This window comes from Lutra lutra, chromosome 16 (genome assembly GCF_902655055.1).
Source record: "Lutra lutra chromosome 16, mLutLut1.2, whole genome shotgun sequence".
Lineage (NCBI taxonomy): Eukaryota > Metazoa > Chordata > Mammalia > Carnivora > Mustelidae > Lutra > Lutra lutra.
In genome coordinates this window covers 52,114,939-52,239,701 of record NC_062293.1, presented here as the reverse complement: position 1 = coordinate 52,239,701, position 124,763 = coordinate 52,114,939, and the positions used below count along the sequence as shown (strand labels likewise).

At 45.7% G+C, this 124,763-nt stretch overlaps 2 protein-coding genes, 1 non-coding gene and 1 pseudogene across 3 annotated transcripts; 2 read left to right on the top strand and 2 right to left on the bottom strand.

The window, feature by feature from the left end:
- Positions 1-14,955: 14,955 nt before the first annotated feature.
- Positions 14,956-43,238, bottom strand: TVP23C (trans-golgi network vesicle protein 23 homolog C). The gene is made up of 7 exons (XM_047708408.1): positions 43,017-43,238; positions 35,649-35,731; positions 34,159-34,303; positions 27,157-27,246; positions 25,798-25,929; positions 18,698-18,826; positions 14,956-16,144 (listed from the first exon to the last, which is right to left on the bottom strand). Exons 1-7 carry the CDS (start codon positions 43,026-43,028, stop codon positions 16,118-16,120), a joined length of 618 nt encoding a protein of 205 aa, XP_047564364.1. The 5' UTR covers positions 43,029-43,238; the 3' UTR covers positions 14,956-16,117.
- A 2,792-nt stretch (positions 43,239-46,030) lies between these two features.
- LOC125086714 (F-box/WD repeat-containing protein 10-like) lies at positions 46,031-114,651 on the bottom strand. Its single transcript, XM_047706045.1, is given in 21 exon segments — positions 46,031-46,880; positions 49,722-49,877; positions 50,742-51,010; positions 53,073-53,231; positions 59,139-59,281; positions 60,223-60,371; positions 65,478-65,599; positions 71,953-72,153; positions 73,781-73,890; positions 76,967-77,089; positions 77,874-78,001; positions 78,111-78,311; positions 79,512-79,643; positions 81,076-81,597; positions 91,072-91,264; positions 91,266-91,654; positions 95,742-95,837; positions 96,305-96,470; positions 98,715-98,948; positions 104,022-104,117; positions 113,827-114,651. Coding segments are annotated over 21 exon segments (4,890 nt in total). The 5' UTR covers positions 114,328-114,651; the 3' UTR covers positions 46,031-46,080.
- On the top strand, positions 93,594-93,697 carry LOC125088231 (U6 spliceosomal RNA). Its single transcript, XR_007123631.1, has one exon. It is a non-coding gene; the product is annotated as a U6 spliceosomal RNA (small nuclear RNA).
- LOC125087236 (succinyl-CoA:3-ketoacid coenzyme A transferase 1, mitochondrial-like) lies at positions 107,189-110,591 on the top strand (annotated as a pseudogene).
- Positions 114,652-124,763: the final 10,112 nt, after the last annotated feature.

Below are 124,763 nucleotides of genomic sequence, written 5' to 3'. Positions count from 1 at the left end.
ACGGCAAGAGCACTTCGGGCAACAGCCCAGCACACCTGTTCAGTCCCTACATCTGCCCAACGGGATAAGGCAGCCGGTGCAACCTGATCGACACGGTTGCCAATGAGGTGTTTCCTTGGACTCAGCCGAAGTCCTCTCCCTCGAATCTCTCACCGACCACCCTAATTCTGTCTCCCAGAGCCATCCAGAACATGAACACCCTACTCAACATGACAGTCCTTCCAATCTCTGAACCCACTGGTACCCCCCAGCCCCAGCCCCGAGTCTTTCCTACTTCCTACTCAGCCCCAGGACTACACCATTTCCCAGGTTGCCAGACGTCAGATCACCTGTTTGCCCGGGGCTCCCTTCTTTAGACCATCTTTGATCCCGGCTCTGTTCAGTTTCCTGCTCCCTGATCTCATTGTCAGAAACTGCCTCCAGGCAGAAAGCCAGGGCGATTATAAGGCTCACTTCATTTACTTCCCTGTTCTCAGGCACTGCAATTACACACTTCCTGATGTCCAATGCCTGGGAGGGGAAAAATGATTTCATCTATCCTATCCAGTCTTCTGATTGTTTTTTATGGGAGGCTGAGTCTAGTCCTTGTTACCATATCATGCTAGAAGTGAAAATCCCCAGAAAACATTTTTTTTCCCTACTCGTGTATAATATAAAAGTCTTCCTGGGGCACCTGGGTGGCTCAGTGGGTTAAAGCCTCTGCCTTCGGCTCAGGTCATGATCTCAGGGTCCTGGGATCGAGCCCCGCATCGGGTTCTCTGCTCAGTGGAGAGCCTGCTTCCTCCTCTCTCTCTCTCTCTCTGCCCGCCTCTCTGCCTACATGTAATCTCTGTCTGTCAAATAAATAAATAAAATCTTAAAAAAAAAAAAAAAAGTCTTCCTGAGGCTTCTGGAAGACTGGTCGATGTCACATCCCTCAGGCAATGCACAGGAACGCCTGGTCCAGCAGTGTTCTTAAGGTTCTCTTATGGCTGAATCCGTAGCTGTGTGCTCCCCGGGGCTTGAAACAGGTGGTCGTTTACTCCTACAATCCCTGCGAAGCGGGCAGAACCATCGCCGTTTTGCAAACAAGAAAACCAGGCTTGAAAAGACTAATGAGGTTAAAAGTGATCAAGGTGGCCTTGTCCTTCCGGGTGACACCAAGCAAGATGCCGATGCCCTTCCTGTAAGTCCCAGCCTCCCAAACACATGTAATGTTGAAGTTTAAATGGAAAAATACGTGTGCTTTCTGAAGTCACTGTGACCTTACCCAACCATGGATCTTTTTCTAAAGCTTCAGTGTGATTCTTTTTCAAAACTGGGCAAAATGGGGCACCTTAGGTGGTACAGTCGGTTAAACGGCCGACTCTTGATTTTGGTTCAGGTGGTGATCTCAGGGTTGTGAGATCAAGCCCCAGGGTAGGCTCCACGCTCAGCAGGGGAGTCTGCTTGAAGGTTCTTTCTCCCTCTCTCTCTACCCCTCCCCACACCTCTACTTGTTCACTCACTCTCTCCCTCTGAAAATAAATAAATCAATCTTTAAAAAAAAACTGGGGCAGGGGTGCCTGGGTGGCTCAGTGGGTTAAAGCCTCTGCCTTCAGCTCAGGTCATGATCCCAGGGTCCTGGGATCGAGCCCCACATCAGGCTCTCTGCCCGGCAGGGAGCCTGCTTCCTCCTCTCTCTCTGTCTGCCTCTCTGCCTACTTGTGATCTCTGTCTGTCAAATAAATAAATAAAATCTTTTTTAAAAATTGGGGCAAAATGGAAGAATTAGGGGCGCCTGGGTGGCTTAGTGGGTTAAGCCTCTGCCTTCGGCTCAAGTCATGATCTCAGGGTCCTGGGATAGAGCCCCGCATGGGGCTCTCTGCTCAGCAGGGAGCCTCCTTCCCCCCTTCTCTCTCCACCTGCCTCTCTGCCTACTTGTGATCTCTATCAAATAAATAAATAAAATCTTTTTTTTTTAAGATTTTATTTATTTATTTGACAGAGAGAAATCACAAGTAGGCAGAGAGGCAGGCAGAGAGAGAGGAGGAAGCAGGCTCCCCGCTGAGCAGAGAGCCCGATGTGGGGCTCGAACCCAGGACCTGGGATCATGACCTGAGCCGAAGGCAGTGGCTTAACCCACTGAGCCACCCAGGCGCCCCATTAAAATCTTTTTTTTTAAATGGGAGAATTATCTTCTAAAAATATAAAGAACCAAACAAACTCAAGAATAAGAAACAAGATGTGCTTAAATTCTCAACTAAGAGCGGACACCCTTCTCTTTGATGTGGAGGTATGAGACAGATCGCCTAGAAAGCTCCCCCAAGGGAGTGCATTTTTAGCCTAATTTTTGGTTGATGCTTCTACCATCTGGGTGGCATCCGCTATCCCATCTCTCCATTTTGTCTTGTTTTGTTTCTCTTCCAGAAGGATGCATGCGGGGCTGGTCATTCAGTGGCCATATAGGCACCAAGAAATCCACTCTTCCCTAACCCTGGCAGGTTTCGCTGCTTGGAAACCGTTGTGCCTTCGTTCCAAAACATGAAGTTGCAAACAAGCCTCAGTGGCTGAAAAGACATGCCAGCAGAAGCCAAATATCAGACAGTAAGTACACGGTGTCCTACAAGGACCCCCACGGGTGGCAGCGCCAGCTGGCCATGACCATCGGTGGCTTTATCCTTATTTCCCACTGCTCCATCCAAGGGTTCCCCAAAGAAAGCCCCCTGTGATTTGAGAACACTGGAAATCTGCAGCCTAGCCCCAGTCCAGGCCTGAACACAGGACACTATGTTCACCTTCGCCTGCGCTCCTAGCTGGTGGGTACCCAGTAAATGTTTCTTGCCTGCCCTCAGGTGTCTGGCCTGGGGCTATGCACTGGGAATAGAACGTGAACAAGGGGGGCACCTGGGTGGCTCAGTGGGTTAAAGCCTCTGCCTTCGGCTCGGGTCATGATCCCAGGGTCCTGGGATCGAGCCCTGCATCGGGCTCCCTGCTCGGCAGGGAGCCTGCTTCCTCCTCTCTCTCTGCCTGCTTCTCTGCCTACTTGTGATCTCTGTCTGTTGAATAAATAAATAAAATCTTTAAAAAAAAAAAAAAAGAACGTGAACAAGGAAGCTAGGATCCCTCCTGCCATCGAGTTTACAGACAACTGTTGGAGTGTGACGGTTAGTTTCATGTGTCTACTTGGCTGGGCTACAGCGACCTGTTATTTAGACAAACATGATTCTCGGTGTCGCTGTTGAAAGTATTTTGTACCTGTGATTAACATCTACAATCTGTTGGCGTTACGTAAAAGAGATTCCCCTCGGGAACAGGGGTGGGCTTCATCCAATTAGTTAAAATGCCTCCAGAGCAAAACTTGAGCGTTTCTGGGAGAAAGCTGGCCCAGAGCTTGCAACATGAGCTCCTGCCTGAGGGTGCTGGCCGCTAGCTGCCCCATGGATTCAGAACTTGGCCAGCCGCTGCAAAGTGCATAAGCAGCCAGTTCCTTGACATGCATCTGTGTGTATGTGTATGTGTGTGTGTGCATGCATGCATGTGAAGTAGATACACAAACATCTATAGAGACTTAGTTCATGGAATGTGTCCTACTGTGTAGACATGGAGATGTAAAGATATGAACAGAGTTAGAGAGAGAGAGATGCACTGATCCCTTCTGCTGCTTCTGTTTCTCCGGAGAACCCTGACTGATCCAGGGAGACTCCCACATACACAAAGGATCACTAGGCAGTGTCCTAAGTGCTATGACCGGGAAGCAACATCTGTGGTCTGCAGCTGTGGAAGCCTAAATCAGATGCTCCACATGGGAACTTCGGATTTATCATGTGCCAGATGCACCATGACCCTGGGTCAATTCCAACATTCTCTAAGCCTCAGTTTGCTCATGTGCAAACGAAGATAGTATCCCCCTCGTGGGGTCGTTGCAAGATCAATGAGGGTAACACTCTTCCTCGTGAACACTCAGGCGGGAGTAGGAGGCCAGGATTTAAACTCAGGTCGGCCAGGCTCTGACGTGTGTACCCTTAACCCTTGCTCTGTTAATGCACTTGGGGGTTTGTCCTGCAACAGACACTTTGCCACAGACAACCCACATGTCACTGTAGCTTCAGCTCTGCTCTGCGGAGATGCCTCTTAAATTTTTTGCACTTTTGGCCCAATCCTAAGGTGGAATTCCAGGTTCCATTGCAAGCCGGTACTTGGATGTGACCACTGGCTTCAAACCCAACGTATCCTATCTATCCATCCATTTATTTATTTTAGAGAGAGACAGCAGGAGTAGGAGGGGCAGAGGGAGAGAGAAAATCTTAAGCAGACCGTACTGAGTGCGGAGCCCGACAAGGGGCTCGATCTTACAACCCTGAGTCACACCCTAAGCTGAAACCAAGAGTAGGACGCTTGGCCAATGGTACCACCCAAGTGCCCCAAACCAACGTATCTTAAATTCAAACTCATCATCTTTCCCCACCGTGGACCAATCCTGGCTTCGTCTCTGTCTGTCTGTATGACTCTGGGAAAACCACTGACCTTCTAATCCTTGGAGTTCAATGTGGGGGGAGGGAAAAGTTGGCAATATGAGGAAAGCAGACACATCACAGATAGTTCTTAACATTTCTTTGTGTCCACAGGACCTTATCTCTGTGTCTCGTACATTCTAGGTCCATTATTCGATTTACTCTCCCAGCATCTATTCATCAGCACTGATTTTAATTAATCGCACCACAGGAAACATGGATTTAGTCTCAACTCACTACTTGCAGGCTAATTTTCCAGGAAAATCATCATTTTCCACTAAACCAAAATACATAAGGCGGCGCTGCATTGGGACCGTTTCACTGACATTTTATGTTGATGTACTGCCATCTAACGTGCACACTTGCACATTACAAGCAAAAAGAGGGTGGGGCGCCTGGGTGGCTGAGTCAGTTAAGTCTCTGACTCCTGATTTCCGCTCAGGTCATGCTGTCATGGGTGTGAGATAGAGCCCTGCGTTAAGTTTCTTTCTCTCTCTCTCTCTCTCTCTCCCCCCTATCTCCCCCCAAGTCAAAAAAAAAAGGGGGGGGATAGCGGGCAGAGAAAAGCAACATCCTAGAAGAAATGTTTACAATTATCAAGACGAATCCATGCACGACATTGTTGGATTTCAACAACCATCTGAAAAATGCAAACAAGATGTCTTTTACGTATAAAATAAATTATACACGAACACTATAGCAAGTTGCCAGCTCAGATAATCTTATGATCCTTCTCTTGTTCTAAGCAAAATGGGAAATAAGAGATTCAGCATTCTTTCCTGCAACTGACTGCTTTGCTACATTTGAATTCTCTGCGCCCTATGTTGGATGGGAATCTAAATTAAAGCAAAGCCACTCAGCTAGGGATTAGAGTTCCTGACCGTTCCTTTCACTAGCTAGGAACTCTGTTTTTGTTTCTGAATCAATTACCATTATCACATGCTTGCCGTGAGCTGGGGGCCATGCTGAATATTTTATGTGGATTATCTCATTTAATCCTCGTGACTCCCTCCCCCTGCTAACTGGAAGGGGAAGGTGATCTCACTCGTGAGACTCAACTTACTGCCTCAGCTATAAAAACGGGATAAGTGACTTGTTCAAAGTCAAAACCAGGACACAGACCTGGATCCATGCCGCAGGTGTGTCTGAACCAAACACAGGTTCTTCGTGATTACGTCCGCCCAGGTACGACACTCCTGCACAACTCCAAGAATGTTGTAAGGATGAAACAAGTCACAGAAAGCACTTTTTGGAGAAAGCACAAAGTCTGAAAGCTTATACATAAGACACCCATACCACCACCATAGAGCGGAGCATGCTCTGTGGTCTATTAGGATAACCATTACTTTACAAAAGGATTTTTCAGTTATGGATTGCTTTTTCTCAGTAGTGACGGCCCCTCCTTCATTCCTGGCTTCAGTAATTTTAACCTTTTTTTTTCCTAGTCAGTTGAGCTGGAAGTTCGTCAGTTTTGTCCATCCTTCCAAAGAACCCGTGTTTGGTTCTGTTGATTTTCTCTATTGTTCTCCTATTTTGTTTATTTCCTCTCTCGTCTTTCTTTCCTTACTTTCTTTACTTTGCTATTCCTAGTCTAGTCTCCTAAGGTGAAAAATTGGACTATTGATTTGAGATCTGTTTTCTTAAGACTTATAGTTTTAGACTCATAGCAAAATTGAGAAGAAAATACAAATACATTTTTCATAGACTCCCTGCCCTACAAATGTGTAACCTTCCCCACGAGTGGGATCTTTGTTACAGTTATGAACCCATACTGACACATCACCACCCCAGTCCACAGTTTTCCTTAGGGCTCCCTCTTGGTGGTATACACTCTACAACTGGGCAGATGTGCAACGCCGTGCATCCATCATCAAAGTACCAACACAGTACTCTGCTTTTTCCAGAATGTCATGCAGTTAGAATCAGAACGTGTCATCTTTTCAGACTGGCTTCTCTCATTTAGTAATATACATTTGTTTCCTCCATGTCTTTTTGTGGCTTGTTTCTTTTTAGTGATGAATAATATTCCATTGTCTGGAGTCACAACACTCAGTCAAGTGTTGTGACTCTTGATTTCGGCTCCGGTCATGATCTCAGGGTCATGAGATCGAGCTCTGTGTCAGGCTCCACACTGAATGTGGAGTCTGCTTGATTCTCTCTCCCTCTCTGTTTTCCCCACCACGACACCCTCACACACGCATGTGATGACACGCATAGACACATTCTCTCTCAAAACAAAACAAAAACTATTTTATTCCATTGTCTGGAGGTACCACAGTTTAACCATTCATGTACCAAGGGACATCCTGGTTGGTTCCAATTTGGGTCAATTATCAGAAAAACTGCCATAAGCACCCATATCCAGATTTTTGTATGGACATGTTTCATTTCATTTAGATAAACATCAAGGAGCACATTTGCTGGACCATATGTGCAGAGTATGTTCAGTTTTGTAAGAAAATATTCAACTGCCTTCCAAAGTGGCTGCACCATTTTGCATTCCCACCAGCAATTAATGAGAGTTTATAATTTGTAGTTATAAATACAGGGATTTATAAATTTCCCTCTAACTACCATCATGGATGCATCCCATACATCTTAGTATGCTGTGTTTTCATTTTCATTAATCCCAAAGTATTTTCTAATCTTCCTTGTAAGTTCTTCTGTGACCCACTGGTTATTTCGGTGTGTTAATTTCCACATATTTGTGAATTTCCCAAATTTTCTTCTGCTGCTTTCTAATGTAACTCCACTAGGTAAGAGAACATACTTTGTATGGTTTTAATACCTTTGGATTTACTGAAGATTGTTTTATGGCCTAACACGTGGTCTATCCTTAAGAATATCCCATATGCAGGTGCCTGGATGGCTCAGTGGGTTAAAGCCTCTGCCTTCGGCTCAGGTCATGATCCCAGGGTCCTGGGATCGAGCCCCGCATCGGGCTCTCTGCTCAGCGGAGAACCTGCTTCCTCCTCTCTCTCTGCCTGCCTCTCTGCCTGCTTGTGATCTCTCTGTGTCAAATAAATAAATAAAAATCTTTAAAAAAAAAAAATGCTATGAGCAACGTCGCCACTGGTGACAGGGGTTTCCAAAACGGTGAAAAACTCTCGCTAAAGTACTAAGCAAAGAGTACAACCTTCCCTCACTTGATAGTCGCATTTCTGGATGAGTATCACAAAACTGCAACAACAAAAAATGTACATTTTAGTTTATGTATGTTCAATGGACTGAGCATCCAGGCTCCGATCATTATTGTCAGCGTTCACCAGCTAGACACCATGGGGGCAGAGCTGTGGTCACGCCAAGGTGGGTTTATTAGCACTCTTTGCACAAGGAAGATTCTTGGGACCACCATGGGATGCCTCAGTATTGGGTGTTAGGAAGGATTTATTCTAGGATTTGGGCTTGTGTCATTTCCTTTCCAGAAGGGTTCCAGAAATCGTAGGTTCACTCTGGAGTGGGTGCTTGCAGAAAATGAAGCGTGCTAATGTGGGAGGTGGCAGAAACGGGGGCTAAAGCTAGTTGGCAAAGCAGCAACAGTCAGTCACTCGTGCAAGCCAGGAGCGGAGGGTGTTTGGTCATTTTTTGTGGTTTGCGCAGTATGCTTGCTTCTATGCTCCAACATGATTACAGTGTCCTTATTTCTGCCTTGCTCCGTCATGGTCACAGAATGGCTCTGTCAGATGTTAGTGTCGAATAAAACTATTTATGTTAAACTGGACGCCGTAGGCTTAGCAGTTCGGGTCGGGGCAGCTTCCAGCCGACAGCTGTCAGGTGGTGCTTTTTCTAATTATAAACAAAATTTTCATGTTTAATTGTTCAGGGGGAGATACAGATGTTATTCGAGATGCAGGACAACTGCTGGCTGTAGAGGACTGTCCTATGATCTACAAGCGCCTGGCGTCCCTGGGTTCCACATGTTCAAATATCACCCAGCACCGTGACCAATCACTGTGTTAACCAACCCCTCCCTCCCCACCATCCCCCTAAGAAACACAGCTCTGAATAGCCTAAGTCCAACCCCCGCATCACACTGAAGTCAGGATACATATTAAGAGTACCTCAGACTACGCCCCTCCCAGAACTATCTTACCTAGCTGTAGCGAATGGCTTTGCATGAAAAGTTGGCTACAGGGACGCCTGGGTGGCTCGGTGGGTTGAAGCCTCTGCTTTCAGCTCAGGTCATGATCCCAGGGTCCTGGGATGGAGCCCCACATCAGGCTCTCTGCCTGGCGGGGAGCCTGCTTCCTCTTCTCTCTCTGCCTGCCTCTCTGCCTACTTGTGATCTGTCAAATAAATAAATAAAATCTTTAAAAAAAAAAAAAAGCTGTCCAGATCAAGGGCTATTTATCACAGAAACAGCACTAAAAGCATCAGCCGCCAGCAGCTAGGGTCCTCCACATAAAGCCTCCCATGAGAAATAACATAGTCAGCACTGCTACCCGCTTACCTAATGTCCCTTTCACTTTCCCCTACTCATAAAATCTCACTTTTAGGCAAGACAGCAATGTGCCTACCGAAGTACCTGCTTTTCCAGACTTCCTGACACCTGAGTGATGCCATTTTGGCTAATGCGATGTAAACAGCAGCAGGTCTCCTATTTCTTTTTCTTTTTTTAGATTTTTATTTATTTGACAGAGAAAGATCGATCACAAGCAGGCAGAGAGAGGGAGGAAGGGAAGCAGGCTCCCTGCTGAGCGGTGAGCCTGATGCGGGGCTCAAGCCCAGGACCCTGAGATCATGACCTGAGCCAAAGGCAGAGGCTTTAACCCACTGAGCCACCCAGACGCCCCTCCTGTAACTTCTGAAAAAGCTTTTGCTTTTCCGATAGAAGCAGACAGATGCAACTTCAGCCTATAATCTTCTTCCTCAAAAAGAGATGAGTCATCTTCAGCTATGACAGTCATCTTGTGACCATGAGGCCATGAGCACGGGGACAAAAACCAGCTCTCTAAAGAACTGTTCAGTAGCCACAGCAACACTAGCCGACAGGCCACGCCAGACTTCCTTTGTGGAAAAACACAGAGACCCTTTTCTTGTCTAAGCCACTATTATTTGTAGGACTTTCCGTGACTTGTGGCTGAACAAATCATTGAGAGAGGAAATCAACAGTTACAACAGATATCTCATGGAATTTAAAAAAAAGAGGTTTATGTTAAGCCTTTAATATAGTAACCAACTGGACAACAAACGATGCTCAAACTACGTGTGGGGAAGCTGTGTGCGTTAAATCTTCATGTTTCCATAATAGGAGGTCAAGGGCAGATGTATCAAGTAGAAAAGCCAAGAAACACTGTAAGCACCATAAAAATATTATTTAGAGATATGGAGGTAAATACCCCAAAACAGAGGCAGCTGAAGACATTCGCTTCTAGGAGCAGAATTGAGAGTGAGAAAAGCTGCTTTCCTTTGTAGCCTCTGTAATACTTGATTTTCTGACTCAAGAGGTTTTTTGGTGTTTTTTTTTTAATTAATTGTAGTAAAAAGCTCTATGAGATTATTTTTTTTTCTTGGCAATAAATTGTAACTTCTTCAGGAAATCATATGCTTTCTCCTTTCTTATGTAGAATAACATAAAGGTTTTAAGGAGTACCTCCTGCTTCTCATAAGAATTAGATAATACTTTGATTTTATTTGTAATTGAAAAGTAAACTTAACATCCAATTTTAGAATGTACTGTTCAAAACCAGCAACAGACTAAGTTTGAAAATCACTGCACTGTGGTAAAAATTGGCACAGCTGAATTTCACCTGCAAATATATTGTTTGGCTTCATGTGTTTTCTTCCTTCTTCCTTTTTTTTTTTTTTTTTTTTTTTTTTTGAGAGAGAGAGAGAGAGAGAAGGAGCACATGCAAGTGGGTAGGGGAAGAGCAGAGGGAGATGGGGAGAGAGAATCTTAAGTAGAGCCCAACTCGGGGCTGGATCTCAGGACCCCGAGATCATGACCTGAGCCGAAATCAAGAGCCAGACACAACCAAGCCACCCGGGTGCCCCTTTCTTATTTTTAAATTTAAATATGGGGCGCCTGGGTGGCTAAGTCGGTTAAGCATCCAACTCTTGATTTCGGCTCAGATCATGATCTTGGGGTCCTGGGATCAAGGCCCACACCTGGCTCTGTCCTCAGTGGGGAGTCTGCTTGAGGATTCTCTCCTTCTCCCTCTGCCCCTCCCCCTGCTCTCTAGCTCTCTCTCTAAAATAAATCTTTTAAAAAAATAAATTTAATATTTAAGCGTTAAAAAATGAGATTCCACGTAAACATCTAGGCTTTTCATTTCTCTTGAAAAATGGAAAAACTCAGCAACAGAGGGACCATACTCCTGAGTGGCAACAATTGTCTGGAAATTAGAAGCTTCTGGTCCCTCGGATGGTGTGTGGACTCTCCTAGTTGGCAGTTTTCACCTGGTCAGCTCCACCTGTCTGGTCCCACCCGCACTACAGGATAAGGAATCCAACGTCTTTTCTTGCAAACAGAAACAGCACAGAGCAATGGAAAAGTGTGGCTTATCAGCTGCGCCACTAGTAAGTCAAAGCAGGCTAGTAAGCCATGTTGTGGAAACGAATTAACCAGGTAATCAAGTGGCTTTACACACCAGAAGTTTCTTTCTCACTAGCACTGTATGTCCCACAGGAATAGGCAGGGGGATTCTGCTCTATAAGTCACTCTGGGACCCAGGCTGGCAGAAGTTCTGCCATCTTGAGCACCACTGGTTGCCACGGAAGGGGAGGATAGATTAGAGACTTCCCCTTCTTCACCCAGAAATGACACTGGTCACTTTCACTCACATTTCATGGCCATAACTACTCACAGAGACTCAGTTAATTAAGAGAGCTGGGAAATGTAGAACAAATGAGATACTTGGTAAGCATTACTATCTCTACCACATGCAACCTTTGGTAAATTATTTTACTTATCTCACAGGGCACCTGGGAGGCGCAGTTGGTTAAGCGTCCCATTCCTGATTTCGGCACAAGTCACAGATCTCAGGCCCCATGGGAATAAGTCCCATGTCGGGCTCCTTGCTCAGTCAAGAATCTGCTTCTCTATCTCTCCCCGTCTCACTCTGCCCCGCCCCCTGCTCACATGCACTCCCTTCTCTCTCTCTAAAATAAATAAATCCTTTTTAAAAATTTATTTTACTTATCTCAGTTCTAGTTATGCATTTGTAACATGAGGCAATTAATGGTCTTTCCTCCCTCTTGAGGTTACAAGGTGAATCAAATTAGATAACACATGTTGGCGAGGATGCAGAGAGAACGAAACCCTCCTGCACTGCTGTTAGGAACGCAAACTGGCTTAGCCACGCCGGAAAACAGTGTGGAAGTTCCTCAAAACTTAAAAACAGAACTGCTCTACAACCCAGTAGGCGCAAAGGACCCCAGGGACCCAAAGGACACAGCAATACTGATTTAAAGGAGCACATACATCCCGATGTTCACAGCAGCTTTACCAGCAATAGCCAAATTATGGGAAGAGCCCAATGTCCGTCGGCTGATGAATGAATAAAGAAGGTGTGGTGTATAAATACCATGACGTCACTCGGCCATAAAGAAGAATGAAATCTTGCTATTTGCAAGCCAGAGGGTATTATGCTGAGTGAAGTAAGTCAGAGAAAGACAAATACTGCATGATTTCACGCATATGTGGAATTTAAGAAACAAAACAGATGAACCTAGCGGAAGGAGAAAAAGAGAGAGAGATGGAAGCAAACAATAAGGGACTCTTAAAGACAGAGAACAGACTGAGGGCTGATGGAAGGGGGTGGGCGGGGTACGGGTTAAATGGGTGATGGGCATTAAGCAGGGCACTTGGGATGAGCACTGGGTGTTGTATGTAAGTGATGAACCACCCAATTCTACACCTGAAACCAATTTTACCATATAGGTTAGCTAGAATTTAAATAAAAAATTGAAATTAAAAAGAAAAAAAAAGGCGATCATACATACAGGAGAATGTTGATGAGCTCTAAAGTTATACAAATTCAAAAGGAGGGGCGCCTGGGTGGCTCAGTGGGTTAAAGCCTCTGCCTTCGGCTGAGGTCATGGTCCCAGTGTTCTGGGATCGAGCCCCGCATCAGGCTCTCTGCTCAGCAGGGAACCTGCCTCCTCTTCTCTCTCTCTGCCTGCCTCTCTGCCTACTTGTGATCTCTATTTGTCAAATAAATAAATAAAATCTTAAAAAAAAAAAAAGGATCAGAGTACCTACACTATGGTGGAACATGCTATCAGCCCAACACACACACACACACACACACGCGCGCGCACACACACACACGCACACACGCGCGCACATGCAATTCAGAGGTGTGGTCCAAGAACACATACTCTGGGAGCTGTAAAATGCAACACTGCTTTCATTCTAATGGCACCATGCAGCCACTTAGCCTGTGCTCAAGGAGGACGGGAAGAGAAAAGAGAAAATAATGCTCACTGCCCTCCTCGGTCCCTGCCACGTAACCTTTCAGTCTTGATGAATGATTAAAGCGGACGTGGCAGACTGTACTTCCCAAAGAAGGATCACAGTCTCTCCCAGCCCACATAACCCTGTTCATAATGTAGTCCTGACAGTCCTCTCATCAAGCTTGGGTCCACCATGTACCCTTCCCTTGAACTCAGAGGGACCTAGGCAACCGTGTTAGCCACCAGAGAAGAGCCGAGGTGATGTTAAGAGGATTCTCAGATGAGTCATAAAAACACCATGTGCTTCTCCTGCTCTCTAGGGAAGCACACTCTGAGACTCCAGCTGCCAGGTTGTGAAGAGGCCCAAAAAAGCCGACAAAGAGACTACAGAAAGACAGCACAAATGTAAGGTGTTCTTAGCCGGGCCTGGGCGGCTCAAGCAGTTAAGCATCCGCTTTCGCCTCAGGTCATGATCCCAGGATGCTGGGATGGAGCCCCAGACTGGGCTTTCTGTTCCATAGGGGGTCTGCTTCTCCCTCTCCCTCTGCCTGCAGCTCTGCCTACTTGTGATCCCTCTTGCTTTCCATCAAATAAATAAATAAATCTTTTAGAAAAAAAAATGTAGTGTTCCAACAACAATAACATAGCAGAGGTCCTAGCTGCCTGCCAACATCACCCTCCAGACCTGTGGCTAAAGATACCGGCAGAGTTTCCTGCCCAATGAGTAAAGACGGGGCTACAGCCGAACCCCAGACACTGTATAGCAGAGAAAAGCTGTCCCACCAGGCCACTTCCAAATTCCTGTCCTACAGCATGTGTAAGCATTAACAAAGACTGTTACACCACTAAATTTTTATGCAGCAACGGCATCCGGAACAGCTAAACTCATCGGCACCAATAACAGTAGCTTAATTACCACACAGAGAAAATGACAAATACGTGTTTCCTGAATTATTACATCCTAAATGCTATACTTACAGAAACAATTATGGGGGCTGCTAAAAATGTACTGTGCTGGTAAGAATTCCCTAGGTTATAGCAACAGAAAAACCAAAACAGTAACACTTGAACAAGAGAGAAATTTGTTTCTCACCTAGAAATTCAGACAGGCAGCTCAGGGCTGCTATCCCTGTCAGGGAGAACAAGACAATCCCTACCTTATTTCTGCTATTCATAAACAGGTTTCCATCCCACAGCCCTAAACGGCTGCTCAGGCTCCATTTATTACATCTACATTTCAGCTAGCAGGAAGGACAAAAGGGGATGGGATGGGTAGATACCTCTTTATTATGTTTTTTTTAAAGATTTTATTTATTTATTTATTGGAGAGAGAGAAAGAAAGAGAGAGTGAAGGGGCAGAAGAGAAAGAAACTCAACCAGACGCCCCACTGAGCGCAGAGCCCCAGGCAAGGCTCCATCTCAGGACCCTAAGATCGTGACGTGAGCTGATATCAAGAGTCAGACACTTAACTGACTGAGCCACCAGGCACCCCAAGGCCCCTCCATTTAAGACTACTTCCTGCAAGTGCATCCACTGGCCAGAACGCAGTTGCAGGGCCACATCAAGATGCAGAAAAATCTGAGGAAAGCTGTGTGTTGCCATGTCCCTGCTAAGAAGCAGGAAACGGGCAGAAGGGAAAAATGGACTTTGGGAAGTAAGTGGTAGATTCTGCACATGCATATTCCAAAATTCAATTCCTATTTGGCTTAGGATTACAGGTTCAAATCCTGATGCAACTCTCAGGAACCATACCAATGTGGCCCCTGTCAGATGTCAGACTCTCAGCTCTAGAGCCTTCTGATTCAACACACGTCTTTACCGCGATATCCACTTTCCTCACCAGAGGAGTATAAGCAAAATGGCAAATAAACATTTAATAAATTAATGATTCCTAAGAAAGGAAAAGACATTCAGAGACAAATACTTCCTCTGAAAACCATAAATATCCTGGTGGGTCTTCCTGTCCTCTGTGTTTCCTTGGACAAGGCACTGGATAAACCTAAAATCCCGTTTCATCAGCTGTAAACAGGTATCACGCATTATTGGTTTGTCGTCAGGATGAAAGGAGATTACACATGTTTGAAGTGCTTTGTAAACAGGAGAGTTTTATACAAATATAAAGTTATGCACCTTCAAAGCTATCACTCCAATAGACACTTATTCAATTAAACATTTTTGTAAAATTTTTAACAATGTATAAATACATCCCACAAAATAATCTGTGGTTAAAAGACCCCAACAAAGTTTACAGAACGTACAACAGAATTTATAGACTCCTACAACTGCTTGTAGATTGTTACATATATTGCTTTAAGAAATACCAATAATACAAAGGCATGATTTACAATATTCCCATTATAGCAAGGAAAAAAATAGATTCATACAATAAAATGTCTTTTAGGCATTTGTTATGCCAAGTATTTAAATGATTATTCTCACTAGGACGTAAGAATAATACTCTTTTAGTGACACAAGATAGATTTCATTAGGCCAAGGCCTGCTGACAAGTTTCCAAGAAGTTCTAAAGTAAAATCTGGCTATCCCTTCCAAAAAATAAATAGAACAGCAGCAATCTCTAAGAATCCCCTAAACAGAAACTGTGAAAATTCCATTTACATTAATTGGGCCTTAAGTACATGAGTTATTATAAATAAAAATAAAATTTACAAACTAGTTAACCACTAGCCCAAATTTGGTTTCTACCTGCCTGTGAGTGCCTAAGATAAGAAGTTTCATCATGAAGTATATATTAACTTGTAAGATTAACAATTATCTCTAACTTACACGTAAGCCAAAGTGCTTACTTTTACTATAGAAGCAAAACCTTCTTCTGACAATAATTTACAGAAATAATATGGACACACCTAGAGTTCTGTGAAGACCGAGAACGTCCCCTATATTCTACGCATCCAAATACAAAGGTCTCCATTACATATGTACATGAACGCACTTTCAGTAATTTGGAATCTACAGACATTACAGGACTACGTGCACACATATATAACCATGAACCACTTTTGACAATGTTCCTGGCCACGTCATACTTCCACGCCCCAAAATGCTAGAAAGAGAATAAAAACTCTGTATGAAAACTACCTTCCCATTTTTTTAAAGTAGATTTTAGAATGGAAAAACAAACCCAATACTCCTCTTTGCAACGTGTACTGAGCTCCAAGAGCCTCAGAGTCAAGGATCTCTTCAGCTGTTCCCTGGTGTAACAGGACACACGAGCTTGCTCTCACTCTCTTCAGGAAGTCTGCTCATCTCCGGTCTTCTGAAAAAGAGAAAGAACTCCTTCAGACTGAGAACTGTTCTACTTGACATGCCAGCCTCCAAAGCACTAGGAAAACATTCCATGTCTGTAAGGAGGGCCAGCTACTACACTACCTTACAGAGCATGGCCCAATGATTTTAAAAATGATGGACATGCAGGGCGCCTGGGTGGCTCAGTTGGTTGGGCGGCTGCCTTTGGCTCAGGTCATGATCCTAGAGTCCCGGGATCGAGTCCCGTATCGGGCTCCCTGCTTGGCAGGGAGTCTGCTTCTCCCACTGACCTTTCTCCTCTCATGCTCTCTCTCTCTCTCAAATAAATAAATAAAATCTTTAAAAAAATAAATAAAAATTTAAAAATAAATTTAAAAAAAAAATGATGGACGTGCGGAGAAGTACATCAAAGGATCCCGAGATGTCCAGCAAGTAGGTCTCATGTTAAGCAGAATACCAGCAGGTGCCAGGTAACTCTCCTGACCCCACCCGTGTTATGTCAGGATCAAGGCTCTATTTCCCTGTATTCAATGTCCCTCCCTGCTTCAGAAACACTAAAAATCCGAAAGGAAAAAACTATTCAATACGCACTTGACAATTACCATACAGTAGACCCCTGCAACATCGGATCTGGGACTGTGCAAAAATCCCTCAGGAGGAGAATCATGTCCCTACAAGATTATTCATTTTCTGGACTTTTCATCATATACAAGAGAAACTGTACAGCAGAATGGAAAGAACAATGAATTTCAAAAGAACAGAGGTGGATTAGGCCTTAGCCAAGTGCCATATATTCGCTGTATATCCTTAAGAAGTCACTCAGTCTGTCAGGGCCCCAGCCATCTAAATGTAGTCCCACGAGCATCATAGTCCCTGGACCACCACCTACCTGGGAACTTGCGAGACATGCAAATTGTAAGACCCTGCCAGGTTAACTCTGGGAGCAGGACTCAGCAATCTTTGTTTTAGCCCTGCAGGGGATTCTTAAGCAGGTTCAAGTTTGAAAAACCACTGTCCTATATAACATTACCTGCCTGACCTACTGCCCTTAACAAATGTGAGGTATCCCAGAAAGTACCCCGTCAAGTCTCCCAAGTGATTTAACCACAACTATTCACCTATGAATAGTACTTACTCCATTGAAACCCCTGATTTAAATCTTTATACAGGGGAACTAGAGTAAAACCTTTATGTTCTAAAAAACAATCAAACAAATCTGAGTACTCTAAAACAATCTTTAATGATAAGAGTCTTATGTCTCTACTTGTTCTGACCATAAATCCAAAAATCATAACATATGTTCTCCAAAACTTCATTTAGAGCCACCAGAATTAATGGAAAGCTACTGAACTTAAGGTAGTTCTTTAGAAATAAGTTGTTATCAATGATAGTTTATCCCTGGTTTTAAAATAATTTCAGGACAGGGACCCTGAGTGGCTCAGTTGGACTCTTGATTTCAGCTCCAGTCATGATTTCAGAGTCATGAGATCGAGCCCCACATCAGGCTCCATGCTGAGCATGGACCCTGCTTAGGATTCTCTCTCTCCAAGGGGAACCCTCCTTACACTGCTGGTGGGAATGCAAGCTGCTGCAACCACGCTGGAAAACAGCATGGAGGTTCCTCAAAAAGTTGAAAATAGAACTATCCTACGACCCAGCAACTGCACTACTGGGTATTTACCCTAAAGATACAAATGTAGTGATCCGAAGGGGCACATGAACCCGAATGTTTACAGCAGCAATGTCCACAATAGCCAAACTATGGAAAGAACCTAGATGTCCATCAACAGACGAAAAGATAAAGAAGATGTGGTATACACACACAAACACACACACACACACACACACACACACACACACACACACAATGGAATACTATGCAGCCATCAAAAGAAATGAAATCTCGCCATTTGCGACGATGTGGATGGAACTAGAGGGTATTATGCTTAGCGAAATAAGTCAATCGGAGAAAGACAATTATCATATGATCTCTCTGATATGAGGAGGTGGAGATGCAACATGGGGGTTTGGGGGTTAGGAAAATAATAAATGAAACAAGATGGGATTGGGAGGGAGACAAACCATAAGAGACTCTTAATCTCACAAAACAAACTGAGGGTTGCCAGGGGAAAGGGGGTTGGGAGAGGGGGGTAGGGTTATGGACATTGGGGAGGGTATGTGCTATGGTGAGTGCTGTGAAGTATGTAAACCTGGCGATGCACAGACCTGTACCCCTGGGGCTAATAATACATTATATGTTAATTAAAAAATTTTAAAAATTATTAAAAAAAAAAGATTCTTTCTCTCCCCCTCTCCCCTGGCCCCTCCCATTTTCTTCTTTAAAAAATAATAAAAATAATAAATAAATAATTTCCCAAAGAAATAATAAATAATAAATAAGATTTCAGGGCACTGACAATACATTTCTAGAATATCCTAAAAGTCAAAAGTAATTAACATAACTTTATCATCATCATCTCACACTCAAAGTTTTTTAAGTATTTCCTAAAAATCAAACTCTGAAAGAATTAGTCACTGACCCTCACACCCAGAAAACACTTACTTGTCTTAAAAACTGCTTTCCAAGATAAGATGTAGCCATGTTGGTTAAATTCTTCCTGCTGCCCACTTTGCACCTGATGTAACCATACAGGTTGGCACCTTGTAGCACCACACCCATGATAACCACCGCCTGAGAAAGAAAAAATAATCAGTGGTTACTGGCCTAAAATGGACTGACCTTCCTTTGTGTCAAAAAATAACAACAACAACAAAAAACACAAAACAAAGCAGACCATCATGGGAAAGAGAAGGAAAAGGAAACTCATGGGTGGGGCTTGTGTCAATGAGACTCCTTAACCTGACAGAACACACCCATCCAATACCTGCTGAGCACAAGGCACTCACATCCGCCCAACATATATTAATTACACACATATGCTATACACCAGGCCCCATGCTGCCCCCTGGGGATGCAACGAAGGGACCATTCTCTCTCTAGGATTTTCCATGGGTCTGCAAATAAAGATACAAAAGTAAGTAAATGAGATTCAGAAGAGGCTCAAACGTTAATTATTCCTTTAAGAATTGTGAAAGAATGGTCAGGAGATCAAACTTTCTTGGTTTATTAACTCAGAGCATACAGAGGGGAATCTCCACTCTAGGCGAGCATGCGTATGCGTGTGTGTGTGACACACAGCCATCTTGCGAGAAAACAAAGCAGAGCTAGGAGTCAGCAATCAACAGTTGTTGGCCTCCTGTGAGGAGCGGGGTGCAAGGGGAGCCCTAGGAGGAAACACACTTTGGCAGAGTGGCTCCTTCCTTGTGGCCACATCTGGGAACCTACACATGACCCCACTAAGATCATTAAAGACAGTGAGTAAGAAACTCAAGCCTCCTCTTTAAAGATTACGGAAGAGGGGCGCCTGGGTGGCTCAGTCGGTTAAGCATCTGCCTTCAGCTCAGGTCACAATCCCGGAGTCCTGGGATCGAGTCCTGCATCAGGCTCCCTAATCAGCAGGGAATCTCCTTCTCCCTCTCCTTCTGCCCCTTTCCCTGCTTGTTCTCTCTCTCTCTCAAATAAATAAATAAAATCTTTAAAAAAAAAAAAAAGATTATGAAAGAAAAGTTAATTAGGACAATGTGAGGAGGTCCCACAGTTGCTCTAGAACAGGGGTGGGCAAAGTTTTTCTGTTAGAGCCTTTGCAGGCCATGTGATCTCTGTTGTAAACACTTCACTCTGCCATCCCAGTCCAAGAGCAGCCACACACAACACATAAACAAACAGGAAAGCCTGGGTTCCACTAAAAAGTTACAAAAGCAGGTGCTGGGTTAGATCTGGCCCACAGGCCATAGTCTGCCAAGGCCTGCCCTAGAATAAACTCATCAACCCGTCTTGTCGCGGCCGGCACGACAAACCGACCAGGAACATGAGGGTAAGAGGATGCTGAAAAGAAATTAAGAGACAAAGAGATGGGGGCAGGAGGAGCACCAAGGAGGATGTCCAATAGTGCCAATTTTATTCAAGGCTGTGAGGCATTTTATAGCTAACAGAAACAATCATAAGAAAAGTGTCTATTTTTTGCTGATTACTAAAGAGTTTGCAACATGCACAGAAAATCCTTCAAGCTTTCCCATTATCTATTTCCTGGACATCAATAGCAGACCTTCTAGCGCCAGATGTACTGACTTCAAGGCCACTCAAGACATAGTTTATGTAAGCACAGCTCAGTCTTACAGTGGTGTAGTCTATAGCCCGTGCAAGGACAGCAAGGAGCAGCCAAGAATTTCTGACCCCGGCCAAATCGTCTCTATCTGACTAGCGAACGTGTGGGATGTCACGTAGGCGAGAGCACAACACATAGCACAGACCCTTTCTCAGTGCTACTCAACTTTATCGACCTAAGCCTTTTGTTCGGCTATTCAGCCTTTAAAGGAGGCACAAGTCAGGGCCTGGTTTGGTTCTCGTCTCAAGCCTTACCGTGGCCTCCCACACCGTCTGCTATTAAAAGCTCACCCGGGAAGGGTTTCTATGTGAAAAAGCAACACAGCTAAACAGAGTCTCTCTCACCAAGCCACATTTACTCTCCTTAACCTTGAATAAGCTGTGCAGTTGATTTTAAGGACATTAAAGGGTTTAAGTGTTTAAATAAGGAACAGATAAAAATTCCTAGTAAAAGTGGAATTGCACTTGCTGTTTAAAACTTGTGTTTCAGGGTGCCTGGGTGGCTCAGTCGTTAGGCGTGGGATTGAACCCCACATCGGGCTCCCTGTTCCGAGGGAAGCCTGCTTCTCCCTTTCCAGCTTCCCCTGCTTGTGTTCTTTCTCTCACTGTCTCTCTCTCTGTGTCAAATAAATAAATTAAATTAAATTTAAAAAACTTGTGTTTCACAGAAATAAATACATTAGAATTATACGAGGTTGTTAGTTACCTAAATAAACATGAAACTGTATTTTTATTTAAATAAAACTTCTCATGCTTCTCAAAGCAGGATACTCCTAACACGCTAGGGACCAGCATGTTAGCGTGGGTCCTACAACAAATTTCAAAATCTATTTATAAGTTAAAACAAGCAGACATCTGGTTTAAGATGGTGTAGTGAAGCCAGACATCAAGAGCTCTCTATCCCTAATACAGAAGAGATTTTAAAAATACACAGGTTAAAAAGAGATTTTAAAAAATAGGTTTTGGTGCCTGGGTGGCTCAGTTGGTTAAGCAACCACTTTCAGCTCAGGTCTTGGTCCCGGAGTCCCAGGATCGAGTCCCGCATCAGGCTCCCAGCTCCATGGGGAGTCTGCTTCTCCCTCTGACCTTCTCCCCTCTCATGCTCTCTCTCCCCTCACCCTCTCAAATGGATAAATAAAATCTCTTTTTTGAAAAAAGGTTTAAAATAAAAGGCAAATAAGCTAGTACTAATAAACATTAAAAAGAGGGGACAGGGCTGGTGAGAGAAAGAGCCAGCTTGGTTTTGCTCTACACAACTCCTCTCTCTCCAAAGACCCTCTAACAGACATTTCAATGATGATCACCGCCCCCCAATTTGTTGGAGGCAGAAGTCCAAAGGATCCAGAGAGCCCTGAGAAAAAATTCAGAGACCTGCCTCCCAACCACCCACCACACAACACAGGCACCAGATCCCAGCAGCCTGCCACAAGATGCCCCCTGGTGAGGAGAAGGAGAAGCAACACAGAAGGACCAGCCATTGTCAAGCCCATGTTCTCAGCGGGGGGGGGAGACGTTCCCAGAGAGCCTGAGTAATGGGAGCCCAAACCACCTTCCTTATAACTTTACCCAGCTGTTTTAGGAAGTGGAACCAGTGCTAGGGAAGGACTGGGCAAACTCCCCCAGACTGCTAGGGCTCCGAGGCCTCAAGCAGGAAGGTAGCACCAGCACGGTGCACACAGCCACCCAGGAGAAAACCACACAACCTTAGAGAAGGCAAAACCCAAACAAGCTAGTGAGGAAGCCAGAGGCCAGGCTGTGCCCTCCACCTCACACCTACATCTCAGGCCACCAAAGCCAGAGTTCTGGCCCTAGCTCAGGGCAAAGCCCAGACGTCTCAGATACCACCCGGAGGCGGTCAAGGAGAAATCACCCGCACGAAGCCAGCACAGAGAGGAGGTCGAGACAGAGCAGCTACCGTGAGCATGAGCAACCTGGAGAGGGGAAGAGGGAAAACACATCCATACAAAACTACGGAGGAGGAGGAAGATGACGATGATGATGGTGGAGGAAAAGAAAATAATAAGAAAGGAATATAATATGTAAAAGATGAAGAATCTATTCCGAAAGAAATACAGCCCACCAAAATAAAAGCATTTCTGGGAACACTGCACCCTACGAAGAACCCAGAGATAAGAATTCGAAGGAGCATGAAGGTTAACGTAGGACAAGAGGAGATGAAAACAGGGCTGGCAGAGGTAAGGAACTGCAGATGGAAGCTGCTGCCACCCGCCCGCGGGGGTGACCCAGTGTCCTCGCCCCTGTGTTCTCCAGCATGTTCCACCAGCACAGAAGCTCCACCAGAGCCTGGCTGGCCACCAACTGCACCTTAGGGCCTGGAACAGCTCTGGCATCTGGAAGAGTCCTAAAAAGATTTGCAGACCAAATAAGCAGGAAGGGAAAAAATGAAAGATGGTAGAGGGGAACAGATAAAAAAATGACCCAACAGAGAGATAACTGGTCCCTCAGAATCTGAGAAGCCCAAAAATAGGACATAAATGAATGTAAACACTTGACAAAAGACAACCATCCTGATTCAAAGCAAAACCAACACTGACATATTAGAGGAGTATACAGTTTCCAGAAAAATCAACATAGAAAGATAAACATAAGGATACTCTGCAATTTTTTTAGCACTCAAGAATTAAAAAAATAATTTCTTCATTCGGGGAGAGAAACGGTGCACTCACTTACATGCAGGTTAAGTGAACCTGGCCTCAGATTTCTCTGCAATATTCAATAGAAGAAAATGATGATGTAATGTCTTCTAAAGGCTGTAAGAAAGAACCTTTGACTCACCCTACCAGGTCATGATCAAGAATGAAGTCAACAGGGCACGTCTGGCTGGCTCAGTTGGTAGAAAGTGCGACTCCTGATCTCAGGGTGGTAAGTTAGAGCCCCGCTTTGGGTGTAGACATTACTTAAAAATAAAAATTAGTGGGGCGCCTGGGTGGCTCAGTGGGTTGGGCCGCTGCCTTCGGCTCGGGTCATGATCCCAGGTCCTGGGTTCGAGCCCCGCATCGGGCTTTCTGCTCAGCAGGGAGCCTGCTTCCTCCTCTCTTTCTGCCTGCCTCTCTGCTTACTTGTGATTTCTCTCTGTCAAATAAATAAATAAAAAAAATCTTAAAAAAAAAATAAAAAAAATAAAAATTAGTAATAAAAATAAAAAATAAAAATAAAAGAAGGAAGCCAACAGATTCATATTCTTTTTCTTTTTTTTCCAAGTAGGCTCCAAGCCCAGCATGGAGCCCAACACAGGGCTTGAACTCACAACCCAGAGATCAAGAACTGAACTGAGGTCAAGAGTCAGATGTTCAACCAAATGAGCCACCCAAGCACCCCAACAGGCTCATATTCTTAAATATGACAGAGTCAAAGGAAAAATAGTACCTACAAATTCTCTGAAAAAAAAAAAAAAATCACCCAACAAGAAAATTTAGCCAACCAAGACGTAAAAGGAAAAGCTGCAGTTAACCCAACTGAATCAGTGTATTTAAATAGATCAAAGAATGAACAGCCAGTAAGATACATCATTTCAAAAGGTCTAACTGTTAAACCTTGACAACAAAACTATACTGGAGCAAACACAACTCGGGCAAGAGCAAGGGAAGAAACAAGAGAAGGGACCGAAGAGTGTTTATCTCCTTCCCTTTCTGACAGACTCTAGAGGTCAAGAAAGAGGTTGAAACACCATACTTAAAACAACTAAAATTAGCCTATAATCATCAGAAATCCAAAGGCGGAGGCAGGACAAGAAGTGGGAGAAATCATGGCTGTTAACTGTGCCATCCTTCACAGCAGGAAACCAACATTCTATGTTTCCCAATCCACAAAAGAGGGTGTGATACAAACATAAAGTAAGAGAGACCTACTAGAAAAACTAAAAATACACAGTAAACCTCCCAAATCCCAAAAGGGGAAGTATGTATATGAATACACAAAGGAAAAAAAGGCCTATATAGCAAAACAGAGATAAGAAAATATTTAAAATATGGGGAAAAAACATAAGTAAAGCCAAAGCATGCCTGGTATCAATAAATGTTAAGTGAGATAAACTCAACTATGAAATGGACAAGAATCACAGTTTGGGTCAAGTGAGAGATTATATTTTCCAAAGATGGTAGCAATAACATCTGTTCCACGTGCTTTTCTAGAACTTTCACATTCCCCCCATCAAGCAAGCTACATAGCTTAATTCCCATTCTCTTGAATGTGGATGGGTGGCCAAAGTGATGATCTCTGAGCCTAGATTGTTGCCATGGCCTGAGTTTCATCTTCCCAAAATTCTAGTGTTGAAATACTAACCCCGCACCTCAGAATGTCACTGTATCTGGAGAAAGCATTTTTAAAGAGGTAATTAAGGTAAAACGGGGTCACTAGGGTAGACCCTGACCCTCTATGACTGGTGTCCTTGTAAAAGAGATTAGGACACAGACATGTTTGGAGGGAAGACCATGTGAAGACACAAGGGAAAGACGGCACCTGCAAGCTAAGGAAAGAGGCCTCAGAAAGAAGAAATCAAACCAGCCAACCTCTTGATCTGGGGCTTCTCGCCTCCAAAACTGTGAGAAAATAAAGTTCTGGTGTTTAAGGCCCCCAGAAGGCAGAATTTGTTACAGCAGCTGGAGCAAACACACAGCTGTAAAAGGCAATTCAGCTGCTGAGCTAAGACGCTCCCAATGAGAGCTGTGACCCTCCACGGAAGCATTCTAACTGCCATGAGGCCGCCATGCTGTGAGGACGCGCTACATGGCCACGTGGGGAGACAACGTCGAGAGGCTGCGGGACTTCACAAACAGACGATGCCTCCAGCCACTCCAGCCACTGCCTAACTGCAACCACATGGACCCCAACCCACAACCTTCCAGACAAGCCCCCCTCAGCCCCAGTTCCTGAACCAGAGAAGCTGTGAGAGATAATAAAAAAAATTTATTTTTATTATTTCATAAGTTACTTTATTATTTTATTTGTTATTTACACTTTATTTATAGCTTGATGGGGGAAATAAAAATTTATTTTTAAGCCACTACATTCTGGGAAGATTTACGATATATGCAACAGCCAGCCAGAACAAGTTACCAACTAGTATTTCCAGAGAAGAGCCCTCTGTTAGTTCCAAACTAAGCTAAACATGTTTGACTGGAGCTTACTGAACATCCACCAAGATAATACTGTGATAAATATACGGTAACCTCTGTACAAGGTGGGTTAAGTCAAAATTCTGGAAGGCCCTAGGAGAATCGGTGAAAAATCGGTGTTTACAAGGATTCTGCTCTCCAGGTCTGAGAAAAGCAAAGTTGGGGAACAGAACTTGGGAAATGCATAATGGAGCTGCCTATTCAAGACAGGGCCCTAATGTTAACAGAGATGGTTGCTTCTGGTGATTACCCATCAGACATGCTAGGGAATTAGTCAGGACATCCTCACGGATGGATACTCACCAACCACTTCACTCTGAAGGAGAAGAGTGCACTAAAGGCAAATATGACCCACAGCACCGGGCACGCGATGAGTCCTAACCAAAAGATTCTTGATTCGGCCTCGGAAACAGTCTTACTCTCTTGAGCGGACGCCTAAGAAAGAGCATGAACTTAATAACCAGTACTGTAGTATTTATCAGTAAAAAGTTTCATATTTTTCATGAAAATACCTAAGTCTAAAACCTGAATAAATTAATAAAGATGACCCAAGTCCCAAGTTAGGAACCCCTCCCCCACCCCCCAAGAACAGTTGGTATATCTACCACTATTTAATTTTAGGAACTGGCTTAAATATGCTTTAACTCAAGAATTTTTTTATTTTTAGGGCAGAACGGACAGTCTGACATGACACAAATCATGGGTAAAGGTAAAGGTTGTTTCTGACGGGCTTCTATTCAATTCTTCCTGTTCCTGTACTGTTTATTAATAAGGAAGCTTTGAATCACACTATAAGAGCTAAGCATCAAGGCAATCAAGGCTATAGCCATCCTGGAGACTAAAAGGTCATGTCAGGGCCCAGAGAAAGAAACAGAATTAGGGGATTTTGGATGATGCCAAAATGTCTTAGCAATACCCAGAAATTTTAAAGGGTGGTGAGTTGCTTCCATATAGATCTTATAATATAAACAAACATGGGCTTATCACTGAACACAAGACTGCCTTCTCAGAGGTGGAGCCTGTCAAGGCCCTTCCAAGCAGAAGGCAAACAACTTAATTAGTAGTGTTCTCCAAGAATTCTGTCCTCTGCCTCCCAGCCGATTCCACAGGGAAACTGAATGTTCGATACAGATAGGCAGGCTAACCCAAAACAGATCGGCTTCCCCAAGGCAGAGGCTTAAAGAACACTGTTCTGGTTGATTCAGATTTTCTCTGTCTACTTGTAATCCCTCTTTTTCTTTTCCCTGCCCACACGAGGAAGTGGACCGTGCTCTGGAGCAAGGACAGAAGGAGCTACTTTGGAAGCAGTTATCTGCTGACAGGGACAGATCCCTGGAGAGACCAGGCACAGCAACACAAAGACAGGGCCCTCAGAGGTCCTTTTATCAGCAGCACCTCTGATAAGCAGCTTAGCACACAGAAGAAACTCGGACCCAAAATCCTTTCTCAGGGGCTTCTTTCCTGTTCGGGCCTTACTTCCAGTCTCAACTAGACAGAAAAAAAATGCAGTTTTAGAAGGCCATCTGGTTTAGTGCCCACAGGCCAAGGGATCTGGGGTAGTACTTTTTTAATCCTGAATACTTCACCCATAAATACTCAAATGTAATCTGCACATAATTTATTGAATGAGATTTTGGAGGGGGGAAAAAAAGGGTAGTTTACCTTCCTGGACTCAAACACCCAGTGGCTTTTTCCATCTTCATCTATATGATTCCACCAACGCAGACCAACCATGAGTCTACCTGTGACATTCTGGTAAAGATTAATACAAACATACGCTTTTTAAAAGCATTGTTTAAAGAACTACCATAAGTCATATATTAGTGCAACATATCACTAACCAAAAAAATCTTCAGCTTTATCTCCCATAACATCCAGTTAACAAATACCACTACACACCAGGCCTGGACAAAAAATAAATAAATAAATAAAGATAATGCAACAGCATGACCAGTAGGGGTTGAAGTGACAGGGTAATAAGCATGTCACTAAACATCACCCTTCTTCTCATGAACTCTTGCCCTTTCTTCCAATTCCCTGTGTTCCTTTTTTTTTTTTTTTAAGATTTTATTTGGAGAGAGAGTGAAAGAGAGAATGAGTTGGGGGGCGTGGGAGGGGTGGGCAAAGGCAGAGGGAGAAGCAGGCTCCCCACTGAGCAAGGAGCCCAATACGGGACTCCATCCCAGGACCCTGGGATCATGACCTGAGCTGAAGGAAGAAGCTTCTCCAACTAAGCCACCTGGGCGACCTTAACGTGTTCCTAAGCCCCGTGCTCTTTAGCTACTGACACCTACTTGTTCCTATGTATCTTAAATGCAGCTACATATATTTTATAACTGGTTATCTCTAAAAATGGTTGCTCTGGGTACCTGGGTGGCTCAGTGGATTAAGCATCTGCCTTTGGCTTGGGTCACGATTCCAGCATCCTGGGATCAAGCCCATATTGGGCTCCCTGCTCAGTGGGGTGCCTGCTTCTCCCTCTGCCTCTGCTGCTCCCCTGCTTGGGCATTGTCAAATAAATAAATAAAATCTTAAAATTAAAAATGGTTACTCTGGACTGAATGGCTATATCCTCCCAAAATTCATACACTGAAACTCTAACCACCATCCCCCCACACACTGCCAACACCACATGGTGGCATTAGGTCAGGCCTTTGTGCAGTGATAGGATTAGATCAGGTCCATAGCATGGAGCCTTCTTGAATGGGACTGGTACCCTTCTAAGAGTCAGGAGAGTTTACTTCCTCTCTCTGCTCTGCCGTGTGAGGATAAAATGAAAAACTGGCAGTCTGGAACCCAGAGGAAGGCCCTCACCAGAAGCTGACCATCCTGGCACTCTGACCTGGCATTTCTGGCCTCTAGAACTTCAAAAATAAGTTCCTGGGGTGCCTGGATGGCTCAGTAGGTTAAGCATCTGCCTTCAGCTCAGGTCATGGTCTTCCTGCTCAGTGGGGAGTCTGCTTCTCCTTTGCCCTCTATGCTCTCTCTCTCTCTCTCTCACAAATAAATAAATCTTAAACAAAGAAAGAAAGAAAGAAAGAAAGAAAGAGAGAGAGAGAGAGGGAGGGAAGGAGGGAAGGGAAGTTCCTATCATTTATAAGCCACCAGACTATGGGAATGTTAGAACATAGCAGCCCAAACTAATACAATGGTCACAGGCACTAGCCCTCATTTAGTACCTCAAAGGTACCAAACCCCTTCCTCTTACTAACGTAACAAATTGCTCTGACAGCTCTCTCAAGGTCTATTTACTCAACTAATATTTATTGAGCACTTACTCTGTGCTGCTAATAAAATGGTGACTAACAGAAACCATCCCTGCCCTCACGGAGCTTCAAGCATTACGTGGAAGAGAGGCAGTCGAGCAACACAAAAACAAAAACGCACTGCCACCAGCTGCAGTAAGTGTGGTGAGAGAGAAGCGCGGGACACCTCAAGAGGCTAGCCGGGAAATCTGATCTAAACTGAAAATCAGAAAATGTCTCCCTGGGAGTCAACTTTGGGAACGAAATTTAAAGGATAAGCAGGAATCACTCACTAATGTGGATTTTTGGTTAGAGGTGTTCACTAACAGATCCAAGGGTTCTGTGAACTTGCGTGAGGAAAAAAAATGCTCTCTTTATTTTCACTAACTTTGGGCTGAAATTTAGTTTGTCTTTAAATTATGCTGAGCAGAGAGCCCGACGCGGGACTCGATCCCAGGACCCTGAGATCATGACCTGAGCCGAAGGCAGCGGCTTAACCCACTGAGCCACCCAGGCGCCCCTAGTTTGTCTTTAAATTATGAATGGAAACAATAAACCACAGTAGAATTAACAGCATGTGTGACTCAGACCAATAAAAACCACAGATATTTTTCACATGGTATTACACCTGGTGCAATTATCACAAAACAGTGCTTATGCTCATCACGGCTTGGGAAGCAATCAGATCGGCCTCTAGATCTTGTTATTTAATGTATTCATAAAGAAGCACATCACACAAAATCAGAAATTACTCTTTTTAATATTTTCATTATATCTCAATATAAGTGACTTTCTTTGTAATCGTATGTATTTTCTTTCAAGTATTTAAAAGCACTCATGGGGCACCTGGGTGGCTCAGTCATTAGCGTCTGGCTTTGGCTCAGGTCCTGATCCCAGGGTCCTGGGATCGAGCCCCGTGTCAGGCTCCTTGCTCAGCTGGAAGCCTGCTTCTCCTCCCATTCCCCCTTCTTGTGTTCCCTCTCTCGCTGTCTCTCTCTCTATGTCAAATAAATTAAAAAGAAGAAGGAGGAGGAGGAAGAAGGGGGGGAGGAGGAGGAAGGGGGGGAAGAGGAGAAAGTGGGGAAAGAGGAAGAAGGGAGGGAGAAGGGAATGTTTATAAATAAATAAATAAATAAATAAATAACTGCACTTGTAGCTTCATGAGACTGTGAAACCAATGGCACAAAAAAGGTTAGGAATCCTGGGGTTAAGGTGATCCGGGAGTGAGAACATTCCAGGACAAACAGTGGGCACAGAGCCCTAGGGAAGAAAGTAACATCTATGTATTTATGGGACTTAGTGACAGACTGGATAAGGAATAGGAAGAAGGGAACTCCTCCATCTCTCGTTTGCTCAGATTAAAAACCACTGATTTGAGGCCCCACAAAAAGGAACTCAGATGGAAGTGTGACATCTTGAGGCCAGAAGGAATAGTGAGATTTCCCACAGGTTGAATGTTCAAGACAACTCGCTAAGTGAAAACTGAGCAGACAGCTCTGCCCCGGTGAGGACAAACCTGGACTGGAGATCCAGGTCTGAGGGCCACACAGCTAATGGACAAGCAACTAAAATCAGAAGCACAGATGGTACTGATCAGGAAAGGAATACAGAAAAAAGGATAAAGAGGAGGCTTCAGACCAAAATTCATATTGTAGAAATGCTAATACTGCAAAGCTAAGGAAGAGGAGAGAGCCGGCGGTGAAGCCAGAGGGCAGCCAGGGGTCTATTTTACTGGCATTTTCGAACAACACCTCTTAGAATATTTTCAAACTCCTTTCCCATTTTCCCATTCTTTACTTTACTTTACTTTTACTTTACTTTTTTTTTACTTTTACTTTACTTTGATCATTGGATTATTTTCCAAATTTCTCTCTGGCTTACTGTTTTGTTTTTGAACCTTCTGGACCTCTGTCTAATAATAAAAGCCTTTAATCTACTGTTTTTCCTCCAAGTTCCATCTTAGACACATTCTGAAAGTTTCAATGTAGTTAATCATCACCACGAATGTATAAATAATCTGTATTTATAGTCTATTTCCTGTTTAAGCCAAGAGCTTTCAGCAGGTTGGCTTTTATTTGTAATTTAGATTTTGAAAAACTTGTTTTTTCATTAGTTTCTAGTTTTACTGCACTAGACTAGAAAATAGAGCTTTTCTGAGGAACTTATTTGGGTCCTCTTCACAGTGAAACTTAATCAACTTTTGTAAGTGCTCCACAAGAGTGAACAGGAAAGCAGTCTCCATATGTAAAAAGTTCCACAATATTGCTATTGTGCTGACCTGGTCATTTCATTCAGATCCTTTAGACCTTATTTATTTTTGTTGCTTTGCTCTGTTAGGTTCACAATAAAGTTTTTCCCACCTTCTCCTAGTGCCTCTAATAGTTTTTCCCCCACACATGGTCTGAAGAAATGTCATTCTGTGAATGGTCCTCAATGTGATTCATAAGATGACCTTCTTTGTTCCCTTAAGTATTATCTTACTTTCTATTTTGTCTGATAATATTACAATGCCAGGTTTCTTTCTGTTTCTATCGGGCTGATACTATCTTGTGTCCTTTTACTTTTTCTAATGCTGCCATTTTATTTCGATCTTTTAGTTGAGACTTATGATTTTTTTTTAAGACTTTATTTATTTATTTGTCAGAAAGAGAGCACAACCAGGGGGAGCAGCAGGCAGAGCAGGCAGAGGGAGAAGCAGACTCTCTGCTGAGCAAGGAGCCCAATGCAGGACTTGATCCCAGGACCCTGAGATCATGACCTGAGCCGAAGGCAGACGCTTAATTGACTGAGCCACCCAGACATCCCAGGACTTTTGATTTTTGACCCAATCTTCAAATTGTTATCTTTAAAAAGAGAGTTTAATCAAATTACATTTATTGTTATAACTAATTTGCTCCTACTTCCATCACCTTGTACTATGCCTTGTGATATTTAAACTTACTTTGTTTTCCTTCTCTTGCTATGTGAACCATGCTTTTGTTGCTATCCTCTCCAACACTGTGAGAGACACACTACTTATTTTAAATTTTACTAAGTTACTATTAAAGTTTTAAAACCATTTTTTAACCTCTTTTATACTATCAGAAAAGGAATAAAACAAAAGCCCCACAGAGGCTATAACATTTAAAACTGTTTTAGTATTTTTATCTTTGGGGCACCTGGGTGGCTCAGTCCTTAAGCGTCTGCTTTCAGCTCATGTCATGATCTTAGGGTCCTGGGATCAAGCCCCACCAGGGCTTCCTGCTCTGTGGGAGGCCTGCTTCTCCCTCTCCCACTCCCTCTGTTTGTTTCTGTCTCTTACTGTCTCTCTCTGTCAATAAATAAAATCTTTAAAAAGTACATATGTATTTTTATCTTTCATTTGTCTCTTTTATTAGTAAGTTAAAATAAAATAATAATAAAATTAAAAATAAATCTCCTTCTGCCAAGTGCACTGAGATTTATAATGATTATGATGTATCTCTGTTCTAACAAGGTTCTGAACTGGATCTACCCCTTTTACCAAATCCATTTAACAATCTCCCTATTCTTGACCTCTTCATTTTGCATCATATCTCAACAGCTTGGATATCTCTAAGTAATTCTGTCACAGATAAAAGAGTGACACTTTATAAGCCCTTTTTTAGGAAGGAAGGAAGGATAAGTTTATTAGAAAATATATTTTGAGGGGGCACCTGGGTGGCTCAGTGGGTTAAGCCTCTGCCTTCCGCTCAGGTCGTGATCCCGGGGTCCTGGGATCAAGCCCCGCATTGGGCTCTCTGCTCAGCAGGGAGCCTGCTTCCTCCTCTCTCTCTCTCCCTGCCTCTCTGCCTACTGTGATCTCTGTCAAATAAATAAATAAAATCTTTAAAAAAAAAAAAAAAAAGAAAAGAAAATATATTTTGGGGCCACGTGTTTTAAAACCCTATGCCCAGAAGGATTTAATTACTTTATTATAAGAACTGGGAAATGACCAGGAAGAACCAACCAAAGGCCCTGTTCTATTTGGCTAAACAGAAATTACATGAACAACAAAAAGACACATTCCTCAAAACAAAATTGTGACCAGGATACAGTAAACACTACAGAGCATAAAGCAACAAAAGAAATTCAAAGAAATACAAGCCAAAGACAGTACAAAAGAAAAGCCGAAATAAAAAAAAATCTTTATAATCTTCATTCCCCGTCTTTTGCAGCCTGTGGAAGCTGGCCACCACTAAGCCAGCCACTCCTGGTGTCTGAAAGCGTCAGGAGGTCTAAAATGGCAGGGCTGGTGGCTGCGAATGGATCTGTAACATCCTCTTGGTCTCTGAATCAATACACATGTCTCTGAAATCCCAAAATTAGCTTTGGCCTTTGTTGTTGTTGTTATATTTGACTTTTTCCCCCACCACTTTACTATGAAAATTTCCAAAAACACAGAAAAGTCAAATTTTACAGTGACCACCCACATACCTACCACTAGAGTCTACGTTTAATATTTTACTAGTTACTTTAACACATGTCCACCTATCGACGTACCTGTGTATCCATCCATCTTCCTACCTATCACTGTATTTGAGTTTAAAGCTGTTTCTTGGGGCGCCTGGGTGGCTCAGTGGGTTAAAGCCTCTGCCTTTGGCTCAGGTCATGATCCCAGGGTCTTGGGATCGAGCCCCACGTCGGGCTCTCTGCTCAGCAAGAAGCCTGCTTCCCCCCTCTCTCTGCCTGCCTCTCTGCCTACTTGTGATCTCTGTCTGTCAAATAAATAAATAAAATTTTAAAAAATAAATAAAGAAAGAAAGAAAGAAAGAAAGCTGTTTCTTACTACCTCTTATCCCCTCCAACAGGGTTTCTCAACCTCAGCGCTATGGATATTTGGGGCCAGATAATTCTTTGTTGAAGGGACTGTCCTGTGCATCTTAACATGGTTAGCAGCATCCCTGGCCTCTACCCACGAGATGTCAACAAAGCACCTCCCCCAACCCCAGCTGTGATGATCAAAAATGTCTTCAGACATGGACAAACGTCCTCTGGGGGATAAAATTGGTCCTGGCTGAGAAACACCTCCCTAAAACACACAGCAGCCTTTGCAAAGGGTGCGCATTCCTTAAGAATCTGTGCGTGATCTATCCTGGGCCCTTACCCAGAAATCACACACAGTACACCTACAGGTGTGGTCTGAATGAGGAGCAGTATACAGGCTTTGCGGCTGCTAGTCACATTTTGTCTGTTTAATTTTAAAGCTGACGTAGTCTGACATAAGGCACAGACAAGTCACCAGTATAATAACCCACATGTGATCTGATGATATTAACACAAAATGAGGGCCGAGGTGGACAACGAAAAGATACATTAACACAAATCCAAATTGCTAAGGGTCATTTTTTTTTCACAGTTCATGCATCATTCAATCTTATCGTATCAAACACAATGTTAAAATAAAAACAATCGAACCTACCTTGACTGCCCAAAAGTCACATGACAACAACAAGATAATTGTCACCATACAGGCAATAAAGCTGCTGCTGAACAATTCACAGAGAAGATAGACTACAATTGCACTGACGCGAAAGAATAAATGGAAAAATGATGCCACTGGGTGTCTGAAAACCAAAACATAACAAAAGAAATGCAATTACATTTCACCACAGGTACTGCAGACGGAGATGAACAACGTTTCAGCCATAACATAACCATGCAGAGTTTTGTCAAAACAAAAGAGAGGAGTGGAGGAAGAAGCAAATCGCCTACTTTTCTGTGTTTATAAGTTCCCTTTTTGACTAGGCTCTGCTGTCACACAAAATACACTAAGGAACCAGGACTTTAACATCTCACTGAATATAAACTTTCACAAAACATATAATGAGAAACTTTGCCAAGCTTGGAAAATTAAGGAAACTATACTCTTGGGATTAAATCCTATTTTCACATAAAAAACTAATTCGGGAGTGCCTGGCTGGCTCAGTCAGAAGAGCATGTGATTCTTGATCCGGGTCCTGGATCAAGGAGGCAGGAAAAGAAGAGATGTCCATGGGTCCCCTTGAATTACAAGGTCACGAGTTCAAGCCCCTTATTAGGCGCAGAGATTACTTAAAAAATAAAAATAAAAGAATTCCTGGGCCCTCAGAAATCACTTCAGGCTTTAAGGCAAACTAACTATAGGTAGACTTGTTTTTACTTTTTAACAGCTTTATTGAGGTATAATCCACATACCAGACGATCATATATTTAAAGTATATACACCAGTGTTTTTTTTGGTATATTCACAGAACAGTACAATCATCACCACAATCACATTTAGGACTTCTTCATTACCCCCAAAGGCAACTGTATACCCACTGGCAGTCCCTCTTCATCCACCTCGAACCCCACCCCTCTCCAGCCATCAGCCATCACTCATGTCCCGCTGTCTCTACAGATTTGCCTATTGTGGACATTTCACATAGATGAAATCATACAATATGTGGTCTTTTGTGCCTGGCATCTCTCACTCAGCATGCTTTCAAAGGTCAGGTGGAATTGTAGTAAGTGAATTTCTTTAGAGGGAACTAAATTTGGAATAGAAATATGTCTGGCTTGACACGTTCATGTTATTTTATAGATAAAAGACGTGATTCTGAAATTCGCACAATAAATCAAAACAGAACAGGTCTACTGAAACTAAAGAAATGGTGCATTTCTATTTCTATGGTGCAGCTTGAAGTACAAACACCAGTGTTCACAAAAATGGATTCACAGATGTGAAAACTCGGCACTGAGTACAATTCCATAGGCCAGTTATTCTCAAAGAAAATCTGAAATGTCCTCTTTGTCTCAGACCAAAGCTCAAACTAGCCATGTCCACTACTCACAAGTATGTAACCACCACTCTGCCCTGAATCCCATCGGCCGGCTCCCGCCTACACACAGAACAGCACCGGGTACTCACACACTCTTACGTCTTCCTACCTGATCTTGGATTTTTTTGGTCTGTTAGTTGTCTCCTCTTCCGCATCAAACAGGGAAACATCCTCGGTGTCATCATTACTGTCCTAGCAGGAAAATTGAATATCCATGAAGCAAGATGAAATTCGGTACTGGCGTGCCTCCTACACACAAGGCAGCGCGCTAGTCCAAATGGTGGACAAAAGTAAAACACGGTCACAGATATTGGAGGATTGACAAGCTAGGGAAAGGGCACCCCGGGATCATCTGGCAACTAGCCATTGCTCCCCAGCTGCTGAGCCCCATGAGAAACCCCTGGGGTATCAATGATGCTCCTGCAAACTTCCCCCGTGCACTCTTGGCTGCTCTCTCACCAGTCGCAGAGAAAGCAGAGACCATTGGGGACACACCTGATGCTTTTGGCTCCTTCACGAAATCACCTGCCTGCACCCTTGTTTCCCTGAACTCTTCTCACCGTTTGTATCTCACTCTATCCATGGTGAAAGCAACTGTTGGGCTTGGAATCTCTTCTTTTCCTGCCTCCTCGGGGGATTTCCTCCATCAATTTCCCCTTCACTTACACTTTCTTGTATCTGCAGGTCTTTCTACTGCATCTTTCCAATTGGCAAATGAACTTTTTCAGAGGTCATTTATTGCTTAAAAAAGATGTTTTAAAAACCCTGATCCTGATGTCCACAATAGCCATAATATGGGAAGAGCCCAGATGTCCATCAACTGAAGAATGGCTAAAGATGTGGGGTGTGTACGTATGTGTACACACACACACACACAATATTACTCAGCCATCAAAAAGAATGAAATCTTGCCATTTGCAACAGTGTGTACTGAGCTAAAAGGTATTGTGCTAAGCGAAATAAGTCAGAGGAAGACAATTATCATATGATCTCGCTCATATGTGGAATTTAAGAAATAAAACAGATGAACACAGGAACGGAAAAAAAAATAAGTCAAAAAACAGAGAGGAAGAGTGCCTGGGTGGCTCAGTCAGTTAAGCAAGCATCTGCCTTTGGCTCAGGTCATGATCCCAGGGTCCTGGGACTGAGTCCCACATAGCTCTCCCTGCCTAGGAGGGAGTTTGCATCTACCTCTGCCTATGCCCCTCCACACTGCACATGCGCGTGCACTCTTTCTCTCTGTCAAATAAATAAATAAATAGAATGTTGAAAGAAGAGAGAGAAGCAAACCATAAAAGACTCTTTAACTACAGGAAACAAACTGAGGATTGCTGAAGGGGAGGTGGATGGAGGGATGGGGTAAGTGGGTGATGGGCATTAAGGAGGGCACGTGATGTGATGAGCACTGGTGTGACATGCAACTGATGAACCACTGAATTCTACCTCTGAAACTAGTAATAGTGTATATGTTAATTAAATTGAATTTAAATTTAAAAAAAAAAAAAAAAAAAACCCTGATCCTGAACCTCCCCTTCCATCTTTCACTCTCCTCCCACGGCATTCCTCCCTTTCATACCCTTAGACTGGAAGGGTGGCTCACACCTCAACTCACTGTTTCAGCCTCAACCACAACAAACCTTCCTTGACACCTGGCCTAGGGCCAGCCACCCACCACTCACCTGCCCTTACCTCATCCCTGCCCAACTCCGGCCCCTCATGTACCCACAGAGCCATTCTCCTAACAGGAAGGTCACACCATGTCATTCCCCTCTGCAAATGTTTTCAACAGCTCTCCTACATGTATCAGGTAAAACTTAACTCCTCCATGTACAGTACAAGGCATGTCATGATCTTCTGACTCTCCCTCCCACCAGGCAGTGCCACAACACCGCTATGACATGTTCTCTGAAAATACCATGGCTTCCCCATCTGTCTGCCTCTCATGTGTGTTCCCTGCCCAGAAAGCTCTTCCCTTCTCCATCCCCTACATAGTTCACCATCAGGCAACACCAGATCTAGCTTTCAAATTTCAGCTAAAATACTGAAAGAGCTGAGACACTGTCCCTGCAACCCCCAGGCCTCCCGCTTCCCATGTTCCCTGAGCACCAGGACAAATGTCCACTTGCACAACTATGTCAGGGTATCTTCAGGTCTCCAAGGACTACCTCCATCTAGACTCCAAACCACTGGAGAGCAAGGAGTGTCACTGCATTGTAGTAGTGTCCAGCAGAGCACGCGGCCAGGCAGTACAATATTTATCGAAGGCATGAGCAAATGCACCAAGGAAGCAACTGCAGGCTGTGATCGGAGTCGGGAGAAATACAAGTGCAAATGGGAGCACAGGGAAGGAAGAGAATAGTTTCTACTCCAGGGTTCTGGAGGAGAGCGTCTGTGCTGGGTGTGGACAGAGCAAGGAGGCCTCCTGCGCAGTCCAGTCCCTTGACTAGGTAGATTTTTTTTTTAAGACTTTATTTATTTATTTGACAGAGAGAGATCACAAGTAGGCAGAGAGGCAGGCAGAGAGAGAGAGAGGAAGAAGCAGGCTCCCCACTGAGCAGAGAGCCCCATGCGGGGCCCGATCCCAGGACCCTGAGATCATGACCTGAGCTGAAGGCTGCGGCTTAACCCACTGAGCCACCCAGGTGCCCCGACTAGGTAGATTTTTAAAGGCAGAGAGCAGAAACACACAGGTATGTGCAGGGAATGGCCAAGGAGCCCAGAGACGCAGTGTGTGAGCTAAAGGTGTGTGATGTCTGACACATCTAAAGATGCAGATGTGTGAGCTAAAGCTTTAAAAGGAAAATGGGGGCGCCTGGGTGGCTCAGTGGGTTAAAGCCTCTGCCTTCAGCTCAGATCATGATCCCACGGTCCTGGGATCAAGCCCTGCATCAGGCTCTCCGCTCAGCGGGGAGCCTGCTTCCTCCTCTCTGCCTGCCTCTCTGCCTACTTGTGATCTCTGTCAATTAAATTTTTTTTTAAAGATTTTATTTATTTATTTGACAGAGAGAAATCACAAGTAAGCAGAAAGGCAGACAGAGAGAGAGGAGGAAGCAGGCTCCCTGCTGAGCAGAAACCCCCATATGGGGCTCGAACCCAGGACCCGGGATCATGACCTGAGCCGAAGGCAGCGGCTTAACCCACTGAGCCACCCAGGTGCCCCTGTCAATTAAATTTAAAAAAAAAAAAATCTTAAAAAAAAAAAAAGGAAAATGGACTCAGAGATCTGAGATCAGTGGTTCTCAACTTTAGTTTACAGGCTGGAATTGCCTGGGGTGCTTTCAAAAAGAAAAAAAAAAGAAAAAAAAAGAAATCCTGATGCCTGGGTCCCCTTGAATTACAAGATTCAGATGTAACTGGTCTGGAGTGTGGTCTATGTATCTGGATTTTTTTTTAAGCCCCCAGATGATAATAATCTGCAGACAAGACTGAGATCCACTCTATGATCCAAGAGACTAAAAAACTGAGACTTCTGCCCTTGATCCCAACAGTCCAATCTATACCCAGCAGCCAGGGTGACCATTACCACCTAGATCATATCATCCTCCTACTGAAAACCCAGAGAACTCTGACTGAAAAACTGACTCCCTATCAGGATCCATCATGATCTGGTCCTGCCCACCTAGAGGACCTTATCTCGGGCTGTTTACTCTGCCTTCCGGAACTGTGATGGACTGAATAATGCTTCCTCTCCCTCCTGCCAAAGACATCCTGGTTCTAACGACTGGCATTTGTAAATATGTAAATTTTTTTACTTAGCAAAAAGTAAATTCTTTACTTAGCAAAAAAAATTTACTTAGCAAAAAGATTTTTTGCATATGCGATCAAATTAAGGATCTTGAAAGGGGAAGAACATCCTATTCTGGTGGGCCCAATTACATCATTACATTGGTCTTTATATAGGAACACAAGAGGGTCAGAGAGGGCACTGAGATCGTGAAAAGGAGAAGTCAGAGAGAAATAGATTTGAAGATGCTGTGCTGCTGACTTTGAAGCTTGAGAAGACCATAAGCCAAGGAATGCAGATGGCTTCTAGAAGCTGGAGAAGGCAAAGACGAATCTAAGATTCTCCCCTAAAGCCTCCAGAAGAAACACAGCCCAGCTAATACCTTGATGTTAGTTAGCCCTTATGACTCATTTTGGACTTGTGACCCAAACTGTGACATGATAAATTTGTATGAAGCCACTAAATTTATGGTAATCTATAGCAACAGGAAATCTATACATTAACTAAGCCCCTGCCAGACTAGTCTCCTTTTTAGTTTCTTAAACATGCCAAACTTGCACCCCACTGGGTCCTTTTACATTTGTTCTATCTAGAACACTCTTTCCTCTCATCCTGTTCTTTGAAAGACTGGCTTATTCTCATTAAATACAGAGTGCCAGGCAAGGTTTTAAGTGGTACAGCCTGAATAAAAAAGACAAATAGCTCTGCACTTTTGGAGATGCATTTACTAAGATGGGGAAGGCTGTGGGCACAACATCAGGTTGAAATCAGGAGTTTGATTTTGGACATTTAAGCTAAAGATGCTGGTTTAAGGACTTTTTTTTTTTTTTTTAACTGAAAAGGGAAACCGTTAGTGTGTTCTGCGCGTAAGACCATCACATTCCAATTTAGGTGTTAAAAGGAAAATTCTGGCTACTGTATGGAAAATCTGGGAGGGAGAGGGAAAGATATAGGCACAAAGCTCTAAGGCTGGTTTGGGAGGCTAATCCAATAATGGAGCCAAGAAGTTATGGTTTGGTCTAGGGTGGACACAGCGGGGCTGGTGAAACACATCCAAATTCAAGTAGAAATGAGGGGCGCCTGGGTGGCTCAGTCGGTTAAGCATCTGCCTTTGGTTCAGGTCACCATCCCAGCATCCGGGGATCGAGCCCCGCACTGGGCTCCCTGCCCCGTGGGGAGTCTGCCTCTCCCCCTGCTCATGCTTGTGTGTGCGCTCTCTCTCTCAAATAAATAAATAAATAAAATCTTTTAAAAATGAAAGTAGAGGGGCGCCTGGGTGGCTCAGCGGGTTAAAGCCTCTGCCTTCGGCTCAGGTCATGATCCCAGGGTCCTGGGATCAAGCCCCGCATTGGGCTCTCTGCTCTGCGAGGAGCCTGCTTCCCTCTCTCTCTGCCTGCCTCTCTGCCTACTTGTGATCTCTGTCTGTCAAAAAAATAAATAAAATCTTTAAAAAAAATAAAAATAAAAAAATTAAAGTAGAAATGACAGGATTTGCTGACGGGCTGAATGTGCGGTAAGAGAAAAGGAGTTAAGGAAGATTCCAAAGTTTTTGTCCTGGACGGCTAAAAATGAAGGCACCAAGACAGACTCTGAGCACACCAATATCTAGAGATCAAAAAGATGAGAAGGAATAAGCACTGGGGTTGAAAAGGAAGTGCTCAGGAGTAGGAGCTGAACCAGGAGGTGGTGTCCTGGAAGCCAAGTGAAGAAAGTGTTTCCAGGAAGAAGATGAGATCAACTGTGTGAAATGCTGCTCACAAGTAGGATGAAAATCACAGAGACCACTGTCTTTCTAGCGGGTCATCAGTGATCACATTAAGAGCAGTTTCAAGATGGCAGAGGGAAGTAGGAGAAAACCAGACTAGACTGGACACAAGAGAGAACACAAGTAAGAGACAAGTATAAATAAATCTTAAGGAACCAAAAATGGGGGGAGAGTTGAAAGGGTACGTAGAATGAAGTTTTTCTTTTTTAAGACAAGACATTAAAGCACATTTACATGTTAAATTAAACAAGCTTTTTTTTTTTTTAAAGATTTTATTTATTTATTTGACACACAGAGAGAGAAATCACAAGTAGGCAGAGAGGCAGGCAGAAAGAGAGGGGGAAGCAGGCTCTCCACTGAGCAGAGAGCCCAATGTGGGACTCAATCCCAGGACCCTGAGATCATGACCTGAGCCGAAGACAGAGGCTTAACCCACTGAGTCACCCAGGCACCTTTTTTTTTTTTTTTAAAGTAGGCTCCACCCAGCAGAGCCCAACTCACCACCCTGAGATCAAGACCTGAGCTGAGATCAAAGGTCAGACGCTTAAGCAACTGAGCCACCCAGGTGCCCCTTAAGCTTTTAAAAATGGAAACAAACAAACAAAAAAACAAACAAACAAACAAAAAACAAAAAAAAAAAAAAAAAAAACACCTGATGCAGAAGAGCAAGGGGAAAATTGCTGGAGTACTGCCTTCCAGCGGACCAGAGGGCATGAAAACAGTGCACAAGTAGAGGGCATGGCCTAAGGGTGGAGCACAGACAGGAAAAAGAAGGCAGAGTCTATGGGAGATCATGAGCACAGATGCAGGTGGCAGATGGTGTGAAACTCTCTTCTGATGGCTTCCACTTTTCCGGTGACATGAGAATTAGAGGACAACGGGGAAAATGTGGAAGGTCTGAAGAATGAGAAATCTCAGTAGCGGCCCAGGAGGGTGGGAGGATGAGGAGCTTATGGGACTGTGGTGATGACTGCCTGGCACCATTAAGAGACCGCCCATGTGAGGTTCACGGTCACACACTTAAAGTGGGAACAGTCAGTACGGTTGCGTGGTTTTCTCCAGGCTCCTTCCGCCTGGGTGCAGGTTCTGAAAGCCGAATCTAACCATCATTGGATCTTCTCCACTCCAGCGACCTCCTCAGTGGTCTTTCCTGATCATCAATTCTAAAGGTGTCCTACTTCTCAAATTCTTGCTATGACATCACTTTGTCGTTGCTACCTTTACCTAACTCCGCACCCCAACGCATCCACAAACCCACAACCCCCGGCACCATAAACCTGTCTGTATCGTTCACAACCCTATCCCAAGGCCCAGAACAGGGAGTGCCTGGGCCACAGCACTCCCTCAGTAACAAAAAAAATACCTATATCCTTGAGGGAAAGTGCACTATAAACAGTAAAAAGGTTTTAACACGGGAAGGGATTATTACATTTGTCGTACTCATCGCTGGTCGTCAACCTGTAAACTGTAATTAATTCTAAGGGGACAGCCGTGATCCCCGAAGTGATAAGCAATCACCACTAGTGTCACTTTGGCAACGGACACTTGAATGCTAGGCCCTGGCGGGGTCTCCTACTCCCACAGGATCGCGGTGCACCCCTCAGAGTCCCCGACCGGCTGGGGAAAGCCAGACCGCCAGCAACTTCACTTTCCGCAGCACAGCGCCCGAGCGACTCAGCGCCCCGCGTCGGCTGGCACTGCGCTCTGCACACACCCGTGCACACCCTGCACACCTGCGCCGTCCCTCCGACGCGCAGCCGTCCATCCTCCTCCTCCTCCTCCACAAGAGATCTCGGGGCCGCAGGCGGCGCTCCCCAGACAGCCGCCAGCGGCCCTCCGCCCACGCGCGCTCCCCCCTGTCCCCGGGCTCCGGCGGCTAGTGGGGCCGCGGGTACAACAGCCCTGGGCCGCCAGACTCGTGCCCCTCGGACCCCGCGGGCCCGGCGCCCAGCCACACCCACCCGCACAGAGCGCCCGCAGACCCTCACCTGCTGCAACATGACGGCCCTGCGCCAGCCCCACTTCCGGGAGCCACGTCAGCGTCGCAGCTGACGCGACCTAGTCGCCACAGGAGGGGAGGAGCAAAGCACAAGCCCAGCCCACTCCCACTTCCGCTTCCAGGTGCTTCGCGGAGCGGGGAGAGGGGGAGTAACGGGGGGTGCGGTACGAGCTCGGGGCGGAGCGCGAGGAAGGCTGGCGTCCCGCCGGCGTGGCGAGCTCGGGACGGAGCGGGAGGGCGGCCGGCTGCCCCGGAACGGAGCGAGCATGTGGGCGGGGTTTCTGGGGCGGGACGAACTCAGAGGGAGGAGCGAACTCGGGGACGAGGCTCGCGCGAGGGTGGTGGGCGGCCCGGGGGCGGGGCGACGTGTGGGCGGAGCGACGCGTGAGCGGGGCGTCCGGGGCGGGGCGGGTGGCCCAGGGGCGGGGCTAGCGGGAGCCTGGGCTAGTGAGTTTAGTGGGCGGGGAAGCGCGGACTGTGCAGGGGCGGGGTCTGGTCCAAGCTGGAACCGAAGACAGGCTCGCTTCTAACAGCATCAGCAACGCTCCCCCACTCTCGGTCAACTTCAGGGTGAAAGCTTTGTGGTTTGGCACGTGGGGATGTGGTTGCCCGCATTGGTATCCCGAGAGCGAGGGGTGTGGAGGACGGGCCTTATTACAATACAGTTGCATTTTGTTTGAATGTTTTACACTGTGTGTACATGTATTATTTTATGTGTACCTTAAATTATAGAAGCAACTGAAAAAGATAAAGGTGCTCTTGCGAAGAGGTGGAAGGGCATTAAGAAGAAACCAGGCAGAGGACTGTATACAATGGAGAGTTTTGTTGTTGTTTTTTAAGATTTTATTTATTTATTTGACCAACAGAGATCACAAGTAGGCAGAGAGGCAGGCAGAGAGAGATGGAGAGGGAAGCAGGCTCCCTGCTCAGCAGAGAACCCCATGCAGGGCTTGATCCCAGGACCCTGAGATCATGACCTGAGCCAAAGGCAGAGGCTTTAACCCGCTGAACCACCCAGGCGCCCCACAATGGAGAGTTTTATCGTGGGAGGAATACAGGCCAGGAAACAGGAATAGAGGTTGAGAGCATGGGTTTGAGTCCCCGCTTTTCCAGGTACCCAGCTAACCTCAATGTACGTCTTCACTCAGTTGTAAAGTGGGGTTGATAATGGTATCTGAACAGGTTCACTGTGCTTAGTAAATAGTGAATGTAATTCTTACTACTGTTTTAAGTTTAATCGCTGGAGATGTCATTTTGCTCCGTGAAGGACCTGACATTCAGGGACCTCATATCCTCCTTGAAACTGTGATTATAACAATGTGACTGTAGCGATATCCTGTCTGCCTGGCCCACATCAGAGGGCTGTTGGGAGACTCATGGAATAATGTGTGTTAGCACATTTCCTTCATTGAGGGGATCCTTTCCATAGAAATCACAATTTTTACATGGCTGTTTACTAGTGCTGCATTAACTCTTTTTTTAGGATTTTATTTATTTATTTGAGAGAGAGTGAGTGAATGGGAGGGAGACGGAGAGAGACTCTGAAGCCAACCCCACACTGAGCCCAGAGCCAACCTGGGCTCCTTCTGATCTTCCTGGGTTTAATTAATTTGCTAGAGGGGTTCACAGAACTCAGGGAAATTTACATGTACCAGTTTATTAAAAGATTTAGATGAACAACCAGATAGAGACACACAGAGCCAGGTCTGGGAGGGTCCATGGAGTTGGGGTACCTCACCCAGTACATGGATGTGTTCACTAACCTGGAAGCTCTCTGAATCCCATGCTATTGAGTTTTTATAGAAGCTTCATCACGTAGGCATGAGGGATCATTAACTCTATTTCCAGCCCCCCTCTCTCCTCTTTGGAGGATTGGGGGGGTTGGGGGGGGCTTAAATATCCAAGCTTCTAATCCTGGCTTAGTCCTTCTGATGACCATTCCCCCATGCAGGAGCCATCCAGGAGCCCACTCTGAGTCCCCTCATTAAAACAAAAGATGCTCCTAGTGTTTCTATCAGTTAGAAATTTATTAGGGTTTCAGAAACTCTATCCCAGGAACTAGGGGCAGAGACCAATATATATTTTCTATTATCCTACACTATCCGATGGTCATGCTCAGCCACCGAGGTCATGCTCAGCCACCAAGAAACTTGGATAGGGCTTGAACTCTCCAATAGGCTATAGCTCCCATAGTGTGTGGCACCCTTTTCAATTACCTGCCTGGTCCCTGACACCATCCTTGGAAGGTCTGGGTGAAAACATCAACACACTTGATATTAGTGTTCCTCTTTGAAGAAAAGATGAGTATGGTCAATTCTGTTTCATAGAAGTTAGCTCTGAGAAGGAAAAGAACACAAAATGTTCTCAAATGCAATAGGTCAACCTCAGGGCTTCTCCTTTTAGATTCTTAATTGAAGGGGCACCTTAATTGAAGGGTGACTCAGTTGTTAAGCGACTACCTTCAGCTCAGGTCATGATCCCAGGATTCTAGGATGGCACCCCACATCAGGCTCCATGCTTGGCGGGATGCCTGCTTCTTCCTCTCCTACTCCCCCCTGCTTGTATTCCCTTCTCTCACTGTGTCTCTGTCAAATAAATAAATAACATCTTTTTTAAAAAAATAGATTCTTAAGTCATTGAGTTTCATCAGGCTTCTGTGCAAAAATACCAGGGAATTCCAGTGCATTCTTATGATACAATCCCATCAGTTCATTTGCTACCAGAATGATGGCACTAAATTGGTGGTGATGAGTGGTATCTAATTTCCAAAGGTCACTTTCCCATCACCCACCTGAAGCTGGATTTTCATAAGTTTCATTAAATGGTTTCCAGTGGGACTACAGATGTCATTCTCTCCCGGCAACACCCCCCTCCCTGCCTCTGTTTTCTTGATTTGATCTTATCAATCTTTTGGCTTATAGGAAGATGATTAAGACCTCCCACACTGCCAAGGGACAATCCAAAATAAACAAACAAGCAAAACAAAAAGGACAAACACCAACATCCACTTGGGTTCTCTGTTTATTCTAAGATGTTCATTTCCCAAGGCTGGTTCAGATAAATACGTTTTGCCCAAGTTCAGGGGCTGCTGTCTTCCCTTGCTTCATGAAATGATCGATCGGCAGGCCTTTGATCTTCCTGATCCAGGCAGCTCTGCTAGCTTTTTCTGGACTGACCATGTCTCTGGGCTTTCTGGCCTGGAACTCCTTCATTTTGGCCTCCCTATACTCCTTCTCCTCCTTTACGGTCAACAACATGAACTCGGTGTTCATTCTAAAGGGATCAAGGGTCGTGTAGAAACGAGGTCGATCTTTCTTGAGGGACTTGGTTCTCAGGCCCACGGAGGGAGCCAGCATGCGGTTCGGTTTAATGACCTGCAGGCTGGTTAAAGGGCTACAGCTACGCACTGTCCCGCTGATGGGGCCGGTCGCTTGGTCTTCTCCCTTAAGGCCACCAGCAAATCTGGGGTAGACGATCACAGGCTGGGGTATGGTGGACTGGACTCGGGGACTGTGCAAAGAGTTCTTCAGGTTGGGCTGCAGTTTCTGGATCTCCAGGGGAATACTGGTTTGCTTCACGTCGATGGGTGGGTTGCTATGTCTCAACCTATTAACTTCCTGTTGGACCGATATTCCTTTGAAATTCAGAACCTTCCTTGGGTGTGAAATTGAAGGTCCCCAGGCATCAATGACTTGGGTTTGGGGCCTCCGGGGATAGGCAAACTCCCCTGACTTATGGGCCTGCTGCAGGGCATTCACTGTGAGAAGGAACTGGTCCGGGGACATGGGGATTTGCCAGCGCTTTTTCTTTGAGCGCCTGATGAAGTCTCCAGGTGGAACTTTCTCCTCGTCCTCTGGGTTTTCAAAAACGAAAAGAAAACAAAAGCAAGTCAGAGTGTGCCATGAAAACTGGTAAGTAGTTATGCATGAAAGTTAAACCCATTCTTTTTTTTTTTAAGATTTTATTTATTTATTTTTCTTTAAAAAAAAAAAAAAAAAGAAAGAAAGTCGAGTTCGAGGGAACACACCTCAACATAATAAAGGCCATATATGACAAACCCACAGCTAACATTATACTCAATGGTCACACACACACAAAGGAATATTAGACAGCCATAAAAAGGATGAGATCATGACATTTGAAACAACACAGTAGACCTGGAAGGTATTATGCTAAGTGCAATAAGTCAGACCAAGAAAGACAAATACATCATTTCACTCATAAGTGGAATCTTTAAAAAATGAATAAACAAATTTAAAAAATCGACCTATAAATACAGAGCACAAACAGATGGTTGCCAGAAGGAAGGTGGTGGGGGCTGAGCAAAATGGGTAAAGGGAAGTGGGAGACACAGGCTTCCAGTAAGGAAATGAATAAATCATGGGAATAAAAGGCATAGCATAAGGAATGCAGTCAATGAGACTATAATAGGGATATATATGGGGACAGATGGCAGCTAGACTTGTAAACACACTATAATGTATAAACTTGTCAAATCATTATGTTGTGTAACCTGTGTGTCAACAGTACTCAAATTTTTTAAAAAGGAATTGTGATGACTCATTGTTCATTAAGGTATCTTTTTTTGTATAATAATATATTGTGAATCTCTTTCCAAGTCACCGTGTGTGGGTCCTCGTGATACAATTTTTAGCTTTTAGATAATATTCCACAGTATGAAATTTTCCATATTGACTTAGTCATTGCCCACTGGTGGACATTTCGTTAGTGATCAACTTTAAAAAAAAAGGTAAATACCGGGTGCCTGGGTGGCTCAGTGGGTTAAGCTGCTGCCTTCGGCTCAGGTCATGATCCCAGAGTCCTGGGATCGAGTCCCGCATCCGGCTCGCTGCTCAGCGGGAAGCCTGCTTCCCTTCCTCTCTCTCTGCCTGCCTCTCTGCCTACTTGTGATCTCTGTCAAATAAATAAATAAAATCTAAAAAAAAAAAAAGGTAAATACCATTTTTACTTATCATATAAGCAAGCACAAAATGATTGGATAACACGTATTTGGGCATGGGTAGAGTAGGAGCTCTCAAGCATTGTTGGTGGGACTATAAATAGAGCTATCATTTTTAAAGGGTGACTATGATAATATCTTTCTAAACTTTTTAAATTTTTATTTGTTTATTTTTTAAGTAACCCCCTCAAGGTGGGGCTTGAACTCATGACCCTGAGATCAAGACCTGAGCTGAGATCAGTAGTCAGATGCTTAACCAACTGAGCCACCCAGGCATCCATCTATTTTTTTTTTAACCCAAAGAAAATTTATCAGTTATGCTAGTGTCCTCCTCTTTTTTTATTATTTAAAAACATTTTTAGGGGCACCTGGGTGGCTCAGTGGGTTAAAGCCTCTGCCTTCAGCTCAGGTCATGATCTCAGGGTCCTGGGATCGAGCCCCGCATTGGGCTCTCTGCTCTGCGAGGAGCCTGCTTCCCTCTCTCTCTGCCTGCCTCTCTGCCTACTTGTGATCTCACTCTGTCAAATAAATAAATAAAATCTTTAAAAAAAAACATTTTTAATTCCAGTATACTGAATATACAGTTTATATTAGCTTCAGATGCATAATACAGTGATTTTGTACATTCCCCAGTGCTCATCACGTACCCTTGACCTATTTTACCCACCCCCCACCTGGTGTCCATCAGTTTGTTCTGTACAGTTAAGGGTCTGTCTGTTTTTTGGTGTTTTTTTAATTTGTTCCATTTGTTTCATTTCTTAAATTCCACATAGGAGTGAAATCATATAACATTCGTCTTTCTCTTTTATTTCACTTAGCATTATAGCCCTTAGATCCAACCATGTTGTTGCAAATGAAAAGGTTTCATTCCTTTTCATGACTGAGTAATATTCCTATCTGTGTGTGTGTGTGTGTGTGTGTGTGTGTGTGTGTGTGTATACACCACCTCTTTTTTTTTTCCAATTTTTTAAAAATTTTATTTATTTATTTATTTGAGAGAAAGCATGAGTGGGAAGGGCAGAGGGAGAGAGAACCTGAAGCAGACTCTGCATAGAGTCCCAACGCAAGGGCTAGATCTCATGACCCTGAGATCACAACATGAGCCAAAGCCAAGAGCCAGCCACTTAACCAACTGAGCCATCCAGGTGCCCCATTATCTTTCAGATTTTTAAAGGCACTTTGGCTCAGCAATGCAACTCCTAAGACTTTACCCTACAGGCATACCGATACAGGTACCTAAACATAGGTATATTCAAGGATTCCCATTGTTAGCACAGCCCTTCTAAAACTTAACTGTTTAACCCTCACCCTGAAGCTGGTCTCTCCAGGGAGTTTGATTCAAAGAACCACTATTATATTAGCCAAAAATATTGGAAAGGCATTTTAAATCTTTACTGAAATCTCTCTCAAAAAAACAACAAAGGGACACCCTATTCATGATGACACACCAGTCCAAGAAGTGAGAAGTCTCAGTGGCCTGACAAGGGAGGCAGGCTGTGAGCCCCAAACCGGAAAGGCAGCTCTTACAAAGGTGTTTGTGCTGTGGCCTCAAGTTAATAAGGGGACAATTAAGGAAAACCCATCCCCCTTAAGAAAAGTCAGACGTTTTATCCTTCCTGAATTCTCAAAGAGTCACTGATTTGCTGAAACACTAGATGGAACAGAGAGAGTGAGCAATAGAGAGAGGGGAAGGGAGGGGGGGGATGTTGCCCCTGGTCTGGAGTAAAATATCACCGTTTGTTGTATCTCCTGCGAGGGATTTTGCTTCCAAACTCTCTTGCCCACCATCAATGCCGTGTGCTTCCTTAGAAAGAGCACTCACTCTCTTCTTGCCATCTCTCTGGGGTGATTTTGACTTTCTTTGACTTTTAGGTCCCTCTGATAAGACTTCTGAATGAAGATTGAGGAGGAAATCATTGTAATTACATAATTCAATGAGGTCTAAATAATGGGGGCATAGCTGGTAATTTGGCTGATTCTCACCCAAACCGTCACCTTGTTGTTTGTTGTCATATGACACTAGGTAAGCCAACTGGAGCCAAAGGCTACAGCCCCTCCTGCCTTTCCTCTCACCCACTTTTTCAACTGACTGTCAAGCTTTACACATTATCTACACTGGCTGGCCTCTGTCCTCCAAAGAGAGCTAATCATTTGTCTGTGTAACGTACCAGGACGTGACCTCTTGATGTTCTCTGTAGACCTGTGGATTGAGTTCCACATGCCAAATGCAGGACAGGTGCAAGGAAGGAGTCTGGATACTCTAGCACACACCTAAATTATTTTTTGTGTCTTAAAATGGCATTTCATATCACACACACACACACATTTCTGCTTCTTACTAATATTTTCTGGGAATGTATGTTATCAATCAGGACTCTAGAAATAATACATTCTGCCTAGAACATTATTCTGTGGCATAGTAATAGCTTGTCTCTGTTCTAAGGAAATTATTATGTAATGTATGTTTGGATGGGGTGGAGAGTGTTGGTGGTTTCTGGCTTGAAAGGCAAGTACAAAGGGTCAGTGTTATCTACTATACAAAGATTCTAGAATGTCTGGTAAACCCAGGCCTTGAAAATCAGGAGATCCTCTTGAGCTGGAGAACAGGATCCCACCTTCCTTAGTAGTTAGGATTTACATCATCAAGAAATCATTGGCTAAAATATCCTACAAAGAAGCTAGTCCCGCCACCACCATCACCACCACCTGCTCCATTAGGAACCACCGAGGTGGCCTGGGATTCAGCCCCCTTACCTGTAGGTACCCTGGTGTCATTCAGGAAAACTCGGGACCTGTATGGTTTACTTAACAGGGACTCCTGACCCACAGTTTGTTTACTGGACATCGAGTCCCTCAGGCTGAAAACCTGAGTGCTAGACCTGGAGGCGACTTCTGTGAAGTCATTTTCTTCCCTGTCCTCGTCTTTATCTTTCTTCTTTTGTTTGGCCTGGTCCACGGAGTACTGCCACTTTATATTCTCAAACTGGAACATGAGAATATTGCTCTCAGTGTTGATCACCATCCTGGAACCGAAACAATAAGATGGCCCACAAAAGGCAAGAAGGCCACCACTGCCCAGCCTCCGAATATGCATTTCCAATACTGTCCCATCCAACCGTAAGCCCGAGGGAACAGTGCCTGAGATGTGACTGTACAAAGAGGGTGGTGGAGGCTGTTAGAGGGTCTGGAGTGGTGAATGGTTGCAGGCCAGGCAATGGGGGTTGGGGAAAAGGGTCCTCTTGAAAATTAACTGTAAGCAGGGCACGTATGTTCTGATTCCTTCAATTTTCAAGTTAAAATTTTTTTTCAATATTTTATTTATTTGACAGAGAGAGAGATCACAAGTAGGCAGAGAGGCAGGCGGGGGCAGGGGGAAGGATCCCCACTGAGCAGAGAGCCCGATGCGGGGCTCAATCCCAGGACCCTGAGATCATGACCTGAGTCAAAGGCAGAGGCTTAACCCATTGAGCCACCCAGGTACCCCTCAAGTTAAAATATTTTTAAATGAATTTCTGTTCATAGAGTGAGTACCGAGTCCCTAGCGTGCCCCAAGCAGAGAGGTTAGGGACTCTGTACATTGATGTCTTGAAATTCACTTTTTTTTTTTAAAGCACAGTATCTAAATGCCATGTTTTATTGCTGTGATGGGGACAAAGAGAACTCTAGTGGGAAGGACTCTGCTCCCTTGCTGACCCTCCCGCCCATCTCTGTCCCTCTGTCCTTAAATGGTCTCTATGTATGCTCTGCATTTAAACAGAACAGTTGTGCTTTATAAAGCAGGATGATTTCCATCTTTCCTAATGCACATGTTTATGCCCTGGTAGGAAAAAGAGTTCTAAACCTGGACCCCCCAGCAGGGACCACCAACCACCCACTGGTTTCTGTCATTCTCAAAGTTCACAGAGCTCGTTATCTACCCTACTCTCTGCCTAGATCTCCTAGAAGTATAAAGGAGCAAGGGAGATATCATGTGTGGGTTCCTTTCCATTCCAAAAGGCTGAATTTTAAGACCTTCACGGTTAGTGTAAACTCTCTTAAAGAGTGACTTGTTTGGGGATGCCTAGATGGCTCAGTCCATTAACCTGCTGCCTTCGGCTCAGGTCATGATCCCAGGGTCCTGGGATGGAGTCCCACATCGGGCTCCTTGCTCAGCGGGGAGCCTGCTTCTCTCTTGGCCTCCACCTGCCACTCTGCCTGCTTGTGCTCTTTCTCTCTCTGACAAATAAATAAATAAAATCTTTTTTTAATTAATTAATTAATTAATTAAAAAGAAAAAGAGTGACTTGTTTTGGTTAGAAATGCTAGCATGGAATTTGGAGAATCATTCCGATTAGGATTCCCTTTCTGACTCATTTTTACTCAGGTCCAAAGGCAAATGTCTCTCTTCAGACATCATAAAAAAGAAAAGGTCAGAGGTAAATTTTTTTTTAATGGCACTATTACTTTGAAACTGAAAAAGTGTCCCTTGATGGAGACTTCTTACCAGTCCTGCCCCTTTTAGATGGGAAATAGCCCTAGTATGGTTTCATTAAAAGGAAGGCAACATGGTTAGGAAAGATGGACAGATATCTCAAGTGAATGCAAAAGTTAATTCTATTTGGGTATTTTCACATACTATCACCCTGAACCTAGCCTATAACAAATACAATATGACATACAAATGGTCACAGTTCTGGTTTCTGTAAAACTCACCTGCTCAGCTCTGCCCCACGGGACACTGGACCCCCTGTTCCTACCATCCCACTCCCCGCCTATAAGTCTCTGTGCATCAGAAGCGAGCATCAGAGATGGCTGGTCAGGGAGCAAACGGGGCTGCCCATTTAGAGCAGAGTCATACCGTACTCACTGCCTGATTGGCCCAGACATCCAGAACAAATTCCGAGTGACATGAACCCTGCTTGCTAAGCTTTGTGCAACGTCCGATCCACGCCCCCCATATGACTATTGACCCTTCTCCAGCCAAAATTGGAGGGTACCACAGCACCCTCTCTCCTACTGCCAGCAAATGCAGGGCTGGCATCCCAGAGAAGAAAATGATCCAAATGGAAGAGCTCACAGCCCTGACCTCCACACCTACCACCCTACCTGTTGCCCTGAATAAAGAAGGACAGCACAGGATCACCTCTGCCATTGACTTTCATCACCTTCAGACAGTTCCCATTGAGGAAATTGTAAATGCGGATCTTGCCATCGGCACAGGCACTGATGACCCGGAGGAAGAGAAGGGCCACATGAAGCACCTCCCTGGAAGGAAACAGAGCAACAGGCAGTACTTGTCTTCTGGGAAACTGCGTGGGTTTGTTTGTAGCTTGGAGGATTTTGTGTGCATGCCTGGGAACCATTGGTCATGACTGCCCTCCCTGTGATGTCTGCCGTCACTTCATAATTCCGGAGGTAAGCCATTAACTCTCAAGACATGCTTGCACCCTCTCCTCCCATTCTGCTGTCACATTTCCTGCAAATTGGTCACAGTGCCCCAGAATGGCAACAGGCAAAGGCTTACGTCATCGTGGCTCTTTGTTTTGTATTGCGTTGGTCTGATACGGAGGCGACCATGGTTTTTCTCTTACAGTTTGGTTCCTACCTACTGACTTCTACAAAAGTCACGCAGAGAAGTACTTAATGTTGTGATTCCTTTTCAAATAGCATTATTGGGTAAAGAAAGAACAGAACGCGTGGGAAAATGATCATCTTTCTATGAAGCAAGAACCTGATATCTCAGCATTTTCTTTTGGGTCTTAAATTAGTGACTTTCAGGCACGCCTGGGTGGCTCAGTGGGTTAAGCCTCTGCCTTCGGCTCAGGTCATGATCTCAGGGTTCAGGGATCGAGCCCCACGTCGGGCTCTCTGCTTAGCAGGGAACCTGCTTCCCCCCCTCTCTCTCTATGCCTGCCTCTCTGCCTGCTTGTGATCTCTGTCTGTCAAATAAATAAAATCTTTCAAAAAAAAAAAAAAAAAGACTGCAGAGAGTGATGTCAGGAAGAATGGTGGAAGAAGGAACTCCAAAATCCCACCCTTCCCTAAAAACAATGAAAAAACTGGCAAAAACTGTCACAATTAACTTTTTCAGAACTCTGGAAAATAACCAAAGGCTTGCAGCAATGCAAGAAGCACTCAGACAAAGGATGGCTTTGTGTCAATAAGAAGAATGAACTTTGTGGTATATTAACTTACCCAACTCCCATTCCCAACTCCCCAGCTCACTGGTAACCATGAAAGTAACAGCCCACATTCCTGGTACTAGAGGAAACAGAACCAACCTCCTTCACAATGAATTATTTGACCTCTCTCATGGCTTCCTGGAAGACTGGTTCAAAAAGCTTGTCTTTATTTTGCTTTAGTAGGAATTCACCCAATGCTAAAGCCGCTACCTGGGGAGTATTCTTTGAAGGCCTTGACAGTCAAATCTTGTAGTCACTGCTGCCTAAGGCAATAGATATCTGTTGGAGCAAGCAATACACTAACCAAAAAGATTTAACATTAAAGCTGGGGAATAAAATGTCTATTAGGGCTTTGAAAAGCTCAGACACATTCCTGGGACTCTATGTGGCCATATACAGAGCTGTGCACACACTGAGGAAAGACCTCACTCTTAGCTGACCTTGATGTTCTCCGCAAACAAAAGTGAGAGCTAAGGCAGAGTTGTAAACTGTCTAGCAGAGTGTTGAAAGTTTCCCTCAATAGGTACACAGAGCCCCTTGGCAAAAAAAAAAAAAAAAAAAAAAAAGGGGGAGATATTTTACTTCCAGGTGTTCAAATAAACCTATTCCACTCAGTCACCACTAAGGTAATAGAACAGAGACTTCAGCGGCCAAACAAAACAATATACAGACTCACTAAGCAAACACACAAGAAAAGCCACAACAGGCAACAGTGAAAACAAACCCTGGGAATGGGGAAGAATTTGATTTCCAGAGATGTCCTATTAAAATATCCAAAATGCCCAGTTTTCAAATAAATATATAAAGTATAAAAAGATACTGAAGAGGGGCACCTGGGTGGCTCAGTAGGTTGAGGCCTCTGCCTTCGGCTCAGGTCATGGTCTCAGGGTCCTGTGATCAAGCCCCGCATCGGGCTCTCTGCTAAGCGGGGAACCTGCTTCCTCCTCTCTCTCTGCCTACCTCTCTGCCTACTTGTAATCTCTGTCTATCAAATAAATAAAATCTTTACTTTAAAAAAGATACTGAAGAGTATATACAGGGGAAAAAGTAATCAATTGCAAAGGTCTGCAAGGAAACCCAATGGTTAGACTTTCTAGATGAAGACTTTATTCTAAACATGTTCAAATAGCAAATAAAAACAGGTCTACAAAAGTAAAAGTATGGAAACAGTGTCTCACCAAATAGAGATTACCAATAAAGAGTTAGAAATTATTTTAAAAAAAAATTCAAATAGAAATTCTGGAGTTGGCACCTGGGTGGCTCCATCGGTTGAGCATTTGCCTTCGGCTCAGGTCATGGTCCTGGAGTTCTGGGATCGAGTCCTGCATCAGCGAGGAGCCTGCTTCTCCCTCTCCTCCCCATTTGTGTTCTCTGTCATTATCTCTGTCTCTCTCTCTCTCTCTCTCAAATAAATAAATAAAATCTTTTTTTAAAAAAGAAAGAAAGAGTAGAGGGCACGAATTGCATGGAGCACTGGGTGTGGTGCAAAAATAATGAATACTGTTATGCTGAAAAAAAATAAAAAAAAAATTAAAAAAAAAAAAAAGAAAGAAAGAAAGAAATTCTGGAGTTGAGGGGCACCTAGGTGGCTCAGTCATTAAGTGTCTGACTTTGGCTCAGGTCATGATGTCAGGGTCCTAGAATCCAGCCCTGCCTGCATCTGGCTCCCTGCTCATTAGGGATCGTGCTTCTCCCTCTCCCTCTCCTACTCCCCCTGTTTGTGTTACCTCTCTTGCTGTCTCTCTCTCTCTGTCAAATAAATAATCTTTAAAAAAGAAAAAAAAGGAAGAAATTCTGGAATTGAAAATTAAGTAATGGAAATGAAAATTCACTAGAGAAGCTCAACAATACATTCATGTAGGCAGAACAAGCAAAGGAAAGAGAGGTCAATTTAGATTTTTCCAAGCTGAAGAACAGAAAGAAAAAAGAATGAAGACAAATGAACAGAACCTAGGAAGCCTGTGTGACATCATCAAACCGCAACACATGGGTAGTAGGAATCCCAGAAAGAAAGGAAAGAGGCAGAAATATTTGAAGAAATCATGGCCAAAAGTTTTGCCAATACAATGGAAATCATTAATCTACACATCCGAGAAGCTCAACAAATTCAAACTGTGATAAACTAATGAGATCCACATCTAGACATATCATAATCAAACTGGAAAAAGCTAGAGACCAAGAGAGTATTGAAAGGATCAAGACAGAAGCAGCTCATCACATAAAAAGGATCCTCAGTAGTATCAACAAATGAAGTAGTATCAACAACTGATTTCTCACTGGAAACCATCAGAAAATATGGAGGCCAAAGGCAATGAAATGACATATTCAAAGTGCTGAAAGGAAAAAATAACTATAAACCAAGAACTCTATATCCATCAAAACTGTCCTCAAAAATGGGGGAATTGGGGTACCTGGGTGGCTCAGTGGGTTAAAGCCTCTGCCTTTGGCTCAGGTCATTATAAGGGCCTGGTTGGCCAGAGGGAGTCATTTTGTGTTTATGTAGTGAACTTAGATTGACCCCGCCCCTCCCAGAGGAACTTATTTGCAAAGCCTAGATACAAGGGCTGGTCAGGCCAGGTGAAGACATCCAATCAGTGGGGCACACATATATCTACTAGGGTAAACTGAAATTCAATTGGCCACCCGTGTGTTACCTAGCAGTTTTTTTCTGTGTGTGGCAGACTTAGCATGACGGTGCAGTGTTCTCTGTGTATTGCAATCTCATTGGCCACCTGTGTATAGCCCGGATAAACTACCTCTATAAAAGTTAGTCTGTGAGGCTGGGAGGGGTCGCCTCTTTGCAAGAGGAGGCCCTGACCAGTCAGTTTGATTCTTGATGCTTGGCGCGAAATAAAGCTTTGCTTGACCTTCACTTTGTATCAGTCTCGCTCCTTTGATTACAGACCCTAACAGTCATGATCTCAGTGTCCTGGGATCGAGCCCCACATTGGGCTCTCTGCTCAGCAGGGAGCCTGCTTCCCCCTTTCTCTCTGCCTGCCTTTCTGCCTACTTGTGATCTCTGTCTGTCAAATAAATAAATAAATAAATAAAATCTAAAAAAAATTTTTTTTAAATGGGGGAATTAAGGGGTACCTGGGTGGCTCAGTGGGTTAAGCCTCTGCCTTTGGCTCGGGTCGTGATCTCAGGGTCCCAGGATCAAGCTCCACGTTGGGCTTGCCTCCCCGCTTTCTCTCTGCCTGCCTCTCTGCCTACTTGTGATCTCTCTCTCTCTCTCTCTCTGTCAAATAAATAAATAATCTTTTTTAAAAATGGAGAAATTAAGATATTCCCAAATAAACAAAAACTGGGAGTTCACACTAACAAGAAATGCTATACAGTCTCCTTCAAGCTGGAGTGAAAGGACACTACTAGTAACTGAAATCCGCATGAATAAAGAGCATCAGTAGAGGTAACTACCTAGAAAAATATAAAAGACAATATAAATGTGGTTTTTGTTTATAGGTCTTTTTTTTCTATCTCATTGAAAAGGCCACTACATGAGGCAATAATTAGAAGTCTATGATGATGGATACACAGGATATAATCACCTATGTCATATTCAAAAGATGGGTACCAGTCCCATCATTAGAACTCTCCAGAAAGGCAACCTGCAAGTCGGTCCTCATTACCAATCAATTAGAAGCACTTCCATGTGCACACCACTACTACAGATGAGTAGAGGAGGGCCCTAACAAACAAGAACATTGACCATGTCCTCTACATAGCTATGGACTTGCTGTAACTGTGAAGGGACCAAGGACCAATGTGAATGAGATGTTGGGGCCGTCATTCAATGTCAATGAGAATGGTCTGAGAAGGTCCCATTGCTGAGGTGGAGTGGGAGGCTCACGGGTTGACAGAATGGCAACCAAACTGCTAGGTTTCCTGGGAACAGATTATTTTCCAATACCTAAACTAAATCCTACAGAATCATGCTTGGAAGGCTATAATTTTCAGGTGTATCATAAAGTTTGACTCTTGAATTTGATAATGCAGATGATATGCTAAGAAGCTCACTGATAATCACAGAAGGGTTGGATAATGCACCAAAGAGAAGCCTTGCCCAGTGCCCACTCATCAATGGTGCAATCATACACACAATGAGTACATATACACAAAAATGACCCAAATCCCCTTCCTCCCACAAAGTCAGTGTGTGCTCAAGAGGTTCCTATGAAGATATGTGGAAATCTAGGGCCATATTTTACTGAATAACTATCCCAAATAGATCCCCTAGAAGATCCATTTACTCCTCTAATCAATTAGGATAGCATTTTGTTTCCTAGAGTTTTTTATAGTGCACTTAGGGGAAGAAGCATTATTCATGTAGTATAAGAGGGACCCAGAGCAAACTATAAAACCCATGCCCATGAAAGAACCATGAACTGACCACAATATCCCTTCCAAGTAAGCTCAGATGTGACCTCAGACTACTTCTCAATTGGCTCCAAGCACCACCACCACAAAATTGGGACTAGAATTATAAAATGAGATCCATTTGCTGTCCTGGAATGGAATGTAGCCAGCAGACTTAAAAGAAAGCTCCTTCTTTAAGCCTTTAAGTTACTTTTAAACCTTGGTCACCCTTGGGTGACTTTAAGCTTTTGTGAACACAAGCTTCCTGTAGTAAAGACCGACAAACTCCAAGTATTTTAAGTTTCCTGGAACTGGCATTCTTTGGGACAGTTCTGTCACTATTCCTAAGTTTAGTAGACAATGGATACAAACATATCAGGTGTGTCATAAGCATAACATTTCAATAACTTGTCAAGATCCACATTGAGTACTGTTATTTCTTAAGAGAAATAAGTGATGGTGGGAGAGGGAATGGCCAAATGAGGGGGTGGGGCGGGGTGGGGATGGGGAACAAGTAGAGGAGACAAAAGGTCAGCAGAGCCTGGAAAGGACTGATCTGCCAAAAACCAAAGTCTAGCTACAAGGGAAAAGGACAGAGTACTACATTCATCAATGAGGGCTTTCCTACACCTACTTTGGATGCTTGTAGGCCATGAGGCACCGCTCATACTTTCCCACCATGCTCCAGGCCATGACCAGGCCATCAGTACTTCCCGAGAGGAGGTGCCACTGGTCACAGCAGAGACACTTCACGGCTCCCTCGTGGCCACTGAGAGTCTGCAAGAAAAGAATCATCTTTTCAGCCCTCTTCAACTCAGATGGTGAGTCCTCCAAGGGCCCAAGCTGGAGGTGTCTTTCGAGGAACTGCAAAGCCACACTCCACCGATCCATGACTGCCACCTGAGCCGATTTCACTTTTGTTCTAAGAAGGCCAGTGGTGTCCATGCCCCTCCCCCCAGAGCTCTCTCTCCCCACTGAAAGAAGAATGTGGTCAGGGAGAGGCCTTGCTCCTGGTGGGTCTATGGCTGAGGCAGGCCTCATCTTCCTGGAGTACCAGAGGCCAAAATCCACCATCCTCTGCTGCCACATGGCATACGGTCAGGCGTTCCATCCCTAGCTCCTTGCCAAGACCAGAGGACACCTGGGACAACCCTGCACCTGTAACTGCTGATTAGACCATGGGGACAAGACTGATGGGAAACAGTCCATCAGCCAGGCCAACAGCTTCTCATTTTGCCCCTGTGTTCCCGGCACCAACGGATCTTACCACCACCAACTAGGGCCACGGGGGTTCAAATCCAGAGATATTTTTTAACATGTGAACATTCAATCGTTTTCAAGACAGCAGATGTTCTCTTTTTACCACAGAGTTAAGGAGGAGAACCACTGTGACTTTGTCCATTCCCTTACCCATGCAAGAGTCAGGGTAAAATGTTCTGGAGAAGGAAAAGTCACTTTACTTCTGCTGCCGTGAAAAGACCCTGAGTCCGTATACCATGCTGAGTCAGAACGTAGCCTTCTACCACCACCTCAAAGACATGGCCCTCCACTGAGTCAGAATGCTCCTTTTTTGGGGGAGCTCTTCAGGACCCTCCTTTTGGTGACCATAAGTTGGTAGGTTTAGGGTGGTGTGGGGAGTCCTCTGGGGGAGACCCTAAGTTTCCTCCAATCCATCATCACCAGTACCCCATTGCCCCAACAGCCCACCACCCTCTCACCTTTACCAACTGGGCCGAGACAACGTGCCACACTTTGACTAACCCTCGCTCACAACTGCTCACAATGTAGGTGTCGTTGATCTTGGTGGCCAAGATGGGGTCTTTGTGTTTAAATGTCTTCAGACACTTCCCTGTCTCTATATCCCACTCTGAAAGGGAGGCAGGAAGAGAAGGGGCATGAAAACAGGTTACAGTGGAGTTCTGGACCCCATCACCGAAGCCAAGCCCATCAAGTCAGACCCTAGAAGGCTGTCGCCTGGCCCACTACCCCTGTAGGCTCACCAACAGCTCCGTGAGTCTGCAACACAGAGCTCCCTGACCATGGGCTCCTGGGGAAGCCACCATCCATAGACCTTGGCTCTGACCCTAGAACTTAGTGTTGGGGTCCAAGTGCCAGACAGCTCCTCTCTAATAAGGCTCCTTCTTGAACCTACAAAATACTTGCTATTGAGTGGATTTCAGGAAAATCATGGCATATGTTCCATGGCACCATGCTTTCCAGACGCTGTTCTCCTGACTCACCCCTTCTAGCTCCAAAAGCAAAGAAAGCTGTCTATCCTTATTTACATTTTAAAGTATCTTTGAATCTGACTTTTGGATTTTACTAACTGACAGATTGCCAGAGCTGGAAGCAGCCTTAATGGTGCTTCTACATAGACAGTGATAGGGCAACTGCCTAGCACACTGTAAGGGTTGGGAAGATATGAACGTAGCTGGGTAGGTGGGAGAACAGAGCTTAAAGGAAAGAACTGAAAGGAGGCACTACAGATTCAGGGATGAGACCACTGAAATCGGCCTCATCGGCCCCAAAGTACCTGTCAGGCAACAGAATGTATAACCTAGGACAAAATAATAACCACGATTGATCCTGACACGTAGCACACACAATGAGCCAGGCACCATTGGGAGTGTTTGACATGCATTAACTCATCTTCCCAAGACAGTTGCTATGATGATTCCCCACAGCGCAGATGAGGAAACAGGGATAGAGAAGTTGAGTAGCCCGCCAAGATCGTGCAGATGGTAAGCAGAATGAGCTGGGATTCGAACCCCGGGAGTCTGGATCCAGAAGCCATGCTCTTAACTGCATATACTAGATTCATCCTAACTAAATAAGTATACTTTTCTTCACGTGTTTTTTATATACACATTGGCCCTTTCATCTGATTAGAAAGGAGAATGCTGACAGGCATCTGGCTGGCTCACCAGATGGAGCGTCTGACTTCTCGGGTCATGGTCTCAGAGTCTTGGGATCGAGCCCCATGTTGGGCTCCCGATCAGTGGGAAACCCGCTTGTCCCGCTCTCTCTACACTTTCCCTGCTTGTGTTCTATCTCTGTCTCAAGTAAATGAATAAAATCTTTAAAAAAAAAATTTTTTTAACAAGTTGGGGGTTACATTTCAGGTCTCTAACATCTCTTTTTCTTTCTATAGGTAACCGAGGGAGCTGGGAGGAGCCCAGGGAAAGCAAGCAGGCTGGGGGATGGGGCTAGGATTAGGGTAAGATCTTTTGAAATTTTTTTTGTCATGTATTTTGTGAATTAATTTTGACATTTTCAATATCGTTTTAAAATGTGTATCTCAAGGGTGCCTGGGTGGCTCTGTTGGTTGAGCAACGGCCTTCGGCTCAGGTCATAATCCTGGACTTCCAGGATCGAGTCCCGCATTGGGCTCCCAGCTCCTTGGGGAGTCTGCTTCTCCCCCTGACCTTCTCCTCTCTCATGCTCTCTCTCACTCATTCTCTCTCACATAAATAAATAAAAATCTTAAAAAAAAAAAAATGTGTATCTTGAGAAGCACCTGGGTGGCTCAGGTGGTTAAGCATCTGCCTTTGGCTCAGGTTATGCCCTGGGACTGAGCCCCACACTGGGTTCCCTGCTCAGCAGGGAGCCTGCTTCTCCATCTGCCCCTCCCCCCACTCATGTGCTCTCTCTCACTCTCTCTCTCTCTCTCTCTCAAATAAACAAATAAAAAAATTTTTTTAAATGTGTATCCTAAACAAGATGGGATTGGGAGGGATACAAACCATAAGAGACTCTTAATCTCACAAAACAAACTGAGGGTTGCCAGGGGGAGGGGGTAGGGAAAGGGTGTTGGGGTTATGGACATTGGGGAAGTTATATGCTAGGGTGAGTGCTGTGAAGTGTGTAAACCTGGTGATTCACAGACCTGTACTCCTGGGGCTAATAACACATTATATGTTAATTAAAAATTTAAAAAATAAAATGAAATAAAAATAAAAATGTATATCTTGACTACTAGGAGTTTGGGGGCCCTTCCCCTAGCTCCAGCTCTACCAATAGCCATGCAAGACTCTCTCAAGTCTGGAGGCCTTGTCTGGCCTTCCAACTCCAAACCTTCTTCCTTTCCTCCTTTCTGCTCCCCTCCTCAAAGCAGTCATGGCAAAGAGACTTTCAGGTCAAGGAGGGCAAAGAGGTAGGGAGTAAGGTTTCTTAAGCAGGTCTGAGGGTTTGCCTATGGAACAACACTCCATTCTTGCTTTCCAGCACCTTCTTCCTCCACCTACCCCTAGCATGATACGCTTTCCTGGGTCTCTTGCTTCTCTTTTCTTTTGACTCTTTCCTCGTGCTTTGCAGGGGACATGTCATCCACGCCTGGAGCTTCCACCTTTCCTTATAACTGATAACCACCAAATCGCTGTGTCTGGAGCCCCAGACCTGTTATATGGTAAACTCCTATGTAAACTCACACTTCCACCTGCCTCCAGCAATCTTCCCCTCGCTGTCCTCAGGAGTCCCATACCCGATGCCTTAGCTTTCTATTGCCACTGTAACAAATAGTCACATTGTTTAGTAGCTAAAAACAAGACAAATATATTATCCTATAGCAGTCTGGCGTGACCTCCCCACAAGGCTGAAATCAAGGTGACAAGAGAGCTGTGTTCCTTTAGTGAGATTCTGGGGCTGGAAGGACCCATTTCCTTGCCTGTTCCACCTTCTAAGGGCCACCCACGTTCCTCGGCTCATGATCCCCTCCTCCACCTTCAAAGCCAGCAACGTTGCATGTTTCTGACCATTCTTCCAAAGTCACATCTCCTTTTGATCAGATATGAGAAAATTTCTGTTTTTAATCATCTGTATGATGACCCACAGGCCCACACTGATAACCCCGGATAACCTCTCCACTTTAAGGTCCTCAACTTAATCACATCTGCGAAGTCCCTTTTGCCATACAAGATAGCATGGTCACAAGCTGCAGGGATTAGGACGGGACATGTTCAGTTGGCCATTATTCTGCCTACCACACTCAGCATGTCCAAAAATTCACTGGCCTGAGTTTAAAGGTCTGGCCTCATTGTCTACCCTTCTATCTTCCTCTTCCATATCCAGCTGGTGGCAAAGTCCTCCCAACTGTCCCTATAGGAATCGTCCTTCAGTCTGTGCCCCCTCATGGAAACTCATATCCCCCTGGCTTTCTTCACGTTTGTCTGTTCTGAGTTGTCTGAAGATGCCACAGTAGCTCTCCAGACTGAGTCGTGTCTCTGCCTGTCGCTTGTCTGCATAGTCCCCCAACTCCAAATCTTCCTTCCACACTATCACTAGTTATCTTTGTCAGACACACAGTTGACCATGTCAGCCTGCAGGTCAAAGTGCATTGATAGCCTCCTGCATTCTATAGGGTAAAGGTCAATTTCCTACCATGATGCAGAAGGCCCTTGATCATCTGGCCCCAAACAAACTAACCAGCTTTATGTCCAACACCACATACTGCAGTCCAGCCATACCGAGCAAGGGGAAATTCCCTAAAGACACCATTTTCTTCAGCCTTCTGTGAATTTGCCTGTGCTGTGCCTTCTGCTTAGAACATCCTACATTCTCCCTCTGCTTGTAGAACTACTCATCCTCAAGCACCCACTCAACCCTGGGACGCCTGGGTGGCTCAGTCCATTAAGCATCTGCCTTTGGCTCAGGTCATGATCCCACGGTCCTGGGCTCGAGCCCTGCATCAGGCTCCTTGCTCAGTGGGGAGCCTGCTTCTCCCTCTGCCTGCTGTTCCCCCTACTTGTGCAAACTCAGTCTCTATCTCTGGCAAATAAATAAATAAAATCTTTTAAAAAAATAAATAAAAAGAAAGAAAGAGAGAAAGAAAGAAACACACTCAAACAGCACCCTGTCTGTGATGCTTTCCCTGTTACTCTTACTTCTACAGTCCCTTAGAATTCCACATGTGGGACGCCTGGGTGGTTCAGTCAGTTAAGTGTCTGACTTTGGCTTAGGTCATGATATGAAGGTCCAGGGACTGAGCCTGCGTTGGCATCCGCACTCAGAAGGGAGTCTACTTGTCCTTCTCCCTCTCTCTGTCCCTCCCCCTCCTTGTGCTTGCTCTCTCTAATAAATTAAAATCTTAAAAAAAAAATCCACATGTTGGTTAGAAGCCTGTGATTTAGAGTCAGACAGCCCTGGATTTAAATCCCCACTCTATCACTCAGCAGCTCTGATTTGGGGTAAGTTGTTTTTCTCCCCAAGTTTTGGATTCCTCATCTGCCTCCACCACAGAGGCTTCCTGTGAGGGTTAAATTAATAAATAATATGTGTAAAGTACCCGTGTCAGTCACAAAGTTAGTAATCAGTAAGTGGCAGCCATTATTATTCATATATTTATTATATCCTCAATTATATATTTATTATCTATCTCCATTAAAAGATTGAGCCTCTTGAGGAGATAAAAAGCCATATTGAAAGGGCCATATCATATTTTTTTTTCCTTAGCACCTAACACAGTGTCTAGCATGCTGTACGTATTCCACAGACAGTTGTTACATGAATGGATCCACTGATGTAAGGATGGTTGGATGGTTGGATGGTTGGATGGTTGGATGGATGGATGGAAGGATGGATGGAAGGATGGATGGATGGATGGGGATGGATGGAAGGATGGATGGAAGGATGGATGGATGGATGGATGGAAGGATGGATGGATGGAAGGAAGAATGTCTACCGGGTGCCTGGGTGGCTCAGGTGGTTGGGCAACTGCCTTCGGCTCAGGTCATGATCCCTGGGGTCCTGGGATCGAGTCCCATATCAGGTTCCCCCTGCTCTTTGGGGAGCCTGCTTCTCCCTTTCCCTCTGCTTGCTACTCTCCCTGCTTGTGCTCCCTCTCTCTCTGTCAAATAAATAAATAAAATCTTAAAAAAAAAAAAAAAGAACATCTTCCTACAGAAATGAGGAAAACAGCATTTTGACAATCATGGGTTTGGGGGAACTTCTAAGAAAGGTCAAGGCATTTCTTTCTCACCTTTCACCTGGCAATCTCTTGCTCCAGATACGAGCCTGTTCTTATATAAATCCATGCAAGTGACTGTCCCCTGGTGGCCATTGAAGATTCGTATACAAGCCCCACTTTTCAGATCCCAGGATCTGCAGGAATCAGGCCAAAAAAATGTTTTTGAGATTTCTTCTGAGGGCCCAAAGGGATCATACTATATACGACCTCCCTTAGACCAACAGTCTGTTGGAAGGCAGCAAAGTTTCATGGTCAAGCTCAGTCAGAGGCCTGAATTTGAATCCCAGTTGCAGCAGCCATTAGGCATAACTTTGGGAAAGTTACTTAACTTCTGTGTAGGCTTCATTTCCTCACTGGTAGATTAGAAATTATAACAATGATAGTTACACCTCATAGCGGTTTTTGCAAAGAATTAAATACACAAATGCAATGATTGTCAACCAGGAGTGATTACCACCACTAGGGGACATTTGACAATGCCTGGAGACATTCTTGGTTGTCTCCACTGGGGAGAGAGATGCTATGAGTATCTAGTGTGTAGAGTCCCAGGATACTGCTGAGCAACCCCCCAATGCACAGGACAGCCTTCATATGAAGTACTTTACAGCCCCAAATTGAGAAACCCTGCATTAATTCATGTAACATTGGAACAATGATCAACGTCTCGAAAATGCTTAATAAATGTTGGTTGGTATTAGGTGGAAGGTTCTAGAATTACCACCAGGCTTAAAATCCATGGCACTGATTCAACAGAAGAGCTGATCTTCAAACAAGAACAATAGAACTATTGGGGATGCCTGGGTGGCTCAAAGGGTTAAGCCTCTGCCTTCAGCTCAGGTCATGATCCCAGGGTCCTGGGATCAAGCCCTGCATCGGGCTCTCTGCTCAGCAGGGAGCCTGCTCCCCACTCTGTCTCTGACTACCTCTCTGCCTGCTTGTGATCTCTCTCTCTCTGTCAAATAAATAAATAAGATCTTAAAAAAATAAAAAAGAACAATAGAACCATTTACTTCAGCCACTTAGATCCAAAATATTTTATGTGTATTTCTGAGACATATCTAAGAAATACATGGGAGCATTATGAGTCACATCATTTTTTAATAAGCAAACTTGCCCAAGGTCTCTCAGCTGTCTCTGATACAGACTTCCACGTTAGCCAGTTTGCTTTTGCAGGGCAAAGAGTGATACTAAGATAGTGGGTTCTGGAGCCAGGGGGCCCCAGGTACTATCCCAGGTCCATCACTTACGAGCTGTAGGATCTTGGATAAGTTAATGAACCACTCTGTATCCCAGTTTCCTCATGCATAAATTGAGGTTAAGAATGGTAGTTACCTCATAGAATTCTTATGAGACTTGGCACACAATAAACAATTAATAAATGTTTCTTTTGTTTTTCTTTGAATGTGCTACCCTTTCCCTTCTAACATTCCCAAAGGTCCTGTGGCCTTAGCAGTTTGTCAGAGTCTGCTATGCACCCACAGCGCATTTAAAGATATCCCAGTGGCCTGAAGAAAAGCAGGTTTTGAATTTCTGTTCTAGCAACACAGCCAACCATGTGTTCAGGTTGTTTTTCTTAAGTTAGGCAGAAAAGATATTTGACAAACATTTTTAGGAAAATAGGAATAGGAAGTCCTGGCTGGCTCAGTCAGAAGACCGTGTGACTCTTGATCTCAGGGTCATGAGTTAAAACCCACGTTGGGTGTAGAGATTACTTAAATAATAAATAAACTTAAAAAAAAAATAAAAGAGGGACACCTGAGTAGCTCAGTTGGTTAAGCATCTGCCTTTGGCTCGGGTCATGATCGCAGGGTCCTGGGATAGAGCCCTGCATCAGGCTCCCTGCTCAGTGGGAAGTCTATTTCTCCCTCTGCTGCTCCCCCTGCTTGTACTCTGTCTCTCTATATATATCTCAAATAAATAAAATCTTTAAAATAAAAAAAGAAAAAATAAAATGAAATTTAAAAAGTAGGAATAGAGGGACGCCTGGGTGGCTCAGTTGGTTAAGCAGCTGCCTTCGGCTCAGGTCATGATTCCAGCGTCCTGGGATCGAGTCCCGCATCGGGCTCCTTGCTCAGCAGGAGCCTGCTTCTCCCTCTGCCTCTGCCTGCCATTCTGTCTGCCTGTGCTTGCTCTCTCTCCCTCTCTCTCTGACAAATAAATAAAATCTTAAAAAAAAAAAAAAAGTAGGAATAGAAGGAACTTACTGATTTCACAAACTTATTTTAAAAAAGTTATAACAGCAAGAGTTATACTTAGTAAAAAAAACTACAGATGTACTCCCTTCAAAAAGGATAACAAGATGTCTGCTCTTACTGCTTCCACTTAACTGGAAGGCCAAGGTAAAGTTAGAAAGAAAGAAAAAGAAAAATGTAGTATAAAAGTATGGGAAAAGAAGATAATTATTATCATTATTACTGGCTGGAAGATCATCTACATAGCACATATATTTTTATTTTTATTTTTATTTATTTATTTGACAGAGAGAGAGAAATTACAAGTAGGCAGAGAGGCAGGAGAGGGGGCGGGATGCAGGCTCCCCGCCGAGCAGAGAACCCGATTCGGGGCTCGATCCCAGGACCCTGAGATCATGATATGAGCCGAAGGCAGAGGCTTAACCCACTGAGCTACCCAGGCGCCCCAGCACATATATTTTTAAAACCAATGAGAGGTTAACAAGGTTGCTAGATACAAGAACAATCTATAGTAACCAACCCCATTTCTCTATACCAGCAATAATCAATATGAAAATTAAACAAAAATAAGATACTGGGCACCTGGGTGACTCAGTCAGTTAAGCAGCTGCCTTTGGCTCAGGTCATGAACCCAGGGACCTGGGATCGAGTCCCAGATTGGACCTCCCTGCTCAGCAGGCATCTGCCTTCTCCCTCTGCCTTCTCCCTCTGCCTCCCCTCCCCCGCCCCGCTCTCTCTCTTTCTCTCTCTCTCTCTCAAATAAATAAATAAAGTCTTTAAAACTAAAAGAATTTTAAATTTTAAAAAAAAATTTTTTTTGAGGGGCGCCTTGGTGGCTCAGTGGGTTAAAGCCTCTGCTTTCGGCTCAGGTCATGATCCCAGGGTCCTGGGATCGAGCCCCGCATCCTGCTCTCTGCTCAGCAGGGAGCCTGCTTCCTCCTCTCTCTCTGCCTGCTTCTCTGCCTACTTGTGATCTCTGTCTGTCAAATGAATAAATAAAATCTTAAAAAAAAAATTTTTTTTGAGAAAAGATACTTTGGGAGAATGTCTTTTTGACTTCCCCAAAGGGAGGCGTTTCTTAAACATGTCAAGTCCACAAAGTCAACTACCTTAAAGTTAAGGATTTCTGTTCATCAAATGTCACCACGGTGACAAGAGGAGTCTTAAATTGGAAGGAGAAATTTGCAACACAAAAATCAACAAAGAATTAGTATCCAAAATATATAAAGAACTCCAACGAATCAATAAGAATAAATAAATTAACACAAGAATAGGCCAAACGACAACAAAAACTGAACAGGAATTTCATAGAAGAAAAAGCACAAATGGCTCTAAAACATATTGTGATGGTTAATTTTATGGGTCAGTTTGAAGGCTGTTTTAGGTCAAGATCAAGGTTTAAACCAATGGATGTCGAGTAAAGCACATGGCCCTTCATCATGTAGATAGGCCTCATCCAATCAACTGAAGGCTTAAACAGAACAAAAAGACCAACCTCCCCACCATGCACTCCCAACAAGAGGTAATGCTCCAGCAAACCAGCTGCAGACTTATCTCCACCCCCAACTCTCCTAGGTCTCCAGGCTGCGGGCCCACACTGTGAGCCAATTCATTATGAAGAGATAATCAATCTCTTTATATGCACACACACACATCTCCTGTTTCTCTGGAAAGCTTAATACGCACATATGAAAATATGCCCAACCCCATTAGTAATCAAAGAAGTGAAAAGGGGCGCCTGGGTGGCTCAGTGGGTTAAAGCCTCTGCCTTCGGCTCAGGTCATGATCCCAGGGTCCTGGGATCAAGCCCCACATCGGGCTCTCTGCTCAGCAGGGAGTCTGCTTCCCCCTCTCTCTCTGCCTGCCTCTCTGCCTACTTGTGATTTCTGTCTGTCAAATAAATAAATAAAATCTTTAAAAAAAAAAAAAGAAGTGAAAAGAGGTGACAGCAGATTGGCAGTTAATGTTGTCAGTATTGAGCATCAAATAGTAAATATTGGTAGGGGTCTACCCCTGATGATGAGAGCAGAACCTAATATAACTGTTTAAGAAAACAATTTAGTACTCCTACCTAGAAATTTCATGACAAAGAATAATCCTTAAGAGAAACTCATGCACTGTGGTTAACAAGACTGCATCATACCTTTGAAATGTGCTGAGAGTAGATCTTGAAAGGTCTTATCACAAGAAAAGAAAATTTTGTAACTATGAGTCGTGATGGATATAAGTAAACTTACTGTGGTAATCATTTTCCAATATATACAAATATCAAATCATTATGTCATATACCTAAAACTAATATGTTGTATGTCAATTATATCTATCTCGGTTAAAAAAAAATTTTTTTTTACTAATTTTTTAAGTAATCTCTACACCCAACATGGGGCTCAAACTCACAACTCCAAGATCAAGAATCTCATGTTCTACCACTGAGTTACCAGGTGCCTCTGAAAAAATTTTTTTTAAAACTCTTGCACATACGGCCACCTGGGGGGGCTCAGTCATTATGCCTTCAGCTCAGGTCATGATCCCAGGGTCCTGGGATCGAGTCCCATGTCAGGCTCCCCAATCAGCGGGAAGACTGCTTCTCCCTCTCCCACTCCCCCTGCTTGTGTTCCCTCTCTCGCTGTGTCTCTCTCTGTCAAATAAATAAATAAAATTAAAAAAAAAAAAACAAACTCATACACATAGATGTCAGGGGACACATCCAAGAACACCTGTAGCAGCAGATGTTTATTCTTTGAAAGAATAAAAAAAAATGGAAACAATGCAAATATCCATTGACAGAAGATGAAATGATTTATAATATATTCATCCAATAAAAGACAGTGTCTCAATGAAAATAAATTACTGCTACCTGAGAGAGTCAATTATCATATGGTTTCACTTATTTGTGGAGCATAACAAATAGCATGGAGGACAAGGGGAGATGGAGAGGAGAAGGGAGTTGAGGGAAATTGGAAGGGGAGGTGAACCATGAGAGACTATGGACTCTGAAAAACGATCTGAGAATTTTGAAGGGGTGGGGGGTGGGAGGTTGGGGGCACCAGGTGGTGGGTATTGTAGAGGGCACGGATTGCATGGAGCACTGGGTGTGGTGCAAAAATAATGAATACTGTTATGCTGAAAAAAATAAAAAAATTAAAAAAAAAAATTACTGCTACCTACATCTTATGGATAAATCTCAAAATAATGGTTCAGTACAAGAATCCAGTATAAGTGAATTTTTTTTAAAATATTTTATTTATTTATTTATTTGAGAGAGAGAGAGAGAGAGACAGTGAGAGAGAGCATGAGCGAGGAGAAGGTCTGAGGGAGAAGCAGACTCCCCATGGAGCTGGGAGCCCGATGCGGGACTCGATCCCGGGACTCCAGGATCATGACCTGAGCTGAAGGCAGTCACTTAACCAACTGAGCCACCCAGGCGCCCATAAGTGAATTTTTTAATGCAATTCCATTTATATAAGTTTAAAAATAGGCAAAAGTAATCAATATTTTTAGAGATCTATAAATAGTTAGCAAAATTATAAAGAAATACAAGGGAATAATTAGCATAAAATTTAGGGTAACATTACCTCTGGTTGGGAGGGAGAAAGTAAGGAAAGACACACAGTGAGATTTGGGGAATGGTAATGATCTATTTCTTGGCCTGAGTATGGTACATGGATGTTTACTATATTGTTTAAAAATATATGTATATATACATTTTTAAACACCATTTTGCTTCTATATCATATGTGATATCCACAGAAAAACACCTTTTCCTAAGGCATCTATAAAAGAACTATAAATTGTGCCATCATCCAAGAGCACTAAAAAAGACACTTTCCAAGGAGTGCCTGGATGGCTCAGTCTGTTAAGTGTCTGCCTTTGGCTCAGGTCATAATCTCAAGGTCCTAGGATCAAGTACCACATCAGACTCCTTGCTCGGTGGGGAGTCTGCTTCTCTCTCTCTCTCTGCTCCTGCCCCTGCTCATTCTCTCTCTCACTCTCTCTCAAATAAGTAAATAAAATCTTCAAAAATTAAAAATAATATACCTTCTAATTCAAAGCCCTCAACCAGAAAATAGATCTGATAATTGCTATAAATCAATCTCATTCAAAGTTTAAACAATATATAAATTATTGGTTTCTACCTTGCCAAATAAAGAAAAAAATGTTACGGGTTATCCGTATCATTTAGGAGAGCGTTACTTAAATAAATAAATACTAAGGGGAAAAAGCATGCAGGCTTCTTCCACAAGCTGACTTTAGGCCTTAGGTGGGATGAACCACAACTCCTTTGGACCACTCACCTGATACTCAGGTCATAACTCCCGCTCAGTAGAAAGTTCTCCTCCTCACACAAGAAGAGGGCGCGGACACTCCCAGCATGGCCTCGGAACTCAGTGGGTAATTCCTTTACTTGTATGACATCTAGAAGCTGGATCTTCCGGTTGGATGACACTGCGACCAGATCTCCCCCAGAATAGTGAATGACTCTGTTTCGGTCCCACCTGAGTTGCCGGGGGCAGAAAAAGATGATCCATGAAAGAAAAGTTAGTCCTTCCAGAACTCCCTTAGTATGATGACTGTCACCTGCAGGGGTGGTATAATGGAAAGCAGAAGGCACACTCCTGGTGGACCCCTACCTCATACCATACCAAGTCACTTTAGGTTAAAACCTAAAGACAACAGAAAAGCTATTAAAAAAGAATCTACTAATGTATGATAAATCATCAAGAGAGGATATTCTGTTGAATATGCATCATTTCCCAAACTTGTCTAACCACAGAAATCTTTTTTTATGGAAAACATTAGAGGAACACAGCTTGGAAGCCTTATGCCAACTGCATATCCCGCTGTTTCTTTCTTTTTTTTCTCTCTTAACCAATATCCAATGACTTTATGTCAGGTTCAAAGTACTGTGCTAAGAGCTACCATGGGAAATACAGAGATGAATTAAGATATGGATCTTGCTTTCAATGAGCCTGCAGTCTAGTAAAACAGGGTAAGTTCATTTTCCAGTCATAAATTATTAGCAAATAGATAAAATATAAGCAAGATGACCAAATCATTTATTGTCCAAAAGCAGTCTTTTTCATTGTGAAAGGTGACACGATTATTAGTAACTTCAGGACCACAGAGTAAAGTGGGATTTTTTCAGCAAACATGGATGGAGTCACATCTGAATATGAGAAGTAATTCTTGATATCTTCGTCCTCATTCCCCTTGTTACATCTAGAGTTCAATGAGCCATCATCTCTTCCAAAGGGCACTTATCACCATGCCATCCATAAAAAACTCAGCTTTGCCTTTCCGCTGTCTGCTGTGTCTTCCCCTTACTGACTGCTGAAGATGTAATTTGTAAGTAACATTCACAGTCAAAAATAAAATAGAGGCAGTCTCCACAAAACCTTATGAATAAAGAGTGAAATCCTAGACCTAAACTATGGCAGAAAGTTGATTACTGGGGCACCTGGGTGTCTCAGTCGATTAAGCAGCCGCCTTCGGCTCAGGTCATGATCCCAGGGTCCTAGAATCGGGACCCACATCGGGTTCCCTCCTCAACGGGAAGCCTGCTTCTCCCTCTCCCACTCCCCCTTCTTGTGTTCCCTCTCTGGCTGTGTCTCTCTCTGTCAAATAAATAAAATCATTAAAAAAATTTATAGATATACATGCAAAGAAAATTCTAGAATATACATAAGTATACATGAATATTAATAAAATGAATATTAATTTGTGTACTAATATACATGAAGATTATAGGAGGTCTTTGCCTTTCTCTATACATTTTCTAGTATTTAGTGGATTTCTTCTTTGCACTAAGCATATTATCACTTCTAAAATTGAAATAAAACCATACAAATATTTCCAAAAAAGCAATGTTTTCATGCATGTGACTTGTGTGAAAGTTGGTCAGTATACCCGAAATTACAACAGGAAAGTGTCCTCTGGCCATGGGGAGAATGGTGCAAACATCCAGCCCTATTCTCCGAAGGGGATCTCATGTTCTTGGGGGACTGGAACTTGAGGGGAGGAAGGATTGCCTTTCCAAGTGAACAGGGTCATGGAAATCCTAAAGACGCCAGTGTGGGTAATTCAAGGGTCCCCGAAGACCTGGGTTCTGGCCCTGGTACCTACGTGTCTGAGAGGATGCGGATATTATAAGTCCCACAGAAGACATTTCTCTCCTCCATTTGGACCTGCTGAGTTTCCTGGTTCTGGTATGCGGCCCACAGGTTGTAGTCATTCTAACAATGGAACACAAAGTCAAATCACAGTGGCAACTTTACCCCAGGCCCCAAACATGCACCCCCGAGGACGCCCCCAGCAAGGACATAAGGGCCCAAGGATTCTTTTGCTTCAGGTTGTGGCTGCCACTGCGTGTGGGGAGGGAGGGACCCCCGAGCAGACCCCAAAGTAATCCATGGAGAACCAAGGGTCCTGATTTGTCTTCCATCTCTTCATATTTTCTGTGTGTTCTGATTCCATGAACTTTCCGGGTCACTGATAGCTCAACTTTTCCAAAAAAACGAGCTCACAAAGGGCAATGCTCACAAAATAAAGTCACAAGTGCCCTCTGGCCGGCTCTTTTGCAGAAGTTGAGGTTTCGTGGGCCTATTGCATCGAGACCTGAGGGTACAGGGCATGCTGGTGGGAACTCAAACCGTATGTGAAATCACAGCACCCGCTGTGCATTTGGGCCTCAAAGTCTGCCCACAGAGGCAAGCTTGGTTCCTCCTTACAGCTGCCTCATGGAGTACACCATTGGCCCCATGAATTATTCTCATCGTTTTGCAGGTGAGATATAGCTGAGCCTCGGGAGGAAGAAACCAATTTTATCAAGTCTCAACAGGGGTGTTTTCCTTCCTTTTCTAAGACTTCCTTCCTTCCTTCCTTCCTTCCATCTTTCCATTTTTCTTACCTTCCTTCCTTCCTTCCTCTTCCCTCCTTCCCCCATCCCTCCCTCTCTCCATGGGACACTTTCTGAGCCACTGTGGCATGCCAGGCAGGCTAAATTCTGTCACAGATGACTCAACCAGACTCTCGCTTATCATTCCTCTTTCCATCCATACCCTTCCCACCTCAAATAGCAGGAAATGACAACCAGGCTAGCAGGAAACAAAAACACAGAGTGCCTCTACCATGAAAGCAAAGAAGACCACAGCAGCACATTTGGACCTGGGAACCCTTCTGGGAACATCTCTTCAAAGTCTCCTTCCTACGTAGCCTTCTTCTCCGTGCCCGTAGACTCTTCCTTGGGATGCCCGTTTTTCTGGACTCAACCTCCTCCTTGATCTCTAACCCAGTAGTGATGTCCACCTTAGAAGCCTTGCCCCTGAATCTCTCAACCTGCCTCCCCTCAAATGTCCAAGCATCTCTGATATCCTGCCTTGAATTCATCAAGTCTTCCTTGGCTTCTCATGGCCTGGGCTGGAATGCCTTGGCTCTTGGTCATTGGCCAAGTTTTGAAAGCCCAGAAGCTCCATGGTGGAGTCACTGGGAGGAAAAAGATCTGATTCAAATCCCAGCTCTGCCACTGAACAGCTAGGAGACCTTTGCGATTTTTGGAACCTCTCAGCCTCCATTTCCACGTCCAGGAACTGGGAGCGATGATATCCACCCGATCTACAGCAAAGATCAAGTGAATGATGTGTACAAAGCCCTTGGCACTATGCTGGGCACACCACTCAAACTCAGTCCCCATGGCAGTCACCAGCCCTGGGAAGCACTCTCCTATACCTTTCCCTAGTGGACCCCTTAGCTTCCTCGTCTGGCTCTTCCGTGTTTCTCGTCTGTTGTCCACAGTGCTTTACCTGTTTCTCTCTCTTTCCTAAAATTACAACATTTCTAAAATATCAAACACTGCCTGGGTAGTCCTTTCTCATCAGGCAGTTACAAGCCATGTCACCCAGAGCAGGGTGTTAGCTCTGTTATACTTAGGGCACCAAGCTCGGGAAGAATGGGTCTGCGTCTTACTTGCATCTCTGTCATTCTGTCAGGGAGACCTGAAACTCTCAGCGCCTCAGTCTTTTCATTGGTCACACGAGTGAATGGGCCGATCCAAAGATATAAAATTCAGGTCATGGGGCACCTGGGTGGCTCAGAGGGTTAAAGCCTCTGCCTTCGGCTCAGGTCGTGATCTCAGGATCCTGGGATCGAGCCCCGCATCGGGCTCTCTGCTCAGCAGGGAGCCTGCTTCCCCCTTTCTCTCTGCCTGCCTTTCTGCCTACTAGTGATCTCTATCAAATAAATAAATAAATAAATAAGTAATCTTTTAGAAACTAAATAAATAAAATAAATAAAATTCATGTCAAAGGAAGTCCACAGATGTGTTTTCTTTAGCCCCCATAGTTTTGGGTTTTCTTAATGCTTTTAATTGGCTGCCCGCATTTAAGGAAAAGGAGAGATGTCACAAGATAATTCAGATTTCTGACTTCTCTTGAAAGCTCAGATGGATGCCAAGGCTGAGGTCCAGTCTATGGCCATAACTCGAGGGAGCTGTGTAGCACCTGGACCCTTCGGATGGGGAGGGAAGTCTCCAGCTCCTGGTGGTTCTGCCACACCCACTCACCCCCACAACCGCCCTCATTCCTGTGACCTGTCTGGCTTCTACAGAAAGAAGAACTGGATGGTCACTCTGGTCCTTTCTATCCCTCGAATTCTAACTCATATACACAGTTGCCTTCGAGAAGCTACAGTCTGGACACCCCTTATTGAGTATTCTTTTGGGGCCCATGGGACAGATTTCAAAATAGAAGACCCTTGAACAGAGAGGAGGGAGCAAGAATCTGATGGTTTCAGGAATGACCACCAGGCCTGGATAAACCGTAGAGAGAGCTCAGAGCCTTTCTTCTGTCCTTCACTGTTGCCCAAGATTTGATATGGGGGAGTCTATGGTTAAGTAACTGCCCCCCTTCATTCCTAGAACCAGAATAAACCTGGAAGCGAGAGGGAAGAAAGCGTAATCCATTCTGGACCCTGGACATTCTGGACCCATCCTGGCCCTTCCATTCCCGAGCCACGGACCCTCATAGCCTCTGGATGCGTGTGGCCTGATGGGTGTTAAGGAAAATCCCAGCCATCCCTGATATCCACTCATTTAACAGATGAGGAATTTCAGGCTGAAGGAGAGGAAGTCACTTGCTTAAGGACGCACAGAACTTAGGGAATGTCGCCTCCTAGGCCCTAAATCCACGTACTATATCCTATATTCTATATCCTCCCGCTTCCTCTACCCTCATATGACGACTGAGTCTGGACTCCAGCCTGGCTAAGGAGAACAGGACGCCACGGTGACTTGCCCCAGATGCCACTGCCACCCACCTTTGTTCTCAGTTTCAATTTCTGATTTTTCACACGTATGCACTTCCCGTTATCCGTTATTTTAGGAACTGGGATAAAAAGCTTGTTGGCATAGTTAGGATCGATTCCCTTTGTGTAGGATCCCTGAGGGAAAAATCAAACAGAAAATGGTTATTACTCTTGGCCCTTACTCCCCAAGAAGAGGGGGGAAACTCGTCCTTGACAAGATCTGAATGGCGGGTAAACTCTGGCAAAGGAAGGCCCAGGTCTGACCTGTGAGGCTGGTAGTGTGCACGGACTGGTATAAGGTGGACAGAACACCTGGAGGGACCCCAGTAGGACATGGCCAGAATCCTCCACTTCCCAGAGGATAGCCCGCCTCCCAAGGCCGGCCTCTTCCTGTCTTCTCTTATCTATCTGTGCTGGGAAACACTTGAGCTACCGGCAACTCATGACACAGGGCAAGGCTTCAGGCTGGAAAGAGAAGTAAACATGCCAGAGGTGGACACTATTCCAGGAGAATAGTGCATCTTGACCCAAGAATATACTTTGTGGGCTTTGAAACATCTGGGTACCATGTGCGGCTGCTCCGGGAACACACTCACGGTCCTCTCATTGCCAAAGCCACAGTATAGCTCTCTGATGAAAACAATCCCCCACTCTGTGAGGTTTCAGGAAGGCTCTGCCTCTCTCCTCCTGAGAGGTTTCCATATACGTCCTCCCTCCTGGATGCGCTGACCATGGGGTGATTAACGGGGAGACCAGACACAAAGGAAGTCACTACTGAACCCTACAAAGCAACAAACACGGGGCAGGAGGCCAACTAAGGATCTAGGGAAGAGACCGGAAAGGCCCCCAGGTAGGCCAAACTCAATGCGGAAATGAGGCGGGTCTCCAGATCGACCCCTCCCCCCCAGACAGGAAGTACCTGCAAGAAGGTAATATGGCTCTGAATGAAAGGATGCATTGACAGATCCATCTTGACCTGCTGTACCAGCATGGCCCAGTGCTGGCTCACGGAGGCACACCTGTTCAGGCTGTTTTTATCCAGCATACCTGAAGAAAAAAAAAAAAAAAAAAAAAAAAAAAACATGGACCTGGGAACCTCCCAACTGGCCCGTGATGAGCAGTGTCTGGAGAAATCCCCCAGTACAGCCCAGCATACTTAGAATATATTTGGAGAGGTGAACAGGCAGGGAACGGATGAAGTCCCGGTATTTGCTGACTCCAGAGGACAGGTCTTTGACGACATCCAAGTCAACCAACAGATTGGAAGGCATATATTCGGCCTTCGACAGGCCTGCTTTTCTGGAAAACAGGCTATTCATCTCGAAAATGCACTGGATGGAGCTCTTCCATTGTCCATCTAGAGGAAAGCGAGAGAAAGGTGCGGGATGATGCCGATTCTGCGGTAACTCCAGGCCAAGAAAAGCCCTCAAGAAACCCTCTCCCCAGAAATAGAGCTCATCAGAATCCACCCTAAACCCCTGGATTTTTATCATTTCTTCTGCCAGAGTGGAAATAATGACCTCCCCAACGAAATGCACGAGGACTTTTTTAGCCTTCCCAGCTCAGGTAGGATACCTATAGCAGCAAAGCCTGCCCCACTCAAGTGAAATGGCCTTGTGCCTGTAATTTCCTTAGAATACCACAAGGGAAAAAAATATATAAACAATTTTGTAAAGGGACAAATGAATGACATGAATGGGCCAAGTACTGATAATTATCAACACTGAGTGATGGTTATGTGCCTGGTGATCACTCGGTCTTATCTGTTTATGAAATCTGGGAGTTTCCAGATAAAAAGTGCCTGAGAATTGATGCTTTGTGTTTCGTATAATGAGGTCATGTAGAGCTCTCGCCTCACACAAACCAGCTCAGGAAATCTTTGAGGTTATGCCCTAGTTCCCCACTGCTTTTGTTTCCTCCTCAAGACTAAATCCAATGCAGCAAAAGATAGGCGCCAGTGGGCTGACCTCTAGAGGCGTCCCCCACGCCAAAAAGTGAGGGGCCAGACAAGGGATTGTGGCCCGGGGCAGAGGGAGAACCCAAAGGAAACGCTCTTACAGTTCCCTTTCTGAGCTCTATTTTCAGGCATCTATCAGAGGCACCAAGATGGAGAAGTGAAAACATGGGCTTTAATAAGGTTATAATGATCACCTTCAATTCTTGCTTCTCCCCTACCGGATGTGGGATTCGATGATGTAATAAGGATCAGTGAGCCCAACATACCATTGATGCCAAATGAATGTTCATCTCCAAAACCTGCCACCCCCAGACGCTACTGCTCTGTGCCCACCGCCCCAAACCCATGGGGACTTCCCGATCTCCTGTCTATTAGCTTTTTTTTTTTTAAGATTTTTTTTTTATGTATTTGACAGACAGATCACAAGTAGGCAGAGAGGCAGGCAGAGAGAGAGAGAGGAGGAGGAGGCAGGCTCCCTGCTGAGCAGAGAGCCCGATGATGCTGATGCGGGACTCACAACCCCAGCCGAAGACAGAGGCTTTAAACACTGAGCCACCCAGGCGCCCCTCCTATTAGTCTTCTTGCTACAAGCTGACTTACCAGTATTAGATGCTTCGCCCCCCCTGTTTTCAAGCGAATTTTCTTTTCCTGAAGCTCTGGACAAAGGGAAGGATGCAGTCTTGGTGCTGGCTGCCCAGAAAACATCTGAGGTCTCATACGGCACGCTGTAGTCTTTCTCGGGAAAGAAAAAAACACATCACTAGTGTCTTGGTTGGGGCCTGAAAAGCCAACGGCCAAGACAAGGTGGCTTTTTAAGTGGGGTAGTGGAAGAAAGGACGTGAGACAAACAGTTTTTTGTTTGCTTGTTTGTTTTTTAAAGATTTTATTTATTTATTTGATAAGAGAGATCACAAGTAGGCAAAAAGGCAGGCAGAGACAGTGAAAGGGAAGCAGGCTCCCTGCTAAGCAGAGAGCTGGACGCAGGACTCGATCCCAGGACCCCGAGATCATGACCTGAGTCGAAGGCAGTGGCTTAACCCACTGAGCCACCCAGGCATCCTGAGGCAAACAGTTTTATTTCTACTTGCTTCTCTTCAGTCTACACAAAACGGACCGGGCAAGTTATGTCTGGTTTTTCAGGAGGAGGGAGGCGGGAAGGGGGGCCTCCAAGTTTCCATACAAAAATTGCAGAAAGGGGCGCCTGAGTGGCTCAGTCAGTTAAGCTTCTGCCTTTGGCTCAGGTCATGATCCCAGCATCTTGGGATGGAGACCCCATCAGGCTCCTTGCTAAGCAGGAGGCCTGCTTCTCTCTCTGCCTACGGCTCCCTGCTATGTGCTCTCTCTCTCTCACACAAATAAATAAAATCCTTAAATAACTAAATAAATAAAATAAAAAGCCTTCCCAGTGATTCTGATGCAAGCTGAAGTTTGAGAACTCCTCTTCAAGGTTGGATTTTATGCACAAGCAAGGAATATGGTGCAATGAAAGGGAAAAAGCCCTAAACCTGGACCTCTTGACCCAGGTTCTGTGCAGGGCAAACTAAAAGGCAAAACAATTCAGAAGCCTCCCCTTTACATCCCTCCCTAACCCTGTCTAATCCCTCACCCAATGCAGAAACCACACCAGCAAAAAGCAGTAGTGGCACAGGCCAGCCACATCTGGGTCTAACTCCATTTTAAATACCTCACAGTGGGGTCCCTGGGTGGCTCAGTGGGTTTAGCATCTGCCTTCAGCTCAGGTCATGATCCCAGGATCCTGGGACCAAATCCTAGCATGGCACGGGGCTCCCTGCTCAGCGGGGAACCTACTTTTCCCTCTCCTGCTCCCCCTGCTTGTGCTCCCTCTCTCTCTTTCTCTCTCTCTCTCTCTCTCTCATAAATAAATAAAATCTTAAAGAAAAAGCTTTAAAATAAGACAAAAAATACAAAAACAAATGCCTGACAGTTAAAAGTTCTGCACTTCCTTCTTTGTGTGCATTCTATACTTTTCTAGAAGGAAGTCGCAGTCTGCAATTTCTCCTTCGGTAAACAGGGCTGCAGGTCAGGACAAGGACATCTCTCCTGTATTCTGGAAGATCCCCGTCTCCCTAAGCTGGTCCACACCCCTGGTTCCTTAACAGGTTCCCCAAGTCCGGCTTCCCAGTCCCCCCGGGGCCTCGTTTACCCGCGACGTTGTTCCACTGTCTCAGAGACAGGACCCTGATGACATTGGCAGCGGTCAGCAGCAGCTTGGGGTCGCACATCTGCAGGAGAAAGAGCGTGTAATTCGCCTTGGTCCGGTGGGTGCTTCTTGCAAACCAGAACAAGATCTCCCGCATCTTCTGCTCCACAGTTTTATCCAACATCTGGTTCAAGGAAGACCTGACGATCTTCCCCTCCATCCTGCTGAGGTTGATCCGGGACCGGCTATAGATGAAATCCTTCCCCTGCATGGTCTGAAGGATATTCTGAAAATAGTGCAGCAAGTAGAGGCTACCCAGCTGCTCCAGGATGCTCACCAGAAACCTTCTCCGGGGCACCTCTCCTATCCTCCGGAACCACTGTTTGGTCGAGAAGATATTCCAAGCCAAGACACATGTTTCGCACTTTTGACACACGGGGACAGAACTGTCTCCCTTCTCACAACGGAAATACGGGGCATTCCCAAGCCTTGGGTCCAGGTTTTCCATGATTCTGAGATGACCAGCTCATTTTATCCTTGCCCGTTGTCAACCCCACCAAACACCAGAGGTACAGGAGAGGCGGACAGATATCCCAGTTGAGCCTTTTCTATTATAAACATTTCCCAGAGGAAAGGTAAAGCCCTGCGTTGGATGGAAAGCTGCTCTCTCCCAGAAACTGCCGGTAGAAGTCTGGCTTTTTGTACTGACTTCCTAGGAAACATGGCTTTTACCGTAAATCTCCTAAACCGGGCACTGCTTAGTAGGTGGAGGCAGTTGCTGTATATTCTGAAAGAGCTGGTCATCCCATTTCTAGAACCACAAGAATAGCGTCAGTCACATTGAAGTCATACGTGGAACCCTCTTAAAGGAAAAGATATATATATCATATATCGTGGAGCCTGGCGTTGAGCTTCGATTGTTACTAATGACTTGTAAATATTCATGATGTACTTCTTATGTTAATAGCTGTTTGGCTATAAGGTGGCTAGCCCAATGATCCTGAATATGTCTCTACTCATTTTCTAAAGTCATCGTTGAACTGAAAACACAAATGTTTACTACGAACGTAGAACGTAAGTCTAAGTAGTTCACTGGTTCAGAATGCTAACGAGAAACCTCGGCAGGGAAGTCCTCCCTCAGGGAAAAATTTCACTCAGCCTCAATCACACTCTCCTCTGGGAGGCAGCACCTGGACTGAATTCAAGATGCGGGGGCGGTCACCCCTTGGGGTGCATTACATTGAATACAACCCAAGGAAGTGTTTGAAAGGAAAGAACTTTTGATTACTTGGCGCAAGTAAGGAGACAGGAGATCACTCTCAAAGCACCGTCTCTCTTGGGGTTAGAACAGGAAGCTTTTATTCAGTGTATTAGGGGGTGAGAGCAAGGAGCTTGCATATACATTAAGGAATTTTACATGCTCTATTTCTTGGGCATTTCCGTTCAATTGCTCAGACCTAGACCGCCCACATGCTAGTGTATACATTATGTTGAAAAGGTGGCAGAAAATTCCGCCTCTAGGTGGAGATCTTACTACTATAAACAGATAAAGGTAAGTTCAGGACCAGGTTAGAGGGTGGGGACGGAATCGGTACACAGCTCTAAGCCGGCTCACACTGGCTCCAGGAGGAGATAGCCGGTGAAATATCTAGCCAGGGGCTATCAGGTGAGACACCCAGCTGGGCAGCTCTCAAAACAGCACCTTCCTTCCTGGCTCTCCTGCATTTCCCATCTTCTTTCTGCTGCTAGCTTTCAGTCCTCTGAGTACCTCCCCATTGCATCCCAGCCAACAGTACAGCCAAGTGGAGAAGAGTGAGGAGTCTGGGGCCGGACTCCTGGACCCCAGCCCAGCTGCTTACTAGCTCTGTGTGCACAAGCGCATTACCCAATGCCCAGTGTGTCAGTTTGCTTATTTGTAAAACAAAGACAACAATAGTTTTGACGGGGGCGGGGGTGGGGGGTGCGGTTTGAGGATTAAATGAGATACTATATGCAAAGCACTTAAAAGATCGCCTGTTACCTATTCAGCCCTCTAGAAGTGCTAACTATTGTCCTGTTGTAGCTTTCATCCTGGATGTCATCGGGATCATTGTTCTGGGCAGCCAAGTAATCAATGCCCACTCCAATCTCTATACAATCCCCAATCTCCATGTGCATACATTGAGATGCATGTAAAAAATGACCCTAGGCAGGCACTGGCTCAGTCAGTCAAGTGTCTAACTCTTGATCTCAGCTCAGGTCTTAATCTCACGGTTGTGAGTTCAAGCCCCATGCTGGGCTTCACTCTGCGTGGAGCCAACTTAAAAAGAAAAACAAAGAAGAAGAAGGACATGAAACGTGGTGTACCTGTCTCGTGAGGTCTTTACCATTTGCCGTGGCTTATGATCCATCCAGGAGTGATGACTTGGGTCATTACAGCCAGCCCTCGGAGTGCACACGGTCCCGCAGTTTTCCAAACAGAGGCTTCTGCTGTCACTTATGACCCAGAAAGAGATCAGGGTCTCAGTGGGCTTTTCAAACGTTTTGAACAACAAAATCCTATTTGCAAATCGTCTTCTTCTGTAAAAGCTCAATGTGGAACATAGACAAAATGACTTTATACTAGAATACATCTATGTTGTAAGTTCAAAGTTCACTTGCTAGCAAGGCAAGTAGGGAGAACAACTTGGCTATTTTGATGAAGACAAAACTTGGGGGGACGCCTGGGTGGCTCAGTCGGTTAAGTGGCTGCCTTCGGCTCAGGTCAAGATCCCGGAGTCCTGGGATCAAGTCCCACATTGGGCTCCTTGCTCAGCGGAGAGCCTGCTTCTCTCTCTCCCTCTGCCTGCCACTCTGCCTACTTGTGTTCTCTCTCTCTCTCTCTCTGTGTCAAAAAAATAAATAAAATCTTTAAAAAAAAAAAAAAGACAAAACGTGGGAACCTGAAGTTAAAGATGACAGACACGCGGGACACCTGGGTGGCTCAGTAGGTTAAGTGTCCGACTCTTGGTTTTGGCTCCGATGATGATCTCAGGGTCATGAGATCAAGCTCTGTGCGGAAGCCTGTTTAAGATTCTCTCTCCCTGAGGTGCCTGGGTGGCTCAGAGGGATAAGACTCTGAGGCCTTCGGCGCAGGTCATGGCCCCTGGGATCGACCCCCACATCCGGCTCTCTGCTCGGCAGGAAGCCTGCTTCCCCTTCTCTCTCTGCCTGCCTCTCTGCCTACTTGTGATCTCTTTCTCTGTGTCAAATAAATAAATAAAATCTTAAAAAAAAAAATACAGCTTCCCTCTAGGATTAGACCAGATGTGTGAGCCCAGCTGTCACTGCTCTTGTCAATGTTGTAATGATTTCCCTAGATTAAGCCAAAATGTTTGGTGTAACCGAGCATTTCTGCTGCCCATGTCTGGAGACTAGGCACAGTTAGAGAAAGGTATTGGATATCATTGCCTGGTTCGGTGGCAAAGGCAGTCTCACACAAGGGTCAGGACTGGAGACAGGAATCGGGCTGCGAAGGAGATCAGTTCTAACAGGTTGGTCTCTTCTACCTGAATTAGTATCTGGAAAAAAGGTGAAGATGGGTCAGCATCTAAACTCTTGGGGAGAGTGGCCAGGAGGAAAGAGTTCCCATACACATAGGGTTTGGGTCTCTACGCAGGAGACACACTATCAACGCCCCAGAACTACTACAAACTGAAAGTAGCTCATGTTTTTTGTTTTGCTTTGTTTTATTTGTTTTTAGAGAGGGAGGGAGGTAGAGGGTGGGCTGGGAGGGTAGGAAGAGGCAGAGGGTGAGAGTGAGAGAAAATATTAAGCAGCTGCACACCCAGCAGGGAGCCCGATGTGGGGCTCGATCTCACAACCGTGAATCCATGAACTGAGCTGAAATCAAGAGCCAGATGCTTAACTGACTGAGGCACCGTTAAAGTGGCTTGTTTTTGAAGGTCCAAATTAATCAGTGAGGCTGACATACATCAAAGCGGTTTTACCCACCCAGCTCAGTCTTGATTCCATGCTGAGGGCCAGCGGTGGCCCTGTGAGGGAGCACAAACCTGGGAGTCAGAGAGACTGGCTGGAACCCCTTTGCTGCTCCTTACTAGCTGTGTGACCTTGAACGAGGTACTTGTGCTTCCCTGAGCTCCCGTTTTCTTATCTGTAGAAGTACATAATCCCCACTTCGCAGAGTGCTGTCCTATGAAGACTAATTAATGAAATTAGGTGAGCAGAGAATTTCTTTCTACTTCCTCTGCATTCCACTCACTACCACTACACACACACACACACACACACACACACACACACACACACACACACGGCATCTTACCTGCAAGGTGACCGGATGGGATAAGCCAGTGATGGGGAACTAGCGCCGCTGGTAGGAAGAGGAAGGCAGGCAAATAGGTCTCAACAGTGTTGAGACCCAGGAGAGGAAAACATTTCTCAAAGGAAGGCTTTGGGGCTGAGAAGTCCACCTGGAGATTTCTCAGATATCCAGGCTCCCAGCAGCCTGTAGACGTCGTCCCAGTCCCCTAGCTGTCCTTTCTGCCCTGTGTTCTTCACGATTCTGATTAGATGGTCTTCCCATACCGCCCCAGTCTCTGCTTCCCTTTCCCGCTTGGAGAGCCCCAGGGGGGTAGGGCTGCTTCACCCTACCTCGTTCCGTTCCGCTGTCCTATCTAGGACTGCACCCACGGCCACCTGCCGGGCTCAGCCAGCAGGAAGTCGGGAAAGGGCTTGGTGGCTGGAGTAGGAGGGTGTGGGGTGAAATCAGGCTGTGCTGCGGCCAGCGACTCGCCCCTCGGTAATTCCCTTCCTGCTCCCCTTCTGCAAAATGGAGCTCGTACTTCTGCCTAGCTCGTGGGTGAGAGTCAGGGTCAAGTGAAGGGACGCATCTGAATGGCACCTTACAAAGTGTCAAGAACTATCCAAGTGTCGTTATCTGGGAAAGCGGGGGAAACTCACATTTTATCATCATCTCTCCTTCGTGCGGCGTTACAAAGTCAACTGAGCAAAGTTTCTGCTCCTGAGAGGTCCTCAAGTTCCAGGTATTTAAATTGCCCTTTGACTTTGAAAGCAGCAGGTGGGACACAAGGGCATTGGCTCGACGTGTTTTATGACGCACGAGGGGGAGGACACAGACAAGCACAGAAAAGTTGGAAACTCAGCGGCTGGCAGTTGACGAGCAGAGCCGGTTAGGGAGAGAGAGATGCGAACCGTGGTTCTCACACTTGGTGCGGGCTTCAGAATCGCCCTGAGGCCTTAATAAACCAGACTGCTACGCCCGGTCCCCAGAGTTTCTGATTCCTAGATCCAGGCTGGGAGCCCCAGAATTTACATTTTTAAGAAATTTCTGGATGGTGCTGACGCGGCTGGTGGGGAAACCACACTTTGAGAAGCCTGGCTATGAGCTATGCTTGCGTTTAAGTCTGTGAACGGAACTTCGCTTTAAAAATGAACACGGTGGGGGCACCTGGGTGGCTCAGTGGGTTAAGCCGCTGCCTTCGGCTCAGGTCATGATCCCAGGTCCTGGGTTCGAGCCCCGCATCGGGCTTTCTGCTCAGCAGGGAGCCTGCTTCCTCCTCTCTCTCTGCCTGCCTCTCTGCCTACTTGTGATTTCTCTCTGTCAAATAAATAAATAAAATCTTTAAAAAAAAAAAAAATGAACACGGTGGCGGGGGGGGGGGTGCGCCTGGCGGGCTCAGTGGGTTAAAGCCTCTGCCTTTGGCTCAGGTCGTGATCCCAGAGCCCTGGGATCAAGCCCCACAACAGGCTCGCTGCTCAGCGGGGAGCCTGTTTCCCCCTCTCTCTCTCTCTGCCTGTCTCTCTGCCTACTTGCAATCTCTGTCTGTCAAATAAATAAATACAATCTTAAAAAAAAAAAAATGAACACAGGGGTGCCTGGCTGGCTTGGGCTGTGGAACGTGGGACTCTTGATCTCACGATTGTACCATCCAGCCCTACCTTGGGTGTAGAGACTCCTGTTAAAAAAAACTAATTTTTTGGGACGCCTGGGTGGCTCAGTTGGTTAAGCAGCTGCCTTCGGCTCAGGTCATGATCCCAGCGTCCTGGGATCGAGTCCCACATCGGGCTCCTTGCTCGTCAGGGAGCCTGCTTCTCCCTCTGCCTCTGCCTGCCATTCTGTCTGCCTGTGCTGGCTCTCTCTCCTCTCTCTCTCTCTGACAAATGAATAAAATCTTAAAAAAAAAAAAAAAAAAAAAAAAAAAAAAAAAAAAAAAAAAAAAAAACTAATTTTTTTAAAAAGGTAAAAATAAACACAAATCCTTCATTCTTTCAGAAGTTATTACTGGGGGTGCCTGGTTACTCAGTCGGTTAAGTGGCTTTCTTCAGTTTACGTCATGATCTCGGGGTCCTGGGATCAAGCCCCCGCATCGGGCTCTCTGCTCAGTGGGGAGCCTGCTTCCCCCTCCTCTTCCCCCTCTCTCTATGCCTACTTGTGATCTCTCTCTCTCTGTCAAATAAATAAAATCTTAAAAAAAAAAAAAGAAAGAAAGAAAGGGACTAAGCATGTCCCAGCAAAGCCTGGACGACAAGTCACTCTACCTGAGCTGTACACAGTGGGTGCCCTGCGTGTGTGTATCAGCTGAACATGATACAGTGACCCTCCCTGCAAGGCCTCCTGCCCTCCCACCACCATGTCTCACGGTGGGTGCAGAGGGAGGGGTGTTGAGCTCAGGGAGCTAGGAGAAGCAGGAAATGTGCACGCTACCATTTCTTCTATATCTGTCTTTGGCTATCGGGGCTGGAGTGGTGAGCTCCAAAATGAGGGTAGTTGGTTGTAGAGATGGGGAGCAATCAGACAGATGGTCAGTCAATGACACAACAGAAAATTCAAGATGGGCTGAGAAGACATTGCATTAGAGGTAGTACCTCAGACATGGAATTGAGGGATGTAGTCCATACTGCTTTGGCTGTTACTGTTGTGAATAGTAGATTCCTCTATTTTTGTTTTTTAAGATTTTATTTTTAAGTAATCTCTGCACCCAGTGTGGAGCTTGAACTCACAACCCCCTAGATCAAGAGTCCCATGTTCTACCAGCCAAATGCCCCTTGAATAGTAGATTCTTATTTAGTTCTTCAGATTCTATCATTTTTCACTTAAATTTAAATCAGTTTCTTGGGGCTGTCATTGAACATCCAACTCTTGATTTCCGCTCAGGTCATAATCACAGGGTCATGAGATTGGGCCCCACGATGGGCTCTACACTGAGCATGGAGCCTACTTAAGATGCTCTCTCTCTCTCTCAGTCTACCCCTCCGAATCCCCACTCTCTCTCTCAATCTCTCAAAAAAAAATTTTATATATATATATATATATATATATATATATATATATATATCAACTTCTTGTGATCAAAAGATACATCTAGTTCTGTTCTGGGTCACTGTTATCTTAGCATATTGGCTTCCACATTATAAATGCCACATGTGTTGAACAAATTTGATTTGATTTCAGAACAGTCATTCCAAAAACATGCTGAACCCGGTTAGAGAAATAAGGGTTCCACAATTGGGCCAAAATTCTTATCTCCTCATTCCATCATGAAGCTTGGGAGGACGTGGGAATTTACTCAGGTTCTCTAACATTCCTAGAAAAGAATGTCATAAGCACTTGAACTTCAACAAGTTGAGCCAAGAATGAATTACATAGTCGCTAAAATTACATTCTGACTCCACAATCACAAGTGGTCTAGTAACGGAACAAAACAATCACGTACCAGAAGGAGCCCCTGATGAGTGCAGACTTTTTTTCCAAATGTGTCTACACAGAGCAAGAGGAAGTAAGTGTAGGTAAATACAGAAGGGCCGTGTGTGTGCGTACACACACACACACACACACACACACACACACGGCTTGGGGGAAATGACAGAATATAAAATAGGCCTTTGTTCTCTTGTTTTATTATTTTTTTTTAATTTTTTAAAATTTGTTCATTTTAAACAATTCCTGTTTGGGGACCAAGAATAAGCAAAAAGATATGCCTGTCAGTGGAAGCAATGACAGACAGAAAGTAGGTGTTTCTAACTCTCAGTTTTGCTTTGATCTTCTATATCAAAAAGGGAAGGTTGACACTGAAACTGAATGAACAAAAATGGAGCTGGCAGGGAAATGAAGTTCAAGTCAGTTAAGGAGACACCCCAACGGTCCCTTTATAAGAGCTTCGGCATTCTGACCTCAACAAGCTACATCTCACGACACTGACACTGTTTGCCAATGTGATCAAAAAGCCAGGCAGTAATCTTCAAGAAATGAGGAAAAGGGATAGACGATGGGGACACACAAAACTGTCTCAGCTTTTAAAAAGAAAAATAAGGTACGTTCTGGAAGCAAAAGACTCATCAACTTGATGTTAACTCACAGCAGAGAAACCTTAAAATGGTTTAGTCAAGCATTTGGTGAGCATTCAGAAAATAAAGCAGTTGCACCAATACACCACAGTGGTTCCACAAAAACAAGAGCAGGCCAAGGTGTTCTACTTTTCTCTTCTGAGTGCCTTGTGAGACAGGTGGAATGAGGAAAGGCAGATGTGTCTTGGTTTCTCCCTTTGGAAAAGTCCTTCCTGGTGTCTGGTGGATGAAGGGCTAAAAGTGGGCTACCTCAGTGTACAGTTTTACCAAAGTGTAACTTACTGCAAACTCAAAAGGCATTGACTGGGGGCTGCCAGATTCCCTATTTGACCTCCCCTCATCAATAGGTATCAATAAGATTAATTAGGAAAGTTGACCAGCTCTGTGGGGGACACCAGGTTAGGAAGGAGCACTCATCTATGGGCTCCAGAATCAAGAATCAAAAGCATCTCGGTAAGCAGCAATGATGCTATGAAATTTTAAATTCAAGTAAAAAAAAAAATGAGCTCAGTAAAATTCAAATTTCAAGACATCCGATAAAAACAATTCAAATCCTACACTGTATAAATCCTTGGACACGAATAGAGGGCAGGGTCTCTGGGAACAAGGTAAGAGACTCAAAGCAATGTGCTCTTGAGAAAGGACCATCAGATGGACAGAGGAGGAGACTTGCCTGACACGGTTCACAGGAAACAACCCAGAAGTTATAAAGGAAAGTGGGAAATGTAGCATAAAAACAAGACGACTTTCCTGGAGGGTATGAGTGAGAACTGCCTCCAAGTATTTGAAGGGCGGTCCTCTGAATGAGAGATGAGACAAGTCCACATCTTGAGGTGAGACCCTCCCCAGAGGTCATGAGGACTAAGACTCCAACTCCGGGAAGACATTTCTTAGCATCGTCACTATCCAAAAATCTGATGAGCTGCGGGGTGAGGTAGTGAGGTCTCAGCTACTCGGCCCACCCAGACGGAGTGGGCACCAAGGCACGGAGGGTTTAAGAGACTCAATGTCCATGCTGAGGAGCTCATCATGTAGCTTATTCCCTTACACAATACCCAGGATGGGATGAGGAAGGCAGCATCATGTAGTGGTTAAAATCTCTGCATCGGTCTGCCCAAGTTGCAATCCCAGCTCTGCCACTTGCTCACCGTGTGAATGCAATGACTTTGAGTAAGTTCACTGACCATCACCCCCCACCCCGGGACCACGGGTTCCCCATCTGCAAACTGAGGACGATGGGAGCCTGGACCCCCAAGGAGCTACCGTGAAGTTGGGAGTCGATGGCCATGTGGCATCCAGAACAGTGTCTGGGGCATAGGCAACACAAAATAGAGTCTGCAATTGATTCTGATTACTCCGCAATCTCTGTGATCGCGCTGAAGATTCCTGGGCACCGAGCCTGGGCACAGTGTGACATTCACCTTAGCAGAGAGGAGAACATCACTAGAAGAAGAGAAACGGGGTGTAGGTGCCTAGGGAGTAGAGAACACGGAGACCAGCACAGCAGAAGTAAAAGGGGAAAGCCAGAGACCTCTCCCCTCATGCAGGAACCCACGTGATTCCTAAAGCCACTGGCAGACATTTCCATCCCCAAGTCCCCCTTAAGATGCAGGCTGCTGGCTGGTCTTTGTGGACAGCAAGAGTCTGGGGTCTAGGGCGCAGCCTTGGCGGACGGTGGCATGGGCTTCTCAGGCTCCACCCCCAGATCCATGATCCGGATGGTGTTTTCCTTCTTGGAAAGCCAGAAGGCAGGGTAGACCGGCTCTGAAAACTTGCACTCAAACTTGTGAATCAGAGTCATGGTATCGGGCTCTACCCCATAGAAGGAGACGACCCCCCCCGAGAAAGTCCACATAGATCCCCAGCCTCCGGAAAGGGCTGGCTTTGAGCGGGGTTTCCGTGTCGCTGTGCCAGGCTGTGAACTCCTTCCCGTTCCAGTGGAGGCTCCAGGAGAAGTTGTTTCCAGAAATGCAACCGTTGCGCTCCTCCCCTTTCCGGTCAATGCCTTTGCAGGTCAGGCCAACATAGGTGCCCGCTCCCGAGATCTCTACCTCGAAATAGTACCTGTGCAGGTAAAGGCTCTGTGTGGACAGCACCTGCCGCCAGTGCACGAACCTGCTGGGGAGGTCCGGGTAGGGATGCTCCCAGGGCGTGGTGTTGGTGACCTTGCGATTGTCCTCCTGCAGCCGGAGATACCTGTGCGCCGTGTCCGGGTCAAAAGAGATGTCACATGCATCTGAGGGGATATGGGAGAAGGGCGGGGAGGCAGGTCAGGAAGGGACAGCTGCTCTGGACAGGACACTTTGAACCCATCCCACTTCCCAGGTAAGAAAAAACATCTCTGTCCTCTGCTCTGTTTACCCCAGGCCACTGCTCCCCCCAGAAAAGCGGTGGGCGAAAACCAGGAGCAGAGAACACAAGTCGTGCCACTTCCTTCCTTTCTGAAGTTCAAATTGCTTGGCATTGACTGTGCGATTTACGGAACTGAATCAAGAAATAAAACCCCCTGATTTAGTCATTCATTCATTCGAAAAATACATATCGAAAGCCGGGCACTCATCTTCTTCTCAGTGTTGGCAAGGGTTTGTGGAAATAGGCACTCACATACCCACTCCTGATTCTTTTTTTTTTTAATTTGACCAATATTTAGCATGGTAAACTCTCACCCATTCCCTCAAACATACTCATTTCCAAATCCCAGAGAATCAAAAAATAATGGCACCTCCTTGCACCCAGTTGCTGGAGTCACACTGAAGTTATTCTGGAAATTTCTTTGCGCCCAGCCTCCCCACCAACCCCCACAACACACAGACAGCCCCAAGCCTGGTAGATCCCACTTCTGTGCAAACCACTGCTTCACCCCCAATCTAGTCCAGAATCATACAACAGGCTCCTAGCTGTCCAAGCTGCTCTGTCTTGACCCCCTTCCATCCCCTGTCCACCACAGAGCCATGGAGCAGGTTTCAGGGTACAGGCTAAGGAAAATCATGTCACCCCAGCTTTAAGACCTTGGATAGTGCCTCTTGCCCACAGAATGCAACAGTGGCCCATCACCCCCAGCCTGCACAGCCAGGGATGACTGGCCCTTGCCCGTGTCTCCAGCTTTGTCTCCTGCCCTCTGGCCCTTGATGGCCATGGTCCAGCCATCCTGGCCTCAGAAATATGCAGCGTTGAGCCCACTTCGGAGCTTTAGCACAGACCATTCTCTCCGTGACATCATCATCATCCTAACCTGAGCCTGGGAGATTCCTGCTGATCTTTCAAATTGTAGCTGAGAGCTCATGTCCTCAAGGAGGCCCTCTGTAACTCGCCACCACTTTCTCTCAGAGCCCTCCGACTTCTTAAGGGTCATGGTACTCCACACAATGGGTATAATCTATTTACTTATGGGTTCGTTTCATGCCCGTCTTCCCTCTAATCTATAAACTCCACATTTCTTTTTTTTTTTTTTAAAGATTTTATTTATTTATTTGACAGAGAGAAATCACAAGTAAGCAGAGAGGCAGGCAGAGAGAGAGGAGGAAGCAGGCTCCCTGCTAAGCAGAAAGCCCGATGTGGGGCTCGAACCCAGGACCTGGGATCATGACCTGAGCCGAAGGCAGCGGCTTAACCCACTGAGCCACCCAGGCGCCCCTATAAACTCCACATTTCACATGAGACTGGATCTTGGACTTCTAGCTCAGAGATGTTCAGTATATATTCCCCAAGTGAATTAGCATATTCAAGTCTATTTAAAATCCATTAATATAAAAAACTATTTTAGATTAACCCAGAGTTTTCCAAACTTCTTTGTGTCTAGGGAAGGGAAATTCTTTTTTGTTGTTGTGGGGTTTTTTTTGTTTTGTTTTGTTTTTGTAAGGGAAATTCTTAGCAGTCAATGAATCACTTTAGAAGGGAAAAAAAAGGACACAACAATCTAAGAGGTTAAAAGGAAAAATGAAAGGGCTCCTGGGTGGCTCAGTCGGTTGACTGTCCGACTCTTGATTTCAGCTCAGGTCATGGTCTCAGGGTCGTGAGATCGAGCTCCACATCAGGCTCTGCACGAAATCTGCTTTAGATTTTCTCTCTCTCCCTCTCCATCTGCCCCTCCCCCAGCTCTCTCTCTCAAAATAAATAAACAAAATCTTTAAAAAAAAAGTGTGAATGTGAACCAAGGACCATAAAAAGGCATACAGGTGCTCACTTTGGCAGCATCTATACTAAAATGGGAATGATACAGAAATGAGCACGGTCCATGGGCACAGGTCACATGCAAATTCGTGAAGTATTCCATATTTTTAAAGGCAGCCAAAGGTACAAAGTTCCAGCTATAAGGGAAGTCCAGGAGATGTCATGTACTGCACAGTGACTATCGTTAATGAGACGGTGCTACAGATCTGAAAGTTGCTAAGAGAGTAGATCTCAAAACTTCTCATCATTAAAAAAAAGAATTTTGTAACTATGTGAGGTGATGGATGCTAACCAAACTTTTCATTTCACAATATAGGTGTATGTCAAATCATTATCTTGTACATGTACAACTAGTATACGTTATATGTCAATAATACCTCAAAAAATGTGTTTTTTTGTTTTTATGCATTTGAGAGAGAGAGAGAAAGAGAGAGCACAAACAGGGGGAGAGGCAGAGGGAGAAGGAGAAGCAGATTCCCCACTGAGCTGGGAGCCTGATGCGGGCTCAATCCCAGAACCTGGAGATCATGACCTGAGACCAAGGCTGATGCCTAACCATCTGAGCCACCCAGGTGCCCCAAAAAATGTGTTTTAAAAAGGCATATTTTGGGGCGCCTGGGTGGTTCAGTGGGTTAAAGCCTCTGCCTTTGGCTCAGGTCACGATGTCAAGGTCCTGGGATCAAGCCCCGCATCAGGCTCTCTGCTCAGCGGGGAGCCTGCTTCCCCCTCTGTCTCAGCCAGATGCTCTGCTTACTTGTGACCTCTGTCTGTCAAATAAAGAAAAAAAAAATTTTTTTTAATTCTTTAAACTCTTTAAAGGAGAAAGAGTGGTCCCCACTGGTCAAGTTGGCAATTTGAGCCACATGACTTTGACAGGTCCAACAAGTGGAGTCTATATAAAAGTTTGTAACAATCCCCAAAAAGACAAAGTTAATATCGGGTGTGAACAAAGACCTCCGTAATGCCAAATAACAGAGGTTATAATACAATACGTTTCATCTTTATCTTAATGTCAGGAATAAAGCGTGTTTGGTTTCTTGTATTCATTAGATCTGTGTATAACAATACAGATGTGTTTCTTTCAGGAAGCAGGAAAGAAACATAAAGGAAACTATGTGGAAGTGGAGAGGTCCTGAGAAAAAGTAGGAGCCGTGGCAAAAACAGGAAACGGTCCTTGGAACCTGGGGCTCCATGGAGAAGGAGGTCCCGCACTTAGCCAACCAGCGCTCACCTCCAGAAAACAAGCAGTAGCAGGATTCAACGGTGTGTCCCAAAAAGATTAATTTGCCAAATGCCATAAAAATATGCAGTCCTGCCTCTCCTGGGACATGAAAGCATATGGACTGGTTATGTCCTGATCGGAAACACAGTGTTTTATTTTTTTTTTTTTAAGATTTTATTTATTTATTCATGAGAGACAGAGGGAGAAGCAGGCTCCCCAAGGAGCAGGGAGCCTGGTGCGGGACTGGATCCCAGGACCCCTGGGGATCATGACTTGGCCAAAGGCAGACACCTAACCTTCTGAGCCACCCAGGTGCCCTTGGAAACACAGTGTTCTAAAACATGCTAACAGACCAGATCAGTACCACACAATGACAGGACAACAGGTTACCCAGTTCTGGCCAAGCCAGACTTAAAAGGGAGTCATCTGGTAACTAGCCAGGAGCTTCCAAAGTGCCAAGCTCATGAAAGACAGACTAAGGGATTGGACGCAGGTTGGGGGAGACTAAGGAGGCAGGGAAACATCTGTGATCCTGGATCGGACTAGGGGCCAGAAAAAGGATACCGGTTAGCACGCTGGGTGAAACACTCAGATAATTCTACAGATTGGTTAATAGTGGTGAACTGATGTTCATTTCCTGGTTTTGGTCAATTTACCGTAGTTATAGAAAGTGTTAATGTTCAGAGAAGTCTGATGAAAGGTATCCAGAATTCTGTCCTATTTTCTCCACTGCCTTTGTGAGTTTGAAATTGTCTCAAACATGAAAAGTAAAAAAAATAATAATAAAAAATTCAAAAAATTTTAAGTATTCCATTTAAGGGTAGACTTGAGTTTGCAACAGCCTGAAACTTACAGGAAAAACAGTGTTCTTGCTCCAACAAGCCTTACACTGACATCAGTAAGTGGGTAAGGAAAGCTGTTTGCAACTTACATTGGAGGAACTGCTGCCTGGTGCTGGGCTCGGGTTTTGAGGTCCAATACTTGCGCTTGACAACAGCAGACACTTGAGTGCTGATATCATACTCCTCTGGAAAATCAGAGAGTTATGCATGCATACCTGTCCAGGTGGTCAGGAGAACCTAAGAAGCAGGACTTCCCAGCCTCTCTTCCCCGGGCTCCCTGGGGAAGAAAGGGCTGGACTCTAGTCACATCAGAGAGAATCACGCTCAATGGATGATTTCTCTGTGGGTGAAACAAAATCCGCTGGAGAATGATCCCGAGCTGACTTGGCTCTCACTTCAAAGTACAGGCATTAGCAACCTCAGAAACTAGTCATGGAAATTCGAGCCAATGGCAGGATGTAACTAACTCAACTTTTCTGGGTTTGCATCATAAAATCAAATCATCAAAGTAAGTGCCCGTTAGCCACTGATCTGGCCAAAGGACAGCTCTGAACATGAGCTATTCCCCCTGATTTCACCCTCTGTCCCCTGGCTCTCTCCCACTCTGAGAAACACACATTCCATCGCCCACGGCCCAGACAGCTTTCCTCACCTTCCTTGGAGAAATCCTGGAGCTTCTCCTTGTAGTTTTGCAGCAACTGAACTAAGTGCACCGTGGAGTCTGTGATGACCCGGCGGATGCCCGAGAGCTTGTCCTTGAGTCCGATGTAAACACTAGGGAAGGCACTGTCCTCGGTGTCCTTAAACTTGCAGTACTCCTGTGGGAAAAGAAACACGGCAGAACTTGCCTTCGTTTCTGAAGTTCTGAAACTGGACTGCTCTGGTGACCTCACTTCCTGCATCTGTAAAATGGGTTGATGGCAATGCAGCCATCACAAAGCAGGCATACGTAACATGTCTAGCTCAGGACCTAGTAACGTAGAAAGCATTTTTTTTTTTAAATTGGGAAAGTGGGCTTTTAAAAATCAAGAGGGACGCACAAAAAACAAACATAAAAAAATAAAAATAGGGGCGCCTGGGTGGCTCAGTGGGTTAAAGCCTCTGCCTCCAGCTCGGGTCATGATCCCAGGGTCCTGGGATCAGGCCCTGCATCCGGGTCCCTGCTCTGCGGGGAGCCTGCTTCCCCCTCTCTCTCTCTGCCTGCCTCTCTGCCTACTTGTGATCTGTCTGTCAAATAAATAAATAAAATCTTTTGGGGCACCTGGGTGGCTCAGTGGGTTAAGCCGCTGCCTTCGGCTCAGGTCATGATCCCAGGTCCTGGGTTCGAGCCCCACATCGGGCTTTCTGCTCAGCAGGGAGCCTGCTTCCTCCTCTCTCTCTGCCTGCCTCTCTGCTTACTTGTGATTTCTCTCTGTCAAATAAATAAATTTTTTAAAAATCTTTAAAATAAATAAATAAATAAATAAATAAAATCTTTTTAAAATAATAATAATAAAATAAAAAAATAAAAATAAAAATCAAGAGACACACACACAAATTGAAATTAAAAAATAAAAATAAAAACCAAGAAACACTAGATGCCTAGGAATAGCTCTAAGGCACCTCCCAGATTAGGGACCAAGGACAAGAACACCTTGTTTGCCAACAGTCCAAATAGCAAAAGAAACATTCCCGCTACCTCCATTCCTTCGGGACTTTTGTTTTTTTAAGAAATTTTTTTAAAAGATTTTATTTATGTATTTGAGACACAGAGGGAGCATGAGTGGGTGGGGGGGTGGTTGGAAGAGGCAGAGGGAGAGGGAGAAGCAGACTCCCCGCTGAGCAGGGATTCCCAGGACCCTGGGATCATGGCCTGAGCCAAAGGCAGACGCTTAACCAACTGAGCCACCCAGGCGCTCCTCTTTTTTAGAATTTAAACAGAAATCACGGTATGGAAGGGAGGAATGGAGGTGGAGGTACAGCCCTAGGAAGACCCATGAACAGGTCCTCAGACAGGAATGCTACCTTTGTCCTGCCCATTCAGTCTGATACATAGGCTCTCTCTCATTCTTACACTGTGCTGTAGAGTTTGGAAGTGCCTTCAGGTGATAACATATGAAGCTGTTTACGCTTCGAAACAAGGCAGTGATGGGGAAAGGTTGCTCTCAGATGCAACACAGTATTACATCCAAACGCAGCGGAACATCATCCCAGAGCAGACTGGATACAGCAGAAAACTTAGCAATAGAAAGTTGTACCAGAATGGTTAGGCAGATTAACAAGAGAGAAAAAAAAGTCCAACCCAGAGAGTTGACAGAAAGAGAAACATTTTAACACTGCATACAGATTTAGTGCTATACATGAGAAAAGTGTTATTTTAAATTAGTTGGGGGAAGGGGCACCTGGATGGTTCCATCAGTTAAGCGTCTGCCTTCCCCTTAGGTCATGATCTCAGGTTCCTGGGATGGAGCCCTGTGTGTGTGTGGTGGAGGGGGGGGTGTCCCTGCTCAGAGGGGAGCCTGCTTCTCTCTCTCCCTCTGCCTGCAACTCCCTGTCACTGGGGCTCTGTATATCTCTTTCCAATACATAAATAACCTTAAGAAAAGGAAAGAAAGCTATTGACTCGGTACCTGATTATCTGATAAATGAGGAATTTGAGACCCAGAAAGTTTCAGTGACCTGGTTAATAACTACACAGCTATTCAGCGACAGATCTGGGATGATGGCATTAAAGCACCTTATTCCCCAAATCAGTTGTGGTCTCTCAAACCTCTCTACCCGTGCGTAGGCTCTGTCTGGGTCTCTTTGGACACGACTTACTTCCCCTGACCCGGTTCCAGCCTCCCACACTGGGAAGTATGGCCTTCCTCTCCCGTATTCCCATATTCTGTTAATACCCGCTTCCCTCTGTGTCCCTGGCTTCCTGAGCACCCCCATATAAAGGAGCACTTCCATTCCTGCGTTCCCCACCTCCGCCACAGGCCTCGCCAGTGAGGGTGCTCCCTGGCACTAATGAACCTGATGCCTCTGCCTCCGTCCCCGCACCCCCCCCTTCCACCCCACACCATCCCACCCCCACCTACCTCCAGGAACAGGACAGTGTTGCTGATGGCAGCAATCCTCTCCAGCTCCTGCCGGCTCTTCTCCATCTGTGCACTCCGGTGCTCCAGGTGCGTCTTGATGCTGTTGGCTTGGCTCAGAGCTGCTTGCTCCTTCTCCTCCAAGAAGAGCATCACGTCGGCCTGGGCCTTCCTCATGGCGGCAAGCAGCTCCCCAAACTGCTCCTCAGCCACCGCCTTCACCTCTGACACAGACAGCTGGCGAGGGAGGGGGCAGAGAAGAAAAGGTTAGCGAGGCATGCAAGGTTCTGGAAGTTCAGCCCCCAGGACCTTAACCCCAAAAAGCCCATAAGTTAGGGAGCAATTTTCTATTATAAAAGGAAGATTTGGGGGTTCCTAGGTGGCTCGGTTGGCTAAGCGTCTACCTTCTGGTCAGGTCTTGATCTCAGTGTCCTGGGATGGAGCCCCATGATGGGCTCCCTGCTCAGCGGGGAGTCTGCTTCTTCTCTAGCTGCCCCTCTTCCCTCCCCACACCACCCCCTCCAAATAAATAAATAAAATCTAAAGGAAGATTTTATTCTCCTATAAATCCTGGAGTCCTGAAAAAAAAAGGGGGCGGTTTACTTATCCACCACCATCAACTTCATCTCTCACACATCTGATGCTCTCTGAGACTCCTGGTGACTCGGACAGTCTGGGGTTACGATTCAAATATCTGAACTCAATTCTCCCACCAGGGAAATGCATGCACTCAGTATACTCGATGGTTCTCTTTCTTTCAGGACAGTAGTAATTTGGCTTCTTTGCCCAAATCAGTAACATGAGCTCACTTTCCCGGCATTTCATGACGTCAGATTAAACTGCCCACTGAGCCCATCAGAACTGAAAGGACGTCTAAGTGTATGGTGTCTCCATCAGGTATAAAATGTTTAGGTCGGGACACCTGGGTGGCTCCATAGGTTAAAGCCTCTGCCTTTGGCTCAGGTCATGATCCCAGCGTCCTGGGATCGAGCCCCACATCCAGCTCTCTGCTCAGCAAGGAGCCTGCTTCCTCCTCTCTCTGCCGGCCTCTCTGCCTACTTGTGATCTCTGTCAAATAAATAAATAAAGTCTTAAAAAAAAAAATGCTTAGGATATGGGCAGGTAGCCACAGCCCCTGAGCATAGCAGGACCCACACACCTGTGCAGAAGGAATGTATTGTCCAAATGAAATACAAAGCAAAGTCCATGTCATAAACACTAAGGGTCTGCACGATGGCACTTAGGCAGGTGCACGTGTACACTGCCCTTTCATAGGATGAACATCCTTTATGCCTGCCTTCAGTCAATATCATGTTTATAACATCAAGCCAAGTGTAAATGCTTTCCTCGGTCCTTTGGCAGTTCTTCAGGACCGGAGCTGACAGCTCTGTCTGACACCCAGTTTAAGTTTCATCGAACCATCTTGGACATGCTTGCCTTTGCTCACAGTCCCTTCACCTCATTCCACAGCCCAGAGTTAGTTCTTTGCCTGCCTCAGTGTCCCCCACTGTCCCCACCCACACCGATCCCGTCTCAGAGCAATCCTGAGCAACTCCCCTGGGTGCTGTTCTCTGTTCCTCCTCTCGAGAGCAAGGGCCAGCCCTGGGCTCCAGGGGGGCCCAAACAACAGATACCTCAGAGGCTGAGGCTGCTAGGGCACCTCCATCCCCTGAAAGGAAAGATGGGGAGGGAAAGGAGGAGAATAATGGGGGCCAGGAAAGGTAAGGACTCAGGAATGCACGCCCACAAGAATGCTTAGTGGCCACCCAATCTTCAATCTACTGGCAAGGGAGGATAGATGGAGAGGAGGAGGAAGGAAGCGAGAGCATCTTTACTGGGGGTGGGAAGACGGGTAGAGCCTCTCTCTACACTGTCATTTTCTTGCCAACTGCCTCATCCCCACCCGTTGGCTTGCTCGAGGCCGGGGCAGCTGAACAGAACTAGAAATAAATGAGCTGGTAATGGGGACTAAGTAAGAAGGCAGATGGGAGATCGTCCCCAAATTCCTCAAGCCCAGACAGAGAAGAACCCATGGAGAACAGTAGCTGTCATGTAAATGTCCAACATTAAATCTGTCATCCCTAAAGCATCCATTTCCAAAGATACTATCTGGAATAAACAGATTGCCGACTGTGTGACATGGCTGGGAGCACCAAAACCGGGCAAGGGATTGGGCCACCCCACCACCAAGCTCCCTCTTTCAGAATTCCCTGGGGGATCTAGGTATCTGCCCCCTTGAGCGACCCTGTGTCTTCCCAAGATTGAATTCCTGTTCTTTTTTTTTTTTAAGATTTTATTTATTTATTTGACAGAGAGATCACAAGTAGGCAGAGAGGCAGGCAGAGAGAGAGGAGGAAGTAGGCTCCCTGCTGAGCAGAGAGCCTGACGAGGGGCTCGATCCCAGGACCCTGGGATCACGACCTGAGCCGAAGGCAGAGGCTTTAACCCACTGAGCCACCCAGGCGCCCCTGAATTCCTATTCTTACGCTTGAAATAAGCCAACTAAGAGTGAACCCATGAGAAACACAAATCAAAACCACAATGAGATATCACCTCACACCAGTCAGAATGGCTAAAATGAACAAGTCAGGAAATGACAGATGCTGGCGAGGATGTGGAGAAAGGGGAACCCTCCTACACTGTTGGTGGGAATGCAAGCTGGTGCAACCACTCTGGAAAACAGCACGGAGGTTCCTCAAAATGTTGAAAATAGAACTACCCTATGACCCAGCAATTGCACTGCTGGGTATTTACCCTAAAGATACAAACGTAGTGATCCGAAGGGGCACGTGCACCCGAATGTTTATAGCAGCAATGTCTACAATAGCCAAACTATGGAAAGAACCTAGATGTCCATCAACAGACGAATGGATAAAGAAGATGTGGTATATATACACAATGGAATACTATGCAGCCATCAAAAGAAATGAAATCTTGCCATTTGCGACGACGTGGATGGAACTAGAGGGTATCATGCTCAGCGAAATAAGTCAATCGGAGAAAGACAACTATCATATGATCTCCCTGATATGAGGGAGAGGAGATGCAACATGGGGGGTTAAGAGGGTAGGAGAAGAGTAAATGAAACAAAATGGAATTGGGAGAGAGACAAACCATAAGTGACTCTTAATCTCACAAAACAAACTGAGGGTTGATGGGGGGAAGGGGGTTGGGAGGCGGGGTGGGATTATGGACATTGGGGAGTGTATGTGCTATGGTGAGTGCTGTGAAGTGTGTAAACCTGGCGATTCACATACCTGTACCCCTGGGGATAAAAATATATTATATGTTTATAAAAAATAAAATTAAAAAAAAAAGAAATAAAACTCAACATATAAGATCAAAAAAAAAAAAAAAGAGTGAACCCATGAAACCCTAGACACCCACCTTGAACCCCAATAAAGGCAGACCCAGGTCTGTACTCTCTCCTTCCCTCTCTACCTGCAACCTTGCAGTGTGGCGTGTGGCCTCTGGCAGCATTCTGTGTCCTCCAAGACCCTTGAGTAATAAATCTCGTTCTTCAAAATGCCCTGAGAGTTCCCAGCTGACATGCATCCCACAATCGCAAGTTTCTCATAGAAGCACAATACCACGAGGCTGAGAAGCAGGAGTCTGAAGAGAGACTTCAGGGTCCAAATCCCCTCTCTTCCACCAAGGCCTTTCTGAGGAAGGCTGGATAGAAGGAGGCTTCAACTGATGTTGGCGTACTGACTCTTCCACTGTCAAATGTGACCTCTCTTTCCTACACTGTTATATGGAGAAATACTTGTTCCCCAGGGCACCTGGGTGGCTCGGTCATTAAGCATCTGCCTTTGGCTCAGGTCATGATCCCGGGGTCCTGGGATAGAGCTCCCTGCTCAGCAGGAAGCCTGTTTCTCCCTCTCCCTCTGCCTGTGCACCCCCTGCTTGTGCTCTCTCTGTCAAAAGAATAAATAAAATCTTTCCAAATAAATAAATAAATACTTGCTCCTTGCATGGAAATGGAATATGCAAAGGATATTTTTTACATAATGTGTAATGACAAAGAAAGACTAAAGAGAGGAGGGGCCACACGGGTAGCAAAGTATGGAAGCTAATGGCTTGAAGAGATTGAGGATGGTGCTTGTGCCTGTGAACATCTTGAGTTTCTTAGGTTGAGGGAGCAGCAATCCCAGGTTCTGTTTCATCAATCTGGGCCCTCCAGACAAGTCTCGCCATCGCTCTGTGTTCATGTCCCTCGTACATGCTGGCTATTGTGAAAACTACCTCCCCAAGTTACCACACAGTCATGAGAAAAGCTGAGTGGGGATCAAAGTGTCTGAAAAATAAAGGGCTAGAAAAAAGGCAGGATGCTCCGTGTGGTTTTCTAGATTATCTTGAGCCTGGAAATCAACAATCTCCGAAGGTTTACAAGACTTTAAAAGGAAAATTATTTCTCTTCTTTTCATGAGATGATGTGGGTGCGAAAGAGGTGTTGATCTTTCACAGCTAGTGAGTTGTAAACACCGAGAAGGAGGAAATTAAGTTGAAATGGATAACATATATCAGATGTGGGTGGATGGATGGATGGATGGATGGATGGATGGATGGAAAGATGGATGAATGGATGGAAGGACGGATGGGTGGATGGGTGGATGGGTGGATGGATGGAAAGAATAATTCATGGTATGCAAAGATGTTGCTGCTGACTCACTACCATAGCTTAGGTGTTTCGCATTCTTTTTTGAATGATGGTTTGGCCTTCCACTAATGAGAAGTATTTGTGGAACTCTTTGGGTCCACTTAGAGTTTATATGAAAAGTGTCCATAAACTAGAGAGACTAAAACCAAGTAGCCTGGCACACCACTGGCCTTATCAAGTTACCATCCACTAATTAAGCAGTTCTCCACTTTTTTCTTGCTGCCAGGACACAGGACTGGTGACACGCACATGCTAAGCACCTTCCTAAGAAAAAAACCCAGATTCTCTGCCTGATTCGTATTGTTCTAGCTAGATGCCCCCTCCGCCCCCCACCCCAGCACGCCTTTCTTCTGGTCAAAAAAGTATACGCAAATGTAAAAACAAGAATACTGTTATCACAGGACCAATCTGGCTCTTACTCTGTATCATTAAAAAGTAAATCACTTGCCAGTTTTGAACCTTAATTTCATAGGAAAAGCTGACAGCGAGCTGAGGCCCCCCCCCCCCACCATGGAACCGCTCATACCTCTACCTACAATTCTCATTTGCCAAGAAACCCCCGAGGAACCCCATGGACATGGAGGCTGGGCCTGCGACCCCATGTCCCACAACCCCAGATGGGCACAGCAGGTAACCCAGAGCAGCCTTACCAAAACGGATTTGTGATTGGCTTGGAGCCTGGCAATGGCGTTTTCATTCAACTTCAGCTTCCGTTCCAGCTCTAACTGGGTGTCTCGAAGCTCAGCCTAAGAGGGAAGAACGGCGTTAAGGAGTGTACACAGAATGTGTCCCCAGGAGCAAAGGCACTACCCACCCCTCCTGCGTGGAAAGGAGAATCTGACCTTGGGAGCTGCCTCAGAAGCCACGTGGAGGGCCCTAAAAGGACACGAAGGGTCAGCTGTGTGCCAGCGCCTCCTGGTGCTGAACTCAGCACAGATCAGCTAAAAATACCACGAGCACATACATTATGCAACACTAGTCATTACTTCCAGCATTGAGATGATCAGCTTGTATCGTCCTGACCACACCCATGGTAGCTAAGTACCATTATCCCCATTTCTCAGATGATACCATCAAACCACCTGGTCAAGGTCACACAGTTCAACACTGGAGTCCAGCCCAGCCCATCTGCCCCCAGAATAACGTTAACAAGGAGTAGGAGCTGGAGCCAAGCATGGGAACCCCAGCTTTTCTACTTAGAAGCTGATCCTTTGGAAAAATCTACTTAACCTCTCTAGGCTTCCATTTCTTCACCTGTGAAAGGGGGATAACGAATGTACTCAACCCATGGGGGTTTTGTGAGGACTGAGTGAAAGAGCATGTGTAATGCGAACTTGCTCCAGCAGCTGGCACATTGTGTATGTGCCACCAATGTCAGCCATCGTGGGGGCCCCTCTTCTTGGTTGCTGCTACTGATGAGGGAGCAGAGCCTGGCAAATGACAGAGCAGAAGCGGACACCTTGCAACCTCCCTCCCTCCACCTGCCACTTCTGGGTGGGACCTGTGTGACATTCTTGTAAAGATCTCCCAACTATCTTTTTTTTTTTTTTTTTTTAAGATTTTATGTATTTATTTGAGAGAGAGAGAGCGTGAGAGGGGAGAAGGTCAGAGGGAGAAGCAGTACTCTCCACGGAGCTGGGAGCCTGATGTGGGACTGGATCCCAGAACTCCAGGATTAAGACCTAAGCCAAAGGCAGTGGCTTAACCAACTGAGCCACCCAGGCATCCCTAAAGATCTCCCCACTATCTTTTTTTTTTTTTAAAGATTTTATTTGTTTGACAGAGAGAGAGATATCACAAGTAGGCAGAGAGAGAGAGAGAGGGAAGCAGGCTCCCTGCTGAGCAGAGAGCCCGATGCGGGGCTCGATCCCAGGACCCTGAGATCATGACCTGAGCCGAAGGCAGAGGCCTTAACCCACTGAGCCACCCAGGCGCCCCCCTCCCCACTATCTTAAAGTCAATGCCTTGCTAGAGAGAAAAACAACTTTAATTTGACAATGGCAAGGCCTCCAGTATCTTGTGGGTCCTCTTTAGCATATGGAAGTTCTCTTGAAACCTCTCTTTTCTTTACTTCCCCCATCTCCCAGGTATACAATCAGCCATCCTCCCCCGACCCCGGACAGCACTGGAGGTGACCCGCAGGTCTTTCCACCCACGGGGCCCATCCCGTGCTTTAATAAACCACCATTTTGCACCAAAGACGTCTCAAGAATTCCTTCTTGGTCCCAGGCTCCGGACCTCACCCCTTAGAACCTGATCTAGAGTCCAAAACCACATCACTACCATGGCCGCTCTCCATCACACACTCACCACCCAGAGCCAGACCAAGCTAGGCCTCCCGGCCTAGGCAAGTGCGTGCCTGAGAAGCTCAGGTTTGCCAGCTCTGACTCCACTTCCTGCTTCACCCTTCTGTCTGGAGACTCCCTAAACACTTTCTGCCAAGAAGTGGGCCAAGGCACGAAGCCTAAACCTTTGCGGTCTTCAAAGGCCCTCCAAGGGCATGAGTCAGCAAGAGAGAAAAGACAAGACTGGTTTTAAATGCTTCCAATAGGTTCTATCTGCATCAGAAGCTGCACGTTTGCGCCCTAAGGGAACTCAGTGGGCATCAGTGGTCTCTGCTTCCACCCCACTCCACCCCCCAACCTCTACCCCCCACTCCCCCCTGTTCCCCGCAGGAAGCCTGGGGAACCAGAGGCCTGGCTCGCTCTGCAGAAGGCACAGAACTTCTTAGTTTTGTTTTGTTTTGCTCAGGATCTGGGGTGCTGACTTGAAGCTGAGGGGGCCCTGTGACCCCCATCCCTGAAACCTTTTTCGGGGTGGGGGGAGGGTCTGGCCTATATGAGGGCAGTCCTGTAAAGGTTGAAGGTGGGGGTAGGGAGGGTGAAGTGCTTGTTTTAAGGTGGTGAAGACCACAATAGAACACATCCCGGTGAGGGGCCTGGGTAGCCCCAGCAGGATCCAGAGCCATGGGGGGAAATCCTAGAAAGTAGCCAGGAAGGGGATGCTCTCCCTTGCCTGCAGATTGCCATAAAAGGAGAAAAGGACTACAGAATGGGGACCTCTCTGAGTCACCCCAAGGGAAGACACTCCGGATTACCACAAAAGGTAGGGCCGCTTTGGGAAACCTGCCTCTCCAGTTATGCCTGTTCCTAGAACATGACAGGATGCCTCGGGCTCTGTCTCTAGGGTTTCCCAAGATGCCAGCCATTCACTCGTCTCAGGCCAGGGTGGATGGACTCGTCAGAAAAGCAGGACAGCAGTGCCGATGAGAGCAGGCAGCCCTGTATTGAAGGGCACAGAGGGTCCTGCCTACTTCAGCAAGGTAGTAAGTGTTGTGCAAAAGGCACAGTTTTGGGGGCTTGAAGACCCGCCACTGTTGGCCATCTGATCTCTTGTCAAATCGCTGAGCTTCTCCCCTGGGGTATGGGGCACAGGAACAGATTAACATAATTGTTCTTGCTTCTATCTACAGGGGAAGGTGGTACCCAGAGCTTAGGGGTCAGACTTGGAGTTAGAGATGCAAATAGGAGCAGGAGAAGGAGAGAGAAGAAAGAAAATTCCAGGCGGTCCAGGTTCCTCTGTATTTCCATCCACACAATTGTGGCCTTTCTGAGTCCGCCTGGACTGACTTCATTCCCCAGCCAGTTGGTCAGAACCTACCACATGCCAGTCCCATCAAATAGGACACCCTCCCTGCTCTTGGAAGACATACAGCCTGGTAGAATGTGTAAGAACAACAACAACAACAACAACAACAAAAAAGAACAAGTTATGTAGCGCTCCCACACCCTCACACCCCAACCCGTGGCCTCCTCCACGCCCGGCTTGGAACATGGCGGCCCTCAAACTCCTCTCCGCCTGGTCCCCGCTCTGCGCCTCCGCCCGCCTCACCGGGGGCGTCTGGTCGAAGGGATGTGTTTGCTACTTTTCAACCAGCACGCGTCGCCACACCAAATTCTATACAGATCCAGTGGAAGCTGTAAAAGACATCCCTGATGACGCAACAATACTGGTTGGTGGTTTTGGGTTATGTGGAATTCCAGAGAATCTTATAGGAGCCTTGCTGAAGACTGGAGTGAAAGGCCTGACTGCAGTCAGCAAAAATGCAGGGGTTGACAACTTTGGGCTGGGCCTTTTGCTTCGATCCAAGCAGATCAAACGCATGGTCTCTTCATACGTGGGAGAAAATGCAGAACTTGAACGACAGTACTTAAGTGGTGAATTAGAAGTAGAGCTGACACCTCAGGGCACGCTTGCAGAGCGGATTCGTGCAGGTGGGGGCTGGAGTTCCCGCATTTTACACCAGCACTGGGTGCGGGACCCTAGTGCAACAAGGAGGGGCACCGATCAAATACAACAAAGATGGCAGCATTGCCATTGCCAGTAAGCCGAGAGAGGTGAGAGAATTTAATGGTCAGCATTTTATTTTGGAGGAAGCAATTACTGGAGGTTTTGCTTTGGTGAAAGCGTGGAAGGCAGACCAAGCAGGAAACGTGATTTTCAGGAAAAGTGCAAGAAATTTCAATTTGCCAATGTGCAAAGCTGCAGAGACCACAGTGGTAGAGGTTGAAGAAATTGTGGATATTGGATCATTTGCCCCAGAAGACATCCATATTCCTAAGATCTATGTACATCGCCTTATAAAGGGAGAAAAATATGAGAAAAGAATTGAGCGTCTATCAGTCCAGAAAGAGGAGGATGTAAAAACCAAATCTGGTAAACCTGGAGATAATGTGAGGGAGGGGATCATCAAGCGGCCAGCTCTTGAATTTGAGGACGGCATGTATGCTAATTTGGGCATAGGAATCCCACTTCTGGCCAGCAACTTTATCAGCCCAAATATCACAGTTCATCTGCAAAGTGAAAATGGAATCTTGGGTTTGGGTCCATATCCACTGCAAAATGAAGTTGATGCAGATCTAATCAATGCAGGCAAGGAAACAGTTACTGTTCTTCCAGGAGCCTCTTACTTCTCCAGCGATGAATCATTTGCGATGATTAGAGGGGGACATGTCAATCTAACAATGCTAGGAGCAATGCAGGTTTCCAAATATGGTGACCTGGCTAACTGGATGATACCTGGGAAGATGGTGAAAGGAATGGGAGGGGCTATGGATCTAGTGTCCAGTGCGAAGACCAAAGTGGTGGTCACCATGGAGCATTCTGCAAAGGGAAATGTACATAAAATCATGGAGAAATGTACATTGCCACTGACTGGAAAGCAATGTGTCAACCGCATCATTACTGAAAAGGCTGTGTTTGATGTGGACAACAAAAAAGGACTGACTCTGATTGAACTCTGGGAAGGCCTGACCATGGATGACATAAAAAAGAGCACTGGGTGTGATTTTGCAGTTTCACCAAAACTCATGCCAATGCAGCAGATCACAACTTGAAATGTGAAATAGACATTTGTCCTAGACTGTGTGTTTTTCATTTTAATCACATAGGATTTCATTGAAAGGGTATCAGTAATCGTAATTGTATGTCTCATGTAGTTTTTGACTAGTTTTCCTCAAGCATTTTCCACTGTACCTAGCCATATAGACTTTGTTCTCTCAAGTGTGCTATGACATCTTAATGAAAGGCAAAAAATAAATAAATAAATAAATAAAAATTTAAAAGAAAAAAATAATATATATATATAATTATCTTAATTGTTCTATAAGTGCCAAGAAGGCTTATCTTTAAAATAGGTGCTCACATTGGATTTATCTTTATCTTTTGTGGTAGGTACATTAAATTGTACCAGGATGGACCCTTAGGAAGACTTTCATTGATGTGCCTTTCCTCCTAAATCCTGACAGAGAAAAGAATGAGGGAGAAAAATAACTCCACCCAGAGTATGCCCAATGCAGCATATTGTACCTAGTCCTGAATGATATGTGAATTTTGAATAGGAGCAATGCTGTCTTAATGATTATGTTTTTCTTTTGGCCTCCCCTGACTTTTCTTTTAGAGCCTCTGATTTTGTGATTGTATCTTCTTTCCCTAAAGCATCCCTTCTCCTCCCACACTTCCTATAACTAAATAGTTGCTCAGTTAGGCAAAAAGGAACATCTCTGTATGGAAGAAGTAACTGGTTCATGGGAGAGACCAAGGGGTAGAGGGTTTATTGGTGCTGATGTCCCACCAAGAAGCTGCCTTTATAAACCAACCACCAGTGCTTTGCCAAAGACCAAGGTTTATTATGACAAGAGGGTTGTAAACTTAAATGATCTAGTCAGCTTTCTCATTTTAAAATAATGCAGTATTTCTGTGTATCCAGAGAGATCCCTAAGAGGCTTTCTCTATGTTACTGAGGCCCAGTGGGCTACCCAAGATGACCTCTTTGGGCACAAGGGGCTGTGGGATAATTTATCATAAGTCCAGTCACAATGACAACAAAATTTAAATTTTTTCTTTCTTTTCAGGCTCTCTTACTTCCATTCAGAAAAGTTTCTAAATACTGAATGCCTTTTTCTATAGAACACTGTTCTTTTTTCTGCCCAGGCTACTTCCTTAAATAAAGTATTTTATTTAGCTTTACCATAATAGAGGAAATACTGATGAGCATCCAGGATTTGAAGAGCAGTGAACTTCTATTGTTAGAAAATAAACATGGGGGACTAGGTTTTGTAAGGAACTTGTCCTCAGAGCAGTCCTCCTTACCACCCAGTTGCCTCAGGGGGTATCCTAAGCATCCTGGGTATCAAATGGGAGAAAAGTCCAGGCTCCCTAAAGACGGGTCAGACAGCTGTCCTCCAGACAGAGGTAGGCACATAAACAGTGCAATATAATTATTGCTCTGGCACCAGAGATAGGAATTTATGCATATGTTTAGGAGACAGTTATCATTTAAACTCACTTTTCTTCAGGTAGGACTATAATTGCGTCATGTATGGTATTGGAGGTGAGAGGCTTTTTTGGCCTCACACTCTCTATCTAAAATAGTCTTAACTGACTGGCTGCAGGATTGAAAGCTTATTTTCCCAGTACTGACAAAAAGGACTCTTATTGGAATTTGGGAGGTAGGAGAATAATACATATCTGTTAGAATTATAATTTGAAAAAATGTATGTTATTGATGGTTGCTATATTTGCAGACTTAGTTGCTTATCATTCCAGTCCATTACTTTAGGATAATGTGGTTCGAAGTGTGTTCCCAACTTTGAGTGGCAGAACCTATGTAGATGACTTTATATTCTTGATTAAAGAGTTCCATGGATATTAAACACATTTTAAAAATAGCAAAAAAAAAAAAAAAACAAAAAAAAAAACAAGTTATGTGATACTGAGTCCAAGGCATTCCTCAGAACTTCTAGAAGAAATTCTTTCCCTGAGTGCCCTCAAAGCATCCATGTTGTGGCCACCAGCAAAGGGGCTATGGAAAATGCTGGTTCCTTGCTCCCCAGCGATGCATGAATACCTGTGGCTTGCAGAAACTTGGCTCCTGCTCTATAAGGAGACTGTGTCCCCAGGCTGCGTCCAGTCCTGAACCTTCTGGAACCGGTGCTGAGGCTGAATGTAATGTGGGCCCATGATCTAAGACAGATCTTCCCACTCTGAAGAACCCTGCCATCACTCTTGCTGACAACTCCTTCCTGGACCAGGCAGCAGGTCACTGTCATGCCTCAGCCCTTAGGTATTTCCAGGGAGCCGTGGAACTTGCCTTGGCTTCCTCCTTCAAATCCAAGCCCTCTGAGGACACAATGTGGTCTCACACTGAGCCCATAGGAAACAATCGATGTGTGATAAGCTTGAGGAAGAACAAGAAAGAACCATGCGCACTTCCGGGGTCAGAACAAACAAGGTAATGGCCAGTGGAGTCCAAGTTTTATCAGGTTTTGCATGCACGCAGGCAGGTACACAGCCAGCCCAGCTGACCTTAAAAGCAAAGGGGCCTTAGGAAGCTGGCCTGGGGCAGAGAAAAGTCCCCATCAGGAAGAGCCGGGATCTGGTAGACCAGCAGGATGGAACATGTATCAAAGAACAGCCATTTCCCAAAATCCAGAAGTTCTGTCCACTGGCACAGCTAGAGACAGGAGAAGCTTCAGGAGGGGTTCCCTTGGTTAGCTGAGAAGTCAGTGGCTCTGGGGATCTGATGCAGATCTCAGCTGCTTTGTGTCCTCGTGACTGACCCAGCTATTTACACTTTCCTACAAGGACGTGCCTGCTTGAGTAATTAGCCCTTAACACAATCAAAAGTGACCTTCAGTGAGTCACTCCAGTAGGTGGGGGCCAGCTGAAGGAGATACGACGTTTCTGGGGCCTTCATTATACCAGGTAAAACTTTCAAAATAATTCTGGGGGCATTTTCAGTCTCATCAACCCACTGTGTCTTCTGGGCTGATCTCTTGGGTTCCTTACGAGAAATCTTTTGGCTCCTAAGATTTGGCAGAGACACCTGGAGTGTGGCTGCCCTTACGAAAGAAACTTGCTCTCTGAGCTGAAAACAAGGCCACAGGAAAGAAATGGCGAGAGCTCTCTCAGGGAGAGCAGAAGAGTGAAGGTTTTGAACTGGGGTCCTCACCAAAAACCTGGGGTGTGGAGCTGCCGGATTGTACCTCTAGCCATGACTGCTTTTCAAGACCAAAAGTTGCTCTGGAGCCCCTTACCCAGTTTTTATTTTACCCTACACAGTCTCCCTGCCTGAACTTAGGGCTTTGTGTATGCTCCCCTCAAGTCTTCCCGCTCAGAACTACAATTACTCTAACTCTCTGCCATGCAACAGTCTACACCATGCTTAAAATCCATATTGTATCCATGCCAGTATAGACACACTGTTTCTGAAAGGAAGCAGAAGAAAGTAGTGTTTGTCTAAGGAAGGAGGTGGGGGGGGATCCAGGCTGGAGGAAGAACTTTTCCTGATATGATCTATTGCAAATTTGGTGGAGATTGCTTTTTAACATGTATATGCATCCCTTTTTCCAGTTAAATATAGTAACATTCAGATATTAGACCCCAAGAGAACAGCAGTACACCTTGTCTTAGTATCTCTACTATATGTGTGGCAGGATTGGTACCTCCCCCCAAAAAAAGGGAAGGTTATAAATAATGTCATCTCGGGGTCCTTCACTCACGTTCCCAAGGTAGGGTGACGTTCCAAAAGCTTCCATTCCTCACTCCATGACTTAGCTGTCTGGCAAAATGTGACGCCAAAGAGGATTGCCACCCCAGAGAGTCATCTGAATGAGAAAATGCACAGAAAGCACCTGGCCCAGGGCGATGCTCAGTGAGGACCGTTTTCCCTCAACTCTGTCAAGCTTTTCCCTTTGCCCCGTCTCTCTGTTGATTGAGAGCCTCTGCATGGTTACAGAAGCGCATAATACTGACCCTCATCCTGGTTATGTGTGGCAGCAAACAGCTTTCCGGACGGGACATTTCCCTGACTCCGGAAACATTGGAAGCAGCTGGCAGGGGCCTCCCTGAGCTGGTATTGGTGACTCACTAGCATCTGGAATACAGAGCTTTCCAGAACAATGGCCACGAACACTGGATTCAATTTGTGCCTAAGAAAGGACACGAAGGAGGGGCTCTAGCAAGTAAGCCCTTCCCAGAAAGTCCTTCCCTTTGCTGCCCAGGAACACTGGACCGAGGAATTACGGAATTACGGTGGGGCTCCCACCCTGTGCAGTGCAAACAGTGAGCTGCCCGCAGAATGAACGTAAGGAATGTGGGAGAAAAGTCAGTTGCACTGCCCTACCCAGGGGGGAAAAAATAGCTCCTGAAAAGTCAAAGTGCGAGAAACCACGAACACAAAGTAGCTAAGTCCATTCCCAAGAACTTCCCCATGCTCTGGGCTTTAGGGCAAAGAAAAGCTGGGTGTTCTAGAAACAGTTTCCCTATCTGATGGGAGTAAAATTACAGGCTGAGAGTATGGTGTTTCTTAGTCCCTCCTCGTACCTCTGTCTGCTGAGGAACTTCTGTTTTCCCTAAGTTTCCAATTGTAGGCTATCTTTACGTGTTTTCAAGCTCTCGGATTTCACAGCGGGTATTTCTAGAGGAGCACTTTCTACTAGTCTCCCGTTTGGGGTAAAGGGAAAAAAGAGAAATTAAGTGAAAGGTTTGTTTTTTTTCTCTTGAATTTCTGCCAAGGTTTACATTTCATTCGTTGCCACACAGATCCAGCCAGAAGGTGATGTCACTGCCCTGAGCTCCAGAACTCCTACTCTTGAACGCCCCACACAAACACACATCCATCCACAAAAGCAGAGTGACAGAGAGGAAACTAGCAAGCATGAGGTCAGACAGACACACACAGAGACAGTAGAGGGACAGCCGGATGGAAATGGGAGCAGAGCGACCCACTTCAGTTTCCAAAGCCAAGTGCAGTAGATATCTACCCTGGACAAACAGCCAGGGACTAAGTCTGAAGTCCTTGGCAAGACTCAGAGCTCAGAAGCAAAGTCGGGAGCCCCGGGAGCTGTGGCAGTGGTCCCCACTTCCCTCTCCTGCATGGACCCCAGCACTTGCCTCCTTGTCCCTCCGGGCAGCATCCAAGGAAACCGAGGAATGGCCCTTGTGCTCGTCCTGGCCACACTCCTGGCAGATGCACTGCCCGTCGGGGCGGCAGAAGGCGACCAGTGGGCTGTGGTGGGCAGGGCAGGTGCGCAGGTCCCGGTCCTTCATGGGTTCGGTCAGCTGGTGGCTGTGCAGTCTGCTGTTCTCCTGGTGAGGCCGCAGGTGCTCCTCGCAATAATTCACCATGCAGGTCAGGCAGGACTTGACCGCCTTCACCCTGCCAGTCCCGAGGCAGAAGTCACATAGGATCTCCGCCTCCCCGTCACCGTCAGGATCCCCCTGGCCTGCGGAGCCGCTGCCCTGTCCCTCCGTCTCCTCCTGAGGGCTCTCCAGGGATCCCATGTCCTCTTCTTCCACCAGGCTGCCTGACCCAGAGTCTGGGCTGACAGTGGTCAGAGGGTGAGCCGGGATCCCAGGCAGTGGCCCTGGGTCCATCAGATCCAACTCAGCCATCTGGAAGACTCTGGCGCCGGAGCCGTCCTTCCTCTGCCCCTTGTCCCAGGATCTTGTGCGGCCCAAGTCAGACAAGAAAGCCACGCCTCAATGATTGCAGCTGTCACAGGACTTTAACTGTTTCCGCCCTGCGGTAGGAAGCTCAGTTAGTCATTACTCCGATCCAGCTTGGATGGCGGCCAGCAGCTGTGACGACGACGAGGCAGCTAGGTTGTTCAGGCTGAGGACGGCCACTCCCAACATCTCCCCAGGGGCTCAGGCCGCTCCTTGGGTCCAGCCCCGAAACTTCTATTCTTGCATGAAATCATTCGCACCCTATAGGCTCAGCTGAAGATCATGTGTGTCCGTGGCTGCTCTGGAAAGAATTCGAGATTCCTGAGCTCTGCTGTAAAAAGCCTGCGGTGCTTTATGAGGCTTGACCAGCTACATTTTTTGTTTGCCTTTTTTCAAGGGATCTAAAATGCAAGGACTTCAACGATAGGTCAGACCTTAATCCCTTCCCATCTCGTAGAACTGGACATGAGGCACCTAACAAAAAGAGGATACGTGCCCCTGACCCTGACCTTGTCCATGCCACCTTCTTGCAAATGGGTGTTCAAGGGGATCAGAGGGTCAGGGACAGGGTCAGGGAAGAACATGTCTCCTTCTACATAAAGCTCAAATCAGCTCTCCCGGGCTACACGTCCCACCCCATGGTTCCTAGAAAGAGGTGAGTACCAAGAAACAGCCCCTTTGCCCACTTCATAAGGTGTTTCTGGACATAGCATGTGAGTGTTCTTATGCTGTCAAAATAACAAAGTACCACAGACTGGTGGGTATAAACCACAGAAATTAATTTTCTCATGGTTCTGGAGGCTAAAATCCAAGATCAAGGTGTCAGAGGAGCTGGTCTCTTCTGAGGTCTCTCTCCTTGGCTTATAGATGACCATCTTCTGTTTTCACCTGGCCTTCCCTCTGTGTGTCTGTGTCCCGATCAATCTCCTCTCCTCCTATAAAGACACCAGTCATACTGGATTCGGGCCACCCTAGCGACCTCCTCTTAATTACCACTTTAAAGACCTTGTCTCCAAATACAATCACATTAAGAGGTCCTGGGTGTGAGGAGTTCAACAGATGAATTTGGGAGAGAAAGACACAATTTAGCCCAGAACACATGGACAGAGGACAGCGCAGGAAGCATCTAGCTCCCTAAAGAAAGGAACTCCCAGGCATCACCACCAAATGGGGACCTACAGTTGTGCTGAGTGTCTGCTGGATGGGCACCAAGGGACCCAGGACGATTCCAGAGTGCCTGGACCCCAACATCTATATCCTGGAGAGGTTCTAGCCTCCCCCCTCCCCCGGACTTTTTCAGACATACTCAAAGGGATTTGGAAAGCTTATGAAATGGAGAAAGAGTAGGGGAGGGGGCCCTGGTCCAGTTCATCCCTGGCATCTGGGGTTGAGGTGACTCCAAGACATGGTACTACTCCCCCGTTGCTCTCCACCCGGCACCCCGCTCCCCTCCCCGCCAGCTCTGCTGGGGATCTGGGTTAAACCAGATAAACCAAGGCACATTTCTTGTCGCTAACCAAGATGTTCCAAAAATTCAAAAACTCAAGCGGTTGTTCAAAGTTGGAGGGCATTAATATAGTAAAAATCTATCTCAGCCACAGCCCTGTTGTATTTTCAACATGCAACACTATTCAGCAAATAGAATATTTGTATACTGATTGCCTAAAAGCAGCCCTTTTTAGCAATGTGAAGTTCCCTAAGTGTCCCTGTCCGGAATGTTGTGGTCCCCATTGAAGAGCCCCTCCCACCCCCAAGAGGCTTCCCTGCATTTAAATTCATGGTTTTTAGATCTCCAGCCAGGAGGGAAAGGAGCTGGTGTCTGCAGGCTCCCCTCTGTGCTCAGGGTTAGCAGATGGGGCCGTTTCCTTTCTGTCCCTTTTTCCGGAATGACCTGGTGGTTGAGGCTGAGCCGGTCTCACAGACACAAAGCCTTTGATCTTCCTGAGAAGGAGGAGGGAAAGTTGCCCGGGGCTGACCCAAGGACTTTAAAACAGTCTGGTGGCCTCCTGGCCTCTCCCATTCATGCCTCCATCTCATTCCCACCCTCTCTCCTTTCATGAATTGCTTCCCTGCCCCACCCCCACCCCCCTCCACTGCCAACCCTACAGGGCAGCTCCCCACCCTCAGACCTTCTCTGGTTCCACATGGGGGAGCCAAAGCAGCATGGAAAACAGAAAATCTGAATTTCAGTCCCCACCTGGCCTGACAAAATCCTTTGTCCTCACAACACCCGAGTGTCCCCACCCATAAAATGAGCGCCTGAGTCAGGGCTAGCCTGAGATTCCTGGTTTGGCTGTCTGGGGCACTGTGTGGTCTCTGAGCTTCTGATCTCTGAGCTTCTCTTGACGTCTGAGCTTCTTGGGAGAGTGGACGCCCTCTGGAGGCTTGCCTCCAGCCCTCTGGGGACCACGGAATACACGGCAGCTTCTGAATCCCTACCAGGCCTTGAAGCCAAGCCTTCTAGTTGACAGGCGTAGCCCTGATCTCTGACTCTTCTTCCAGGGGATGTCATGCATCTCATCGAGCTTCAAATACCAGTAAGACTGGGACCAACGTCTGGTGTATCTGTTGCACCTGTTGCACCAAGCGCTCCACAGCCTGTCCTCCTGCTGCCGCCCAGGAGGCCCCCAATGTTCTCAGTCTTTCTCGAACAGTTCCCTCGGCTTCCCTGACTTCACGGACATTTGGCTTCTCCACAGTTTCCTGCCACCTCTCAGCGGGTGCCCTTCCTTCTCTCACCCCTACTAATGACAGAGCTGAGGCGGGGTGGGCATCCGCCTCGTTCCCAGTCACAAGGTGCAGACCACCCACCCTATAGTCACATGTGGGGATTTTCCCCCCGCCGCAGTAAAATACACATCGCATAAAACTGGCCATCCTTAACTGTTTTCAAGCATTCCATTCTGGGGCATTAAGGACAGGCATACCATTGGCGACCATCCCCACATCCATCTCCAGAGCTTCTTTCCTCCCCCCCCCCCCCACTAACACTGTCACCATTCAAGCCTAACTCCCCATCCCTGCGCCCCGTGCCCCCAGCGGCTGGCAGGCACCCCTCTACTTTCCAACCTGATGAATCTAACGATTCCAGGTCCCGCATCTAAGTGGAATCAATATGGTATCCCTCCTTCTGTGTCTGGCTGTGTCCCTCCGCCTAAGGTCCCCACGGTTCATCCAGGTTGTCACCGGTGTCAGAATTCCCTTCCTTCTTCACACTTGGATTTTGTATTTGCCCGAAAGCTCTATCTCCAAAATCACGAACTGGTAATTTTACTGACTGTAGCTGCAGCTCCCTTGCTATAATGCCAGAAGGGGAAGAAAGTGCCACACGTCTAGCATGTCAACAACATAGTTCCTTGTTGTCATCTTTCCCTTCCTGTCTTCCTGCTCTTCTGAGCTGCTTTTACACTCCAGGGCCCAGCATAAGCATGTCCCCTTTCCGCCCTCTATCTCACCTTGCCGGGAACCCCAAAATGCTCCCACCTTCCCGGAGCCTGCACCTAAAGGCAAGGAACACTGGAGCAAGGTTCCCAGTCACACAGAGAGGCGCCACCATGAATTCAAGACGACTACCCTCCCGAGGCCCCAACACTGCACAGCCCTGGTGCTGTGTTTTTCTAGGTAAACCCTCTCTTCCCTCCCCAGAAACCAGGCTCCTCCCTTCTCAACCCTCTTCCTTCTTCCTACTTCCCCTTTGTGCAGAGGATCTAGCCTCCTTGTGGAGGCCGAGGAAAATTAAGGCCATCCCACCTCGAGTTTTAGGGTTGACATAAGCACAGCCATCTTGGCTTTGGCAGCCATCTTAGGCCCCTGTGACCAAGGGCTGTACTTACTTTAGTTCCAGGGACCCCCACCCTGCTTTAGTAACAGGAATACCTAACCCTGTAAACACTTCCAGGGAAAACTGATATACCTAACCCTGTAAACACTTTCAAGAAAGTACCTAACCCTGTAAACAGCCCGGCAACAGCTAATCAGCTTACTGCAGAAAAGTCTGAAACTTCTCCTCCTCCCCAACCAAGCCTCTTGTAATGACCCATAAAAACGCCTGCCTTAATTAGCTTCGGGGTCCAAGTCCCTACTCCGCTGTGTCAGGTATACTTGGGCCCAAGCTTAAGCTTGTTGAATAAACCCTCGTGTGATTGCATCGGTGTTGGCTCCTTGGTGGTCTCTCAGATGTGAAAACTTGGCCATTACACTCCTGCCTTCCCGTGAAGAAGGAGCCACTACTCAGGAACTCGCTGATGTCCCCACGACCAGCCCTACAGAGGTGCCAGCATCTCTTGCCTCTCTTCTTCCTCCTCCCCCTGCCGTGGAAGCAGGGTCCCTAGGTCTATTAAAGTCTAGTCCTTCCCTGAGAGTGTTGGACCCCCACCCGAACCCCAGTGCCGTCTTCTACTTCCCTGAACAAGGACTCTGCTCCTTCAGTTATGCTCCATCTTACACCCTTATTCTGTCCCTCTCCGCTAGCTCTCTCCCAGCAATTTGCAACCATACTCTAGTATCTTCCATTAAAAAAAAATTAGGGGTGCCTGGGTGGCTCAGTTGGTTAAGCAACTGCCTTGGGCTCAGGTCATGATCTGGTGATTAAGAAAAACTGTACTCTAGGGGCGCCTGGGTGGCTCAGAGGGTTAAAGCCTCTGCCTCGGCTCAGGTCATGATCCCAGAGTCCTGGGATCGAGCTCCGTATCGGGCTCTCTCCTTGGTGGGGAGCCTGCTTCCTCCTCTCTCTCTCTCCGCCTGCCTCTCTGCCTACTTGTGATCTCTCTCTGTTGAATAAATAAATAAATAAATAAATAAATCTAAAAAGAAAAAAGAAAAACTGTACTCTAAGACGGCTGACCCAACCAGCAAGGGAATTCCAGTCCCTGTCTCAAAGGCCTTCCAGGTTCTTCTTTCCTATTGCATTTCCCGCATGCACCAGAAGTACCAAGTATGCAGAAGTAGAAGGGTATAAATCCCCCTCCCTGCTTGTGCTTGCAGCTCAGACCTTCGGAGAATAACCCATCTGAGCCCACCGTGTTAAATAAACCTCCGGTCCTCCAAAGACTCTGAGTGCCACTTGGTTCTTCCGCCAGAATCCAGCCCAGGTTCTGCAACACCGGGGTCCTGGGATCGAATCCTGCATCGGGTTCCCTGCTCAGTGGAGAGTCTGCTTCTCCCTCTGACTCTCTCCCCTCTCATGCTCTCTCTCACTCTCTCTCAAATAAATTCAGTCTTAAAAACAAAAGAAAAAAAAAATTAGGGCAGATCTTGCTTAATCCCTCCAGTAGCAAAAAGTGACACCAAATTTCGTGCTACCGTTCTCTCACTCCTGACTCTGGTCAGTTCAGCTCGGACCTCCAAGTGCTCTGGGACATTCTGCAGCTTGCTGGCTCATCTCCACAGCAGCAAATTATTATATGCAACTCACTGAGATCAATTCAGGCACAGGGATCGCCGTCCTGAGAAGAGGCTTGGTCCAGGGTTCACTGGACACCACTCACAACCGTCCCAAACTTTCCCCCTTGCATAAAATAGTGTCCCTCTCTTCTTCACCAAACTAACATAATTTCTGGAGTATCCTTTCCTGAGTCAGACCTGCCTCCAGGAATGTGATGGGCTTTCCAGAATTAAGGGAGATTTCCCTCCCCAGAATTTGGAGGACTCGAATTCAAACAAGCCAAGTAGTAGGAGATCCGTAGGTACGCCAGTAACTACTTAGTTGACTTTTTGACAAATAATCCCACAAACTCCCTAAAAGGTACACAAACATTAAATGCCAGTGGATTCACTCTGATGTGGGGAACAAAGGTAGACGGAAATGTGGATAAAATTACTTGTCTGCAAGCCCTTGACAAGTACTTAAGGCAGGCAGAGAATAACATCCCTCCAGGAAACTCCCAATGTCTTCACGTTAATACCTTGCTAGAGGGGAAAACACCATTAGCTTTGACAATAGCCAGGCCTCCAGGAACCCGAGAGTCTTCTTTAGCATATGAAAGGCCTTTGGAAACCTCCCTTTGTCCTTACCTCTGCCCACAGGGTCCTGTCCCTGTGCTTTAATAAACCACCTTTTTGCACCAAAGACCACACTCCTTGAAAAGCCCCTGAAATGAGATTAAAGGAAGAGGAGAGAAAGTACTCACCGATTTTGCAACGAAGCGCAGAGTCCAAATGTAAAGACTCAAAGCCCCACGTTCGGGCTCCATATGATGAAGTTTTAGAATATAAGTGAGGTTCGGTGGGGTGAGGTCCAGAGCCGACGACCAAGAAAGAATTCTTGAGTTGTCTTTGGTGCAAAATGGTGGTTTATTAAAGCACGGGGACCTGACCCGTGGGCAGAAAGAGCTGCTGCCCCAGGGCTGTGAGGGGCAGCAGGTTATATACCAATGGGGTGGGGAAAGGAAAAGTGAGGTTTCAATAGAATTTTCATATGCTAAAGAGGACCTACAAGATCAGGAGGCCTTGAGGACTTGACATTGTCAAGGTCATTTTTCCCTCTAGCAGGGTATTAACATTAAGATAGTGGGAGAGGGGCGCCTGGGTGGCTCAGTGGGCTAAAGCCTTTGCCTTCGGCTCAGATCATGATCCCAGGGTCCTGGGATCAAGCCCCGCATCGGGTTCTCTGCTCAGCGGGGAACCTGCTTCCTCCTCTTTCTCTGACTGCTTCTCTGCCTACTTGTGATCTCTGTCAAATAAATAAATAAAATATTAAAAAAAAAAAAAGATAGGTGGGAGATTCCTAAAGAATGTCACAATATGTCCCACGCAGGAGTGGGGGTGGGGGAAGGTCGCAAGTGTCAGCTTTTGCTTTGTCCTCAGCCAGCCTTCCGTTCCCTCATCATAATGAAGCTCAAAGGCATATACTCTTGATAATAATGAGATCGATATCGGGGCGCCTGGGTGGCTCAGTGGGTTAAGCCTCTGCCTGCGGCTCAGGTCATGATCCCAGGGTCCTGGAATCGAAACCAAGTTGGGCTCTCTGCTCAGCAGGGAACCTGCTTCCCCCTCTCTCTCACCTGCCTCTCTGCCTACTTGTGATCTCTGACTGTCAAATAAATAAATAAAAATTAAAAAAAAAATAACGAGATCAATATCACTGCTAACGGGTGGGCTAATCTTCACAACCACCCCACAGGGAGAGATGCTATTACTATTCCTACTTAGTAGATGAGGAAATACACTGAAGCTACCTGGGCTTCAATAACTTGCCCAGAGATGCTGGGTTCTGCACCAGCTGGGGTTTGAGCCCAACAGGCTGACTCAGAGCCTGTGATGCTAATTAAAACAGCTGCAGTTTATTTGAGAATGTGCATTTTGTTAACTCTCCTCCAGCAATCTTGGAATCAACTGCATTTATTTACATTTTATTTTTATTATTATTATTTTGAGTACGAAGTAAGGACTATGGACCTACATCCCCGAACAAGGAAGGAAAAAAAAATTTCTTTCTAGGGCCAAAACCTTCCCCTCCCTCCAGGGATCTCCATGGCCAGGGTCAGAGGGAAATGGTTTTGGTTTCTCTTTTGGTTTGTTTTTTGTTGTTGTTGTTTAAGATTTTTTTATTTATCGGGACGCCTGGGTGGCTCAGTGGGTTAAAGCCTCTGCTTTCGGCTCGGGTCATGATCCCAGGGTCCTGGGATCGAGCCCCGCATCGGGCTCTCTGCTCAGCGGGGAGCCTGCTTCCTCCTCTCTCTCTGCCTGCTTCTCTGCCTACTTGTGATCTCTGTCTGCCAAATAAATAAATAAAATCTTTGAGGAAAAAAAAAGATTTTTTAATTTATCTATTTGACAGACAGAGATCACAAGCAGGCAGAGAGAGGAAGGGAAGCAGGCTCCCTGCCAAGCACAGAGCCCGATGTGGGGCTCGATCCCAGGACCCTGAGATCATGACCTGAGCCAAAGGCAGAGGCTTTAACCCGCTGAGCTACATAGGCGCCCCTTGGTTTCTCTTTTATTTATTTTTTTTTAAAGATTTTTATTTATTTATTTGTCAGAGAGAGAGAGGGAGAGAGAGCAAGCACAGGCAGACAGAATGGCAGGCAGAGGCAGAGGGAGAAGCAGGCTCCCTGATGAGCAAGGAGCCCGATGTGGGACTCGATTCCAGGACACTGGGATCATGACCCGAGCCGAAGGCAGCTGCTTAACCAACTGAGCCACCCAGGCGTCCCTGGTTTCTCTTTTAAACAATGTCCTCACTGCCTCAGGGAAGTCCTCTCCCTGGGGGAAGATGCTTTTGTCTCAAGACCCCCTGACAATCCATTGTTAGTTCCATTCCCCTGGGGACACCCATTTGATCCAAAGTTTTCAATTTCAAAAAAAAAAAAAAAGAGGCACCTGGGTGGTCCCGTAGGTTAAAGCCTCTGCCTTCATTTCAGGTCTTGATCTCAGGGTCCTGGAATGGAGCCCTGCATCAGGTTCTCTGCTCAGCAGGGAGCCTGCTTTCCCCTCCATCTCTGCCAGCCTCTCTGCCTACTTGTGACCTCTGTCTGTCAAATAAATAAATAAAATCTTTTTTTTTTTAAGTTTGCAATTTCCTCCTCATTGTTGCAAACCAGATGGTTGAAGAAAGATCTCTATTTTTGCCCCCTTATTGGGTGAACGAAGCATAACATCTGTGTGCGTGGATTTCCTGGAAGGAGGGGGCAGCCTTCCTCTGAAGCCTGTTGCAGATTCAGGAACCAAATAAACAGCAGGAAGGCTCAGAGGAAGACATCCCAGCAATTGCCTCCATGAGAGTAAAACAATCACCGTCTTGCCAAGAATTTTAGTAGGAAGGAAAAGAGCTTATTAAACAGGAGACTTGAGTGTTTTTTGTTACGGGAGGAATCCAGATAGAATCAGAGAGCGAAAGTGGAGTTAGAAGTGCCAGGTTGTGAGTCTGTGTCATTCTAACCTAGCACCTACCAGCTAGCTGTGTGACCCTGGTAAGTGTCTTAACCTCTCTGAGCCTATTCCCTCGTGCAGCAAATTGGGATGCAGTATCTCCTACCGACTGACATTGTGTGAAGAAACTGTGAGAGAAGACATCCTATAAATGCAAGTGGACTTGTAAACTAATGATATATGGTCACTAGTACACACCAGGTATTTGATGAGCTGAAGTCTTCTTTAAAGGCCTTTTCTTAAGCTGTGAGAAAGGAAACAGGCCACGATGACCCTCTGTAGGCCAAGAGGGCTAGGGGTCCCTGGAAAAAGGAAGACAAGACATAGCTTTCTTCACATTTGAGGCCCCCAGCCATTTTGTGATCTATGCCTGACTTGCACTATTTGCTCCAATACATTTCCTGTGGAACTTCCTGGAAAATGCTAAAAGGGGGCAGGGCGAAATAGACCTCAGAAGTTTATGAGTTTAAGGGAACAGAAAAATGTGAAAACCAACAGCCACTCCTGGGCCAGGAGATAGCCTAACCACATCAGACATAATAAATTGGTGTAAGAACTCCTTTGCTATTTCAAAAGCAAAGATTGACCTGAAGCACATTCTTCAGTCATTTTTGCAGGATTTAAAACCCCCTGAGCATCCAAACACCAGAATGACTCAAACCAGAGAATTGATGGTGTCGGCCCTTGTTGGTCCCATGACTTCAGTCTCCCAGGACCTGGACTTCGTCAACTCAGCATGAATTTGCCACAATTCTAGATAGAACTCTTCTCTACCAGAAACCCCCCCCCAACCCCCCCCCCCCCCCCGCCGGCCCCATACACACACACTCTGTGAATATCCATGTACCCTTAGCTTAAAACACCCCAATTTTGTTGACCCGGGAGATACTGTTTTAGGAAATAGCCCTGGTGTTCTCCTTACTTGTCCCAAGTAAAAACCCTTCCTTTTTGTACTTGGTTGTGTCTTTTGGCTCTACACCCACCAAGAGGTGAACCTAGTTCCAGGTTACAAAATTCAAAGGGACCTCCCAGCTAACCCCTTTGAGATCCCCAGCTCCCACCAGTTAATGCCATGGGCAGCAGGAGGTCACTGGGCCAGTGGTCTATGTCGCTGAGGAACCTGGGAAAGGGCATTAAGAGAATTCCTATTGGTACCCGATATGTTGGTTCATACAACTGAATGGGTTCAGCGGCTGTTCAGGACATTGTAATCAGGGAGTCCCTTCAGAGAGATCAGTGGCAGTTACCCCACAAATTAGCTTTCTGGCTCTGTCCCTATTTCAAGGGAGGAGAAAAGGAAGGGCTCGAGGTCTGTGCAGCGATCTAGCCAGGTCTGGATGGGAAGTGTGGGGACCATCCCTGTGTTCCTAGAGACTCATCAGGGATACCTAATCCTGAATTCCTAATCCTGGAGGACTCAGTGGGATAAACCTCTGGTTCTGGAGAGGGTAGAGAGGCACCAGCTTGGTTTAGCCAAACAATGAAGTATGCACTTTTTTTTTTCCTAAGATTTT

What these genes read in the sequence shown, in the direction of transcription:
- TVP23C (XM_047708408.1), bottom strand. An exon ending in CCTTCAGAGTGAAGTGGTTG is followed by an intron (nt 18,827 to 25,797) that starts GTGAGTATCCAT and finishes TTTCTTTCTCAG; the next exon opens with GCGGTGGTTATCATGGGTGT. An exon ending in GAAAGCAGTTTTTAAGACAA is followed by an intron (nt 16,145 to 18,697) that starts GTAAGTGTTTTC and finishes TCTCTTTTTCAG; the next exon opens with AAGACCGGAGATGAGCAGAC.